The sequence below is a fragment of the Eriocheir sinensis genome, chromosome 14, assembly GCF_024679095.1.
Source record: "Eriocheir sinensis breed Jianghai 21 chromosome 14, ASM2467909v1, whole genome shotgun sequence".
NCBI classification, from domain to species: Eukaryota; Metazoa; Arthropoda; class Malacostraca; order Decapoda; family Varunidae; genus Eriocheir; species Eriocheir sinensis.
The window spans coordinates 14,267,909-14,412,087 of NC_066522.1; the positions used below are offsets into that span (position 1 = coordinate 14,267,909).

At 43.3% G+C, this 144,179-nt stretch overlaps 4 protein-coding genes and 2 long non-coding RNA genes across 16 annotated transcripts; 2 read left to right on the plus strand and 4 right to left on the minus strand.

Moving 5' to 3' along the window:
- Positions 1-6,692: 6,692 nt before the first annotated feature.
- Positions 6,693-10,319, minus strand: LOC126998687 (mucin-5AC-like). The gene is made up of 2 exons (XM_050860689.1): positions 9,918-10,319; positions 6,693-9,434 (listed from the first exon to the last, which is right to left on the minus strand). The coding sequence occupies exons 1-2, from the start codon at positions 10,317-10,319 to the stop codon at positions 6,693-6,695; spliced, it is 3,144 nt and encodes a 1,047-aa protein (XP_050716646.1).
- Positions 10,320-28,027: 17,708 nt separating this feature from the next.
- On the plus strand, positions 28,028-47,669 carry LOC126998527 (GDP-D-glucose phosphorylase 1-like). Of its 5 annotated transcripts, none has more exons than XM_050860282.1 (10): positions 28,028-28,125; positions 30,272-30,505; positions 30,652-30,798; positions 32,198-32,388; positions 38,568-38,670; positions 39,232-39,332; positions 41,317-41,468; positions 42,191-42,256; positions 42,411-42,541; positions 47,336-47,669. In XM_050860282.1, the coding sequence occupies exons 2-9, from the start codon at positions 30,275-30,277 to the stop codon at positions 42,533-42,535; spliced, it is 1,116 nt and encodes a 371-aa protein (XP_050716239.1). In that variant the 5' UTR covers positions 28,028-28,125; positions 30,272-30,274; the 3' UTR covers positions 42,536-42,541; positions 47,336-47,669. The 5 variants fall into 5 exon arrangements, with proteins under 5 accessions (XP_050716239.1, XP_050716238.1, XP_050716237.1 ...); XM_050860281.1 differs by having other exon boundaries at positions 28,034-28,239; XM_050860280.1 differs by having other exon boundaries at positions 28,034-28,211.
- Positions 42,993-70,343, minus strand: LOC126998526 (mucolipin-3-like). 6 transcript variants are annotated; one of them, XM_050860278.1, is made up of 15 exons: positions 69,836-70,343; positions 60,261-60,471; positions 59,849-59,948; positions 59,353-59,544; positions 58,944-59,097; positions 58,084-58,274; positions 57,615-57,731; positions 57,364-57,462; positions 56,944-57,093; positions 49,488-49,535; positions 48,476-48,589; positions 48,041-48,163; positions 47,320-47,526; positions 46,484-46,629; positions 42,993-45,657 (listed from the first exon to the last, which is right to left on the minus strand). In XM_050860278.1, exons 1-15 carry the CDS (start codon positions 69,882-69,884, stop codon positions 45,615-45,617), a joined length of 1,944 nt encoding a protein of 647 aa, XP_050716235.1. In that variant the 5' UTR covers positions 69,885-70,343; the 3' UTR covers positions 42,993-45,614. The 6 variants fall into 6 exon arrangements, with proteins under 6 accessions (XP_050716235.1, XP_050716230.1, XP_050716231.1 ...); XM_050860273.1 differs by lacking the exon at positions 69,836-70,343 and adding an exon at positions 64,875-65,293; XM_050860274.1 differs by lacking the exons at positions 49,488-49,535; positions 69,836-70,343 and adding exons at positions 53,726-53,746; positions 64,875-65,293.
- A 1,468-nt stretch (positions 70,344-71,811) lies between these two features.
- On the minus strand, positions 71,812-88,607 carry LOC126998528 (nucleolar protein 3-like). Of its 2 annotated transcripts, none has more exons than XM_050860287.1 (3): positions 88,308-88,607; positions 83,650-83,691; positions 71,812-73,949 (listed from the first exon to the last, which is right to left on the minus strand). In XM_050860287.1, exons 1-3 carry the CDS (start codon positions 88,570-88,572, stop codon positions 73,855-73,857), a joined length of 402 nt encoding a protein of 133 aa, XP_050716244.1. In that variant the 5' UTR covers positions 88,573-88,607; the 3' UTR covers positions 71,812-73,854. The 2 variants fall into 2 exon arrangements, with proteins under 2 accessions (XP_050716244.1, XP_050716242.1); XM_050860285.1 differs by lacking the exon at positions 83,650-83,691 and adding an exon at positions 87,084-87,245.
- Positions 73,956-77,756, plus strand: LOC126998529 (uncharacterized). Its single transcript, XR_007752915.1, has 2 exons — positions 73,956-76,111; positions 76,236-77,756. It is a non-coding gene; the product is annotated as an uncharacterized LOC126998529 (long non-coding RNA).
- A 44,541-nt stretch (positions 88,608-133,148) lies between the features above and the next one.
- On the minus strand, positions 133,149-135,026 carry LOC126998530 (uncharacterized). The gene is made up of 2 exons (XR_007752916.1): positions 133,455-135,026; positions 133,149-133,389 (listed from the first exon to the last, which is right to left on the minus strand). It is a non-coding gene; the product is annotated as an uncharacterized LOC126998530 (long non-coding RNA).
- Positions 135,027-144,179: the final 9,153 nt, after the last annotated feature.

Below are 144,179 nucleotides of genomic sequence, written 5' to 3' on the forward strand. Positions count from 1 at the left end.
CGCTCTCTCTCTCTCTCTGTCTCTCTCTCTCTCTCTCTCTCTCTCTCTCTCTCTCTCTCTCTCTCTCTCTCTCTCTCTCTCTCTCTCTCTCTCTCTCTCTCTCTCTCTCTCTCTCTCTCTCTCTCTCTCTCTCTCTCTCTCTCTCTCTCTCTCTTTATAATAGTAGCAATAACAGTTTCAGTCTCCAGTACAAAAGAGCAAAAAAGGGCGACAAGCTTCAGGATATTAGAGCAGCCGGGATTGTTTGGACATGTTTCAAGAGCAAAAAAAGTTGGCAGATTAGGTGTAGGATGAGAAAGGAAGACACTTGAATTTATTTATTGCATGAAGGAATATCTGAATTAAAAAAAAAATCCAACGTTCGATATAATATGGAGATGGCGGCAGATAATTAAGGGTGATGACGCTGCTTGATTGTAAAGATATCGGAATTAAAACGAATATTATCTCTAAATAGATATTGTCTGTTTATTTATCTATCTATCTATCTTTATCTATCTATCTATCTATCTATCTATCTATCTATCCCTATCTATCTATATATCTATCTATCTATCTCATATTGTGCAGCAGTAGCATAAGAAACATCACAAATAATATTTTACTACCTAACATTTCTCATTTTCACAAACACAACCAAATCGTTCACAAACCCGGTCAGTGCGTTCGCAAACTCTATTAATGCATTCAGAAATACGATCAGTACATTCACGAACTCGTCGATTTCTCATGAAGCTTTAACTTCCCTCTATTTAAACAGGTATCTTTTCCAACATCATTTCTTAGCCTGGGATTCTTGCACCTCCCATGGTCGCTGAAGCTGACTTTTATCGGTGCTGGGAATCAACGGGAGCCAAGCAGTGCAACTTGACGGGATAATTAGGGTCGTGTTACTAAACATTTCGTCGCCCAAGTTCACATATTTGACAAGGCTTTCGTAGGAGTTGTGGGCATTTCCAGGAGTAGTTTTATGACACTGATGGCAGTTTGACCCCTCCTCTGTACCGTGAACCTAAAGAAACACTCATTAGAACCCGACTGACCCCTCTTTGACCTTTTGAAATAGCTGATGTGAGAAGCCAAAGTGTCTCATAATACCGACCTTAAACTGCACGTCTTTCGCCATTTCAGGAAGAGAACTATTTATGTTACTGGTTTTCAACACTAATAACATTTTATTTCATATTTATTTTTAGGAATTAAGGAATATAAATTACCAAACGACGTTTTCTATTATTTTATGGTGCTGTTAAAAGCATAATCTTTGCAACTAATTTATAAGAGTTTCAGAGCAACCTAAGAACAGTTCAAAGGGCGCCGGGCTGCCTATTATTTAGTGCTGTAGAACTGAAATCAGAAAAGGCTAAGAAGCACTACTTTAAGCCTTATTTTGAACCGATATTTTTTTCTATATAAATGTAGTCTCCTTTTATAGAGTCGGAAGCCTTCTTTAGGGGTACTTTTTTTTCCAGGCCCATTTCAGTTCCTCGAGGCCCAGGGTCGGATAACCTCTCACGGCAGGCTGAGGCGGTTATTCACTGGCCGTATTGCAATTGATTTCGCTATTTTCAAGTTATACAATGGCTGCGAATATTTCCTAAAAGTTAATTCCTTGCAAAATACAAAAGTGAGTTATAGTATTTCAACCACAACAATAACAAATACTACTTCTACTACTATTACTTCTATATTTAATTCTCTCTCTCTCTCTCTCTCTCTCTCTCTCTCTCTCTCTCTCTCTCTCTCTCTCTCTCTCTCTCTCTCTCTCTCTCTCTCTCTCTCTCTCTCTCTCTCTCTCTCTCTCTCTCTCTCTCTCTCTCTCTCTTCTGAGCGGTCTGTGTTTTGACAAATTTATGTAATTCACTCACTAAATATTTTTTGGCAGTTGTTAGAGAAATATGGAAGGAAGAAAGTAAGGAAGAAAGGGAAGGGAAAGGAAGGAGGAAAGAAGTAAGGGATGAAGTAAGTAAGTAAGTAAGGAAGAAAGGAAGGAAAGGACGAAGGAAGGAAGAAAGAAAGGAAGGAAGGAAGAAAGAAAGGTAAGAAGGAAAGAAGGAAAGGACGAAGGAAAGGAGAACGAAAGGAGGGAAGGAAGGAAGGAAGGAAGAAAGGAAGGAAGGAAGGAAGGAAAGGACGAAGGAAGGAAGAAAGAAAGGAAAGAAGGAAGGAAGGAAAGGACGAAGGAAAGAAGAAAGAAAGGAGGGAAGGAAGGAAAGAAGGAAAAGACGAAGGAAAGAAGAAGGAAAGGAGGGAAGGAAGAAAGGAAGGAAGCAAGGAAAGGACGAAGGAAGGAAGAAAGAAAGAAAGGAAGGAAGGGAGGAAGGAAGGAAGGAAGGAAGGATGGAAGGAAGGAAGGAAGGATGGAGGCAAGGAAAAGGGGGAGAGAAGGGGTGAGGGAGGAAAGCTTTTGCTCTTTAAAAGTTTCCTCCCGTTCCCTCCCTCCTTTCCCTCCCTCCCTCTCTTCTTTCCTCCGATCTTTCCACCCTCTTGTCTGTTTAAGAGGAGGGCTGAACTAACCTTTTTTCCTCCTCCCCTCCAGACACGCCCCCTTCCCTCCCTCCTCCTTCTCTTCCTCCCTCTTCCCCTTCTTCCTCTCCATCGCTGGCTGTCATTATTACCAGACAGGAAAGGGAACAGTCAGTCTAGCGGAGAGAGAGAGAGAGAGAGAGATGAAGAGGGGAGAGATAGGTCTTATAAATATAGCCAGTTATGTATGTATGTATGTATGTATGTATGTATGTATGTATGTATGTACGAAGGTAGGTAGGTATGTAGAAGATAAGAGAGAAGAATGACAAGTATAAAGAGGTAGGTAAGTAGGTAAAGAGATACTAACAGATAGAGAAAAAAAAAATAGGAAATAAAAAGAAGGTACATATATTAGGAAGCAAGAGTGATATTTATACAGACGGACAAACTGAGACACGAACAGAAAAACAAACAAACAGAAAAACGAAAAGGAGAAAGAAAAACCCTGTCAAAACTAACAACACCTCCATCTTGTCTTGAGTAGGTGTGTGTGACGATGGGAAAGAGGGAGGGAGGGAGGGAGTGCGGTGAGGGTGAGGGGAGAGGGGGTGAGGGGTGGGGAGACACTAATTCAATTGTGGGAACTTCTCACCTGCCGCCCCTCCTCCACCTGTGCTGTGGGCGGGGCGTGGGTGGGCGGAGAGGGCGGGGGCGTGAAATTGAATCGCGAACAAGAAAAAGGGAGACAACAGGAAAGAATTTGTGTTGACTGAATTGTTTTGTGAATGTGTGTGTGTTTAGGGTGTGTGTGTGTGTGTGTGTGTGTGTGTGTGTGTGTGTGTGTGTGTGTGTTTAGGTGTGTGTGTGTGTGTGTGTGTGTGTGTATGTGTCAGAGAGGAGGGGGGGATAATATTTTCAATTTTCACTTTCATTTTAAATCCCTAGTTGATTTTTTTTTAATCAGCATAATGATATCGAAATTACGAAAAGAAAGAGAAAAATAATGGGAGGAGATTTTGGTTGTGCTGGTTGAAGGAATCAAGAAATGAAAGGAAAAGGATAAGGTGGTGACACTAGAAAATGGAAGGTATGACGGAAAGAAGTGGAGGAGGGAAGGAAGGAGGAGGCAAGTGTGCTCAGGTGTAACTTACCTGCAGCGGAGACAAAGAGGACGGAGGTAAACGTACTGGAGGAAGGCAGGGAAGGGGAGAAGGAGGAAAGGAATCATCACTCGACAAGTGCACACCCTCCTCTCCCTCCTCCTCCTCCTCCTCCTCCTCCTCCCTCAGCACGTGCGGCCCATATGGCTCACGTGGCCCTCGCCTCCGCGCGCCGCGTCGCCTCTGCTGCGGCAGGAAACTCCTTCACTTTTCGCCGCGTCCAGAACAATTACAGGTGCCGGCCGGAAGGTGAGCAGGCTGCGTGACGTCACACGTGCCGCGGGCCAATCACGTTCACCGGCGCCAAACAGTAAACCAATGGCGTGGAGGCGAAGTAGCTAGAGCCGGAAACAGCGCGTGGCGGCCATTACACGCCCGCATGTCACGCCACGCCGCGCAGCGCGGCGCCGCGGCACGCACATGACCCCACGTAGTCCATGACACACACGCCTCTGCTGCCGCCCTCACATGGCACTCAGCCTGCACACGACCCAGGGCCACACGAGGCATGCACACACGACACGTACACACAACACGTCGCGCCGCCACGCACACAACTTTGCGTGTTAATGACCCTCAGACGAGCAGCTCCTCATGTTGCTTCTGCTGCCTGCCACCCACACACGGCACTCACTCACTCACTCACACACGACACACGTGCACACTACACACCACAAACAAGCACACGCAAGCAAGACGCTGTGATTTATACTCGCTGATTTCCTTCGTCTTCGTTGTTTTGTTTCTTCTCCTTTTTCGTCTTCTTTCTTCTTTTACTGCCGCCTCTTAGTCTTTTTATTCTTCATTTTATTATTTTTTTCTTTTCTTCTTCTCCTGTTTCTTCTTCTTCTTTTTATTATTATATTATTATTATTATTATCATTATTATTATTATTATTATTATTATTATTATTATTATTATTATTATTATTATTATTATTATTATTATTATTACTATTATTATTATTATTATTATTATTATTATTATTATTATTATTATTATTATTATTATTATTATTATTATTATTATTATTATTATTATTATTATTATTATTATTACTATTACTATTACTATTATTATTATTATTATTATTATTATTATTATTATTATAATAATAACAATAATAATAATAATAATAATAATAATAATAATAATAATATAAAAAGAAGAAGAATAAACAGGAGAAGAAGAAAAAATAATAATAATAATAATCATCATCATCGTCATCATCATCATCATTATTATTATTGTTGTAATTTTTGCGTTCTTCATTTTCTTCTTTTTCGTCTTCTTTTTCTTTTCTTCCTCCTCGTACTCCTCCTCCTCCTACTCTTCTCCTCGCCTCCTTTTTTTTTCTCCGAAATGGCAGCAATCTCAGAACTAAGTCGTGTGTGTGTGTGTGTGTGTGTGTGTGTGTGTGTGTGTGTGTGTGTGTGTGTGTGTGTGTGTGTGTGTGTGTGTGTGTGTGTGTGTGTGTGTGTGTGTGTGTGTGTGTGTGTTGTGTGTGTGTGTGTGTGAATTATAATCATCTTCACAAGGAGTTTAGAAGAAAAATACCATAGTTATCAGCATTATCATCATCATCATCATCAGTAATTGAGTAGTAGTAGTAATAGTAGTAGTAGTAGTAATAGAAGTAGTAGTAGTTGTAATTCTAGTAGTAGTAGTAGTAGTAGCAATAGTAGACCCATCAAAGCCAACAACAAGAGTAACATCACCACCAACACCACCACTACCACCAACAACACCACCACCACCAACAACAACAACAACAACAGCAACAGCAACAACAACAACAACAACAACAACAACAATTTACGCGTTGGTGCTCGAGGCGGCAAAATTTTCACATAAAAAAGAAGGGGAAAAAGGGAGAAAGAGGAGAACAATTTCCTTCGTTATTTTCTTGGTGATTCTGAAGGTCTCGCTGCGGTCTGATGAGGGGGAAGAGGGGGAGGGGGTAGGCACACACACACACACACACACACACACACACACACACACACACACACGTCCACACATACACACACTCAGTATCCGGTGATCAACGCGTCTCTCTCTCTCTCTCTCTCTCTCTCTCTCTCTCTCTCTCTCTCTCTCTCTCTCTCTCTCTCTCTCTCTCTCTCTCTCTCTCTCTCTCTCTCTCTCTCTCTCTCTCTCTCTCTCTCTCTCTCTCTCTCTCTCTCTCTCTCTCTCTCTCTCTCTCTCTCTCTCTGATTATATAATTTTGTTAATGATTGTAGTTATGATAATAATAATAATGACAGGACTTGAAATTGATTAACACAAACATATAGACATATTTACATGCATACACACATACATACATACATACAGACAGACAGACTAACAAACAGACGGACATTAGCAGACTGACACACAAACTCAGAGAAAGAAAAAGGAAGACAGGCAGAAAGAGTGAGAGGCAGACAGACAGACAGACAGACACAGACAAACACAGACACTCAGGCAGGTATAGGCACAGACACACAGGCAATCACGGACCCAAACAGACAGGGGCGGGCCGGGGCGGGGCAGCAGGTGGGCAGACAAAAACAATCATTGAAACGTTGTATATTAGCTTTATTTTTTGTTCCTTGTCGCACAATCTTGGTTATCACAGTCCGTTTTGGGGGACAAGACAGGGAAAGAAGAAAACACACACACACACACACACACACACACACACACACACACACACACACACACACACACACGAAAGGTATACACAAGAAGTTGCTATTTATATATACTTTTGCTTCTTTTCTAATAAGTTTCGTTTGTCGTGTACAATTTTTTGATCGGATTATTGAGCACTGGGTAAACTTGAGTATTTTTCCTCCTCCTCCTCCTCCTCCTCCTCCTCCTTCTCCTCAAACATGGAAAAGCAGGTAACAGACTTTCTTTTGCTCTCTCTTCCATGTTCTCCTCCTCCTCCTCCTCCTCCTCCTCCTCCGTCTTCCTCTCTTCTTCTTCGTCCTCGTTTTCGTTGTCGTTGTCATTGTCGTCGTTCTCCTCCTCTCTCCTCCTCCTCCTCCTCCTCCTCCTCCTCCTCCTCCTCCTCACCAAGGCCTCCACGTTCTCCTTAAGGACAGGTCATAAGGCATGTCTTCCTCCATCTCTCCACCTACATCCACCTCCTCCTCCTCCTCCTCCTCCATTGCCTCATCCACCATCACTCCGCCCACACGTACCCTTTCACCTCTCTCCTCCACTTCCATGAACTTCCCTCCACCTCTCCCTCGCCTGTGAAAGAAGAACGAAGGATGTGGAGGAGGATGTGGAGGAGGGGAGAGGTAGATGGAAGGTGGAACAGGTGGAGTAGGAGGTGTAGGTGGCAAGGTATACATGTTAAGAGGTGTTTGGTGGTGGTGGTGATGGTGGTGGTGGGCGTGAGGTGTGTGGGCAGGTGTGGGCAAGCCTGATACACCTGGCCGAGGGAGGGAGGAGGGGGTGGAAGGGGTGTACAGGTGTGTGGTGGTGGTGGTGCTGCGGTGATGAATTGGTGATGGTGTGGTGGTGATATCTTGGTGCGGAGTGGTTGATCGGTGAGGGTGGGGGTAGAGTGGTGGTGACTGCGTGGTGGTGTGATGGTGTGGTGGTGGTGGTGGTGTGGGGGTAGGAGAGGGATAGTGGTGATGAGGGTGTGGGTGGTAAGGTGGTGGTGGTGGTGGTGGTGGTGGTGGTGACAGAAAAGCATGAGTGGTGGTGGTGTTGGTGGTGGTTGGGGTGATGTAGTATGGTGGTGGTGGTTGTGGTGGTGGTGGTGGTGACAGGAAGGCATTGGTGTTGGGGGTGGTGTTGGTGGAGGTGGCGGTGGTGATGTAGGGTGGGGGTGGGGGTTCCCTGGTGATGGGAGTGAGGGGTGGGGACAGCAGGACACCGTAGCTCCTCAATGTAGGATCACCGGGACGCGGGATGCCCACTCTCTTGGTTGGCGGGGCCTGGGGGGTCGTGGGCGGGGTATTGAAAATCGTGGGCGTGAGATTAAGGGTCGATGGAGTGACACTGACTGTCGTCTGCGAGGCCTGCGAGGTAGTGAGGGTCGTGGGCGGAGGGTGCGGGGTCGTGGTCGGGATTTGGAGAGTCATGGTTTGGGCATTTATGGCGGTGGGTGGGGCATTAATGGTCGTGGGCGGGGTGTGGGGACTCGTGTGTGTCGTGTGGGTGGTTGTGGGCGGGGTATGAATAATAGTGAGCGTGGGCGGGGTGTGAGACGTTGTGGGGGCGGTGGGCATGGTCACGGATAGCAAATGTGTGCTAGTGGGGGTGGAGGGGTGGGGCGTGGCGGGTCGTGACGGAGGGTCGTAGGGTTGTGGGCGCAGCACCGCGTAGGGCCTGGGTGGGGGCGGGGTCACCGGCACTGTTGTGCTGCCTGGAGGCACCGGGCTGGTGGCCACTGCGCTGCTGCCAGGCATTGTGGGGAAGGACGATAACGTAGGGGTCAAGATCACTGTTGTTGATGGAGGCACTGTGGTGGTGGGTAGGGGCACTGTGGTGGTGGTGGGGGTGAGGGTGGGCACGGTAACTGCACTAATGGCAGGTGTTGAGGGGAGAGACGACACTGGGGGAGTGAGAGCAACAGTTGTTAAGAGAGGCACTGTGGTGTTTGGTGGTACTGACACTGCGCTGGATGGAGCGAGCACTGTGGTGGAGGGTGGCAGCAGGGATGCGACAGGCGCCGCGGCGGCCGCCACCACCGTGGTAACCGAAGGCACTGAGACACAGGCAGATATTGTTGTACATGATGGCAGTGAAGGGGAGAATGTCGTGACGGGCACAGTGCTGGACGGAGGCGTTGCTTCAGGCACATACACGGATGCGGACGGAGTCATTGTGGCACTTGGCATGGTGGCGGACGGAGGCACAGACACTGTGGCACTAAAAGGCACAGGGGTTGTGGAGGGCAGTTTACCAAGGTGCGGCGACGTGGTGATGGTGGCAGGGGGTGGCTCCCCAGCCTCGCCCTGAGTGATGGCAGCAGCTGTGGCTGCGGGTGAGAGGAGGCCGGCGGCGGCGGGGGGCAGAGGCCCCTGCACCAGGAGGGCGAAACCGCCCCCCGGCAACCTGGTAGGCACCAGTGTGAGGCGCGGCGCTGGGATGTCGCCAGGCGTGGTGGGGTCTGGCGGCTCCGTCTTGGGGATAACAACCTGCTGCTGCTGCTGCTGCCGCTCATGAGGCGGGGTGTCAGACGTGCTGCCCTGCGTGCCGGCCAGGTATTCATGCAAGTGCTGCAGCAGCCGCTGTCGGAGGACGGTGTCGGGCACGCGGTCCAGCACTTTGTTAAGGGCACTAATGCACCGAAGGAATCCCTGCCGATAACTGTCGCCGCTGTCTGCTCCCTCTGCTGGGCCGGAGGACGCCTCTGCAGGGCTGGGGGCCGCGCAGGGCACCTCAGTTTCTGTCAGGATTTCGGTTGGTGACTCAGGCTGGCCCTTGTGAGACATGGAAGCAGCAGACTTAGTCTGCAGAACCTGTGCGTCCTGCGGGTTGCCCTGAGAGGTATCCTGCGAAGCAGCCGCCGCCCGTGGCTGCGTGGCACTGGTGCCGCTCGGCTCATCGACGGAGGTGCCGCTGGGAGCCGTACGGCGTCCCTTGAGGCGCAGGATGTGTTTGACGGTCAGTTCCAGAATGTCTGCCTTCTCCAGCTTGGCTGCGCGCCCTGCGCCACTACTGCTGCCGCCGCCAATCGCGGCGGCAGCCTCAGGCCGCACCATCTTTGCCTCCGTCAGCAGCGCTGCGAGGTCGTTGAGGCTCGTGTTGATCCTCTCGCGACGCTTCCGCTCCATCAGGGGCTTGCGGATCTGTGGAGGAAGGAGAATGACCTGTAGCGACGGTGTGTGTGTCGAGGGCGGTGGCGGGGCCACAGTGGTGACACGTACTATGGGGCGGGGCAGCCACGTGGGGCCCACCTGGCTGGACGTGAAGCACCTGTTGGGTAGAAAGATCTAGTCTGGCTGCCCCCGCAGAGAACGCGTGCCAGCCTGGTGGGGGTGAAGATACCCTGCTGGGTCCTGGTGTTCAGGTGTATTCCCGCCGTCACTTAGGTACCTGAGGTGGTGCCCAACTTGGCCCCCGCACACTAAATCTCCTACCCCACTGTGCCCCGCCAATAACAATATAAATAACAACTAATACAATTCTAATCATAGCAATAATGATAATAATAATAATAATAATAATAATAATAATAATAATAATAATAATAATAATAATAATAATAATAATAATAATAATAATAATAATAATAATAATACAAAACAAAAATAATAAAGTCTTGTACTCACCCTTCTTGTTTCACTGACAGGCCTCGTCATCTTGGGCTTGTTGGCGCCGCCGCCGCCGGCATCGCCACCACCTGTCTGCTGCTGCTGCTGCGCCATGACTGTCGCCGCCCCCTGAGGACACACGCTACGGCTGCGTGCCCCGCGGCTCCCCGGCCACGAATGAGAATGACGACCGTCGCCATCATGACCCGCACGGCCACGGGGAGTTGCCACGCGTCGGCCGCGTCCGCAACTGTTGAGTGCACTAACATTGATATTACAACTCCTATTGCTGCTACTACTACTACTACTACTGCTCCTGCTGCTCCTGCTACTGGAAAGGTGGTGTTTTGTGTTTTTTCGTGCGTTTCCGTTAAATGTTCCTCCAAACATGACTATTAAAAATGTTTGTATTACACTCATGGAGGAGAAGGTGATGGTGTGTGTATGTGTGTGTGTGTGTGTGTTGGTGTGCGTGTGTGTGTGGTGGTGTGTGTGTGTGTTGGTGAGGGGAGGAGGAGGAGGAAAAGAGAAGCAAAATTATATAAAGATACAAAATAGAAAGTACAACAAGACATCTGAGACGAAAACACATCGACATAGTAATAATAATAATAATAATAATAATAATAATAATAATAATAATAATAATAATAATAATAATAATAATAATAATAATAATAATAATAATAATAATAATAAAACTCCCCGCAATCTATATCTCTTCCTTGACAACAAAATGGAGGAAGAAACGGAGGGAGAGAGGGAGGGAGGAAGGAAGGAAAGGGTGGAGCAAGGAGGGAGGCCAGAAAGAGAGGAAGAGAGGGGTGAGGGTGGGGAGGGGTGGAGGGGGCCGAGGAGGGTGGATGGTCAGGCTGGGTGACTGGTTAATGGGTGAAGTGAGTGGATGGACGAAGGAGAGGAGAAAGGATGAATGGATGGGCTGATCAGTGAGAGAAGGCAGGAGGGAGGAAGGGAAGGGTGGAGAGAAAGGGAAGAACTGGCTAGCTGTGGGGGGTTGGGGTGAAGGAAGGAAGGAAGGAGAAAAGGTAAGGTTAAAGAAAGGTAGGAAGGAAGGAAGGAAAGATGGATGGAGGGAAGGAAGGAACGACGGAACAAAAACAGAGAAAGGAGGGAGAAAGTAAGGGCAAGTTAAAAGGAGTTATAGGAAAGAAGGAAAGGGAAGAAGGAGCAAGAAATAAAGGAAAAAGGAAGGAAGGAAGGAAGGAAAAAGAAGGAAGGAAGAAAAAAAGGAAGGAAGTAAGGAAGGGTAGAAGGAAGGAAGGAAGGATAGAAGGAAGGAAGGAAGGATAGAAGGAAGGAAGGAAGTAATGAAGAAGAAGAAAGGAAGATCAGAAGGAAGGAAGGAAAGCTAGAAGAAAGGAAGGAAGGAAAGAAGGAAGGAAGGAAGGATAGAAGGAAAGAAAAGAAAAGAGGAATAAATGAAGACAAGAAGAAAAAAAGATATATTGAAAGGAAAGACAGAAGAAAAAGAGAAAAAGAAGTCAAGGAAGGCTGAAGAAGAATTCAAAGAAGGAAGGAAGGAAGGAAAAAAGAATAAATCCCTGAAAATGTAGAGAGAAAGCAGAAAAAGGAAAAAGGAAAGCAAAGAAGGAAAAAAACAATAACCGCCTGGCTATTCATTCAGAAAACGAAGGAAGGAAGGATGAGAGAAGAAAAACAGAAAGAAAAATGATTACCTTGACATTCATGAAGAAAAAGAAATAAGGAATAAAGTAAAGAAGGAAAGAAAGGATAATGATTGCCCAACTATTAAGGAAGAAAGCGAGAGGAGGAAGGAGGGAATTAGGGACATAGGGAGAGAAGAAGGAAGGACAGATTGGCTGGTTGGGTTATTGGCTAATCCGGGACGTTTTTTAATCCCCGACGCATAACAAGACGGATTAGCAGGATTACCGCCCGGATCACACCCCTCTCAGCCCTCCCCTGCACCCTACCGCCGCCCCCTTCCCCCTTCCTCTCCCTCCATTTTGCCCCTCTCACCCCTCCCTCCTTCTCCCTTCTTCCTCCTCCTTTCCACCCTTATACCTCCATGTTTCCACCCCTCTCACCTCTTCCTCCCTTTCTCTCTTTTTTTTCCTCCTCGCTCCTGTAGTAAATGCAATCTACCTTTACGAGGACCTCAATCTTTCAACCCCTTTTTCAACCCACCTTGCTCTTCCTCCTCCTCCTCCTCCTCCACCTCCTGTCAATCACTCTCACTCACTCTTCCACTCATTTCACTCTCCCCCTCTTTCTTCTCTTTGTTTGTAGAGTCTCCATTCCTCCTTCCCTCCATTCCTTCCATCAATTCCCACTCTTCTATATCTCCCTAATCCACTCTTCTATTTCCTCCTCATCCATTTTTTCACCTTTCGTTCCTGCTTCTTTTTTTTTTTTCCTTGTTATTGTATCTTCCTCACCTCACTGCTCAAACTTGTGCTTGTGCTTCTAATGATGTTGTTGTTATTGTTAATTCTAATGATATTGTTGTTATTGTTAATTCTAATGATATTGTTGTTATTGTTAATTCTAATGATATTGTTGTTATTGTTAATTCTAATGATATTGTTGTTATTGTTAATTCTAATGATATTGTTGTTATTGTTAATTCTAATGATATTGTTGTTATTGTTAATTCTAATGATATTGTTGTTATTGTTAATTCTAATGATATTGTTGTTATTGTTAATTCTAATGATATTGTTGTTATTGTTAATTCTAATGATATTGTTGTTATTGTTAATTCTAATGATATTGTTGTCATTGTTAATTCTAATGATATTGTTGTTATTGTTAATTATAATGATATTGTTGTTATTGTTAATTCTAATGATGTTGTTGTTATTGTTAGTGATGTTATAGCGCTCCTCATCCTCCTGCGTCTGTTTGTTCTTCTTGTTCTTCTTGTTTATAATCTTGTTATTTTTCTTGTTCTTTTATCGCCTCCTCTTCTCCTCCTCCTCCAAACACACACACACACACACACACACACACACACACACACACACACACACACACACACACGGGATAAGAGCTCTCAAAAGGAGTCTCTTTTTTCCTCTCTCTATAAATCCATGTATGGAGAAGAGGATGAGAAATATCCCCACTCTCTCTCTCTCTCTCTCTCTCTCTCTCTCTCTCTCTCTCTCTCTCTCTCTCTCTCTCTCTCTCTCTCTCTCTCTCTCTCTCTCTTCCCAAAAATTCGCTATAAAAAAGAAAGAATGCAGGAAAGACGAAAAAGGAAGAGGATATAAAAAAAGAAATCTCTATACAGGTGAGTTAGCGGCCAAAAATCGTGTAATTAGTGACGCTTCTCAGCCAGGTAACCCCTCCTTCACCTGTTAAGAGGGGGGCGGGGGGATAAAGAGAGGGAGGAGGGGCGTGGGAGGTGGGAGGGAGGAAGAAGAGAATGGTTATATATCAACAAAGCCCGTGAGAGAGAGAGAGAGAGAGAGAGAGAGAGAGAGAGAGAGAGAGAGAGAGAGAGAGATTTAAATTAGTTATTATACTCTTACTTCGCTATTTGTGTCTCATCAGTTCATTATCAAATTATCATCATTCATCATCATTATTATCATCATCATTATCATTATTACGTTTTATTCTGTAATGTTACTATCACCAAGATGGGTTTTTTATACTTATTTTCTTTCCTTCACTTCTCCTTCACTTGCATTATTTGGCCCCGTTATAAAAATTGCTAACTCCCTTCAATTATTTTTTTCCTTTTATTTGAATTGTTTATTTTTTACTTTATTCTTTTGTTTCGTAGCTCAATCTTTTTGTTTTCTCTTTTTTTCTATTTCCACTTTTTTCTTGTATACCTCTATCAATCTGCGTCGATATATCTGCCTGTCTGTCTGTCTGCTTGCCTGTCTTCTTTGTCAGTGTTTTATCTGTCTGTCTTTATGATTGTCTTTGTTTTGTGGGTTTCTGTCTGTCTGTCTGTCTGTCTGTCGTTCTTTTCTCGCCCTTCGCTTCGCCCTCCCTTTCTTCATTCTTATCCTACCCTCCTTCTATCTTCATCCCTTCCTTTCTTCTTTATACCTTTCCTTCCTTCCTTCCTTCCTATCTTCCTCCAGTCCGTTCGCCGTTCAATCCATCTTTTTTTCCCTCATCTCTTCTTCATATTCTTCTCATGTTATAACCATTTTTTTCTCATCCTTCCTTCCCTCCTAGTTTTCTTCTCTCCTTGGGATCTCAGTTTTTCTCCTCTCCTACCCTGCCCCTCTCTCCTTCCATCCTTCCTTCTCTCCCTCCATCCTTCCTCCTCTCCCTCCTTCCTTTCCTCCTCTCCCTCCTTCTTTGTAGCCCTGAGCCGCCTTCCAACGGTCTGAAGTAACGAGAGAACTCACTAAACATCGGAGAGAAGGAGGAAGGGAGAGAAGGGAGGGAGGGAGAGAGAGGCTGTTTGGGCGGTGGTGTAAGGCAATGAATGAAATACTTGCCTCCCTCCCTTCCTTCTCTCCCTTCTCCCTCCCTCTCTCCCTCCCTTTCTCCTTCGTATACCTAACTCTCCTTTCCCTTCCCTCCCCTCCCTCCCTCCTACTTTCCCTCCTCTACCTGCTCTCCCTCCCTCCCTCCCCCCCTCCCTCCCTCCCTCCCTCTCCTTTTCTTCTGCCATCCACTTGTTCGGTTCGAGTTTTTAAATGATGTAATGATGCAAAGAAGAAGAAGAAGAAGAAGAAGAAGAAGAAGAAGAAGAAGAAGAAGAAGAAGAAGAAGAAAAAGAAGATAAAAAGACGATGAAGAAGAGGAAAAAGAAGAAAAAAAGAAAAAGAAGAGGAAGAAGAAGAACAAGAAGAAAGAGGAATATACGGAGAAAGAAATGAAGAAGAATAAAAAGATCGCTTGAACCTGTCTCTTTCTGTCTGTCTGTCTGTCTGTTCGTGGGTCCGTATATTTGTCTATGCCTGTGCTTCCTTGATTCTCAGTCTGTCCGTCGCCGTCCGTTGTGTGTGCCCATCTGTCTGTCCGTTAGCTCGACTGTCCATCTGTTTGTTCGTCTGTCCGGTTCAGTCACTTGTTTGTCATGCATTACCGTTCCTCAAACCTTCGTCTTTCCCATATATCACCGCCTGGACCACGCACCTGTCCGTCTACCTGCCCCGTTACGTATTGCATCGCTCACTCACACACTCACGTCCCCCATAATGCCTCATCCTTCTCTTGTTCCTTAAAAGCTGGCTCAGGATGTTCTTTTTACCTCTCGTTATTTTCTCTTGGGTCAGTATTCTCAGACGCTTCCGCTTCTCACATTAAAACTATTTCCAAAGGCCGAAGAAGAGATCGGTCGGGTTCTCACGAGTGTTTTTTTCCACGTTCATGGTATAGAAAACTTGTCGAGCTCCCACCAGGGTCACACGAAAGCCTTGTCGAATGTGTGTGTATACGTGTGTGCTTGGGCGCCGAAATGTTAGTTAGTGTCGGTGAAGAATGGGGATGGTATAGAAAATGATAGGTAAGTCAGTGAGGTAAATAAACTAATGATGTATAATTGTAAGCTTGTTCTTATTCCTCTTGTTCTTCTTCTTCCTCTTATTCTTGTTGTTCATGTTCTTGTTTTCTTGTTCTTGTTCTTGTTCTTCTCCTTCTTCTTCTTCTTCTTCTTCTTCATCTTTTTCTTTTTCTTTTTCTTTTCATTTTTCCTCTTTTTCCTCCTCCTCCTCCTCCTCCTCCTCCTCCTCCTCCTCCTCCTCCTCCTCTACACCGTACTTAACCACCTGTCCTCTATAAACACACACACACACACACACACACACACACACACATACACACACGTACCTCTCACCCCCCCCCCTCCCACACACACACACACAAACACTCAACACCCGCCACCACTAACACGCAACGTTAAAATGTCCATAGGCAAGCGTAGGCGAGAAGGGCATTGTTGTGTTACATATTTCGGGGGATTTAAATCGTAACGGCCTGGCCTCTGCTGGAGAACATGACTCGCTTTTCTCTCTCCATTCACTACACGAGACGCTCACAAACACTCCTGGTTATAGGCAGCGGTTGTAATGTTCTTAAGGGCCACTGGAGATGCTATACAGAGCAGGGTTACGAAGGCCATAGAACCGGAAAACCATTATACTGAAACACATCTGTAGGCGAACCTCCCAAAATATCAATCATTAGTGTTTTGTTTTATTTTAAGTAAGGAGAAGGGCGTGTAGTGTAGCTCGTCTTCTGTTTCTGCTTCTTTTGTTTCTGATTTTTAGTCTTTATTTTTTTTCTTTGCTTCTTCCTCTTCTTCTTTTACTTCGTGTTATTTTTTGGGGGGTCTGCTTCTTTTTCTTCTCCTTCTTATTTTCTTCTTCTTCTTCTTCTTCTTCTTCTTCTTCTTCTTCTTCTTCTTTTTCTTCTTCTTCTTCTTCTTCTTCTTCTTCTTCTTCTTCTTCTTCTTCTTCTTCTTCTTCTTCTTCTTCTTCTTCTCCTTCTCCTCCTCCTTCTTCTCCTTCTTTTTTTTCTTCTTCTTCTTCTGCTTATCTTCAACATGTTTTACGTACATATTTCCTTCTATACTACTACTACTACTACTACTACTACTACTACTACTACTACTACTGCTACTACTACTACTACTTTCACCGAGATCATTAGAGAGGTAATGGTAGTAGTGGTGATAACAGTAGTAGTAATAGCAGTGGTGGTAGTAATAGAAGTGGTGGCAGCGATACACTATAGTTGACATCCTAGTAGCTATAGAGGAAGGAAGGAAGGGTCGTTATAGAGATAGCCGTGGTAGTGGTGGTGGTGGTAGAGGTGGTGGTGGTGGTGGTCCGGTTTCCCCACGCTTGGCTTCACACCTGACGCGACGCCGAATCAACGTTTGTCCAAAGGAATCACCCCCCGCCCCCCCACCCCCCGCCCCTCAAGGTGTGTGTGTGTGTGTGTGTGTGTGTGTGTGTGTGTGTGTGTGTGTGTGTGTGTGTATGTATTAGGAGGAGGAGGAGAAGAACAGGTATAGGAGGACAGGTAAGAGGAGGAAGAGGAAGAGGAGGAGGAGGAAGAAGTCTAATAGAACGCAATATGGAAATGAAAGAAGGAGGAGGAGGAGGAGGAGGAGGAGGAGGAAGGTGTTTGTGATGCTATAGGACAGGTAGGGATAATGACAGAGAGAGAGAGAGAGAGAGAGAGAGAGAGAGAGAGAGAGAGAATCCTGCCGGATAATTTAAATGAACGAGAAAGAAAAAAAAAAGCAGCACGAAGTGGAAGAGGAGGAGAAGGAGATCGAAAAGGAGGAGGAGGAGGAGGAGGAGGAGGAAGAGGAGGAGGTAGGACATGCTGTAGATGGATAATAGATAAGTTTAAATGGAAAGCAACAGACGAGAGAGATTTACATAGATTTACATAGAAAATCAGACCACACAGACCCCATGGTCCAGACTTGGTGGTCTGTCCTTAAACCTAAGTGATTTTACATTAATCAGAAGACTCCAAAACGTTGCATTTCTACTCTAGTTGATATTAAGTTGAAGGAAGTGACGGTCGAGCTTATTTTTGAAGGAGTCAATCGTGTTACACTGGACCACTGATGATGGGAGCTTATTCCATTCTCGCACTACAACGTTGGTGAAGAAAAATTTGGTGCAGTCTGAATTTACTTGTCTACATCTGAGTTTTACGCCATTGTTCCTCGTGCGCAAAGTGTCATCGATCATAAACAATGTTGATCTGTCTACATTCGTGAAACCATTAAGTATTTTAAAACATTCGATCAGTTTTCCTCGGAGGCGACGTTTCTCAAGAGAACAAGTTAAGGGGAGAAAGCCTTTCTTCGTAGGATTTTTTTCGCAAGGAATGGATAATTTTTGTTGCCCGACGCTGAACACCTTCTAATTTAGCAATATCCTTTGCATGGTGGGGAGACCAAAACTGTACCGCATATTCCAAGTGGGGTCTGATTAAACTGTTGTAGAGCAGGAGTATTACATCTTTATTCTTATATAAAAAGTTTCTTTTAATGAAGCCCAACATTCTGTTCGCTTTATTTGCTGCATCGATGCATTGCTGTGAGAATTTGAGGTTTGACGCGATTTTGACCCCAAGTCCTTGACGCATTGAACGCTTTTGAGTTTAACGCCGCGCATTTCGTAATCGAACTTCTTATTCCTCGTTCCAACTTGAAGGACCTGGCACTTGTCTACGTTAAAGGGCATCTCCCATCTATCCGACCAAGCTGAAATTTTGTGCAAATCCTCTTGGAGGCTTTGCCTGTCTTCGTCAGTGAGAACCGAGTTACCAATCTTTGTGTCGTCTGCAAATTTACTAATGCGGTTATTGAGTCCAACATCCACGTCGTTGATGTAAATAATGAAGAGCACTGGGCCAAGAACCGAGCCCTGAGGGACGCCACTAGTGACAGGCGCCCACTCTGAGTTAAATCCGTCAATCACTACTCTTTGTTGTCTGTTGCTCAACCAATTCGCGATCCATTGGTTTACCTGACCGTCAATACCTATTTGTTTTAATTTGTAAAGTAATTTATGATGCGGGACTTTATCAAACGCTTTCTGGAAATCAAGATAGACTACGTCCAGTGATTTGGTTACGTCATAAACAGTGAAGAGGTCGTTATAAAGGTTAATAGATTTGATAGGCAGGATCTTTTATTTCGGAAGCCATGTTGTGAGTCCCCAATTAATGAGTGGCTTTCAAGGTAACTCACAATTTTGTCTCTAATTATGCCCTCAAGTAGCTTACCTACAACCGAAGTTAGACTAATGGGCCTGTAATTACCTGGTACTTTTTGTCTCCTTTCTTAAAATCGGTGTCACGTTAGCCTTTTTCCAATCTGAAGGGACAATGCCTTGTCGCAAGGACATATTGAATACGGTTGTGAGGGAGGAGAGTATTTCGCTCTTTGTTTCTTTCAGCAGAGTTGGATATACTTTATCAGGTCCAGGACTTTTATTTGTTTTAAGTGATTTGAGGGCTTTAAGGACTTCATCGGGTTTTATTTCAAAGTTAGACAATGCATGCTCAGGATTTACATTAGTACTGGTGTTGGTGGTGGTGGTGGGAGGACTGTTATTATTAAACACCGAGGAAAAGTAATTATTTAATAGGTTTGCAACGTGTTGGCTGTCAGTCACTAGTGCACCGTCGCTGTTTATTAAAGGTCCAATTCCACTTCTGATCGCCTTTCTGTTGTTTATGTAACTGAAGAAGGATTTCGGATTATTTTACAGTTGGCTGCAATATTTACTTCATATCTACGCTTTGCCTGATGCACTAATCTTTTACTCGTCGCCTTGCATCATTGTAAAGTCTAATGTTTTCGGGCGTGCTTTGGTCTTTCTTTAACCTGTAAGACAATTTTCTCTCCTTGACTGAGTGTTTAATTTCGCTATTAAACCAAGGTGGACTTTTATTAGTGTTAATTCGCTTCTCGCACAAGGGGACAAATGTGTCCTGCTGAGTGAGTAAGTGATTTTTAAAGTTTAGCCAGGCGTCCTCTGCATTGCCGTCATCTGATAGTTGCATATCTATTAGTTTTCGTCAGATTTCTACGAAGTTGGCTCTTTTGAAATTGGGCACCTTAACTTTATTTTCAGTCACCGATGTTTGAGCTCTAATGTCAACGCGCACTAGTTTATGATCGCAGGAACCGAGGTGTTCTCCTACCGTGACATTACTGACTAGGTTATCTTGGGTCGCTATAACAAGGTCAAGTATGTTATTTTGTCGAGTTGGTTCAGAAACCATTTGGCTTAGATAATTTTCCTCTAGAAATTCGATCATTCTATGGGACTCACCTTCTGTACCCGACAGTGTCGCCCAGTCGATATGGGGAGGTTAAAGTCTCCTAGTATCAGTGAGTCGCTGTTATTAAGTGACTGCCTTAAGACGCTGTACATTTCAAGATCGCCATCAAGTGATTGCCCCGGAGGCCTGTAAGTGACAGATATATTTAAATTGACTTTTGCAATGTTTACTCGCACGCACAAGTGTTCAACGTTACTGTTTCTTGGTGTTTTGTCAGTAGGTTGCAAGTAGCTTTTGACAAAAAGGGCGACACCACCCCCTCTACGGTTTACACGATCATTGTTGAAGAATCTGTAGCCATCTATGTTATATTCGGAACTTAAATCAATATTAGTGGTGTCGATAAATGTTTCGGTTATGGCAATTACGTCAAAGTTTTCTGTCAGAGCAAGACATCGCAGTTCATCAAATTTGTTTCTTAGGCTACGCGCATTGAAACTAAGGACTCTTAGGTTATCTTGAAGCTTGGTAATAGAGGTACTGGAGGGTTCAATGTTACGAGTCTGTTGCGGTGTGAGGTGTCTATTTACACGGGCGGGATGGAAGGACGTGGCTGAGAGTCGTTTTTTGTTGTTCGGGCGTTACGTACGGCGTTGTTGAGGAGCCTTCCAAATCTGGCTGCCCCGATGGGGACAGGTGTATGCCGTCCTTTGGAAAAGTCTACTCTGGCCGTAGAAATCGTTCCAGGCGTTAAAGAATTCGACGTCAAGCTCTCCGCAGAGAGTCTGCAGGCGGTTGTTGAGGCTGAAGGCCTTACTGTAGAAGTCGCCCTCATCCCATGTCCGTGGTAGAATTCCTGAAATCAAAATATTAGGATTTAGTCTTATACTGCTGGATGAGCCTACGGTACTTGTCCAGCAGTTCCTCAGACCGGGTCGTGGTGACGTCGTTTGTACCTGTGTGGAGAACAAAGAGTGAGTCATTAGAGGCCACAGCGGAGACCTCGTCCAGTGAGAGAGAGAGAGAGAGAGAGATAAACTGCTAGACGACGACGACGAAAGAAAAGGAACTCAAGGAGAAAGGACGAGAAAAGAACGAGACTTGGGGTGAGTAACAACGGACTCCTTCCCTTCTTCCCTCCCTTCCCCCCCTCTTCCCTCCTCCTCCTCCTCCTCCTCTCTGAGACCTACCTGTCGGTCTCTCTGGCCCATTGAGTTAATCCTTGGAGGAATGTTCTTACGTTATGCCGCGCAGGAAGTGGAGGGCGAGAGAGAGAGAGAGAGAGAGAGAGATGCTGTAGATTTGCTTGCGATTCATTAAATTGGTTGTTGCTTCCGGTTCTTCTTGTTCTAGTTCTTCTTGTTCTTGTTCTTGATCTTCGTCTTCTTCTTTTCCTTTTTCTTTTTTTCTTCTTTTTTCTTTTCTTTTTCTTCTTCTCATTATTTTTTTCATTTTTCGCCATTTTGTTATCTTCTTCTTTTTCTTTTTCTTTTTCTTCTTATTCTTATTCTTATTCTTATTCTTATTCTTATTCTTATTCTTATTATTTTTATTGTCATCATCATCATCATATATACGTATTTTTTCTTCAGTCTTTTCCCATTTTTCTCTCTCCTCTTCCCTTTCCATCCTTGTTTCCTCCACCTCCTCCTCCTCCTCTCACTTTTCTCTCCTCATTCCACATATCCACGTCCTTGGTTTCGATTTCCTTCCCTTCCCTTTCCTTTCCCTTCCCTTTCTTTCCTTTCCTTATTTCCCCTTACCTGCTTATCTCCTTTAGTTCTCCATATTTCATTATTTCCCTTCTTTTCGATTTATTTCTCCTTCATCTTCTATTCCATCTCCCTTGCTCTCTATATCTCACAATCTTTCATCATCTTTCTACATTTTCTTCATATTCATTTATTTCATCAGACTCCTCTCTCCGACCCTTTGCTATCCTTTCATCATACCCATTTTTATTTTGGTTTCCTCTTTCTCCATTCTTTCTTTTCTTTCTCTCTCTCTCTCTCCCTTTCAATCGTTCCCCTTCTTTATTCATCTGTATTTCCATCTACCTCATCTCTTTCTTACTCCCCCTCAGTTATCCTTTCGCCGTTTTCATTTTTATTCATTTGGTTTCCTCTCTCTCTCTCCATCTCCTCTTCTTTTTCCCCTTGATACAGGTTGTCTTTTTATCGCTTCATTTCCAGATTCCTCTTCCCGCCAAAATCTCCCCGCTTGCTCAGTTAACTCTACGGGAATAGTTTGCTAGCTTCCACTTATACGTTCATTGCTATTTATACTTACAATCAATTATTTTTCTTCCTTCTCCTTCAACCCCCATCCCTCCTTTTCTCTCTTCCTCTTTCTATTCATCTATCTATCTTTTTTCTATACATCTCTCTCAAATATTATTTTCACTGGAGACAGATAAGAAAAGAGAGAGAAAGGAAATAATGACAAACTTTTGCGAGAAGGGAGGAAGGATATTTTTTTTGCCGTCAGCATGAGATATGGAGGAAGAGGAGGAAAAGGAGGAGGAAGAGGAGGAGGAGGAGGAGGAGGAGGAGGAGGAGGAGGATAAGCGGGGAACTGCACCTGATTAGCTTGCTCTCTCCCAGAATGCCTCCAGCTTTCCTCCTTCCTTCCTCTCTCTCTCTCTCTCTCTCTCTCTCTCTCTCTCTCTCTCTCTCTCTCTCTCTCTCTCTCTCTCTCTCTCTCTCTCTCTCTCTCTCTCTCTCTCTCTCTCTCTCTCTCTCTCTCTCTCTCTCTCTCTCTCTCTCTCTCTCTCTCTCTCTCTCTCTCTCTCTCTCTCTCTCTCTCTCTCTCTCTCTCTCTCTCTCTCTCTCTCTCTCTCTCTCTCTCTCTCTCTCTCTCTCTCTCTCTCTCTCTCTCTCTCTCTCTCTCTCTCTCTCTCTCTCTCTCTCTCTCTCTCTCTCTCTCTCTCTCTCTCTCTCTCTCTCTCTCTCTCTCTCTCTCTCTCTCTCTCTCTCTCTCTCTCTCTCTCTCTCTCTCTCTCTCTCTCTCTCTCTCTCTCTCTCTCTCTCTCTCTCTCTCTCTCTCTCTCTCTCTCTCTCTCTCTCTCTCTCTCTCTCTCTCTCTCTCTCTCTCTCTCTCTCTCTCTCTCTCTCTCTCTCTCTCTCTCTCTCTCTCTCTCTCTCTCTCTCTCTCTCTCTCTCTCTCTCTCTCTCTCTCTCTCTCTCTCTCTCTCTCTCTCTCTCTCTCTCTCTCTCTCTCTCTCTCTCTCTCTCTCTCTCTCTCTCTCTCTCTCTCTCTCTCTCTCTCTCTCTCTCTCTCTCTCTCTCTCTCTCTCTCTCTCTCTCTCTCTCTCTCTCTCTCTCTCTCTCTCTCTCTCTCTCTCTCTCTCTCTCTCTCTCTCTCTCTCTCTCTCTCTCTCTCTCTCTCTCTCTCTCTCTCTCTCTCTCTCTCTCTCTCTCTCTCTCTCTCTCTCTCTCTCTCTCTCTCTCTCTCTCTCTCTCTCTCTCTCTCTCTCTCTCTCTCTCTCTCTCTCTCTCTCTCTCTCTCTCTCTCTCTCTCTCTCTCTCTCTCTCTCTCTCTCTCTCTCTCTCTCTCTCTCTCTCTCTCTCTCTCTCTCTCTCTCTCTCTCTCTCTCTCTCTCTCTCTCTCTCTCTCTCTCTCTCTCTCTCTCTCTCTCTCTCTCTCTCTCTCTCTCTCTCTCTCTCTCTCTCTCTCTCTCTCTCTCTCTCTCTCTCTCTCTCTCTCTCTCTCTCTCTCTCTCTCTCTCTCTCTCTCTCTCTCTCTCTCTCTCTCTCTCTCTCTCTCTCTCTCTCTCTCTCTCTCTCTCTCTCTCTCTCTCTCTCTCTCTCTCTCTCTCTCTCTCTCTCTCTCTCTCTCTCTCTCTCTCTCTCTCTCTCTCTCTCTCTCTCTCTCTCTCTCTCTCTCTCTCTCTCTCTCTCTCTCTCTCTCTCTCTCTCTCTCTCTCTCTCTCTCTCTCTCTCTCTCTCTCTCTCTCTCTCTCTCTGGAGGTAAATGGATGCGGCAGGGCCAAGAATGTAAAGATAAGTATGGCAAACCAGTGGGTAGGCCGTTTAGGGAGTGCAGCGAGGATGAGAGCGAGCAAGTATGATGTCATCCGTGAGGTTTGGAAGAGTGTGGCTGTCCCGAGCATTATGTATGGAATGGATGTGATGACATGGAATGACAGTGAGATAGAAAAATTGGAAGTGGGGCAGAATAGGGTAGCAAGAATGGCACTGAATGCACCAAGGTTTGCAGCAGTAGAGGCTCTTAGGGGGGACATGGGATGGAGCACGTTTAGGGAAAGACTAGTAAAGGCAACCTTGAGATATAAAGTGAGACTGGAACAAATGGAGGATGCAAGATTAGCAAGGAAAGTATACTTGTGGAGTATTAGAGATGGCAAATGGGCGAATAAATGTGGGCGAATGATAGACAGGAATGTTATGCTAAGTAGGTGGGTGTACCGACCCTTTGAAGATAGACAGAATGTGTTTGAATGGAGAATAACAAACAGAAATGGAGAGGGGTTTGAGTGGGATGTAAGAAAGTGGAAGAATGTGATAGATATGGCAGTTAAAGATGAGGGATTGAGCAAGTGGAAGAATGAGATGGACAGAAGGAAACTCTCGACTGGTATAGGGAGAAAGAGGCCCCAAAGTGTGAGGTGTGGTATGAGGGAAGCCTGGGAGGTGATCTTCTTTTCCGTGCTAGAGCGCAGTGTCTGGATGTGAATGCAAGGAACTATAGATGGTCTGAGTCCCGCAGCAAAGTATGCCAGATGTGTGACAGGGGTGTGGACGAGACTGTGCAGCATGTAGTGCTGGAATGCAAGAAGTATGACAGGGAGAGAACGAAGATGATGCATGTGTTTTTGAGCGAGATGGGACGTGATGTAAACGGGAGGACTGGAAGGGAGTGGATGGTGCTGCTGCTGGGGCTCAGTGGAGAGACGAGTGGACGAGTGATTGAGGCAGTGAAAGAGTTCTTGGAGGGCATGTGGCGTGAAAGATGTAGGGAATGATATCTTGCCCCGAGAACATTGACTTCCCGCATGTTTTGTTTTCTTTTCACAGGAGCTGCCGATATAAAGGCCTGGCTGGGGAGAAATCCCGAGCCACCTGTGACATCAAGATCAAGATCAATATCTCTCTCTCTCTCTCTCTCTCTCTCTCTCTCTCTCTCTCTCTCTCTCTCTCTCTCTCTCTCTCTCTCTCTCTCTCTCTCTCTCTCTCTCTCTCTCTCTCTCTCTCTCTCTCTCTCTCTCTCTCTCTCTCTCTCTCTCTCTCTCTCTCTCTCTCTCTCTGCAGCCTTAAGCAATATACTTTCTTCATGATTACCTCGCTGTGCACCTGTCCGGAGAGAGAGTTCCTCCCTCTAGGCAGTCAGCCTGAAGGTGTCCTGTTGCTTCCCTTCCCTCCCCTCTCCTCCTTTCCTCCATCCTTCCTTCTTCCTCCTTCTTTCCCTCTCTTTCTACTTCCTCCTTCCTTTCCCTCATCTTTCGCTCCCTCCACCATTGTTTCCTCCTTCCTTATCTCCTTGCTTTCTTATCTCCCGAACTCCATCCTCCCTTTACCCCCCTCATCTTTTTTTTTCCTTATTATCTCCTTCTTTCCCTCCTTTCCTCCCTACTCTATATTTCCCTCCATCTTTCTACGCTCCCCCCCCCCTCTTCTCTCTCTCTCGATCTCTCTCTATCTCTCTCTCTCTCTCTCTCTCTCTCTCTCTCTCTCTCTCTCTCTCTCTCTCTCTCTCTCTCTCTCTCTCTCTCTCTCTCTCTCTCTCTCGCTCTCTCTCTCTCTCTCTCTCTCTCTCTCTCTCTCTCTCTCTCTCTCTCTCTCTCTCTCTCTCTCTCTCTCTCTCTCTCTCTCTCTCTCTCTCTCTCTCTCTCTCTCTCTCTCTCTCTCTCTCTCTCTCTCTCTCTCTCTCTCTCTCTCTCTCTCTCTCTCTCTCTCTCTCTCCTCCTCCTTTCATTTCCTCCATTTCCTCCTCGTGTTCTTCATTCCTGTTTCCTCCTCCTCCTCCTCCTCCTCCCTCCTCCTCCTCCTCCTCCACATTAAATATATCCTCCAGCACGTGTCTTCCTCCCATCCCTTTTCTCTCCCCCGTTTTGCTCCCTCACTTCCTGCTGGCCCCTCCGTCCACCCCCATAATTTATCTCCCCGCCCCCCTCCTTCATTCTGCACATCGCAAGAGGAGGAGGAGGAGGAGGAAAGGTGTAACACCAGCATAGTTTCTCACAATTTCAGTCCTTTTGTTCGTGTTACCTGTCTCGTGTGTGTGTGTGTGTGTGTGTGTGTGTGTGTGTGTGTGTGTGTGTGTGTGTGTGTGTGTGTGTGTGTGTGTGTGTGTGTGTGTGTGTGTGTGTATTTACCTAGTTTACCTAGATGTAATTTTACAGGGCCTGAGCTACACTCGTGTGGTCCTGTCTCCATATCTGGACTTGTACACTCCCCCGAGACTACATACTCACTTAGTCTGTTAAAACCCTCTGTTTCTTTGCGGGAAGCTAAAATTCTATATATATATATATATATATATATATATATATATATATATATATATATATATATATATACATATATACAATTATATATATATATATATATATATATATATATATATATATATATATATATATATATATATATATATATTTTTTTTTTTTTTTTTTTTTATATGTCTCTCAAGCATCTTCCTTTTCTCATTTTTTTTTTTTTTACTGCGTCCTCGTGTGTTACTGGTTTTTCTTACTTATCTTGGTAGCAACTCCTCGTTATCTAATTCTTCCATTTTATTCCACAATTTGTAAATTTGTTTAGTTAGGTCTCCCCTTTCTCTTCTTTGTTACAATGCTGGCAGGTCCATTTCCTTTAACCTTTCTTCATATGACAATCCCTCCAGTTCTGGAACCATTTTCGTTGGCATTCCTTGTATTCTTTCTAGTTTTTTTTTCACGTATTTCTTCTTATGGGGAGACAGTGTTTCCATATATTCCATCTTTGGTCTAATCATAGTGGTAATCATCTTTTTCATCATATCTTTATCCATGTAGTGGAATGCTATTCCTATATTTCTTACCATTCTTTACGTATCTCCGAAAATCCTGTTTACATGACTCTCTGACTGTTGTATATGTGTGTGTGTGTGTGTGTGTGTGTGTGTGTGTGTGTGTGTGTGTGTGTGTGTGTGTGTGTGTGAATGCTTCTACCTATTTATCGCTCAGTTCCTTGCTTGTGTTCAATTTTTAGACTTTCTTTCAGTCCCAGTAAATTGAAATGAAAATTCAAGTGGGTGTTTTACTCAGGGGTCGAGGGATTGGCTGGGTGGGTGGTGTGCCAAGTTGAAATTAAGTCAGCCCCGGGTGGCAAATCCCCGGGCTACACCGCTGTATCTCTGTATCTATGTGTGTGTCATTCATCATGGTCTGATCACGTGCTGGACCCACGATCGACATACGGTACTCCCTGCCGTACCCATTCATTGCTGGGTGGCCTGGGCAGAGCCAAGTAAAGAAATCCATAGTCCGAGCCGTTGACGGGGAGTCGTTCCTTCCCAACAAGTTTCCGTCCCCCAGACCAGGACCAGCGGCCCCGCCCCGCCCCGCCAAATATAATAAACATCACAAAGACAGACATAAAAAAGTTGCAGAGGATAGAGAATGGGGTGTACAGGAAGATTTTGAGGGCACCAATGTATGCACAGGAAGCAGCACTCAGGGGGGAGATAGGAAGCTCCAGTGTTAAAAACAGGATAAGGGAGGGACAGTGGAAGTACTTAAGGTATGTTCTTGTGGAAGGAAACGATTTGGTGAGAAGGGTGGGAGAGGAGATGATAGAGAAGAGACAAAGTAGGTGGGTGAAAGATTTGTTGAATGAACTGAGAGCAACAGAGGGACTGAGTGTGAGTGTGAGGAATGAGACAAAGGAGAGTATAAAGCAGAGAATGAGAGAGGTGGATACAAGAGAGTGGAAGAGGCAAATGAATGAGAAAGCAAGCCTTAAGATATATAGAAAATGGAGACAGGAGTTGGGAGGACAAGAGGAGGTATACAACAACAACCAAGCCTCAGAAGTGTTATTCAGATGTAGGACAAACAACATGCAACTAAAAGACAGAAACAGACACCGGCAAGAGGAAACCAAGTGTGACATGTGCGAAGCTGAAAACGAAGACCTGCGACACTTCCTGCTCTGGTGCCCGGCCTATGCAGAGGAAAGAATAAAGTGCGTGAGGCTGCAACAGCCTTACGAGGAAGAAGAGGACGACACCATTGGAAAATTTTTATTTGAAAATGAACGCACCGAACAAACGAAAACAACAGTACACAAGTTTTGGACAATAAGAGAAAAAAGAATGAAAGAAAAAGGAAAATAATAGACCCAGACAGTAGACACATCAGGGAGTGCCGTTACAAAGGCAAAACTCCCGACCGACTACTACTACTACTACTACCCCGCGCCTGTCACTGTCAGCTGTTCCCCGCCACGCCGCGCCGGGGTTGAATTGCAGTTGTGTGCGTGGCAGCGGCACCGGCGGGCGGCAACAATAGGTGTGCTGGCAGGGCGTGCTCCTCAGGTCACACGGCTCACCACAACTCTCACATCATTCAGCCGAGGCTGGCTGTTGAGGCGACGGGTAACAAACACGAAGAGTTGATATTTTGGTAAATATGGAGATTCACTACGCGCCTCCAATATTGCCCCCACGAGAATAATAACCGGTATTATTCATGTGTTTGCCCATACTCACCCCTCGCAACCAAAATTGGCTAGGGGGGCGAAGCCTCCCCCCCCCCCCCCCCCCGTTAGAGTTTAGGCCATGACGGTAAAGTTCGGTTGGAGTAGTTTAAATATGCTCCCCCACCCCAAAAACCCGATTTCACACGCCTCACCAAGGTTATTAGGGGAAGGGGATTAGGCCTTCATATTATGGTTGAGGGACACATATTTCGTCCCTTAACTATAACATGGAGATTTAATATCGTAATTTGGAGGCACGGAGTCAATCTCCACAATTACCATAATTTTGTGAAATTTTGTCCTTTGTGAGCAGAGTCGAGGCCAACTAAAGGGGGCCGTAGGCCTCGGCAGAGTCCCGTGCCCTGCACTGGCCAGGCCACCCCACCCCTGGTCCTGTATGACTCACTGGTGGGATTATTTGAGGGAAATCTCTCGTTCAGCTCCGTCACCCCCAAATAGCATATGTGCGTTCATATTACAGTTAAAGGGTGAAATACATGCCCTTCAACCCTGATATGAAGACACACAAAATTAGAAGCTAACCTAACCTGAGCAAACCCAACATGACCACACCAGTGTCGCCAGTGCATAGGAGACTGTGAAGACTTGTCCCATATCTCTGTTGGCAGGCTAGATAACAGTTCATCAGGACTATAATACTGCCCTCTGTAGTTTTGATTTCTCACTATAAATTTTAATGGGTAAATTTCAAATAAACAGTACCGTACCCCTGCTGACCACTGAATGCCAGTGACAACGAGCAGTGGCACAACACAAAGCTCATCACACATTTATTGTGAACAATTAAATCTATCAAGCTAAATCTAAGTGCCTCCAGGATGCAGTGGTTAGCGTGTTAGCTACAAATCCACAGGCCTGGGTACAAATTCTAGCCTAGCCAGACATCATGCAGCCCACCCAGCTGTCCATCCTCCCTTTCAGGCTGGTTGATAAATGGGTACCTGGAGAAACCTGGTGGAGCCTACACTGGCCCTGTGTCTCAGGGTAATAGATTCTTTCCATCAAAGACTCAAGGGCCAATGCGATGGAGATGAGCGCTGAGGCCATGCACAACTATAGCATATGCCCCCAGCTTTACCTTTAAACTAAATTTAACCTAACTTGATAACCTAAATCTACCCTAACTTAACTTTTGCCCCGCTACTAAGATGTGCTAAATGGAAATAAAGCCCTCAAAGTATCCCCTCAGAAAATAATTTAAGAATTTGTATCTTACAAATGAGTGATTCACAACAACAAAGCAATATGCCAGTATATTATGTTTACGAAGTACTTCATATAACATGAAGGTGTCCATCTCCAGGAGATAAGCGCACTCTAGAATAATACTAAATAAACATGGCAAATGTTTCTCGTATTCTAAGCATAGATTTCTTGCATAGATTTTAATGTTGTTTTTAATAAAGTTTTCTAACTCTAGCTCTAACTAACTAACCGTGACTGCCAAGTGTAACCAAAGGGATATTAATCCAGCATCCTTACCATGTTAGTAACCTAGCTCGAATAAACTGGTGACCCAAACCCTCAAAATTAGCAACCTAGCCCTAAATATTTATTAATTCAGTCACACTTGTTGACATGGTTTGGCTCCATTTGGTTCTGCCCCCATGAAGGCGGTGGACCTAAATATGGCAGCTACGGGCAGGTATTTTAGACAGGCCATTAGTCTCGGTAGTTTATACAGAGAGGAGCCAGAGTTCAGGTTTGAGTCTTATGTATATGCTACTGGAAGATAATGTAGTTAAACAACCAGGAAATGGCTTTTAATTTTTAGATAGAGTGATCATGGTGGCCTGATACAGTGCTTGAAATTAGTGTGAATATTTTAAATTAAAGTGAAAGACAAATGTATGAATGTATTTTTGAAATTACCATACCCTATTACTTTTATAAAGATTGAGGTATTAGAAAAGCCTATTATGTAATTTTCAACAGACAATGGAGAATGACAATGTCAAGAAGGAAGAGGAGACAGAAACTCGCTTAACATATACTACGAAGGACTTTTTCCTCTCAACCACAAGCATGCATGGTGAAGACCTCACATCTCAGTTAGATATTCTGTTGCCAAGGAAGTGGATGGCTGCAAAAGTGGCTGGTGCATTCATTTATTCTGTTGATAATGTTGAGACAAAAATTCTTCCCGGCAAATATGGCATTGTTTCGCAGGTACGTCTCAGAGATTTATAGTGAGGTACTTGACTCTTCACATGACCTACAAGTCAGTTTGAATTGCTCATCAGTTTATGTACACACATTAAACTAGAATAATAAATTATATATGCTTGAAATAAGATGATATTTATCTCTTTCAGATTAATGTAAATAGGAAACTAATGAGGAGAAAACCAGAAAATGTAGTTGACATACAGCAGCCTTTCAACCCTGACAAGTTTAATTTTACAAAGATTCAAAATAAGGAAATTTTAATGAACCTCCAGTTCTTATCAGAAGAGCCCAAGGTAAGCTGAATTATTAAATCATACAACCCCTAGTCACCTGTATACTGTGCCTACAAATATAAAGAAGTGAAGTATAGAAATTCATCACATTGCTCTAAAATATACAAAAGTTTATAAACACAAATGTAATTTTTGCTCACTTGTACCATAATTTGTTTAATCAAGTATTAGTTCATCCTATACTGTTCCTCCCTACCAATACACTAAGAGGACACTTTTAATGAATCTTTGTCGAGCTATTTACCCTTGCTGTTTTCAGCTTATGTTTTTTTCTCTGTTCTCTGTTGCATGGAATGAATTGCTTTCTATTATAAAATGTGAGTCTTTGTTCATGGCTCATCTCTTTCATATTGTAATTGCATCCTGAGAGCATCCTTTTGAGGGTGGTGCAGTGGATCTTTGCCATTTTTTACAACTATGTTCCCCAGAACCTTGTCAACTGAAAAAAAGTGTAGATGATACGATTGATACCTCTTGATACATAGTACACAATGATACATGCAGTGGAGATGAGCCATGTATGAGGAGTGTATGTGGCTTGTTAAGGGGCACATCCACCATATGTTAAATTATAAACGTATGATCCTGATTATATTTACGTGAAATGCATACTTATGGGGAAGTAATATACGCTTACTTTCAGATCTATAAGTCGATACATAATAGCAGGAAAAAATAAAATGTACATTTTTTATAAACCAACTCAAAATTCCTCTCTCATCTACTGACCTATGCTGCTGAAGCCATAACTCTGTTATTTTTGCTTATTTCTTCATAATATTTTGTCACAAGCTAACTGAGGCGTGTACAAAGACGTGTGAAAAATTTCAATTTCTCAGATTTTTGGGGGACGCTCTCCTTAAGATGGGATAGAGAAAGTAGTGAGGATGTGCATGAGAATTTTGATCTGGGCACAACAGCAAGGGTAGTGGATTGTGGAGGAGGTGATTGGGTGAAGTATGGTTCTTTGGGAGGATTTTGACCCATGATAAGAATTAATGAGCACGAGTTTAAGAGAGCATCTTAGAGCAGGAATGAAGGTAATGGCATCATGGGGAGAGACCATCAATTGAATGGGTTAACAGAGTGGATGAGTATTGTAGTGAGAGAGTTGGAATGCCAGGAATTGTATGTGGAAAAAAAGAATCCCAGAACAGAGAAAATTGGAGACTTCTGAAGTGGCCACTCCCTTGGGAAAGGTTCTGTGAGGAAGTAGGGTATCAGAAATTTTGATAAATGAATAATATCTCATAATTATTAATAATACACTCATCAAAAGACAGGATAATTGTTGGGTTTTATCATTACTTTTGCACTGAATAGTTGTCACACAGTGTAACTGAAATTAAATAAAACTTAGTCTTAAATACTTTTGTAAAAGACTGGTGGTTCCTTTCAGGAGGATAGTGTCCTAAAGAGAAATGTTAAGGAGGCCAGGGTGATCTTGGAAGCAACTCTGATTATTAATAATGCACCCATCTGCCACACCCACTCCCTTCTGGTGCCTTTCCTGGAGAAGTGCCAGCCCCAGGTGTTGAACCACGAGGGCCTCACCACAGCTATCCATACTGTTCTTTTAAGCAAGTCTACGTAAGTTGGAGGGAAGTGTATTTGACAATGCTTCTTTTAAGTTGGGAGTTTTGTATCATCTCCAGTTCTTTTCCCTCTCCCAGTTGCTAGCTGTATAGAAGGGTCATGTCTGCCCCTGTATGGAGTAGACGTCTCATTCTGGGGATGGTTCCACTCGCACAGTTCTTTTGCATATAGTGGAGTCAAAGGCCTTCTGTCTCATCAGTTTTGCTCCTCCTGCAGATATTCTTGTACCCCTAAAATGCTGCTTCAATGTCACTTTGCTTTCTATCTTCAATTGATATTCATGCTAATTGCTCTTCTGAACTTGCCTACAGCATAGCTCCATCCTTCCCATAGCTTTGGTGCACCAGACTTTGCAATGTTTCTCATCCCTTTCATTGGTAAACTCTGTAACCGACAATGCTTTTACTTTACATATTTATTAGAGCAATAATGATGGATGCTGTTCTTTTAAATCACTATCAGTATGTATGTAGACTTGTCCCCCCGTATTCATGGGGTCACTACTTGCGAATTTGCACATTCACAGATTTTCCCCCTCTTGCACAAAGGCAGTTGCAAAGGAATTTTTGCATCGCCACTCCAAACATTCAGAGTTTCTTTACAGTTATCACCTGAACAGCCACTTGTAGTCATGGTCCAGTATTTATTACCCATTTCATATTTTTATTAACTGATTTTTATTGAAAGAAGCTTTCGTTAGTAAATAATTTGCATGGTATAATATGCTTAAGCACCTGAAGTTGCAAAAGTAAATGGGAGAGACTTAGCAGTGAGTACCCAACAATGATGTGAGATTTTAGTGACTATGTACAGTAAACCCTCGATATAACGGACTAATCGGGGCAAACTTAGTCTGTTAATGCCGAAAGTACGATATAAGCAGCGAAGATTAAAAAAACTTAAAATAATAAAACGACGAACCTAGTAAACGTAGCAGTGCTGGATTAACATAGTAGCAGATGTAGCAGCTGCTACGGGCCCCGCGCTTCACAAGGGCCCCGCGCTTGGTTGAGCAAAAAAAAAAAAAAAAATAAATAAATAAATAAATAAATAAATAAATAAATAAATTGTAACAATTGGGGACTTGTTATGTGGAAGAAAATATTTCTTTGTGTGTGTGCTGTCGCGGGCTGTCGTGAGGCCCGTGAGGGGGACTAGGGACCCCGGTCCTTCATCCCTTCGCACCCTTCATGTATGTATTGTAGGTTGTTTACGGGAGTTGAATAGTGGTGGGGATTGTGTGTAGTTGATGATGAGAGAGTGGGTGATGAGGAGGGTGTGTTTGTTGAGTAGCTAGTGAGGTGAGTCCTTATGACGAAGTTGTAAAGGCGACAGCGTTGGAGGAGGATAGGGAGTGTAAGTGGGATGCTGCGTATGATAATTTGTGAACTGTTTAGTGGCTGTGTAGTGTTGTTGGGGGATTTGAAGTGCGTGTAAGAGTGTTGAGGGTTGTGTAGAAGTGTTTGGCTGTGTGTGATGATAGAACCTAATTAGTAGCGAGTGTATTGAGAGAGCAAGAAGGAAAGTGAAGTAATGTCACGATGTGGCTACCCGCGAGGGAGCAGCGAGCTAGGCAGAGGCCTGGCAGGCAGAGACGCGCTTACCACCACTCTAGATAGACGTGTATGGCTTGTGCTCTGCTTTACTGTTGTGGGGAATCTTAACGTAAATGTTGTGGGCTTTCTTTTGTGTGCTTTTCCCCTCAGTAAACAGTGACACAAGCTGGCTGAGGCCTCATACTCAGTAGTATTTTGGGGAGTTTTTGCCCTTGTTGATGGTGTTTTATCTAATCCCCTGTGTTGATGGGAGTATAAGTCAACCGTGGGTGGCGGTTAATAGTTTGGAGTGAGAGCTGCTAAGGGCGTGTTGACGCCAGCAGTTGCCCTTAGGGGTACTGGGAGTGATAGAGAGATCCTCCCTTATTTGAGTGCTTGTTGTTTGCACTGTATAGGCTTTTTGTGAGGCCTTAAGGGGGGCTGCTTGACCTCCCTTTGTTCTTGGGCACCGCGAGGGTGCTGACTGTCTGTCTGTCTGTGTGTGAGTGAGATTGGTGTGTTTTATTTTTATTTTGAGAGGGCCTGTAGTGGCTGAGTCTTGCCCTACACCAGTTAAAGCCCGTGTTTATTTTCTTTTGTGTGTGTACATAGTCTGTGAGGAGTGTTTGGAGTCCGAGGGAGGAGTAGAAGGAGGAGTGTGTTGCTGTTATTTTCTCTCCTGATGGTCCTGTGTTTTTTTTTTGGTGTTGGTGGAGTGGACCTGGGGGTATGACCTGTGGGTGTTGAGAGAGTGTCCCGCCGTTGTTTTCCTTGAAGGAGCAAGACAGGCCCTGGGGACTACTCTGTTTATTTTTTGGTGGTGTTTTGAGCTGTGTGAAGCTCTGTGGGGGTGACCAGTGTGTCCTCCCCTTTTTGTGCTTGTTTAAGCACTGTTTAGGACTGACTTCACAATGACTTCACGAGCCAGAGATATGGGAAGGAAATATCTTTCCGGAGCAGAGAAAGCCAGAAGAAAGAGAGAGGCATCAGAAGAGCAACAGAAATTACTGCAAAAAATGCCTAAACTCACAACGTTTTTTTCTACTACGTCACCATCTGCTGTTGGTTCAACTACTTATGATGATGATACTATGCTGGAACTTCAGCAGCCTTGCTCAAGCTCAAGTACTACAGAGCAAGAACAACAGGAACCAACCAAGGCAATAGAAACTCAACAGCCTTGCTACTCACCAACACCTATCATTCCAGATCTGGCAGCTCAATCCAATGATTTGGGGGAGTGGCCTTTAATTCTTACATATGAACAAAAAAGGAAATGGGCAGCAAGAGGCAGCTCAGAATGTCAACACATGAACAGTGACTTTACCAAATCAAAGAGATTCTATGGGGCTGAAGGTTGCAATAGATATTGTAAAAAGCAATATTTTACTCATGTACATAAAACCACAAATGAAAAGCGGCTTAGGGAGTGGTTATGCTACAGCGAGACCAAAGGCAATTTGTACTGTTTTATCTGCAAACTAGAAGCCTCATCAAACACTGAATTGCACGTATTTTGTGAAGGTTTCAATGACTGGAAAAATGCACAGTTGCTCATTGAGAGACACGAGTTAAGTTCGAGGCACAAAGCTGCGGTCCTGTACCTGATCAATCTCCGAAAAGATGGAGAAAAAATTGATGCTGCCCTGACGAAACAACTTGAGGACGAGAAGAAATACTGGGGTTCCCTACTGGAGAGGATCATAAATGTCATAAAGTTCTTGTGTGAAAGAGGGTTGGCCTTCAGAGGAACAGATGAAACAGTAGGGTCTCCTAGCAACGGAAACTATTTGGGACTGTTGGAGCTTCTTGCAACTGTAGATCCATTCTTGTGCCAACACATCAAGATGCATGCGAACCGTGGAAAAGGGCACACTTCCTACTTATCAAAGACCATTTGCGAAGAGGTAGTCGAGATATTGGGAAAAGCAGCTGAAGATACAATCGTCAGTGAACTGAAAGAAGCTAAATACTTTTCCATATCACTAGATTCAACCCCGGACATTACTCACACGGACCAGCTTTGTTTCACAGTAAGATATGTCAAGCCAACAGGGCCTGTGGAAAGGTTTCTGGCATTTCTGCCAATGGAAGGCCATACTGCTCAGCAGATTTTCGACAGCCTCGTACAGTACACCAGTGAGAAGGGTATCAATCTTGCCGATTGCCGTGGACAGAGTTACGACAACGCGTCCAACATGAGCGGGAAATATAATGGAGTACAGGCACTTGTCAAAGAAAAATTTGGTGCTGCTGCAGAATATGTTCCATGCTATGCTCATTCGTTGAATTTAGTTGGTGTATGCGCTGCACAAGCGTGTCCAGAAGTAGTTCAGTTCTTTGACTTTGTTGAAAATATCTATGTATTCTTTGTTGCTTCAACACACCGGTGGTCCATTCTGGAGCGTGCAGGTGGTGGAGTGCTAAAGAGGCTCTCTGCAACACGGTGGTCCGCAAGAGCTGATGCCATTAAGGTTATTAAAGAGTGTTTTCCTTTATAAAGGAGGCACTGGAGAAACTTGCGAATGACCAAGAGCAAAAGGCAGAATGTCGACAGCAGGCAAATGGACTCTCGAGACAATGGAGTTGTTGGAAACTGGAATCTTAGTGGTTGTTTGGAATAGCTTACTGGAGCGCTTCCAGGCAACTCAAGCCTCTCTTCAAGCAAAGCAGCAAGATCTCAACATTGCTTCAGCATTGTGTGCCTCTTTGGCAGGATCTCTACAGAATTTCAGAGAACAATTCGATACGTTTGAGTCAGAGGCGCAGAACCTGACTCAAGTGCAGGATTACCGACCAACAAGAACAAGAAGAATTGCTCGAAATCGAAGGCGCGATGAGGATGTAGGCAGTGGCCGTTCAGTTCCAGATGCAATAGATAATCAATCACCTAAAGACCGATTCCGGTGGAAGTTTTTCTTGCAGTAATGGACAGCCTACTATCTGCGCTGGAGCAACGTCGCAAGGCATACACTCAATTGAACACACGGTTTAGTTTTTTGCGAAATCTGCATGACCTAACACCTGCGCAGATCCAAGAAAGTGCTGACAGACTTTTAGAAGCATATCCACTTGATTTGGAAGACGGATTGAAAGATGAACTACCTCAGTTTTCAGAATTTGTAAAGCACATTGGTGTTGATTGCTCCTCTCCAGAACTCAACTATTTCACTTTGATTAAAGAAAACAATATTGATACCACGTTTCCTAACATTGACAATTTGTTACGCATTTATCTATGTATGATGGTAACTAATTGTACTGGAGAGAGATCATTTTCAAAAATGAAGTTGATTAAAAACTACCTACGAAACACGATGGGGCAAGAGCGGCTACACTATTTAACTCTTCTGAATGTTGAAAATGACGTTCTGAAGTCACTGAACTCCTCTGAAATAATTGCCAAATTTGCAGAGATCAAAATGCGTCGAAAAGACCTTTGAATGTCATTGTTTGAAGTTTTTATTTTATATTTCTCCTTGCAAATAAAACATTACATTAGACTTTTGTTGTTTTTGTTTTTGTTGTTGTAGAATGTAGATCAAATCTATAAAATATTCAATTACTTCCCGGTCATTATCTGTACATCAAATCAATCTGCTACAGGCCCCGCACTTGGTAAATCCGGCACTGAAACGTAGGTATATATTTTTTTATTTTGTATGTTGTGTGCACGTTTGTATAGCCGCATAGCACACTTGGCGACACACTTCGAGGCACTGAGGTTGCCAGGTTGGCAGTAGGGCCCTGCAGGGGGGCCATATTGTTATGGGTATGGGTAAAATTTTACAAGTGAGCCAATGTCGCACTGTCAGACGAAACTTTTTTTGGGGGGGGATAGTTTTTGAAATATTATGAAATAATCTGATAACTGTTTCTGTCACGTCCTGGATTGATACATAAGACTTTCTTGTGGTATAAATACGTTCTTCATTTGAATGGAAACCACGAGGAGGAAAATATTTCATCAGGTGGGCTGAAAAAGTCTACGGTAACCGAAGCATGGGGCAGCAGATAAAGGGAGGAGGGCGAAGTGGCTAGCTTACGCTATTGTAGTTACCGGAAACAGCTGGTTCAAAAACTATTCTCGGTCGGTACCCGTGGATTTCTGACCGTCTGGCTTTGTCTACTATATCCGAAATCCATTATAAGGGGGTCCGTAATATCGAGGGTTTACTGTATTTGTAAGAAGTTTGCATAAATTACAGCACAGTTTATTGTATGTATAGCTGATGAATGATGCTGTTTATGATGTTTTATGCTTCTTTAATATAATGGAAATGCTTTATTAGGTACAGTGTGTAAAATTGCTCAGTGTTTTTATGTGGGTCTGGATACTTTTTTTGGGGTGCTCCAAACATTCACGGAAATTCTTTGTTCGTAGGAGTCTGTGTCCCCTAACCCCCATGAATATAGGAAACAGGTGTATGACTTCTAGATCAGTAATTACAACAAATTCAATTTTTGTCTTTCACTATGCTCTGGAATGATTTCAATTATTTCATGAAATGCAGTCACCAGAAAGCTGATTGTTAATGCAAACATTTTTCTGAAATTCAATAGTAATGACAGTCTTTACCTGTTGCCAGATACACATCTGTAGGTACTTGGGAAATTATGATGACCTTCTGCTTTCAGGGACTTGAGGATTGCCTTCAATTCCTTAGGAGGGTTTGCATCAGTCAACCACCTCCACTTCCACCTGTACTACTTTCCATACACCCTCTATACGGAAACAGCTGTAAGTCTAACACGGCAACCTTATGATTGATGAAGGCAATTTTCCATGAGGCATGCCCACCATTCTTTACCTCTGATGTTTTCTTCACAGGAAATCAGACCATTTTGGGTTCTATAGTAAGGTAAGGTAAAGTTGGGAGCATACATGAAGTCAGTGCTCATCTTCATGGCACTTAGCCCTTGAGCCTGGGAGACAGGGCCAGTTGTGACAGTGGGATTACCACAGTTTACCTTCCCCAGGTTTCCTCAGATACCTTCCCATTTATCAACCAACCCGAAAGGGAGGATGAACAGCTGCATGAGCTGCAAACCCACTGTCCAGGCTGGGATTCAAACCCTGGTCCATGGATTCATAGCTAGAGAGCCTAATCTTCATTCTGCAAATACCATAACTATTCAAGCTTTCACATATAAAGGCTTAACTGCATACTAGTCAGTTACTGCTTATTTGAATTATTATAATTTGAAAAATATTGGAAAATGATATATACATAATAGTAATCATTTTATACGTTATGCATGTAACCCCAAAGTGGTTTAAATTATGATATAAACTTTGCAGGAGTGTGAGAGACTTGCAGGTCCTTGTTACATATTCAAGGACCACTTTGCCCCGGGCTTTGTGTTTCAGCTGGAGAATGGAGACGTTGATCAGCTTGCCAGGTAACCATCTCTTTTTTGGTGTTTACTTTATCATAATCTTCTGCCATATCTAAGACTGTACCATACGAGTTCCAACCTATCTAAAGATACAGTAATACATCGGTTTACGAGTGTTTTGATATATGAACACAATATTCACCAGGTATGCCTTGGTGACTTAGTGTACGAGAATGGGTTCCCTTTGTTCGCCACAAGACGAGAGCGTTCAGAGCAGAAAGCAATGGGAATGGGGTCTCAGTTTGAGTTGTACACTCCCAGAGGTAGCACCTGTGTGCTCATATCCACTTACATTCGTGCTCTAGTTTGCAATCTTTGTGTTTTAAGTACTAGTGTGTGTTTGTTTTGGTTTACGAGTTTTTTGCTTTGCAAGCTAAATTCCAGAACGAATTAAGCTTGTAAACCAAGGTATGACTGTATTTCTCTACTGTCATTTTAATGGTAAAAATCTGATCATTTCATTTTTTTCCAAACCCTCCGTTTTCTTCACTCTTCTTCCCTGAAGTTGTATCATATTTAGGGTTGCACCGATAAGCAGTTGGGCCGATTACCGATTACCGATTAATCGGTTGCCAATAATCGGCCGATACCGATTAATCGGCCGATTACTTTGAAATTGTAAATGAGATTAATATTAATATTATTACTGGAGTGGATACTGATATCACAAAGTTAGAGACATACCTCTACTCTCATGTTTACAACTTTGTTTACTGGGCAGCTGTCATCTTTTGTATGGAGAGCAAATACTTCTTGTAATTTGTTACTTATGATTTGGCAACATCCTGATTTTAATGTTAAAATTTGTCAGTTTTCTCGTTCTTGTGGTGATCGTACGTATATACAGATGCTACTAGAAATGGTAGTGTACAGAGAGTTTATCAATCTCTCACGTCTTGTTCTGATTTACTGTGTTTTACACTGTGTTAGCTTAATTCTAATCTAAAAACACGCTTGTTCTAATTTTTCTATTAGTATACTATAAAATATGCAGAATGATTACGTATATATTAATTTGATTAAATAATAGCTTTGTGTAGCTACAATGATGAAAAAGTTACATAAATATTGTCCATCAATTAGGTAAAACTGAAAATGGTATGAGGGTATCATACGAACTCTGTAACAGAACGTGTCCAGTACCAGTACGGTGAACATCAATGACCACCGGGTGGCACCGTCTGCCTGTGCACTGTGCAGTCAGTGTGTCTTAGTATGTTGCCTTTGATACGTAAGCTGGTGATGTTCCACTTATTTTTTTCTAAACTGTCTGACTATAAACGTTCAGAAAAGTTTTGTGGGGACGATCGAATGAGTAGTGACAACAATGCGATTCAGACGTAACACTTGCATGTTGACTCATTGATGAGTAAACTGAAAAAAAATCTGTTTGTAATAAATGCTGTGGAAAGGTGTGTCAAGAGTTTTGGTAACATCACCATCCTTATATCAATATTAATGATATTGTGTTATGTACATTACACCATAAAAGAGAGAAAAAAATTTTGATAATTGGCCCGATTAATCGGCCAAAAGGCCGATTACCGATTAATCGGCAAAATGGCCGATAAGGCCGATTACCGATTACCTGCCGATTAATCGGTGCAACCCTAATCATATTCATATCATCATGGCACAATGCTTGGCCATTTTATGTTGCAACAAATTAATGTGGGAAACAGGGTGATCTATTTAGGTAAATGGTCTGAAATGGAGGGTTTTGGTCCTAGTTATGTTCCTCATTGGGTTTATTATCTCAAGTTTACAAATAGAGGTAATTAATCACATTTACTTGGATGCTCTCTGTATTATATCTGATTTTACTTTTTGCTAGGATTACATATGTCCTTCCCTGGATCCTATATCTTTCTAAAGCAAAGAGGTATCTAGAAAGATGGTTCATGATTTAAGAAAAGATATAAGCTGCATCCTTATTGATCACGATATCTGCCTGCTATAGAACATTTTGTTTGTTTTCTCACATCAGTTCTGTGATGGCAGTAGTGAATGTTTTTCTAAAGGAGAAGGTAGCCCACAATCTCTTTATCACTCGAGGCACTCCCCTTGAAACAATCCACACCAAGGGAGGCATGTACAGCACAGTGAGGGTGGTTCTCTGGGCACGGGATTTTGCATATGGTGAGTAACTCTAGCTTTTAACCATTTATGGCTTTATGTTATAAGACCTCTTGAATCTTGCCATGTTGTATGATGTGCTTGTATTCAAAATAAGCAGCATAGGAATCCCTGTTTTCTGTTTTATTGTTAAAGTACAATTTTTTTAAATCTTTTAACAAGGTCATTGTATTTAAATCATTGATTTCATTTAAGATTTTTCAAAGCATTGATTTTAATTACAATTCCTTTTTACATATACTCAAATGTAAAAAGAAAAGAAAATTGCCATATCTTGAAGGTAATTTGTTCAACCAAGTTTATTTAGTTGTTGTCAGTAACACCTTTACTATTGTACTGTTTAGCAAGCTTCTAAGCTTTGACTAAGACTTTGACAACACTGTAAGCAAGCAGGCAGAGATGAGGCATCACAGGGGTCAGAAGTCCTGACGGAGTGCAAATGAATGGTGTTGGCAGGAGTTGCCAAGGTAGAAACTTTACCATTTCACCAAGTGCAGTCACTTGTCTTTGCATATTGTAGGCCAATAGTATTCTAACCTTGCCTGGTAAAATACCTGCCGACCCTACGTATGTGCAGGGGCTAATTGCCAAGCATAAAGAATAAAGAAAAAAAGACAGCAGTGTTAGGGGCAGACCACCTCATCACAGCTAAAAAGAGGATTTATGGTATGTGAATGTGTGCATGCATGAGAGCATGTGCATAGTAAAATATTGTATCTTTGCAGGTGCAAAGGATGTGAGCTTGTTTGCTACTGCTGTATGTGAGCTGGCTGGACATGTCCCTATTTACTGTGAGTAACATAATAAAAAACAGGAAGCATAAGGCAGTGTCATTTCAAGGTAGGGAGGATGTAGTAGTTTAATATTTTCATGCAACACATATTTCCATGGTGAATCAGGAGATTGGCTTTAACACCTCACTAATATACCATATGTTGATTTCAGCACTGGACCAATGGGACACATTATCAGAAAATGACTTGCTACCTCTCATCACATCAGTGTGCAGGGATGACTATGAAGCCATACTGCCAAAAGTCACTGATGTCTTCCAACCTAATGGCATCTGATGAAAGGTGACGTTTTTCATTTTTAAAGTACATACCTGATGAAAATTAAATAGTTGCTTTCATCAAGGCACTGCAGGGGCTGGGTGCACCGCAGGGAATATTCCTGATATAATTACCCCCAAAAGTAGGTTTTTTACTGGTTTGCAAAGAAAAAACTATCTCCTCAAAAAAGTAGTCCTATTTTGCCCATGAACACATTATCTGTCTTTTGAAAATAATATGCCTTCTTCAGCTGCATATTTACCCAACATTTTTTGGACAAGTATTAATTTATTTTTATTTATTTTTTTTTTTTTTTTATTTCACAGACGTTGACAGTGCTCAAACTGGCAATCGCTAATATTCAGTACCTGCCCTGGAGTTTTACCACACTTTGTCCAGTACATTTAAGAAATGCTGGTATGGACATGAGTCCACTGTACAAAAGGGGTTAAAATAAATAAACCTCACTATAATCATAGGTACATAGACTTTATTCTTTGTACATCACAATTTATTATCAAACAAGACAGTTTACAATAGTTTTCAGCATGCCTCGACCAAATCCAAAATTATTATTCTTAAAACTGCAAAATAGCTTCACAGAAGCTGCACCATATCACATATTGCCTTTGGGAATGTAAGGTACAATCCGTTATGCAGGCTGCATTCTTCTTCTCTTTGGAAAGAGTGGAGGGAGGGCTGCCCCCAAAGGTGTTTAAACTGGACTGATTCTCACTGTTTCACCACACCATACATAAATGCTAATTTATCCAGATCTAGGTGGTAGCTATTGTAGTAGATTCATGTAAGATTCACATTAGCTACATCCCAAGAATGATGCTATCCCTAGCCTGCTTCATCAGGGCACTCCTATTTGGCTGTTACTTTTGAGGAGGAAGGCAAATATGGTGTCTCCCCTATCCACTATCTTTTCAGGTTCAGATTGTATTCATATTTACTCAGCTCACCTGTTACACAAGGTAGGGAAATTTTGTTTACATCATTGGATTCAGCTATGATTGTTTCATTATATAAAGTGAGTTTTAATACTTATGAGAACAGTGTGTATAGGTTAATCTCACAGATTAACACTTAATATTTTACATCACTTTTTACGAATAATTCTTCTCTTCCTACTTATATCACTCTTTGTGGTATAAAATATTAGATGTTAGTCTGTAATAAACCATAATTCTTTATAGTTTTTAAAATACTGTTAGTTGCACAATCATTGCTCAGTCCAGTGATGTAAACAAAATTAGCCCTTTCTTATGTAGCAGGTGAACAAAGGAAAGAAATCTTGATGGTTTCTCAGCCTGAGCAAAGGTGGCAGATGAGACAAAACTTCACATAACTTCCCTTCAAAAGCAACAGCCAACAGCAGTGTCTTTACCAACCTGAATAGGAATTGTGCCACTCTTGAGGACCAAGCTGAAGTAAATCCATTATGGTAGAACATTTTCTAAGTGGGGTCTATTACTTCTTGGATTCACTTTTCAGTTCCCAACTTTACACGTTTTTGTTATTCTAGTGAGTAGAGTTCATAATCACCTGAAGAGTAAAAAAGGAATACCTTGACAGTTATATTTAACAGCACACATAAGTAAAATAAAATGTTCTTTATAAAAGTCACAATGTCTAATTGTCAAAGTCTGTGCATTTCTTTCAGCAAGTAGGTAACTGATATAAGACAATGCTAAAGACATTAAAAAAAACTCATACATTCTATTTACATTTTTTTCTAAACAAATACATGTAACAAGTATTATCTGTCAGGTGATAAATAATACATACAGGATAGGCAGCCACTGGAGAAAAACTCCTGCGAGTGACTGTATGCATATCCTATGTATATATTTTATCAAGACATAAAACTTGTTACATGTAATTATGTTTAGAAAAAATATAAATACAATGTATTCTGTTGTCTTTAGCATTGCTGTACATCAGTTACCTACTTACTGAAAGGACTACATGGATTGCAACAAGTTTGGAGGGGTGGCCGATCACCAATTTCTTTTCTGAGATGGAACAGACTATGTGCCTTAGCACAAGCAACCATCCCTTAGGGGTGCGCCAAAGGCTATCCATGACCTGTGCTTTGTAAGCACAAGGGGATTTGGTGAAAAAAAAAATCTTATAATGCAAACACTGCAGTACACTGGACAAAAAAAAATCAGTATATCACCTTCCCAATCTATACCTGAACAGAGAAAGCTGCTGATAAAACAGCATACTGGTGAGCTGTCATGAGGGTAAAAGACATGCAAGCATATGTGAAACTTTTCAAAACTAGTGTTGTATTCTCTTGAAACTGCTTCATAAGAAATACAAAATGGAAGAATTATCATGAAAATCCTAACCAGGGCAACATAATATGAAAATACTGCTTTATTTGTTTATTATATAAAATAATTTACTTTATATCTCACTTCATGGGGCTTGTGTTATCTGACTCAAGCCATCACAGGACCAGTGCATAACACTAAGGAAATTGGCATCTGAGTCCAGACAAACTGCCCCACCAATTTCCTGAGTTTCAGTAAAGCATCTGAAGTGCATTTTTAATTTAATAAATTAATAACTTCACTTAAAAATTACTTTTATAAATCTTTACTTTTATTATACTACTGAAGTAGCAATCAGAAATATTCTTAGGTATTTGGTGTTCATATAGCAACAAAAACAATTAAGTAGTAACTATTTCAGTTGCCACCACAACAAGTTTGTTAAGCAAACTGTCCCCAGTATTAGGCAGCTAGCCAACAAACTCATTCAAAGTGTTAGATTCTGCTCATCTTGTTGCCAGATAGATTAGCAAACAAAGAACCTAACAACCTGATGGTAAAGGTTGCTGATTTCAAAATAAGAAAGATTGAAATCATTCTGCTTCTCTTTACACCATCTGGAAACAACCAGAAAATGCACAACACTATTTCCTTTCTCTGTCTGCTGCATGCAAACAGAAAACCCAATGAGTGCAAAGAAGCTGTCTACCAGCAACACTTGATAATGTTACTTAAAATCCAAGTAGATGCAGGCCTGACTATATACCATACAAGGAACCTTTTCCCAAGTAAATCCAGTCAGCAATGCACTAGGTGAGAAAAGATTCATACTCTGTGGTCGGCTGATTCGATCTGTGAAGGGAAAGCGTGTAAATTTTTTAAATAAGTAATGACCTTAATTTATGAAAGAAAAAAGTGTAAAGGGTTAAAGCAGTTAAAATGAACATTTGTGGGGTTGTGACACTGACAGAGATGAGGTGGTGTGGGGGTGAATTTGAATAATGCCATGTGGTTAGCAAAGTGGAGTGTGTAAAGGAGGTATTCTTGTATTGAAAGGATGAAAGGGACAAAGAAAGCTACATGGCTAGAGGATGACTCGTATTAGAGGAAAGACTGTCCATGAAAGTCATCCACAAATCAGTTACCCATCACGTGTCAAAACCCATTGGTCTCCATTTCATACACAACCAAGATGATGGAGGAAGGGGAGGAGGATAACACCATTATTCTTGACTTGCTATTTTCTACATTTGCAGTTGGGAAGGTCCAGCATCAAGAAGCAGAGAAACACGTAGTTCGAAACACGTGTTTGTATGTTTCTTGATGCTTGACCTTCCCACCAACAAATGCAGAAAATAAGGTGCTGAATGAAGATGGTGCCTTCCTGCCCCTTTGCACATCAGCCAAATGCAGTCCAATGAATCTAACTAAACAAGTGGAAATAGGCACAGTCTTTTCTCTAACAAATTATCTACGATATTCTACCTCACAACTTTTGAGAGAAGCAAAGGAGACGTATACTACCTTTTTGTTTACTTCAGACATGGGAACAAGTACATACAGTGTTGCCCTCTCTCTAAATTCAGTTTTAAGAGTGGGTCATTGTGATATTCACCCTAGTTTGGCATTATGTAAAAATTATACACAAGTAACAGCTACAACAAACCATAATACTCACTCATAGCCACAGCAACAGATGGAGTTTATAACATCATGGATAGTATGTTCACCCTCATCCTGGAAAACTCCACTTGAAGGTTCTTCAGTGCACTCTTGGACAAATTTCATCAGGTCATTGAGTGGAAAACCCACATCATAGTAGTGCTGAAGAAGAAGGAAGAGTATTACTAAAACCATCTAAAGCAGAGGTTGTGTTGAAAACACTACCAATCATAATCAGTTTATTTACTGATAATACAAATATCATGAGACAAATTATAAGCAATAATTGTTGTAAAGAATTACAAAGCAATCTGGATGGAGTTTGCTTTGGAAAGTTACACTTAATAGGCGCACCTAACGTCACCAAATGTGGGGTACAAACTTGGCGGAGTGACATTCACTTTCAACTTTCTCCTCATACACACCCTGCCATTCATGCATAATAATCCTCAGTAGCATCTCATTTCCTGCCAACAAAACTGTATCATCTGCAAAAAGGCCTCCCACAAAAAATTGCTTCATACTCCTCTATTTCAGCCTTGAACCTATTTCCCCTACTCTGGCTTTCATTTCATTCATACAATCATCCTTATAAATATTAAACAACCAGGGTTCACACACACACACACATAAGTACTTGTATCCTTATAAAATTACCTAACAGAGAACACCCTTTTTTTTTTTTTTTTTTTTTCAGAAGTACTTGTCACTTATCAATTACCCAATAGAACCTTTTTGCCTAATTGCTTAAACCCCATGTAACACTGTATACCACATGAGTGTCTATGCACACACTGTTTACCCCTCCATCACCACCCTCCTCAAAATCGACATATAATGCTACTCACTAACCTTGATCGTCTCATAGGCATCCATGATGATGGCGATGAAGAGGCTCAGTATCACATAAATGAAGAGGGAGATAAAGGAGTAGAGGTAGACACGGGAGAACCACCACACCACAGGATCCTTGCCCGAGGTGGAAGAGAAGGTGGCAAACATGTCGTCTCCGTTGATGAGGGAGTACAGGCACTCCATTGTGGATGAAAAGGAGCGGAACTGTGGTGCAAACATTGTTAGTTTTAGCACTGACGGGTAATCTTGTAAAAATGATTATATAAGTGCATCTTGATGTAATTTTTGTAACAACAAACATCAATGCTTGTAAATTTTTTAAATAAAAATATGTGGACATCTGGAAATAGCATTATTTATATGAACAAAGAATGTCAGTGTTTATAAGTCATACCAGTTTTAAAAAGAAAAGTTCATTAAATTGCAAACTGCTGGAGTACATCTTGATATTATTTTTGTAACAACAAACATCAAAGCTCGTAAATTTTTAAAATAAAATTAATGTGGACATCTAGAAAAAGCATCATTTAAACTAACAAAGAATGTCAGTGCTTATATGTGACACTAATTTTAAAAAGAAAAGTTCATTAAACTGTTTAATTATGTTCTATCTCGTTTCATTATATTATGCAGCAGTAGCTTTTTATATGCTTTAGGATGAGAGAAAAGGCAATTAACAGCCATCACAGTGTGTGTCTATAGAGGGAAGATAAATTACCTTTAAGTGGTATGGCCCTAGAACCAGCCAGCCACAGAGGCAGTATCCGGCAAACACCATCATGAGACAAATTGAGAAGCGCAGTACATTTGGGATACATTTCTTCATGGTTAGAATTAACACCTGAAACAAACCAAAATTTTACATTCCTGAATGTTAATGTTGCCTCTTTCACAGGCTTACCTTTATTTCTCTCAGTAACTTTATATTTCTCAGACCTTAAACTCCCAACACAGCTTAGAAGGAGAACAAAGTTCTAATAATGATAATAACATGGTGGAGTAATGGAAAGTAATAAAACAAAGAAGTTGACGTTAGTTGAAATTATCGTCATAAACCAACCAAGACCAAACTTTTAAAGACATTGAAATTACTGATATTAATACTGATACTAAATACTGATGAAGTGATAAGAAGCAACTGATGAACACTTGCATTGTATGTGGTGAAGAAACCAAGGTACCGCAAACACCCAAACCACACCAGCAAGTTGCCCAACCCCAAGAAGAGCGAGCAAACATTCCAGGTGTCGAGGTAGCCTTCATAGCTCTGCAAGGAAAGAAAACAGTTGATAGGCAGGTACGTGGTGCTCAGATACTTCACTCCCTGCTTGGCAAAAACTTCCAATCTCTTGTACAATAACTTATATACTAGTGCTAATTTATTTTACAGTACTTCTGCATGCATAAGAAGAAAATTTTGTTACTTTCAATGACATCCGGATAGTTGTGGCATGATTTATCTTGAACGCGACATAACCCCCCCCCAAAAAAAAAATCTGGATCCATACAAACTTGGTCACATTGAGGGAATCTTGACAATAAAACATCAAAAATATCATTTGTGCTACAACCTGACATTACAGCATAAAATAAATAATTTGGAACTTTAGATACCTTCTTTAACAAGCCATCTTCCATTTTGCAATGTAACATGTTCTCCACTAAATATGCCTTCAATATTTCTTTTGTAACATCCAAAGTAACATAGTTGCACCCCAGAAACTGTAGAAGTCAGGGCAACCCTCCCTCACTCAACCAATCAACTCTTCATTCCCATCCCCTCTATTGATCCATCACTGGTGGTCTCCCTGTGACACCCTCTCCCTCAACCCTGTACTCTCTTCAAACAGATAACATCCTTACAAACTTAACAAAATCATTGTACTTATTTACATGATTGTACATACTATTAATTTTCCACAATTTTAAACAATGTGAACATGCAAAGACAACCACACTGTACGTACAGTCGGAAAATCTTCACATGACATTCTTCCCACACAAATATTTTCAGGTTCCCAACTTGAGTACACTGCATTTAATAAAAAAAAAAAGTGAGAAAGTCCTTCATGAAGACCTTACCCAAGTCCAGCAAACATGCACAAGACACCAGGTGATTCGGGACATACACACCCACAGTAGGCTGAACAAACTTCATCACTTACCACCAGCCGACTGCCTTTCACAAACTCAAATCGGTGTAAGCGCAAGGTCTACATCCATCCATGTAAAAGCAAAAAAAAATATTAACCACATCTCTAGGACTCTGTATTCTGAAGTCCTAACACCACGAAAGTGCTGTTGAAGAGGAAAAGGTGTACAATGAAAGTCTTGCAAGTGCACAATAACAAATAGCTCACATCTCACCAAGCAACACCAACAATTTTTTTTCTTTCTTTCTTTTTATGTATACCATGTGTACTGTGGTTATTATTTAAATTATCTGCACAAAATAAATTATCCTTGTAACATACTTTCAAGATGGAATTATTGCCCCAACTATATATTCACAAATATTTCCATGAAATTAAAACATTACAGTTATTGCACCCATTGACATATGGCAGACCAAATATTAGTCATCATGAATTACCTTTTCTTGTAAGTAGGATTGGGTGTCAGAATGGACCATTAATCAAATGCTTATGCAGGGAAGTATCTGTACCAAACAGTCTCTAACATCATCCCACACATTGAAAGTCCATGATGTATGTTAATTATATCAAATAAAAAACTTGAATATTTATGTTCACATTCAGTATTTTAAAACTATCTGATCCAAAAGAAGAAACAAAACTTCTATGTATCATTTCATATTTTTCTCTAAGACTAACCCACCACACATCCCTCTTTCAACACTCCCTTGATCGCCAACTACCATTTAATTTCCTCTATCCACCCTCTCTTCAAACTTTGCTAAATGACCGGTGTTTTACATTCTTATAGTGCTTTCCTTACCTTATTCTTCGCATATATTAAGCTTTTCCATGCAGTAGATGACAACTTTAAATTCTTATTTTCCCCACTTTAGCCTGCTCTAACATTCAAATAAAGTGCTGGTATATGATGATGGTGACAAGCTGACAACTCTCTGAAACTTTCAGAAACAATATTTTTTTCACTAATGATATCATGGGTACTTCAATGTACGTATATATTAGTTCCCACTATCATATAATAGCGCCTACATAGTGTAATGGTTACCAGTCCTAGCTATGAATCTGCAGACCCAGGTTCAATCCCAGTCTGGATAATCAGCACACAACCTAACCTACTGTGATTACCCCTTTCAGGTAAAGATAAAGTTAGGCACATATGTTATAACTGAGCATGGCCGTGGTGCTCATTTCCATACCACTAGCTCTTGAGCCTGTGATGAGTGAGAACCCATTAACCCGGGAGACAGGGCCAGTGCAATATCCAGGTTACCACAGTTTACCATCCCCAGGATTCCCCAGGTACCCATTGATTGACCATTCCAATAGGAAGGATCAACAGCTTGGTGGGCTGTGCACTGACTGCCCAGGCCAAGATTCGAATCCAGGCCTGCAGATTCATAGTTAGGCATGATAACCAACTAACCAGCCTTTTTTTCAGGATGGATAATAAATGGGTATCTTGGGAAACCTGGCGAAGGTAAATTGTATAACCCTGGTTGTCACAATTGCCCTGTGTCCCGAGGTAAAGGATTCTTCCCCACCACAGGCTCAAGGACTGCAGTAACAGAAATGAATGCAGAGACACCGTGCAGCAAAGCATGTGCCCCAAACTTTACCTTTACAATCATATATGTATCGTAAAATGTAATAAATATATGCCACTTTAACATGAAACTACCATGGAATAGAAGATACAGAAGAATATAAGAGCTGATGCATAAAACTTGACCTGTGCATCTGGCAAGTTACTTGAGAGAATGTAGAGTAATAATATGGGACAGTGTGAGTAATGAAGAGGTAAACAGATGTGGTACAGATGTGTGTAAATGGTGGAGAGTGCTGTGTTGGAATGGGCAAAGCATATTTCACTGGGTGATTTGAGCATGTTATGTGAATGGACTTTACAGGCAAGGACTGGAGGCAGTTATAACAGCCTTGCTGTTTTTATGCCAAATTTAGCTACATTTCGCTAATTTTTGTATTTCACTTATTGGAAACTCTGCCCGAGATTTAGTTTGGCTACTCTGTCAGTCTCTGCTCTGCTCTTATCACGGCAGAACGCAGTGACACTGATTCTGATGTGTCTGATTTCCTGCCCGCACCCTTCTGCCCTCGGACCTGAATGCCACGCGTATTACCCTCCCGCTAACCACACACAAAAGGGGCTTTATTGCGTGGAGGGAGCTTACATTATAGACTAGCTTGCGTAAATATAATTTAATAGTGAGTACAAAGTTTGTTTCATTTGCTCGTCCATTGTAGGTTAAGAGTAAGGAGTGTGTGAATACAGGCTATTTTTGGTGTCTAGCGCTGGAGGGCCGGTCCTGGCAGCCCCAAGATTACCACCGCTGCCGGTCCCGGAGGGGTTAAGGGAGTGAAACAGTCAATGAGGAGGGCAGAGGGTGGCAGGATAAGGTACAGTGGATTGAAAAATCTGAGGAATACATGAAGGAGAGCCATGGGAGGAAAGGTTGTGGATGCTGCAAAAAGGGAGTGAATCAACAGGGAGAACTAGACTTCTAATGTGGCAACCCCTTAGAGGGCAGTCCCTGGAGAGAACAGGCAATCACAACTACAAATATAGATAGAACAGACAAAGCCAAGCAAGATTTAGCCATGCCATTAAACAAATCTAGGTTTCTAAATGAGTCATAAGCCAAGGCCACACTAGTCAACTTTTGCTATCATGCCTGTCTGTACTTAATCAACTTCCTTAACTGCAACTTGTTTCCCTCCTTCACCCATTTCCCAAACTCTCCCAATACAGAATTCTCAAGTCATATACCTTACCAAGATGCCCAAACTTCTTACTACTGTTGCACATACTATTTTGTTTCCCTCTACAGCTTTTTTCATTTAAACCAGTCATTATTTCTGTATGATTGAAATGAATTTGTATTTCATAAGATTCATGCAGCAGGGACCATGTTGGATTAGGTCTGACCAAAGCTAATCAAGTGTACGGAGCTAACAATGTTTTTATACATACAGTGCATTCTCAATATAATCTAGATAAATATTTTTTAGTCTCACTCTACCGATATATACTAAGTCTAAGTGAGGGTAAGTAACTTTACAAAACTGTCATTACTGCCCTCTTCATTATTAGTTGTGATAAATATGTTAAATGGATATACACTACAACAGTGAAAACCAGCAAAACAAAACAGAAAGATTAATAACTACATAAATTCATGAAAAATTGATAGAAATGTTACATTTAGTGGCATATAAGATGCTATTTTCAAAATTAACCTTAAAATCACTCTACGTTTTACATAGCCAGCAAAATATTTGTTTAAAATGATGAAGCACTGGTTACTTGTAGTATTGTGTGTTTTGGCATTGTGGTCATGATAGAGGGGAACAGCGCTCATCCAGCCTAGATCAGCTCATACTATTTACCTCAGAAATCAGAGAGGGTACGCAAAAACTAAAAACAAAACAAAAACTCTGAATTACAAGAAAAGTAAAGTGCATAAAAGCAGTTCTGTAAAATCAAAGAAAAATTCAGGAAAAGATTCAGAAAACACTTGAATGACTTAACACTGATTATAGGCAGTTTTCTGTGTTTTAAATAAATCTGATCTTTGGTAATTATTAGTTCTGAGTTTTTGTGTGTGTTTATGTCAATCAGAAAAGACTTGAATGACTTATCACTGATTTTAGGCAGTTTTCTGGGTTTTAAATAAATCTGATCTTTGGTAATTATTCTTTTTTTTTTTTTTTTTTTTTTTAAATCAATCAACCCCACCCAAAAAATGCAGCTTAAAACTAAATAATAACCTAGCCCCACCAAATTAGTAACCTGGCCCCACCTACCAAGTCCCACTGAATTAGTAACAAGCTCCACTAAATCAGTAGCTTCGCAGCTCAGTTTGCAGGACCAGCACCTCGGCTCATGGGAAATGAAATTATTAAGCTTAGTGAGTAAGGGGTGTAGGTGGGTGGTAGCTCCAACTGCAGGCTTTAGAAAATTTACCTCGTTTTTGCTTTCCCAAAATATTTCAACCTAAATTTAGGGTACATCCTGTGCCTTCTTGTTTTACCAACATGTGGTTCATAGCATCAGTAGACTTTCTTGGACGGGGCCAGGTGGTCAACTCCAGCCCATTAGTGGCGGACAAGTATTTTTATTAATGGCGCATCTCATATGCCAAAAAATTCAGTATATATTAAATGAGTGAACAAATACACACATATGCAGAAAATTAATAGTGATGCCTAAAAACATGCATACCTACCACATCCTCATGATGTAACAGCTGAAAAAAATAGAAAACCTTAATAGATAATAAAGTCATCAATCAATATGTTTGAGGGTTGATTCTGTATCATAAGAAAACCCATCCTTCACTTATACTTTCATTCTTGTATGGTCTTCCTCCATCAACTGAGCAATACACTTAGCAAATACACACAATTTATATTAAGCAACAGCTAGTGGAACCAATTTGGGGATGCTGTTATCAGTGCCCCACTGAAACAGTCCAAGTGAAACACTCGTGTAGTACCATCAAAATAGGTCGTGTAGTACTATCAAAATAGGTCAAAGAAAAATAAGAAAATTAAACATGCTAAGAAATACTTATTAAGTATAGGGATGTACCGATGGATCGGTATCGGTGGTATCGGCACATTTTAAGAGTATCGGTATCGGCTGATTTTCTGCCGATACTACCGATACCTGAAGGAGTTTTGTATGTTGCATGTCACTCGTTGCAAATAATTTTGTTCAACAGAAATTGGATTTTCTAATTTGTTGAAAAAATATTAGAAAAGTGTAATTATCCAGTATCATGATACTACAGTCATCCCCCGCCGTTCGCGGGTATTTCGTTCCCGGACTTCGGCGCGATGCGCGAAACCGCGAACGGCGGGACTATAACCCTATGGGAAAATATGCATTTGGGGAAGTCACCTCTGACACGTCATATAAAACATGTTTTTTTCGTTCCCAAAAGTAGCCCAATTTGCGATAAGTAGCCCAATCTGGCAACACTGCAGTGTGGCGGCGCGTGAATTTTTTTTTTTAGGATAATGTTGCTATGAGAAAATCTCGACCAATAGCAGTCGTCCCTGAGTGAGCTGCTGGCCAATAGGAAAGCATGACGTCACAGTCTAACCGTGACGTCACTCAGGAGCAACCTAAAGGCGGTGTCACACTAGCACTTTTTCCGTCAACTTTTTCCGTCGTTTTTCTGAAAATCGTGGATATCTTGGCTGCGGCCTGTCACACACGAGCTAAACAAGCCAAAAAGCGTGCATGGATGCGCTCATGGTTGGCTCGTCGGGAAAGAGAAAGTGTGTACCACAGGCTGTTAAAAGAGCTGAGTTTAGAGGATCATGAGACTCTGAAGAATTGGATCAGGTTGGACAAGAGCCAGTACCACAGACTTCTGGAGTTAGTGACACCTCTTATTGCCAGAAGTGACACCAGGATGAGGAAGGCTGTCACTGCAGGAGAGCGTTTGAGACAGGTTGAAGCCACGTGGAAAGTCTCGGTCTTGGTCTTGGAAATGTAAACAAAGGCGGAAATTTGCAGGCGGAAACGATCCTGATCGTCTGACAAATTCATGCGATAAGTTCATGCGGAACGATGAAAAATCGACGGAAATGGCATTAATCGACGGAAAAAGTGCTAGTGTGACACCGCCTTAACGTCCATTGCCCCGCCTCCCTCCTCTCTCCCTTCCCCCCTCCTCTCTGCCTCCCTCCCTCCTCTCTGCCTTCCTCCCTCCTCTCTCCCTTCCCCCCTCCTCTCTGCCTCCCTCCCTCCTCTCTGCCTTCCTATTTAGCGTCAATGCATCCGCGTATCTGAAACTGGGGCCGTATAGCGGGGTCACAATTAGTTGACCGCGAATACGCGAAACCGCGATGGGTGAGACCGCGAACGGCGGGGGGTGACTGTACGTAGTTTGGAATTTCCCGTGAATTAATTTTCATCACTTTAAACGATAAGATTCATATTACTTTGAATACAAGTACATAATACTTGGTATACAGTATAGCATTTGGTACTGCGGACGCATACAATACAGGTTTAGTAGCTTCGGTGCAGGATTGGCGGAACCCCTTCACTCGCCTCATTTGCCTGCCTCAGTCAGTCAGACAGTCGCCTCGCAACAGGGCACGCTGCCAGGGCTGCCTAAATGTAGGGCAATTAAGGTAAAGCTAACCTTGCTGAGTCAACTAGACCTCACGAGGCGCCTCCTCCCTCACCCCTTGTCGAAACTCATGGGGGTGGGTGTTAACACTTGGGTTAACCATGCACTGCTGCCTCGCCGCGCCATATAAGGTTAATATGCGCTTCCGTGGTGCAGTGATCAGCACATCTGGCTACGGATCTATAGACACCTTTTTTCAGGCCACCACTGGTTACTTTTTTTTTCTTCCCTTCAATGGTGGAAAAGCAAGTAGTGTTTTTTTTTCTTAACATTTGATATTGCCTTTTAGCTGCTAGAATTGTTGTATAAAAAAAAAATGCACTGGTATCGGTCAAATATTGGTGTATTGGTATCGGTATCGGTCAAAATTTTGGTATCGGCATATCCCTAATTAAGTATAAGGAATAAGGTGGGTAGGGAAGGACAGGAGCTAGTACTGAGAACAACTAGTGAACTTTGTTGCTAATATATAAAATATCAAATAGAACCATAGCCCTTACCTTAAAATTCAACATTGTTAACCAATGTTCTACAATGATTCAATAACTTATAGTACTTTAAGGTTTGTGACAAAGAAGAAATTAAGAGAAAAATGCAGAGTATAAAACTGAAAAACAGGAATAAATTAGGAAGAGGCACGAGCAGGTTATATCATGCATGGAAGTGATAGAAATAGACAACCAAAGTAACAAGGTGGCAACCCAGGATCTGTAGGTGGAGAGATTAAAATAGAGCATTTGCCAGAGCAAGATGGAGTACACTAACATCAGACTGAGAGAGGTGGAGAACACTAGGCATGGCCATGTCCTGCAGTGGACTAGTAATGGCTGAAGATGGTGATGAGATGCAACCAACCCATCCTTCTCCCTCCTCCACAATATTAACAGCCTCGTACAAATCCTCGGTAAGTTTAATACACAATGATATCTCTGTGAATATAAACTGTCATTATGATATCATAAAATTTTCTTCCAGACCAAAACCCATCTATTCTTTAAAATCATTTCACATAGCTTACATATTATGCTTGTTTGTGATACCAACCTGTACTTGAGTGGATATTTTTTATTACTTTTTTTCTGCCGTGTGTGCATGGGTGTGTACATGTGTGTAGCTTCAGTTCTTAGTATTTTCCTTTAATTTGGATTAATTATTCCATTAACTTTTAAATAAGACAAGAACTTTTAGCTATCAGATATTTACAAGAGGGATGATGAGTGCCAACAAACCATGTGCTTTGTCATGGCTAGTCACATTTTTCATGTAAGCAAAGAAATTGGGTGAAGATGACTCACCTTACTCTCCAGGCCAATTTTGAGGAAGGAGCCCAAGATTATGAGGATGTCGTTGATGCATATGAGCAAATACCACAAGTTGACAAATTCCATGCGTTCTTCAAAGCTCAATTCCTTCCCAAAGTGTCGGCTGAAGAACGTCTCTGTTGTCTGGAGGAAGAAAACATTTGTTGACAGGAAAATCTCTGCAGAAATCTCATATCTGACTTTATTTTTGGTCTGTTACATTTCCTTTAATACATTACAATAAAGACTTTAATTTTTCTTACTAATCAAATGTATATCTATCTATCCTGCAATTCTAAACAGAAAGCATTAAACAATAACAATACATTACATCTATTAATGACACCCCTTTATCTGTCATGTGTCTTGAGACTTTATAAACAAACCACTACTGTCCCCCGAGACCTGACCCACCTTCCTGAGCAGCTGTGCGCGGTACATGGCACGCACACACATGATGAGGGAAATGATGCAGATGATGATGCTTGTAATGTTGATGACCATCCGCCACACCTGAAAATGAATATCCCAGTCATATCATTACTGCAGAGCTGTTATCCTGCATTTCTTAAGTTACAGTAAGGCATAAAAGTAAAACATATGAATGCAAGCTCTGTTACTGTATACAAAAGCAATATTAACACACAGGCATGAAGCTTTACTACCTTGAGTGTGTGTGCCTCAGAGACCAGCATAACTGAGCCATGACACTCCAGCACCTGTGCCCCCAAGTCCAGGTCCACAACCATTTGCCCGTCATGATCATGGTTGTTGAACACTATCTGCAACAGTGATAAAATTAGGTGGCAGGCATACAAAACTTCAATTATGAGTGAAGACAACACTGGGATTCATCTATTTGTATGAGGTATTTGCAGGCCAAAAGGTTAAGATTGGATTTAAAGCCATGTGATGAGTAGACATGTGGCAGAAATAAAACAGACAGGTATAGTACAGGTAGAGATGGTAACTGGTGGCAAAATTAATAAAAAGAGAAAAAATAGGGATAGCAGAATGGATGAAAAGTTTGGGAGAAGCAAGCATGACATTTCCTGTGGACTCTCAACCATGACAGCCCTAAATGATGTCATACTGTTAATGTGATTCCTTTGTGTCCAACTCTGCCTAACTCACCTTCCCTGTGAGACCATAGCATTCTGGGGTGTCAAACGGCAGGTTGACTCTCAGCTTTATGGTGCGAAGGTGGAAGGTGAACTCAGTGTTGAGGAGCAGGTCAAAGTTTATGGTGAAGTTGTTCTGTTCCAAGTAGGTTTCAATGGACCAGTCTGTTGCATTGACCTCCTCCACAGGGATATTTATGCAAGCTGCAGTGGGGAGAAAAATGTGAAACTATGAATCTAGCATATTAAAGTTGTTAGTATACAAAATGTATAAAAAGTGATAAAAGAGCAGGTTTAGTACAACAAGCACTAAACTATGAAGTAAATGTGTTTGTGCCTACCTCTTTTTAGCTTCAGTTTAACCCATAAGGGACGCAAAAAATCTAAGAGGTGACTCCGGAGAATGCAAAAAATGGCCGTTTTTCAAGTACATTTTTCATATAAGCTCATATGATATTTATAATACAACAAATAAAAATCAAGGTGAAATAGCTAATAGTAACAATCAGAAATATACAAATAAGGTCTATGTGTGCACATGAGGTAAAAGACTTGGCTTTATGTGCAAATTTCCTTGTGTGCCAAAGCCAAAAATAGGAAAAAAAACTTTATCCATCACAACTAGCCGTGAGACTGCGCCTCCAGCCCAACGTATGCATGTATTTAGACCTAAGGTTGTCCATTAGTGCATTTCAGATGTAGAACAGTAGCGAAGGTCGAGGAAACAAGGGAAACATGAGGAAACGGAGGCGTCCCCAGGCAGGACACTCGTCCTTTAGGTGTTTATGTACTATTAAGTTTTCTCTTACAATATCTGCAGCCTTTCCCACATTCTGTAATGCAAAAAGATGGAAGTCATAAAACTTTACTTACATGTGGTGATGTTGTCACTGAGAATATATGTATTATTGTTGAGGAAGACATGACCGCCAGCATAGTGGGAATTACACAGGGTTGGCAACACTAGTTCCCCATCTTTGTACTTGTAGGAATACGTTCCAATGGCCTTGTCGTTGATGTTGGCATACTGAAAACAGCGATACAGATAAGTGACTGTGGCCATTGATGTGCCTTGAGAAAGCCTGATTATTTCAATGAAATTACTATATTGGCCACCCCTCGTACACAGAGACAGAAGCAATTCTTAAATTTTTTTGCTGTTGGGCAAGGCATGTAGAAATATAATTGTTCAATATAAAGCTACCATTCAATTATGATCGTGACACCACTGAAGTTATGACACAGGTATAAAACACAAAGAAAGCATCCCAAATAAACTTACTGTTATGATGGCATAATCTAAATACGCATAAAACTCTTGCTTTTCGTAAACAGCTAGAGGACCTGTCCCTGGAGGGTACACTTGTATCTCTCTGGTGCTCTCCCAGCCCTTGATGAACAGGTGAGAAAACGAGACCTTGGTGTCCCATAGATAGTCTACATGACTGTACCGCTGCTGAGCGAAGAGGCATAACTGTGGATCAAAGCAAAGATGTTAAGAAAACATACATGTACACCTGCCTTACTATAGATCACGAATGTAATTAGATTTCTCAAAGAACAATTTTATGATTCACATAATTCGGTACACCTGACCACCATAGCAAGACCTTTCATTACACCGAGAATAAAAAAGCTGTGCCAAAGACAGGACAATAATTTAGTGATAGACCCTTTTATGTGGATTGTTAACAAGTGTACACAACTTAGTACTTTTCCTAAGGCTTTTTTTTGCTTGCACAAACCACTTCCTTCAAACATTTTTAAATGGAACTGACCTGTGCTGTCACAACAACTATCTTAAACACTTGAAGAAGCAGTTTCCAGGGAAAGCGTCTTCTAGCATGCCACTTCTCAACAGGATTCATGAAGAAGAACCTGCAAGATAGAGTTGAGCTTAGTGTGCAAATAAAATAAAGAAATCAATCTATAAAATGTCTATGGCAAATTAGCACTAATTGCCATAGTATGTACTCACAATAAAACAAAATATGAAAAAATCATGACTAAAAATGACATTGTACTACTGAACATACTCAGAAAGTCATTTAAAGACCTTATTCAGCAAATGAGTTTGGTGTATTTATGACTTAATGGTTATGAGTTAATGGTGGATGGTTAGTTGTTGAACTTTAAGGCCTCAGTTATTCAGAGTAATAAAATTTGGGAAGCATGCATGCACACACTTACTTGAGCCGACGCCTCATCCTGTTGGGTGTCACATTGGGATGGAGCAGGGCAGTTGTGTTGGTGGTTGTGGAGTCATCCATGGGTCCACCTTCACTGGTGAGGCCAGATGACACAGACCCATAGTGAGATTCTCGGCAGATTCCCTCGGGACCCACCACCTTCACCTCAGGCACTGACTGGCTTTGGAGGACTTGAGCCATGCCCTCCAGCTCTGCCCACAAACCAAACATACAGCCATTAATTTTTCAGTTTCCATGGTCTATAATTTGAAGATGTAGTGTGAGTTGTTCAATAGCCTAGAAACATGTACCAGAGTAGTGATGGTCTTCATGGTCTTTTGCATGCTGCCCTTAATTAGAACGCTGATGTTTAAGCCTTGTGTGGATACCATTACAGCAATCATTGTTTCATACATCATGTTGCAGGCTTCCCTGGCTTGTATTCATTTCTGTAGATTACTCCCAAATATGGTGTAAAAGGGGAATTCAACCCAAAGATCATAGAGCCCACTGACCAAAAAGCTATAAATCTTATCTCTTTACTTTGAGATGCAATTTGTTCAAAATGGGAAATGAGCCACATGTCCATATAGTCAGGGTTGTCATTCACAGACTAAGCTGGTAACAGGTCTCAATTCAGTTACATGAAGTAATTGCTGGTTCAGTATGAAGTCATTCCAGTGATACCCCCATGATCCTGCAAAGGCACTTGGTACCAAAGGCATCGACACGCTTCTCCTAGTCACTATTCAATGTCCATGTCTCACAGCCATATAGCAAGACAGGGAGCACAAGCGTCTGAACCCAGTAGCAGTGACGGGCCAAATTTGTGGCTTTACCGTGTACCAGTGACAGCCCAAATTTTTGCCATGATATAAACTCCCAAAAATAGATGATGTATAAACTGATCACAAATGCGTTGATATATATTATGAAATGGTTTGCGTGAGTGATGATTTTTTTCTCATTTTCTCGCTTAGAGGGGCCTTTAAGAAATATGATCCCTGCAGCTACCGGGTTAAGGAATTGAATCTTTGTCTGCCTGATTAGATAACAACAATGCCATAGTATACTTGTGTTGAGCGAGGCAACATATCCCCCTGGCATATGCTCCCATTCACTGATTTCTTATTTGATTGGCTCATGCTGTCCCCCGTGCTTAACCTTTCAGTGGTCATAATCAACATCAGGGTTGATGTCTAGTAGGTATGTATCTTCAGCCACCTGACAAGGTGAAAAATGGTCCGCCATTCAATAATGTGGTTCAAATGAGACCTCATGTCCACCACTTTGTGTGCCATTCTTTGAGTCACAGACTACCCCTTGATGTCATCGATATAAAACACGTGATTACTAAGGAAAAACGATGAATTTCCATTCTTAATTTTAAAAGGTCCACCCATTAGTAACAGACACCATCAGCAGTAGCCTGTTGAGACACCATACTGCACCTAAATATTTAGCAAAAAAAGATACTGCAGCCTTCATGAGCACACCCAAGAGGCATGGCAGTGAGCATGGCTTGAAAATGTGCAGATCTGGGGCTGTACCATGCACACATGAACGCCTTGAAATAGTAACAAATACTAAGCGTGTGCATAGTGAGGAACTGATGTGAATTACAAATATACGTAGGCTCATCATGCTGTCAAAAGAAGCAATTTAGACACATTTATGTTGTGCACACTGATATTAATTTGTCATGACCCATAACCTCACCTTCACTGACAACAGTGACTGAAGTAAAAAAGCTGGCTTATAGAAATTAAATGTATGGAACGTATAAAAATGTATGTAATACAGGGCAAGCCTTGGTTTCAAAGAACATCCAGGAGGCTTACAAAACAAAGGTCCCTTTTTAATTCACAGCTACAGTGGAAAACATCACCACACACCACTCCACATCTCAATAAATCTTGCATAACTGATATTTCACTGAAAGTTTTTTTCTTTATGCGTACTATCAAATTTCTTCAAGAAAGCTGCAGTCAGACAGGACAAACTGCACAGAAATACTCAGGTTCCACCAAGCTTACTAAATGAATTAAACTGAATAGCCCCCATCCCCCTCCAAAAAAAAAAAAAAAAAAAAAAAAAAACTAGTATACCAAGTACAGTCCATTGATAGTTTGCGCTGTTAAGCAGTTGCTTTAGTCACAAGGGGAGTTTCATATTATCAGCATTATCATAGTGATATCTGCTGATGGTAGACATGACAAGGCACTGAAAGTTATTGGAAAAGTAATATAATTAAAACAGCGACATGTTTTTACATACAGTATATTAAACCACCGAGTATTATTCCGTTATGGACTTTACTTTTTATCACGTATTACTTTATCTATTATGAAGTACTATGTATATGTAAACTAAATAAAAGATTATGCAAATGCTGAATAAGTAAATAAGGACTGTATAGATTTTTTCCAAGATAGCCTATAATATAAAGCTGCATCTCATATGTACACTAAAAAGTACAGAACAACATTACAGCACAAACAAACTAGGTATAGGCTTGAATACATCTAAGAGCAAAAAAATAATACAAATAAATTATATAGTGTTACACAGGCAGACATGAAGGAGGGAAATGTCATGGAGGAGGAAGGAAGAAAGGAAGGTGAAAGTTTTGTGTATTTGAAAGTAGCTAAAATGTACCATAGTATAAATGTAGCTAGGCTCCTTACTATCTACATTATCTGGCTGGGGATCTTTAAAATACAGCAACATTCAACCCTTTACCCCAAACTGGGACTGTCTCCTAAATAAAAATCAAATAATTGTGATTCTGAGAATGTTTTGTAGAAAAATATATAATTAGCCTCATTGAAATAATTAGAATAGTGACTGTTTACGCTAAAACTAAAAGTGACCATTTCTTACAAGATCACATACTATATACTGATACTAAGGAGTTCATTCACATTTTTTACTGATTACGGCATTTCAAATTGATCTCAATATTCCTCATTGTTCAGTTGCAGTAGTTGGTTATGTTGGATTAATGTTGCCAGTGGGGCGGGGTCATTCAAATGATGCATAACACTGAGGGGGAAGGGATTGCTAGCCTTGGTGATAGTGTGCGCTACATAGGTTGAGGTAGGTAGGGGATGTAGACTGCAGTCCATTGACTCTAACTCGAGCTCTGTGGCTTGGCCCGGGAAAACCCTCATTGTTTACATATCTAGTAATGACCTGTGCATGGTGATCTGTCTCACTGTTAGTCTGTATGTTATCTATTTATGTAATAAGTATATATATATATATATATATATATATATATATATATATATATATATATATATATATATATATATATATATATATATATATATATTCATAATACGACTGCATGGTGTTATGAATGGCTTGGGATTAGAGGGAAAGGCGACTCAGTAAACCTTCCACATCAATTGGCAACGTGGCTCATGTGACGTTGCCGCCTGTTGGACCTTGGCAACAAGCGCCAGGCCGCACCATTCAGCGTTCCAACATAATGGACAACTCAAGTGGATCTCACTCTCGCACCATGCACAGCCATGCAAAAGAGAAAAGGAGAGAGGTAGCGACCCTCTCTGAGGAGAGTAATGGAGTGATGTGGCACCAGCGCAGTCTTGTGGGGAGTCCCTGAGTCGTGTCCAAGGGCTCAAGTTAAAATCGACAGACTATAGTGCTACATAACTTGTCACAAATGTAACAGAACAGAATGGTGGGAAAATTCCAAGATGAATCAAAATTGACAAAATAAGATGAATGAAAGTTGCTTAAGATTGGCTTAACTAACATGTCTTTTTACCACAGTGAGCGGGAGGTGTCTTGTTACCATAATGAATCCCAGTGAACATGAAAATTGGCTAAAACTCCACTTTTCACCAACTTCATCCGAGATGCCAGTTCTCACCAGTCACCATCTCAGCACGCCCCCTACACACCACCACTAACCATGACAAAATGAGTAACAATTAAGTATCAATATAAATCAAATCAAACAAACAGAATCAAAACTAACTCCTAATGAGGGGGAGGGGTTGCTTTCCCACCCCTCAATGCCTCACCACCTCCTATAAGGGGATTTGTCCAGTGACCACTCCAACATTTTTGTGAATTAAAAAAATATTATTGCAGAAACGAGTAATTTGCGACAGACAATACTAAGGAATTTTGAGCATATTGAGATTATCAGAAAAAATAGTGTTGACCACCTGAGTGAAAATTGGTAAAAGACTCGAGTAATGCAAAAATATTTGGTCTGAATGATCTCTCAGTGCAAATCATATCCCATTGATTATTGGGTTAAAAAGTTGCCTTTTCCTCCAATCTTAATTGGGGTATAAATTAATTATGTGCACACTGGGGTAAAAAGACATGCTCATGGGGTGCTGGTGCTACATAATACTTTACAGGGTGGTTGAAGCAATGTTACAGAGCACTGCAGAGGGGTGGGGCAGTAAGCTTGGGTGGTTAAAGTATTACATAATACTTGAAGAGCCTCAAGGTGAGATGGTGTTATCTGGGAAGCCATGAAGTCACTAGCTACTGGCTGCAGGCCAAAAACATCCATCAAGCTACAGGGCGCGGCGGCCAGCGCGTGCACACAAAGGGATGACCCACACACCGTCCTCGCTCTCCGTGACCCCAGACCACGACCCGGAGCGGAACCGCGGCGTGTGGCGCGCCGCCCGCTGCCCAGCCACGACCCTGCGCATGGCGGGGGAGCCAGGGGCGTGCGCCTCCTCGGCCAACAGGGGCGTGTCCTCACCCTGGCATGGCAGCTCCCTGCCCAGCGCTGCCTCGTGGCCCACACCTGGCTGCTCGCCCGCCGCCTCCCCCTTCAGGTGGTCGGGCCGCTCGTCGCGCGAACTGCGGCGTCTGTGACACTGTCCATGGTTGGCCGCGTTCATGGCCTGCACGCCTCCTGCACCGCACCGCACCGCTCAGCACGACCACAAGTCCTCAGCACGACAGGGAGGGAGTGTACGCAACCTTTCCTTTGTGGCCGCCGCCGTAGCACTGTTGTTGTTGTTGTGTGTTGACTCAGCTGACTGGTGACGTCACGCCCCCGCCACTCCTCCCCTGCCCAGCCCGCCACCTTCAAAAGAATGATCCATGTCCGTTTCCTCCCTGCACGAGTGTCGTCCTTATACAATGGCTCGCAGTGCAACAAAGACTTGTTGAACAATACTGCATCGATATTCAGGGTTTTGTAATAGTAATAAGTATGTGATTGTGTGTGTGTGTGTGTGTGTGTGTGTGTGTGTGTGTGTGTGTGCCATATGGGTACAGATACACGTGGACATTGAATGAAGAAAGATACCTATATTCAGTTCAAATTTTTATGGTCTAGATTTAAATATCTTCAGAGTACAACTTTTAGATTTCTATGCGGTAAAGAAATCAAAAAAACTGGCCAGCATATTAATAAGGTCAGTAAATACAAAAGTGGTAGTGAGGGAAAAGTTATCAAGAGAACTAAAAACCACACTAATAATTATACGTTTCGAAGCATAGGTCAAGTTAGATTAGGTCATATCTTGCTCTCTCCCCCTCGCGCTCCCTCACTCTCGCTCTCCCCCTCCCTCTTCCTCACCCTCCCATGGAAGTCAGGTGCCAAGTGACTCATCGCAACAAGACTACTTAATAGGATCTTGTGTATCAGCCTTATCAGTCACACCTGGGTGCTAATGTTTGGCCCGGCGTTGCTAATGAACTTCTAACTATCATTTTATCATCCACGAGAACCTCATGATAGATAACGCACCGGACACCGCCTCGGGTAAGGTTTCCTCGTGTTAGGCTAAACGCATGTAGGGGAGACAAAGCAAACTTCCCAGCCTCAAAGATCTTCCCCTCTGAGATAGTACCCTTGATAGTAGGTTCCTGATAAGGGCCAGTAACACCTGCAGCAAGAAGAAGGAACAAGAAGAGGAGCACTACAAATGATGTGATGGCTAGTTTCCGAGTCACGAGTCTGGAAAAACCGGAAGGACAAGACGAGGGGATTTCCTGGTACACTGGGAAACAATGTGTGTGTGTGTGTGTGTGTGTGTGTGTGTTATAATACACTGAATTCGTAATATATTAATTGATAAAGATATGTTCAGCTTCTTAAAACAAACAAACAAAAAAACATGACGCCTTGCTGCCTAGATGCAGTAGTAAGATAAACAAGGACATAAGCCGGCAAGTGGTGCCAAGCGGTCTATAGCTACACATGACAACAGCGGAGAGCCAATTATTCACAGGCTGTCTTGCCAGTCTGTAATTCTATCTAATCTCCATTCAAAAATTTAGATAAAATTTGAATTAACTACATGACTGTCCAATCTTCCATTCATCAACTACATAGTTTTTAAACTAATTGTTACCAATCTATAACCTAAATTAACTTGTTCCCCTCGCTGGGTACTCCTTCAGGCGAGTGTTGTTGAAGGTGACATGCCAGTATGGTTTAGGCGCTGTCAGCCGCAGTCCAAGACTGGCAGTGTGACGTAATTGTTGGGAAAAAAATTCATACATTTCATTCAACACGGTGATCGAGAATGTAACTGTTGATAGCCAATTTCCGTTAAGTGCTGCCGGTAATTACTGACAAATTATTGTACGTGACCGTGAAACGTTCTTAAATCCATTAAGAAACTTGTTAATAACAGGTACAATACATAATTATAAAATGGGAGTTCTGAGCCCATCCCCCTCCACTGTTCCCCTGCCGAAGCCACCTCTATGTATACCTCACGCGTGGGCGCATGCAGGGCCCCTTACCGGACAAATTCAGTTTCAGGTTCGTCTCTACGGACTCATTGAGTGTGCTGTGTCGCACCCTGTCGCGATGAATTTTGTTCATGGCGTGTACCCTCCTCGCCGAAGTGTGCATCTTTCATCCAATGGCAATCTCTAGAACACCCGTGGACTTCTTCAGCCGCAAAGGGACCAAGGTGACTAAACTTGGCTGGCGGCTCCAAGCTAACCGCTCGCCTGGCGTTGTGTGGCGAAACGTGAAACTGAAACAGCGAGGCTTCAAAGACGTAACGCCTCCAGCCCATGAGACTTTCGTCCTCCGTCTCCCAAGCGAACGTCGCAAATAATTATTTCAATATATTACCTCAATAGCTCAAATGATTAAATGACACAATATATATATATATATATATATATATATATATATATATATATATATATATATATATATATATATATATATATATCCCTCAGATACTCAGATACGGCCGTGCACATTCACAGGTGCGAACATTTCCGAGTCATGAAACGTTTTTTCCGCAGCAATCCTTCCCCCCTCTCTCTCTCTCTCCCTCTCTTCACACACACACACACACACACACACACACACACACACACAGCTGTCTGATGTGTCAAACCCTCACTTATAAAACCACCCACCCGCCGCCCGGTGAGTCCCGGGGTCGGGACAGCAGCGTGTCCCCTGTGCTGCCCCGAGGACGCGGCGCCCCGCAATAAGCGTGTTATTTGGTGCACGACCAGCAGGTGTTTATTACCTGCCAACGAGATACTTCCGGCACCGACGTAATGAGGAAAACGGGCGGGCGGTGTCTCTCTCTCTCTCTCTCTCTCTCTCTCTCTCTCTCTCTCTCTCAAACTGTCTGTCTGTCCATCTATCTGTCCGTTTACCTTATCCTTGTTACGTGTTGCCTACATCCTTGCCTTATATTATTTGGTCAGACAATTTCGTCTCAAAATTGCATACAAGGTTATGACAATGAAAGGCTATATATATATATATATTTTTTTTTTTACGCTTGCCATATCTAATCTTTATATTCCCTGAGCGTGAATAGACAGATGCCCATGAAAGATTAAAAAAGAACAAAGAAAAAAAAACGTAAGAATGACAAACAACAAAACAGTCTCTTCACCTTTACAGAATTCGGTGAAACAAAATAAAGAACAGTCCTGCAACGCTCAGCTGCCTCTCTTTGACCTTTGAGCTTGTATGTGATCTACGTCAACCCTTTCTTTAGACTGATTGGGACACCCGGCTCGCCACAACGTAGTACCATCCGCGGGGCTTTCCCAGAGTATTGCTTGTCATGTACCGAAGCAACAAGAAGGAAAGACAAACGCTTCCGTGGGAGGGTGCGGGGGCTTGTCTGAGTAAATACGACACCGCTACACGAAGAGGCAAGGGTAATGTGTTGCTTATAAGGTATGTGCTCCTGTTTCGTGAGCACTTTATTGAATTTAATGTGATTTTTCCCAAAGTTGACATTTACAGAATTTATAAAGAAGAGTCATGCAACGTTGTGAAAAGAATCAGTCATTATATTATTATTATTATTATTATTATCGACTCATTCTTTTTCTTCTTGTTTTTGTTCTTCTTCTTCTTCTTCTTCTTCTTCTTCTTCTTCTTCTTATTATTATTATTATTATTATTATTATTATTATTATTTTCATCATTATTGGCATTTTCTTCTATTTTTTTTATAACTATAACATTTTCCTCTTCCTGGGATAATCCATCTGCTTACCTTTTTTTTCTTCGCGGTTCCAGTCTTGTGTCTTGAAGAATTGTGTTTTATTATTCAAGCTCGATTTCGAAGTACGTGGAAGCGAGCGACAAGGAATGCATCGCTTGAAATAAAAATACTCCGGTTGATTTTTAGTCGCTTTCCCCCCGCCACATATTACGCATTCATCACATTTCCCAGACACGTGCACTGAAACCACAGTGATAAAGCGCAAACACACACACACACACACACATACTTGTATATATCCTGCACTTATGATGTGTCAAAGTCTAAGGTCGGCATTATAAGACACTTTCACTTCTCACATCCGCTATTTCTAAAGGTCAAAGAGGGGGTCAGTCGGGTTCTAATGAGTGTTTCTTCAGGTTCATGGTACAGAAGAAGGGGTCAAAATACCACCAGGATCATAAAACTACCCCTGGAATTGCTCACAACTCCTATCAAAGCCTTGTCAAATATGTGTTATTGGGCGGCGAAATGTCTTATAATACTTATAATACGACCTTTAGTCTTGTCTTGTCTTATCTTGTCTCGTGATCCACTTTTCGAGAGCACAAATCAGCGCGATGGGCTCACAGCGAAGCCTTCCATTATCATATTTTTCTTCGGTTATGAAACGAATTCACTTGGTTTTATTTCGAAAAATGTATGAAATATTTTGTTTACTTTTCCCATTAACATTTATAGCATTAAAGCAACTCTATAGAAATTACCTATATACCGTGAGCTTGTGAAATAATAACAACAATCAAACATGTTCTGTCCTGCCTATAAATAGCACCTACGTATACACCTCAGTTGCTGACCTGCACGAAGATTCTTTTTTGCGTGCACACCCGCTGCTGAACACCCGCTAAGAGAAGCTATATAAGTTGCCCTATCAACCAGAAACTATAGTAATGATAATAATAATAATGATAATAATAATAATAATAATAATAATAATAATAATAATAATAATGTGAATAAAAACACCATTACCTCATCGTCCACCTGCTTTAACCCATTTTCTCTGCTTCCCTCTTATCAGCCACTGGTAGCGATAAAGAGAAGGAATTCCACTTACTTGCAATCTCCTCGGCCAAATCCCTCAGTTGTCTGGTGGTGTCCTTCATGATGCCGAGGTTTACTCAGTCTTCAACGGGAGAAAAATATACTAAACTCCTCTTTAAAAACAACCTCCTTTACCCACCACACGCGACAGTCAACGCAAACACTCCTTCCACCCACTGACACACAAAATACAGTGCTGGGTTGCCACAAGAAAGGCGTGGACGAGCTGCATGCACACTGGCTTCGGTGGACACGTGCCGCCTCTTGCCGTCTCACCCTCTGTAACAGTTATTAGGCTGAACTCTTCCGTTACTATTTTAAGCATCACTTGAGGAGAGGACGTCTGCACGCAAGCCTTGGGAATGGCACACTGACTGAGAACAGCAGCGATGACACCCTAGTACAGTTTCCGCACTATCTCTCAATTGTCATCAGATCAGATATAGATACGAGTGGTCAGTGGCTCCCCTATAGACAATGAGATCGGTGGTCCTTCAGTCACACAAATGCCATGCGCTGCTCACGATGGAGTACGCATGATTTGTATTGCGTGACAACAATAAACTTATCAATCCATCAATCAATGTTTACGAGCATGTTAAGGAGGTTTGCATTGACAATGGTAATACTTTTTCTGAGTTTGAATATATTCCTATGTAGCATTTCTTACTTGAAAGGAACAACCACATCTATATACTCGTAGAAGTCGAATTAGTTTTTAGCGATATCTTTAAGAGCATGTTCTGAGGCTTCACACTGACATTGGTAATACTTTTCTCATAGCTTAAAATTAATATATTCCACAATAGCATTTCTTATTTAAAAGGAACAGCAATTTTTATACACTCGTATAAGTCGAGGTATTTTGAACGATTTCTTATGAAGGTCGAGTTTAGGAGATCCACTTTGTCACGTAGCCTACTACTTTTCTCGGAGCTTATACATATTTTTCAATCGTACTTTTACACGAGATTAACTTTATCCACGAGTCTATGGGGATAATGATCGGTTTTCTAGAGTTGGCGGACACTAGTAACGGCGAGACGAACACTGACAGGCTGACACAAATCCCCTCGTCACGTCTTGATGCCTTTCACGTCTCGCAGTATAGAGGTTTCGTTTCCCCTCTGCGTGGATGAGGCGAGTGGCGGGACTGGTGGGACGAGCCATCGACAGTGAACAACCAGTAAAGGCCAGTTATCTCGAGGGTACATGACCGCTCTCTCTCTCTCTCTCTCTCTCTCTCTCTGACACACACATACGTTTATCATATCATATTACTTGTTTATATTTCGATCTTAAATTCATGATACGTCATCACCTAACACACACACACACACACACACACACACACACAAAGCACCAAAAGGAGGGGTTACCATCTTAAATTTTGATCTGAAGGAAACAAAACGCGAATTTTAGCGTGCAATAAAGTGGTATACCCCTTCAAACATCTAGCCATAAATAGGACAAAGAAAAAACACTGACATCTTCCAAATCATAGTTAACGTAAATAGCACACACACACATATATACACACAAAAAAAAAGAAATACTGTCAGTCGTGAAACCATCAATTACATTTCACTTTCAGCTCGACACAAGTTCAGAGTAACGACTTCGATGTAGCAGAGAATGACAGGATGATGTACAGTAGACATAAGGTGTTGAGGGTACGCAGTGGTCGTGAGGGGGAGTGCACAGTTGCAAGATGATCAGTATTAATTAATGTTAAGCTTCCCCTGAAAATAAAATGCAGATACTCGTTGCAGCGCTTAGTGGTTTTTTTTTTCTTCCGTGTCGCTGAGCTGTAAAAAAAATATTAAGACAAAAAAATAAGGAAACAGCATATACGAGGTCATTTAGCTTACACATGGTCGTTCCTAAGAACCCCATCCATTAATATATTTAACATTTAATTGAACCTCAGTGGCATTTCTATTAAGTAAACATACACATAAACAGGGCGACATGCAGCAAAAATTGTGGTGATGGTTAATGATGTTTATTTCAGAATAGTACATGAAGGAAAAGGGGGGTGACACTACAACAGGCTTTCGGGTTTTACATCTCACAGAAAAGTGGAAAAATATACAAATACTGGGCAGGGAATGTCGGCCAGTATGGACAGACCAGCTCGGAGTAACTAGAACATCGATATTGTTATTATACTATTATTATTATGAACGTGTTCGCTACCTCAGACGGCCGAAAGGGAGAGCTGAGAAACGTAAGAAACGGATCTCGGTGGATATGTAGTGACAGGCAGATACTCCAGACACAGTTCAATATCTGTCGTGTTTTCCTCTTATGCAGTTTTTAGGTAAGAAAAAAATCCATGGAAATCAGAACACTTAGTTGACTTTATTCTATTTACCTTTATGGTAGTTTTTAGGAAGAATAAAAATCTGATACATGTGAGAATTAAAGGTTAGTGAAGCTGAACAAGTTTTCTCTTTTCTTATGGAAGAATTGAGGCAGGAGAAAAATTCATCAAGAGAAGAGAATAGGGTTTAAATTTGTTTTCCAGTTATGTAGTCTTTAGGGAGGAGGGAAATCTGACAATAGAAGAGAATAAAGGTTCATTTTGTCTTACGTTTTTGTAGTCTTTAGGCAGGTAAGAAGGCTGGTGTAAGGATAGTGAAGGTCCATATTGTTTTCCTCTTATGCCGGAGAGAAGGCTGGTGTAGGAATAGTAAAGGTTCATATTGTTTTCCTCTTATGCCGGAGAGAAGGCTGGTGTAGGAATAGTGAAGGTTCATATTGTTTTCCTCTTATGCCGGAGAGAAGGCTGGTGTAAGGATAGTGAAGGTTCATATTGTTTTCCTCTTATGCCGGAGAGAAGGCTGGTGTAGGAATAGTGAAGGTTCGTGGCGGCGTGTACCGAGTCGTAGCGAACACTGGACATTATATAAAAGTACAAACAAGGAGCCCTGCGGAGGAAGGTTCCCGCTCCTGAGCCTCCGGTGGGACACTCGAAGTCAGGCGTGGACGGACCCCAAGCCTCCCGTCACTCCCTGCGTGCGAATACTTGACCTTTTTTTGTGGGTTTTGTTTTTTATTAAGTACCAATGAAAGCTGGATTCAGTTTGAGTCACCGCCAGGGGAGAGCAGTGGCACCTATAGTTAATGATATAATAAATAATTAATTACCACAGACAGCTTCATGGCGTGCTACTGACGGAGGCGACAGGTTGGCAGCGTATTATAGTTTTACAGTTAACATGGACATCTTACAGTTTACCCAGAAAGCGTTGTGCATATTCGGATTATTAATATTTGACCCAGACAACCAACCGATAGATAGATACAGTGTGCTTTATATTATATCACGAAACGTATGATTATAGAACAGATCACAAAGAAAAGACGCCCATATGAGGCACTACTGGAATGGTGACAATGGCCCACTGATACAACGAAACAAAACCAAGCTGATCTGTGAGTTGTGTTGACCACTCACAACACAAACACACACACCCGGACACACACACACACACACACACACACACACACACACACACACAGAGCTCACACGCACACACTGACACACAGATATACACAGCGAGAAACACTCATCCACACGCAAGGGAAGAAATATATGATGAACAAGCTGGATTGAAATTTTGTAAAGTTGAGAAAAGGAACAGCTCTTTTTCTTTGCATTAATCCGAGAAGCCTCTCTGCGTTACAAAGTGTGCGCAGGTTTGTTCCAACGTCCATATAACAACAAGTCGGGACACCAGGTGACGAGAAGGCGTGTCCCGACCTGCTGTTATGTGGACTTTGGCTTGTTCTTCTGTTTACAAACCGAGCCCCCGGAGGACAGCGGGGCAGGGGAACAGGGAGATCACATGCGGCCACGTCACTCTTGTTCTCTTCGTCGAGACTCAACACTCACTCACTCTCTCTCTTGCTCTCGCTCTCTCTGCTACTTTGTGCTACCAGATGTCACGCGGGGTCGCCTGGCACCTGATGTAATAAGGCCTTTTGATGATATTGAGGAGGGAGTGGTGGATGGCAGGTGTTCGTTCAGTGGGCGAACACCTTGGCGAGCACGGCGGCCAGCACCAATGAGGGAAGAGACACGCTCACGAGGGCAGCTCCGTTCTCGCTGCTTGAGGCCTCTGCAACGGTAAGGAGAAGGTTAGTCCCATCATGTAGTCAGCCGGCACTTCCTAGCTCCTCCTCCTCCTCCTTCTAGTCCTCCATGTTACCTCAAGTGACACCCAGACATAATAAAGTGAGTTCTCGTGTACTCTTATAACCTCTACTTAATTTTGGGCGAGTTACACATGACTCAAACCTTCGACACCTACCTATTTGCGAGTATTCTTCAATGTCAAAAACCCCAGACACTCTAACTGAGGAATGTACAGTAAAAAAACACACACACAAAAAAAAAATCCGATCCTCACGTCTCCATATAGTCTCTACTCTTGCCTCAGGTCAGTTACACCTTTAATCATGTACCTGTTTTAAGCATTCTCCAAGGTCAGATGGTATACTGGGTAGTTCACCCTCGATGATGAATGCACCGCCGGACAGGACACACCCGACCCCCGTGTATCCACATGACAGCTACGCTTGTTCTCGGGTCTGTTACACACCCTCTAATCACCTCTTATCTGCGAGCACTCTCCAAGGACATAAACTCCGCACAGTCAGATCAATGGCCTAAATCCCTCACCTAAATTGATATCAGAACAGCCAAACCGGTCAACTCGTCCTCATGTACTCGTATCACCTATTTTCATGCCCTCAGGTCGCGGACACAGCTGAAAATCATCGACCTATTTGTGAACACCTTCCAAGGCCAGACGCTCCAATTAGTTTTATCACGCCAGGATTTTCACAACACGTTATTGAGTGTTTGATTGATTACGGACCACGAGTCAGGCGAACGGGCAGACAACTTTTATCCGTGCGCCATTTTTTAGCACTCTTCCAAGGTCAAACTTCAGTCAGTTCAATAACATTAAAGACTCCACAACACGCCGCCATTGATTGCTTGATTACCCGGGGAACATAACTCAGGAGGCGAGTCAATAAATGCCAACACACATATCATCATCATCATCATCATTCCTCTCACATAAGTGTTACAACATCGACAAGCAGAAAATCAATTGGCTTGGATAATAATAATAATAACCCGTGATGACTTTTATGCACCACAACACAATGACTAATACGTCTGAAAGATGACATTGCAAACATATTACCTTAAAATATCTTTAAAGTGGTTCAGTTAATCGAAGTCAAGTCAACATTTGTGTCATGCCAATGCAAATTTTGAGAGGGGAAAAAAGGGGGGGGCGGGGGGTCAAGCTACTTATGTTCTGGAGACAAAACTATTACGTCATTCCAAAGGGAGGGAGGGAGGGAGGGAGTCTGCGGAAGGCAACGTTATCAGATTATAGTATGCACAACATTGTATTTTCCGGTTTCTGGCCCATAAATATTGCAAAAAAGAGCATCAATAATTACCGATTTAACAGTAATTATAAATGCATATCGTTATCTTTGTGGGTGCGATAGTTTTTGGTCAGAAATCGGCAAAAACATTACGCCAAGTACGACAATCTGGTAATGTTGGCGGAAGGAGGTCAGGGGATACTCAAATGTCAGTCAGGCGCATACACTACTGCCATAAGGGGAAAAAGAGAAGGCCGTTAGATGCATCATTCACGAGGGGATAATAAATACATAAGGAAATAAAAAAAAACATGCAGCAAACACGTGTCTGTCTCCCTCTCTCTCTCTCTCTCTCTCTCACACACACACACACACACACACACACCTTTAAACTCTCCTCATCATCATAACCATAAAAAAAATCGCATCGCCCGACACGCCACGCACATCACTTCTTCGTAAATCAACAACACGTGCTGAATAATAAACGGAGCGAACGCAAATTGCCTGAAATGGTAAACCCAACATTATCTTTCTCTTTTCAACCCATCACACAAAACGAAAATAAATCACTGAGGAATAAGATAACGGCAATAGAGAGGTATACATAAATCGTCTCATCTCAAATGTATGCATATAGCGGGGTTTTTTTCCTTCTTTTTTTTACGCCCTTGCACTGTCGCCTCTGCTGAAAAAAAAAAAAAAAAAAAAAAAAAAACTGACAGGCTATACGCAAAGCCAAACCCGTCGCTGTAGTTAGACGCTTCCATCCCTCACATCAACTATTTCCAAAGGCCAAAAAAGAGATCAGTCGGGTCCTCATGAGCGTTCTTTTAGGCTCATGGTACAGAAGGGTCAAATTACCACCAAGGTCATAAAACTACACCCCCCAACTACGAAAGCCTAGTCGAATATGTGTGCTTGGGAAGTTGGGAGCGGGATCTCATGAGTGTTCTTTTAGGCTCATGGTACAGAAGGATCAAATTACCACCAAGGTCATAAAACTACCCCCAGAAATGCCCCACAACTACAAAAGCCAAGTCGAATATTTGTGCTTGGGAGGCGAAATGTGTAAGGATATGGCTCTTAGTACGGTGGTAAGAAACAAAAAAAGAATGAATATAACGTTTATGAGTCTATGGCAGGCTGTCTCTACACATAAAAGGTGCTATGGTAATAAAACATCGCTATTGACTGGATCCTGCATCATCCCTTACTATGAAAAAAATACACCTTTCACAGCTCACGTATTCTCAATCTATCATCACCACATTTTCTCCTCTCTTCTTTTCCTCCTCAGAGTAACTGGTTGCCTCCTTCTTCTTTTCCTCCTCCCTCCACACCCTCTCCTCCTCCCTCCACACCCTCTCCACCTCCTTCCACACCCTCTCCTCCTCCCTCCACACCCTCTCCTCCGACTTAACTCCGACACCCTAACTGAGGATTGTACAGTCAAAAAAGGAAAACTCAGATCCTCAAGTCTTCATACTGTCTCTGCTCTTGTGAATCTTGATAATATATAGCAAGATAAGGTAAGTTGGGGGGCATACGCTATGGGTGCGCGTGGCCTCAGTGCTCATCATACATACATGGATACAAATATACTCGTACACACACATACGCGCGAACACACTCCCTCGGTCTTTCCTTCTCCTCTTCCACCCCCACCACTGTCCTCTCCACCACCACCACAGTTCTCAAACTCTACCACCACTGTCCTCAACCACCACCACCACTGACCTCCTTCACCTCCACCACTGTCCTCAACCCCCACCTACACCACCACCACTACCACTGTCCTCCACCACTACCACCACATCTTCCACCCTCACCACCATCACCAGTCTCCTTCACCATCACCACCACCTCGAGGCAACACCCAAAACCCATCACCACCCGGAGGTCCTATAGAATGCAGACAATAAACACCTCAGTTAATCAATCACTTCCCCCCCTCCCCCTCCCCCTCCACCCCCCCCTTCGTGACCTTGCTTGGAAGACGAGTGGGCGTTCGGGTGCGAGGGAAGGAGGGAGGGAGGAGGGGGGGGGTTGAAAGTCTCAGAAAAAGGAATATTGGTTTTCTATCTCTTTTTTTCTCTTTTTCTACGTCTTTTCTATGATTTCCTCTTATTGGCTTCGTTTCCTCTTTCTTTCTCTCTCTCTCTTTCTTTTCTTATCTTCTTTCCTCTCTATCCCTCTTTTTTCCCCTCTTCTCAGCTTCGTTTTCTTTCTTTCTCCTTATCTCCCTTCCTCTCTATTCTCTTTTTCTCCCTCTTCTCGCCTTCGTTTTCTCTTTTTTCTTCTTTTCCTTCCTCTCTATCCCTTTTCCTCCTCTTAGCCTCGTTTTCTTTTCCGTTTCATGTTCCTTCTTTGTCCCTTTTCTTTTCCTGTTTTCATCTCCGTATTCTCTTTTCTTATCTTTCTTCTTTGTCCTTTATCATTTCCTCTCTCTCTCTCTCTCTCTCTCTCTCTCTCTCTCTCTCTCTCTCTCTCTCTCTCTCTCTCTCTCTCTCTCTCTCTCTCAATCTTTTCCTACTTTCAGACTTGTTTTTTCTCTTTCTTAATTTAGTTTCTCTCCATCTTTTCCTCCTTCTGCCATCGTTACCAGTCCCACCATACTGTCTTTATCTCTTATTTATTATGTCCTCGCAATCTTTTCCTTCTCCTCTGTCATTGCCTTCTCTCATCGTTTCCATATTTTCCTCCTTCTACGTCCGCTACCAGACCCACCACCATCTTGTGTTCTCTCTTCTATGTTCTCTTTCGTCTCTATCTATCTCTTCTTTCAGACTAGTTATTTTCCCCCTCTTTCGTCTTCCCTCTTCATAGTCTCATTCTCTCGTTTTTTTTTTTTTAATTTCTCTTCTCTTCCTTCCATTATCTTCAACCCTGTCTGCCTCTGTTCCTTCATTCTGGTTATTCTATGTCTTATTTTCCTTCTCTTTCACCTTTCCTTCTTCATACCGCCTTGTTTTCTCTTTCTTTTATTTTTTCTCTACTCTTCAATCCATCATCTTCAAGTTCCACCACCGTCTTATCTCTCATCTTCCCTTTTCCTCCTAAGACTACGTGACTATTTCCTCTTTCTCTTCTTTTCCTCCTTCCTCCACTCCCTTTCCTCCTACATACTCCGAATCTTAATAAAAACATGGCTGGGTACGAGGAGACATGATTCACTTATCTCTCCTCTTTCCTTTTCCTCCTAAGACTGCGTGACTATTTCCTCTCACTCTTCATTTCCTCCTTCCTCCACTCCCTTTCCTCCTACATACTCCGAATCTTAATAAAAACATGGCTGGCTACGAGGAAATATGATTCACGTGCTGTTCGTCTCCTCTGTGGGTCGGAGGGAGGGACTGTCTGGAGCCTTGGTGAGGTTTACAACACCCAGTCAATCGGGACTTAATAACACCATCACCACCACCACCACCATCACCACCACCAAGGAAGGAGCTGCTTGATTGATTGCCGGCAGCAGCACCACTCACCCAAGTGTACTGGATGTGTCATAGTGTACGGACATATAGTGTAATTTAATGTAAGGTAAGGTTAAGACACAATACAGCAGGGTTGGGGTGAAGTCAACAAAGGTACCTTCATCCTTTTGAGGCTATATATGTATACTGTTATATGTATGTGTATATCTCAATAAATGTATCAAATCAAATCAAATCCCCCCTCCCCTCCTCCCAATGGCCCCTCTCCCCCCTTTAGCCTCAGTCCCTGGTGTCCGCCGAGGGTACAGACAACACAGTCGATAATGAGGATGACGATGACGAAAACAAAGCGAGTCAGTGCGATGTAATGATTCCCGCACGGCCATCTTCTTCACCCCTTACTCCAAGAAGTGATTCACCCCTATTCACTCATCTACTCACCCCCACGCACACTCACCGCCATCTCTCTCTCTCTCTCTCTCTCTCCCTCTCTCTCTCTCTCTCTCTCCCCCCCCCCCCCGCCACATACACGCAATCAAGAGGTGGTTGGTGTATCAAACGAGGCCTTCCTAGAATCTGAGGAGCGCCTAATTACAAAAATACAAAAAAACAACAACAAAACAAAAAAATGAGTGAAGTGCCTCAATTCTATATGCAATTGTGGATTTTTTTTTATTGTTATTATCATTATCATTTTTTGGTTATTACTGTTATCATCCGTGTACTTGTTTTTTACTTATTTTTATTCACTTTTTTTTCTGCCCGATGCTTTTTTTTTTTACTTCCGTCCTCGAGTTGTTATATAAATTGGGGCAAATAGTTAACGTCCTTCTCTCTCTCTCTCTCTCTCTCTCTCTCTCTCTCTCTCTCTCTCTCTCTCTCTCTCTCTCTCTCTCTCTCTCTCTCTCTCTCATCATGGATATTGACGTCTGCGCTACGCAAAAAAATGTTATGTAAAAATTTCTATAATAATTACACCCCACCTTCTTCCCTTCGTGTGTGTGTGTGTGTGTGTGTGTGTGTGTGTGTGTGTGTGTGTGTGTGTGTGTGTGTTCTGATGTAGCTACTGGGAAAAATTCACTTGCCAGTCATTGATTTATTATATATATCTGCTAAGGGAGAACCTCAAGCGTGTGCGTGTGTGTGTGTGTGTGTGTGTGTGTGTGTAAGGAGTTATGTACAAGCGACGGGGGAGGGGTGTGGTGGCGGCGAAGAATGATTTATATATTTCCGAAGTTCCGAGTACGAGAGAACTTTGATATCGGAGGCACGCGAGAGAGAGAGAGAGAGAGAGAGAGAGAGAGAGAGAGAGAGAGAGAGAGAGAGAGAGAGAGAGAGAGAGAGAGAGAGAGAGAGAGAGAGAGAGAGAGAGAGAGAGAGAGAGAGAGAGAGAGAGAGAGAGAGCATAAGGATTAGCTATATATATGATGCACTCAGTCTGCATTGTCGAAATTAGATAGCGTGGTCTTCCAGGAACCAAATGACCTAACACTGTCGACCTTAATTTTCAGAACTTGCCTTCCCATCATCACCAGTTTCAAGTATCGTCATTCATCGCAGTGTCTGGCTGGCGTGGTGAAGAGACAAAGGTCCATCTTATTAAACGTATCGGGCTCCCTTCGCGACCATTTCCAAGGCCACAGAGAAGATTAACTGGATTTTCATGAGTGATTTTCTCGTTCAAGGTGCAGGAGTCGTGTAAAATTATCAGTAAAATCACAAAACAGTCCATGAAAATCCCACCACCTTCTATGATAAGCTTTTAAAAAGTAATATCAGGAGGGTATAAGGACACCTCTCCTCCCGAAATTGACCCCTCTGTCGGCCACCTCTTTGGATTCTTTTTAGGAGCAGCGAGTAGCGGACTTTTTTTTTATTATTGTTTCATTTTTTGTGTGCCCTTGAGCTATCGCCTTTGTTGTAAAAATAATAAAAATAAAGGGCCGATACGTTTAAGAAGACTACGGACCAGACAGCATCGCGTGAAATCGTACATCCATTATGAATTCCGAATGAAATATGACGGTGCGGCGCAGGATAGCAACAACAACAACAAGAAAAAGTAGTTACAATCGAGGTCATGTGATAGAAAGTTAAATCATGTGTGCCCGAGACAGATATCTTACTGGCTTTGCGCGTTATCGCGTTGCATTACCGGGAAAATGTCAAGGCTCTCGTGACGGCCAGACCTGCTGATAGATGGCGCCGGGCACGCTGCGCTTGTTTCGCTCCAGACTTGTGGCTTGCGATTCCTGCTTGTGGGGTTCAGTAGTATCTTTCCCCTTGCTCAGTTTCACTTCAGAGGTGGTTTACGATTCTTGCTTGTAGGGTTCAATATTATCTATCCCCTTGCTTAGTTTCACTTCAGAGCGGTGGATTACGATTCGTGCTTGTAGAGGTCAGTAAATACCTTCTTTCCCCTTGCTCAGTTTCGCTCCAGAATTGTAGCTTGTGATTTCTGCTTGTAGGGTTCAGTATCATCTTACCCCTTGCTCAGTTTCGCTCCAGACTTGTGGCTCATGATTTCTGCTTGTAGGGTCCAGTATTTTCTTTCCTCTTACTCTTACTTACTATATCCGACTACTTGATATTTATCGTTATTATTATTCTTTTATTTATCGACCTCCATTTCGTGAATTTCAATATCGCTGATCTCTATTTATTCAGAGTTTAGTGTTGGTCTTAATCGGCAATAAACTTGGCGATATTATTCCTATCTGACAACGCTATTTATCGTTCCAATATCCGACCACTGTAATATATCTGAACCTTTTCCACTTATTTTCACTGTTTATTAACGGCCTGGATAAACTTAAATTTGGTGATTGTTACTCAGATTCACAATTTGGATCTCAAAAATTATTATACATTGTCATCGATATCATTGAAAAAAAAAAAAAAAAAAAAAAGGAAACTCAATTGTGCCACCAAACGAGTACATACTCTTCTCCCAAACCCACACAAGGTAATCACTGTGTACCTGTAGATGTATACACCTGTTCACCCAGACGCTGATAAAAGGTGTGAAAGTATAACATGCGTTTAGAACGACTGACAAAAAAAGTGCAAAAATGGAACATCAAACAACGAAAAACGTTGCTAAAAAATCGTTGATGAATCAGAAAAAAAAAAACATTTAAAACATCAGTGGATAAGATGAAATAAAACGAGTGCTATACAGGTGTACTTAGACGTATGTTTAAACAGATATTTAGATAGATAGACAGATAGATAGATGTTTAGGTATGTGGAGAGAGAGAGAGAGAGAGAGAGAGAGAGAGAGAGAGAGAGAGAGAGAGAGAGAGAGAGAGAGAGAGAGAGAGAGAGAGAGAGAGTACTACACTGACAGACAGACAGACAGACGGGTGGTGCAGCACGTGGAGTGAGTGTGAAGGTGCAGGACATAATAATAATAATAATCAGTGCGCCATATATGAAGGTCGGCCGAAGCACACTTTGGGAGCGGGGAATCACCAAGTCCTTCGTTTTTTAAGTCAATGAATCGAGCAAGTCTATTTATACCCGTACGGCCTCTCTTTGAAGCATACGGGTGACGCACGAATGAACAGTTAATGAGGGACTTTCTGACTACTTTTTTTTAGTAATTATCTTAAGTTAGTTATTAGATTTCAGAAAGTTTATATAAATGTCAGTGAATCAAGAAAGTCTACTTGAATCCGTACAGCCTCTCTCTGAAGTACACGGGTGACGCACCAATGAACAGATAATGAGGGACTTTCTGACTATATTATTATCTTTAGTAGTTTTTAGATTTCAGAAAGTTTTTATAAATGTCAGTGAATCAAGGAAGGACTATTTGAATCCGTAGGGCCTCTCTCTGAAGCATACAGGTGACGCACGAATGAACAGATAATGAGGGACTTTCTGACTACATTATTATTTTTAGTAGTTATTAGATTTCAGAAAGTTTATATAAATGTCAGTGAATCAAGAAAGTCCACTTGAATCCGTACAGCCTCTCTCTGAAGTACACGGGTGACGCGGGAATATAAAGAGAGATAACGAGGGATTTTTTTTGGCTAGTTTCTTGTCATGTAATACAGTAGATTTCAGGAAATTTATATAAACGTCAGTGAATCGAGGAAGTGTTTTTTTTTTTTTTTTTTTATTCGTACAGCCTCTCCCTGAAGCATACTCGCGATTAGGGAATTAAGAAAGATTACGAGGGACTTTTTGACTAGTCCCTTGTTATTTGATTTAGAAGATTTCAGGAAATTTATATAAAGGTCAACGAATCCAGTAACTCTATTCGCAACGCGTCTCTCTCAATCATACTCGTGATTAGGGAATTAAGAAAGATTACGAGGGACTTTCTAACTGGTTTCTCGTTATCAGATAATTTATATATACGAAAAATACGAATCTAAATCATCATACGAACGCTGGTTTAAGATATCGGAAGGAGTTTTAAGTCGCGGATAAAAATGATCGAACACTTTCTTCAGGGCATTATAATAAGCAGTTTTAATGAGCCCCGACCTTTGACCAAAACAAAAGTCGTTAGGAAAAACTTGACAATTATGAAGTTTTTTTTCCTCGTGACATTTGAATTTCACATAATTGCCAATAAAATCGTACATCTACATATATATTTACTCTTTGTCCCTCAGTTCGACGTTAAAAGAGCGTAAATAATGCATAGGTCAAGGTTTACTTAGAATTTAGATCTTGGCACGGGTGAAAGATAAATGACCTGTGACGCAAGCAAGATTTCACGTTCTCGCTTTCTCTATCGATTTTTGTATTATTCTCCCTCTATATTGGTGTCCCAGGGCGTTAAAGATCCATACGTAGAAGAGAAAGGTTCTATAACGTTAGCAAGAGTTTACGTCCTCTATTTAATGATTTACGTAGTTTTATTTAAGGTTCTTTTCTTATTTTCTCCCCAGAGTGTCACAATTGTGTGCTGCGGCCGAGTACGAGGAACATCCACCGAGCCACCAAGCCTTACCGGAGCCTTTAGAGTTGGCTGATCCTTTCTTGTTTGAGGTGCCTGTGAAATGGAAACACGACTTATATAAATAGAAAAGGTTAAGATGCCACGACATTCATGAGGAAACTGGTGAGTGAGTCCTGCCCCTGCTCGTTCTGGCGCCCTCCGACCATGCCCACGCCCTCAGATAGATATAGATGGATAAATAGATAGATAGATAGAGACATAGTTATTGCAGGTCGTGTCACTGTGAGCTTTGAATACACAATACCCAAACATCGACAAACGCTCTGCCGTGTAAATTGGAAAGAGGACAAAGGCGAATCGTATGCATGAGCACGATCGTATATTAGAGCAGAGTGGCAGCGGAGAGAGGAGTGCTGTACCGTAGGAATCGGGTTCAAGGAGAGTGGAAAGTAGTCCTGAAGAGTAGGCCTATGCTGTATGCCTCACACCATCTACTCTCCCTATCAATATTCTATTTTCTAAGCTTTTCGTGAGTTTGTCTATCGTACTGGCATTCACTACATGACTGACACACCAAATATACGTATTCATCCATCACTCTGCCTTTAATACGTCGAAATTTATCTAACTTACTTTAAACCCATTGATACGATACCTAACCTTGCTCTTTCACCACATCAACTTCATCAACATCCCTCTTGCTAAATCCTTTCATCCATTTATAAACTCCATCAGGTTGCCACTCACTATTCGCCTCACCAGAAACTATAAAAGGAAAGAGAGTAAAGTTTGCCTCACCAGGGATAAAGGGAACCGAGGAAGTCATATTTCTAGCCTCCAAACCGCGCACCGCAAATGACCCTGTAATGGTGAGTCAATGGCCAGGCAGGAGAGTTCAATGTCCAGGGAAATTCTAAAACAGTTACCTCTACCTGCTGAGTAATGCTGTCCTAAACCACACCAATGTAGGCCCGCCCGCGCCCCCTACCACTCCGCCCTTTCCTCTCAAACACAGTAACTTCCCCCTCCTATAACCTCCCCTCTCCCCTCCCTTCCTCCATCGATGTTCAATATGGGAGAGAAGGGGGCGCGGGTGATGGCCGAAAACAGGGAGAATAAAAGAGAAAAAAGAGTAAAAATAAAAATTGATCGGGATATAGTTCCATTTTCCCATATTGAAGACATACACGGGAGGGAACGGTGATCATGAAACACACACACACACACACACACACACACGCACACACACACACACACACACACACACACACACACAGGGTTCGAGGGAGGGGGAAAGAGATCCTGTGTGTATACTTGGCTATTGACGAAGGGAGGGAGGGAGAGAGAGCCGAGGGAGGAAGGGAGTTGGAGGGATTCAAACTCAGCGGAGGAGGGAAGGAAAAAGGGATGAAGGAAAGGGGAAAAAGTGAGTGAAGAATGAAGGGGAGGGAGGGAGGTAAGAGTAATGAAGGCAGGGCAGGTTGAAAGGATGAAAGGAAGGAAAAACGGGAAGGAAGAAATTAAATGAAGGAAGGAAGGAAGGCAGGAAGGGAGCAAATGTAAAAGAGAATAAAGAAATGAAGGTAAATAAGACGAATGAAAGAAGGCAGGGAGAAAGGAGGGAAAGAAGATAAAAAAGAAGGAAGAAAAGCAGTGAGGAAAGAATGCATGAAGAAAAGAATGATAAAAGGAAGACAGGGACGAATTTAGGTTAAAGGGAAAAAAAAAGTAAATTGTAAAGGCGAAAGAGAGAGAAGAAAAACAAGAATAATGAACGGCAGACAGGAGAAAGGAGGAAGGAGGGTGGGTATGAGAAAAGAGGAGGAGGAGGAGGAGGAGGAAGAAGACCAGGATATTCGATGGAGGATGGGTGGGAGGGAAGGCTGGCGGCATCAACAACGACGGACAAGGAAGGGGAGAGGAAGGGAGGAAGGGTAGAAGGGAAGGAGGGTCAGAAGAGGAGTGGTGTGGGCTGAAAAAAGAAAAAGCTTACTACATCACAGACAGAGGGAGGGCGGAGGAGCAGGAGAAGGGGGCGAGGGAGGGACTCAAGCCACAGTGTAAACATTAACAGCATTCCTGGTTCGCCTCTACTGCACTGCAAACCGCCACACAACAGGGGGAGACTTCTGTATACTTGGTAGCAGCAATAGCCACTGATGTATGGATGTATATACTAAGACGTGGTGTGGCCTGCATAGACTAGGAAGCGCGTATACCAATAGGGGTTAATGGTATTCCAAGGCTAGAAAGTAATGCAGAATATAATCTAGTAAGTTAAGTCATACAACATCGCCAAGTCTACTCTTCGTTAAGGTTATAAACACAACAGCAAAAAATAATCTACTGTAGTATTGTAAGTTACGATTCAAGAGGGAGGGGAGGGAAAGAAATGGGAGGGGAACGGTGATGGGAGGCGAGGGAAAATTAAGGAGGGAGGGGGAAGGAGAGGGAGATGAAAAAAAGGGACCGGGAAAAAGGTGAAGGGATGATAGGGGATGAAGGGGGGAAGGAGGCAAGGAAAACTGGGGAATAAGGAGAAAAAAAGGGATTGAGCAAGAATGAAAATGAGAGAGAGAGAGAGAGAGAGAGAGAGAGAGAGAGTAGTAATCAACCAACACGCGCACACACACACTACAGGGATTCACAAGCCTCAATCAGGTTAATGCCGCGTCACTGCCGGGCGAGACACTCCGGAGGCGCCGCGCCCTACGCAACAAGGGCGGCGTGGCGTGAACTGCTGACACAATGATGCACGGCGCTGCTCCCTAAGCCGTGAACACAGGAAAGCAGGAATTAGGTCTAATCTCAAGAGTGCACTGAATTTAATTGTTTTCTCTTTCCGCTAAAACGCCTCGCGAAATGAAAATATAAATACAAAAAGGTACGATTAAAAAAGATTAAACCAAGAAACAAAAATCTTACCGAATATCAGGTATATATTGTGAAGCTTAATTTTGGTATTGAAAAAAGAATACATTAACAGATACATTGTGAGAATTAGCATTTTCCTATTGTACTTATTATTTTACTTGACTGTGTTCACTTTATCAAACCTAAATACTGGCCAGGTCGTGTAGTCTATCTGTAAGTTACTTTTTTCTTCTTTGCAGCAAAACAGAAAGCTATCCTCTTTTGTTCCAAGGGTCGCTGAGAGCCATCCAAACAACCCTGCTTTAAATCACCGTAACGAGCGTCAAGAGGTCACAGCTGACAAGACATTAAAGAAAACGGGGTGCCACATGCCTCAGAGTTTCGTTTCCTTTTCAAAATGTTACTGTAAACGTGGCTGAACTGAACTGAAACCAAAACTAAACTAAACTGAACGGGAAGTAAAAGTAATGATAACAGAAGCGTAGGAGCGCGGCCCTCCGGAGTAGTCTCGCCCAAGAATATAATAAATGGGTAGTCTGCTGCGTGCGGGGCGGCGCGTCAATCCACATCAGCCAGAGTCCAGCCATGCACAGAGACTCCAGACCACTCACCAGCGTCAGCCACCTCCTCATTCTCCACATAATCCTCCTCCTCCTCCTCATCCTCATCCTCCTCATCATCATTCCCCTCCTCCTCATCATTCATCACCTTCCCCTCCATCTCGGCCTCATCCGCATCATCATCATCATCCTCGTCATCGTCAATAGGGGCAGCTGAAAAGACTCCTAAGGTTGGTGCATTATGGAAGGACGGAAGAGGGGAGTGAGGTGAGGTGTCCTGGGGTCGGTCATAATATTCCCCTCTGGACATTTTCCCCAAGACAGATTCCCCTTTGGACGTGTTTCCCCCGGGGTATTATATTAACATTAGGTTACGATAAACAGTAACTTTTTCATGAATTTAGTAAGGTTATGTTGCTAATTTAGTGGGGCTAGGGTGGGTGTTAATTTTGAGGGCTAGTGTGTCAATTAGGGGGGCTAGGTTGCCAATTTTGGGGGGCTAGGTTGCTAATTTAGTGGTGATCGGTTGCTAAGTTGATGGGGCTAGGTTGCTAATTTAGTGGTGATCGGTTGCTAATTTAATGGGGCTAGGTTGCTAATTTAATGACGCTAGGTTAGAATTTCCTTTGTTACATCATTTGGTCGGGAGTGGTTAGTTTGAAAATTGGTGATGAATATCTAAGGAGGGGGATATGTTTGCGATAGGGAGGATGTGCAGTAGGGGTTGATGTCCAGGGCGGAGGGGGGGGGGGGGATAAGTCAGGCGGGAAAATGTCCTACACGCGAGGCTTCTTTGCGCATCGTTGCGCCCTTCTGCAGACCTCCAGACAGGCAGCAGAAGCGCAAATGGTGATGAAAAATGAGCACCTTCACCTAGAGGGGATGATGGCTCTTCACTTCCAACACATTATGGTGGGAAGCATACACTCGTTGAGCAAGACGAATGATGGTGAGTTTGTTCTTGAGGTGGTAATGATGAGTTAAGGAAAAGTAGTAGTAGTAGTAGTAGTAGTAGTAGTAGTAGTAGATGCAGTAGTGATTTGCCATTGTAATAATAATAATCGTAATAATAATAATAATAATAATAATAATAATAATAATAATAATAATAATAATAATAATAATATAGTAATAAATGTAAGAGAGAGAGAGAGAGAGAGAGAGAGAGAGAAAAGTAAAGAAACAGACTGAAGCAACACTAGAGAAACTGAGAGACAGACAAACAATAAAAAAATAAAGAAATAGACAGAAGAAACACTACACCAGCAGCATTACCTGACTTGGCCTTCGTTTCGTCACTTTCGGGTTCGGGTTCACTCTCGGGTTCGGCCTCGGGCTCTGCCTCGGCTTTGGGATCGGTATCAGAGGAGGGTTCGGGGGAAGGTTCCGCGGTGGTGGAGGCGTCGGGCTTCTTGGGGGTGGCGGGGGTAACGGGGCCCGTGGGGGCAGCGCTTGCACCCGCGCCCTGTTCCTGCCCAGCCACGAAGCCGCACAGGAGAGCCACGCCGAGCAGGGCCAACACGCAGGGACGAGTCATCATCTGCAGAGAGGGAGAGAGAAGAGGGTGTTAGTTAAGCTGATGGGGTTTAAAGTGCTTGAGTTGTGCTGTGTTCCGTTTTGTGGTGTGGTGTTGTGTTCGGTGTGTGTGTGTGTGTGTGTGTGTGCTGTTCCACGAAAGGTTTTATTTATGTGTTTGTTTGTTTGTCTGGGTGGGTGTCCTGCATACTATATACTAATACATTTTTAGCTTCAATTGTTTATTTTATTTTAAAGATGATGTTGAGATGATTGCAGGTGATGAATGTAATGAATGTGGTGGAGGAATGCCTTAGAGTTGAAAATGAGAATGGATAACTCGATGACACACTTCCACCACCACCATCACCATCACCACCAACAACAGCAATAACAACATCAAAGGAACAACAAAACACATCATAAAAGCAGGACAATCTAATTATGAACAACTTTTAACTTGTCATTTTCTTTGTATCCAAATTCATAAGAGTAGCACCATGAGAGAGAGAATGAGAGAGAGGGGGTGGAGGGCAGACAAGCAGGCCAGGCGTGAGGCAGCCACCACTCACTAACTGGTAATTACTCGAGAAATTGCCTTGACTCACCACCTGACACCCAAACACCCACCCAGACACCCACACCCGCGGAGAGACGACCCCCTACACCCCCCCTAGCCTGGACACCCCACCCCCCATGAAAACACCCACCTGAATGCCCTACTACTTGCTCAGCTCCCCCTCTCATAGATTCTAGTTCACTTTCGATGCTCCGGTGCAAGTCGTCGCGTGGGTGTTTTAATGTGACCTCCGTACGCCAGGGCAGCAGATTTAGGGGTCAATTGGTGTCAGACCCCTCATTATAGTACCGATGACGGGGTAACATCCTCACCGCCACGGCCATAACAAGACCGCTATTTCTAACGCTTCTACTACTTCCATTGTGGTTAGTGTATTTTCATTGTCGCTGTACTTGTCTCCCTGTGACTTGTGCTTCTTCAATGTTTGTCTCTGTTGATACTCGTTTATCTTCCACTGTCTGTCCTCGTCCTTCTATTGTTAAATTATACATATTGTTCCGCACACACACCAACACCATCACCTCCACCACCCGTTACTCCTATTACTACTGCTATAGATGTCATAACCTTTGCCATTATCAACAACATGACCATAAGACCATTACTCCCAACACAACTACTACTTCCATCACCTTAACCCACTACCTCATTTACTATTACTACTACTACTACGACTATTACAACTACTACTAAAACTATCACCTCTACTATCATCTCTATCACTCCATCCTCACCAACAGTACCATAAGACCATCATTCCCAACACCACCACCACTACCATCACTCCCTCTACCTACCACCTCTATTATTACTACTACCAATACCGTTACCTCAGTCATTACCACCATTCCCACTACTACCAAACCACTATTCTCATCACCTCACCTCTACTACTACTCTTACTACCAACACCATCACCTCCACCCCTACTACTACTACTACTACTACTACCAACACCACCACCTCTACTACTGTCATCACCCACTATCCCATAACCCCCTTTCCGCTCCTCACCACCACCACCATTTCCCCTACCACTAACCCCTCCACCACCACCATCACCATCACCACCACCATCATCACGTTCATCTTTACGACCTCTCACCCCTCTTGTTATTGTTGACTTGTTTCGCTTTTTTTTATGTTTAAGTTTCCGTTTCAGTTGTTTATTCGTCTTGTTCTGAGATCGCTATGTCTGTGAAGGGCAAGACCGAAGACTGGACGGACATGTTGGGGAACGAATTTTGGGGCACCAGACGACGAAGATGGATTGAATAATAATAAAAAAAATAAAACGGAGGTGATTAATTATACACTTCGCCCATCTTAAACAGACACAAAAAAAAAGGATGGGAAAAATATGATGACAGCAGATGAATATGATGAAACACGGCATTAATCATCACAAGGAGGAGGAGGAGGAGGTAGAGGAGGAGGCCATGACATCACCCTAACCTGACCTGACCTTAACGGAATTTGCCAACTCGTACTACACACAGTTTCCTCTTGTTTCTTCCCCTCCTTCCTCCCTTTCTCCCCTTTCACGACCTGCATCACGGCACTTCCCTCCCTCCCTCCACCTCCTCCTGCTCCATACCATCCCCTACCACGGCCGCCATATACCCCAGGGCCCCTAAACCCCTATAGATCCATGTTCGTTTCCGCCCAGAGGATTGAACACCATATACAACGGGATCGAGCCCGGGCTAACCGACATATAAGGAATTGGAGCGTGCACGATGAAGGATAGATGGCGTGTACGGATAGGAGAGAGAGAGAGAGAGAGAGAGAGAGAGAGAGAGAGAGAGAGAGAGAGAGAGAGAGAGAGAGCACTTAGTAATGTTTGGTCAAGACTAACCTGCTCGCTGTCTCAAACACCCTCATCTGATCTTTGACCTCTCACCTCTGACCCCTGCCCAAGGACGACGGAGCAGACGGGCGAGACAGGAGGGAGGGAGGGAGGTAGAGAGGAAGAGACAAAGGGTAATAGAAAAAAGGTAAAAACAGAGGTAGTAGTAGTAGTAGTAGTAGTAGTAGAAGTAGTAGTAGAAGATAGAGATAGTGATTATAATGACGAGAAGAGAAAGGAAGGCAGGGAAAGAAAGAAGGGTGAAGGATAAAAGAGCAAGGAAGTGGCATAACAAGGAGGAATTGAGAGAGGAAGGAAGAGGAGGAAGAAAGACAAGATGAAAAGGGAGGCAAGAATGGAAGGAAGGACGAAGGATAACAGGGAAAAAAAAAAGACGGCTGAGACAAAGTAACAGTATAAGAAAAAGGAGGAGGAGGAGGAGGAGGAAAAGGAGGAGGAGAACTTAAGAGAAAGAGGATGAAGAGAAGATAAGAAGCAGAAAGGAAGCAAGGTAGGAGGAAGCAGCAAAGATGAATAATAACAGATAAAATAAAAGATGTTGGAAATGAGAGAAAAAAAGGAGGAAAAATTGATGGAAGGAAGTAGGAAAGAAAAATGATAATGAGGAGGAGGAGGACGACAACGAGGAGGAGGAGGGGTGGCAAGGGAGGAAGAAAGGAGGATAAAGATAGTTGGAGAAGCGGAAGTAGTAGGAAAAATATGAAGGAAGGAAGGAGGAGGAGGATGGAGGAAGAGAGGAAGAGGGATGAAAGAGGCCATCACTTTATCATTGACTAACAACACACCTTCTTTACCTTACCTCCTCCTCCCTCCCCCCCTCTTCTTTCTATTGTCACTGCCCCCCTCCCCCCTCCTCCCTCCCCTCCCTCCGTACCGTCTCTCTCTTCCTCCCTCCACATTCTATATAACCTCTTCCTGCTTCCGTCTTCCATATCTTTTTATCAGCCTTTCTTTCTTTCCACTCCTTCCGTTCTGCTGTTCCACCTCCTCCTTTTGATTCTCCATTTCTATCTTCCTTTTATTAAGCTGCTCTTTCTCATCCTATTCGTTTTCATATTTTTCATTATCAGTCTTTTGTTCCACTTCTTTCGTTCTGCTATTCCTCCTCCTTCTTTCGATTCTTCATTTTCTCCTTCCTTTTCATATTCTCCTCATTCTCCTTTCTCTTCCTTCTTCTATTTCGTATTTTTTTTCAGTCTTTTTTTCCACTCCTTTCGTTCTGCTATTCCTCCTCCTCCTCTTCCTTCTTTCGATTCTTCATTTTCTCCTTCCTTTTCATATTCAACTCATTATCCTCTCTCTACCTAATTCTATTTCATATTTTTTTCAGGCTTTTTCCCTCCTTCGTTCTCCTCCTCCTCCTCCTCCTCCTCCTTTCTATTTTACATTTTCCCATTTTCTTTTCACCATCTCTTCCTCCTTCTACTGTTCGATCCCGTTCTACTCCTCCTCCTCCTGCTCCTGGTCCTCCTCCTCCTCCTGCTATACACCGCCGTCCTCCTTCCATACTGTTATCTCCACAAGAAACCTAACAGGATCACCTCCCTCCCTCATGCACCTCCCTTTCCTCCGCCTCCGCCCCCTTCACCTCTCCCGCCCCCCCCTCCGTCCCTCCTTCCCTTCGCACTACTTGAACCACCACCACCACCACTAGCCCCAGTGTTTGAATAGCCACCATCACCACCACCACCACCACTACCACGAACACCAATATCACCACCACCACCACCACCTCAGTCCCCAAATCCATCTCAGCTCTGTACAGATATTCCTGGTGACCTGCTTACGCTACACCACGTAATCCTCCAGTCTATAAAGCCATCTATTACACCTGCACATGACCTCGTTTCCACACACACACACACACACACACACGTTTCTGGGATATGACTGCGTGTGGTTATGCAATCTTATTCCTAGGCAATTCTTACACATGTATAAAGTTGTTTCTTGTGTTTTCCATAAAACGAAAAAAATACGAATGCAAATAAATCCTGAAATAAGTCTTTATATAATAGAAAAAAAATATATCTATAAAAAAAGATGTAATCAAGCCGAAATGAAGTACTTCCCCGTAGATTCCATACACATAAAGAACCTTGGGGTGATTTATAAGAACCTCCGTAAGCCAAATGGTCGTTGCTTTACGGGCGTGTTATTCCGACATGCATACAAGCAACATTTTAGCGAAGTCCGCCATCCAGTCCCGCCGATTTACGCAACTCAAAAGGACACAAAATCATATGGTCAGAAGGACTTAAAATCACACGTCGAATATCACGAGGAATCCTTTTGAACACAGAGCCACGAAAGTACTGTCTCACCCAAGAACGTTAAGTAATGTAAAACGGTAAACACGTACGTCCTTTACAGTTACTATTAAGTTTTCAGTCGTTTTTCGTAATTTAATGTTCATAACTTCACAAGATGGCTGACTGCGACTACGAACAGAGGAAACGGCGAGAGAGAGAGAGAGAGAGAGAGAGAGAGAGAAGAAACAATACAAAATAACAACTGCCTCCTTTTCCATCACAGACAGACAGACGCACGGGATCATTTCCTTCCTCTTCCTTGCGGTTGGTCACTGGTGGATGGAGGGGAAGCAATGTCATACGATCCGGAGAAAACGATCGGTGTGTTTCATAGAATCATCGGTGTTGCCCTTCTTCCCATCCATCAAACATAACTGACTGACCTATCACTGCGAGAAATCTTCACACACACACACACACACACACAATTCTTTCCTGACTGGTGCTCGTTTTCCTATTGGACGAGAGGCTTGAGAGCTCTAACTTGTTGGCTCTCTGACTTGGGCTTCGTTGTTGTTGTTGTGGTGGTGGTGGTGAAACAGGAAAACAATGAAAGAAAAAGGAGAACGAGGAGGAAGAATAACAAAAGGCTATAAAAGGTGGTAGTGGTGGTTGATGGTTGTGGTGGTATTGTGGTGATGGAACATGAGGAAGAGTAAGAGGAGGAGGAGGAGGAGGTGGAGAATATAATACGAAGAGAAAGAAAAATAAGAATTGAAGAAGAAAGAGAAGACGGTGATGGTGGTGGTGGTGGAACTAATAGAACAAAGGAGAGGGAAAATATGAGAGGAGGAGGAAGCGAAAAATATAGATGACGAAGAGGAGGAAAAGTAAAATGAGAGTTGAAGAAGAAAAAAGAGAAAACGGTGATGGTGGAAGCTGTGAAATTAATAGCACAAAGGAGAAGGAAACGAAGAAGAAAGAGGAGGAGGAAGAGAAAAATAGAGAAGACGAAGAGGAAGAAAAGTCAGACGAGAATTGAAGAAGAGAGAGAGGTGGTAGCTGTGGAAGTAATAGAATAAAACGAGAAAGAGAAGAAAGAGGAGGAGGAAGAGGAGGAGAAGCAAGAGGACGAAGAGGAAGAAAAGAAAGAGAGAATTGAAGAAGAAAAAGAAGACGGTGATAGTGGTTGTAGTGGAAGTACCAGAACACAAAAAAAAGGAAAAGAAGAAAAAAGAGAAGGAGGAGAAAGAGGAGGACAAGGAGGAGGAAAAGAAGAAAGAGCAGGAGGAAGAAGAGGAAGGGTGGAGGAGGAGGAGGAAATTGACCAGGGTAATTACAAGCCGTGGTGATTAGTCGACCCTTATGATTAGGTTCAGAGACGCGTAAATTGAATTGATACCGACGCGGATGCTTCACAAATTGGCCGTTCTCGTTATCAGTGATGTCTTTAGCTCACGCCCAAACTCTTAGGCGATGGGGAACTCTGATAGATAATTCCTCCACCCCCCCTCTCTCTCTCTCTCTCTCTCTCTCTCTCTCTCTCTCTCTCTCTCTCTCTCTCTCTCTCTCTCTCTCTCTCTCTCTCTCTCTCTCTCTCTCTCTCTCTCTCTCTCGCCTATTATCATCATCCGAATTTTAGGATATGATTGGTCTAATTTTTTTGGTGGTTTCAGTTGAGAGAGATAATTTGCCGTGTGTGTGTGTGTGTGTGTGTGTGTGTGTGTGTGTGTGTGTGTTGTAACGTACTGCAGATCTTTCCGTTCTCTCTCTCTCTCTCTCTCTCTCTCTCTCTCTCTCTCTCTCTCTCTCTCTCTCTCTCTCGCTTCATCTGCATTTCCCTCTGTGTGCGCGCTTTCTGCCTGCGCGAACTCGTGGTATGTGCGAGGGGTGGCCGCGCGCCGCTCAGGAAGTGTTTGGGGTCCACCAGAGCTCGGGCCAGCCAGCCAGCCAGCTCTTCTTCCCCGCGGCGAGGGATGGACCTAATACCTATGGATGGACCGACTCAGCCAGCCAGCCTGGGGCATTCAGGGTTCAGGGACCAGCAGTGAACGTCAACGTCACTTTGGGTTAAGAGGACTCCCCCCCAAGACGACTTTCAATAGCGGTGCACAGACGAACTTATTTCTTAAACTTGTACTTATTTCTTAATCTTATCTTCTATTATTTTTTTTCTTGAATTTGGCTTATTTTCTTCGATGTGTAAGTTTACTCTAATTATATATTTTTATCTTTAATTCTTGTTCTTACTTTTTCGCCGATTCATTTATTTTTTCTTCCCTATATCTAACCTTTCTGTGCCTTACCAAAGAGGAAAAAGGCGGAATATGTAAAAAATGGCTGCCAGCACGGTGTAACACGATCCTTTATTTAATCGTTCAACTGAATCTTCTCAGAATACAAATTTGTTTACCTGTGCTGTATCTTTCTCTCCTTCATCCTCCTTAGCTAACTCGGCAACACACAGGGACGGTAGCCGACGAGCGCCGCGAGAGTCTTCAGCCTAACCCCAACCCACCAGCCAAGAACGGTCGGTATGTCTGACGCAACACGTAAAGATTTCCTTCCCCGCCGCCGGCCAACCACCTGTGGCGCGGCAGTTTTTCCGTGGGCAGGGCCGTGGGTGGCCTGGCAAAAGCCGCACCTTGTAGCGCCTCGCCTCGCCCCACGTGGAGGAGGGAGCCTGTCTTCGACCCACAAGGCGCGAGGTGTGCAAGGGACGCCGCTACTGCCTCGCCCAACAGCCTTAGAACACGAGGCTACACTGAAGACTAAAGCGAGTCTGTCCGCCTTTCTCTTTTCTTTCATTAGTTTCATTGTGCCTAGGAACGTTATCTCCTCTCTCTCTCTCTCTCTCTCTCTCTCTCTCTCTCTCTCTCTCTCTCTCTCTCTCTCTCGCTGCAGGGGTGTGGTCGAATGTTAAAGAGGATGCGACGCTCCATTAGCACCACATCTCGGCAAGGTGTGGTGGCGGAGGTCTGCCCTGCTGCTAAGCTTACCCCAAGGACAAAATTACCCCGTGGACATTACCCCTACACGACCGAAGTGAAGGGTATTTTCCCCTTGGATCTTTCTTTCCCCCCTCCTCCTGGGCATTTCCCCGGACTGATTTCCCCTAATTAGACATTTTCTTCCCCTCGAAATTTCCCCCTTTAAGTTATAAAATCCCATACCCTCTCATAATTCATCTATCAACATTTTTTCTTATCGAAGTAACCCACACCAGCCAAATAAGGGTAACCTGAACTTTACAAACAACAGCCACGGCCCTCTAGTTGAATTCATAAGGGATAATAAGCAGAGGGAAATATGAGCGACCCACGGAAAAATCTCCATGAACATAATCCCTACAGACAAAAGCCGAAGAACATAATGCCCCAGAAACGATACTCCATTGTATACATTACCCCAAAAGGACGAAACCCTCATGAATATAATCCTAAATGACATGAAAAGAAAAAACAACAACTTTGACACAACCCCCCACAGACAAATACAAAACCTCGGAAACATTAATATCCATGGTTAAAAAAATGACAAAACCTCCAATGAAATAAAACCCCTTGAAGGAACAAAAAAGATAACTTCGCCATGGACAAAAAACCTCGATTAACACCCATCATAAAGCCATTAGAGGAAAACAGAGAAGAAAAAAAACATGGGCAAAACCGTATGGAAAGTGCAAAGATGGACGAAACGACGCTAAAGGTTCGACATCAGAGAGAGAGAGAGAGAGAGAGAGAGTCGTGACAGCTGGTAACGGTGACTCATTTCAGTTACTGTTCTGCAAACGTTGTCGGCGAGCGCGTCAAACTGTAATTTTTAATGGACGCAACTTCGAGCGTCGGTTTACATTGCCTCTCTCCTTTACCCCTCACCCCCCTCCCTTCCTCAAACACACACACACACACACACACACACACACACACACACACACACAATGGGCCCGTCCCGTTCATCTGTACACACTACTGATGTCACGAACGCAATGAAAAGAAAAATAGAGAAAGAAAAAACAAATCTAACTGTAAATGTTTGATGTGTCCAGAAACTCTAGCCGACATCGAGAGCAAGAATTCTGATGTCATATTCAGTGTTGGCAAACCTGGGAACATGTGTGTGTGTGTGTGTGTGTGTGTGTGTGTGTGTCCCCCAGTAGTGTCCCCGGAGGTACCCGCGCCGAAGAAAAAGAGGACCAGGGACCAGACACTCGAGACGGTGGACGCGCCGGCGACTGCAGTGGAGCCAGCACCCCGCGAGGCCCAAGGCAGCTGCCAGGCGACCCAGACCCCACGGACCTACACTTTCAGTGAGGGCGAGCTGGTGGATCTCCTGATCCGCTACGAGCACCTCACTGAACAAGAGGAGGAGGCCAGGTTCGAGAGGATCCCGCACGAGACAGCCCTCCCCTTAGTGAGGAGGACACTCCGTGACGGGAAGCCGCTCCCAGCCTCCATCCGCACGGCCCGCCCACTGGGTAACCCCCCACGCCACTTCGACCATAAGCAGGAGGTTGAGTGGGCGACATATGAGGAAGAAGACGTCTCAGAGGACGAGGTCGACGTCGGAGGCGTGGACGAAGACCTCTTCCTGAATGCAGACAGGGACCTCACCGACGAGGAGCTCGCAAGCTACTACGCCGGTGACCTGTGAATAACATGACATTTTCCCATGTGTATTTTTGAACATTTGTATCCTCTGTAACCTATGTATTGTACATCGGGCAGGCTGCTTATTTAGAGCTTGCTTTGATAACCGATTATTTTTGTAATTTTCATATTTATTTTTATTTTTGTGTAAAAGTTATCAATAAACTATTAAAGCAAAGTGTGTGTGTGTCAGCCATGAGGACCAAGAAGTAAGCTCTGAATGGCATATAATTGGCAATACAGACTGTGAGGAGAGACAGGACGGGGATGCGGAAACGGTAAGGGCGGTGGCGGTGATGGTGGTCGTAGTGGTAGCGGTGATGGTGGTGGTGAAGGGGAAATTTAATCACTGGTGGCGGTGGAAACTGGGCGTGGACCCTCCAAAGAGAACAGTTAGAGGCGGGGACGGAGTGGAGGATTAGTGGGAGATACGGGAAGGAGGAGGAGGAGGAGGAGAAAGAGAGGGACGAAGGAGGAGGAGGAGGCGGAGGAGAGGGACGAGAGGAAGAGTAAGATTAGGAAGAGGAGGAGGAGGAGGCAGTGGCTAAGATGAGGGCACGACATCACGCACACAGGCTCGCGTTCAGACAAGGCGTTAACCAGTCTCCTTATCTCGTGTGGGGGAGCGCGCGCTGAAGGAGGCAAGGCGCATTAAGCCAAGAGCCTCGAGGTGTCATGGGCGGCGATCACGCTAGGCTGCAGGGGCGGGAGAGGGCACGAGGGCTTGATACGAGGGCCGTGAGCGTTCCGGAGAGGTCACGGAGGTTATGGAAGGTCTAATTATGGGGGGTAATGAGACGCCGCCGAAGACTACTGGTTCTCACGGGGCAGGGGAATGACCGGGAGGGAGGAGGGAGGGAGGAGGGGGAGGAGGAAGGCGAAGGGGGTACATCAAGGACAGCAGAGGAAGGTCAAAGGGTCACGATATCCAAGGAGGTCATGCTTGTAAATATCAATGAGAGAGAGAGAGATTATGGACATACCTCTAGTGTTAATAATAGTTATATGCTAAACAACAGTTTGTGGTGTGGTATCCGTTCACCCCCTCCCCACACCTCCCTTTCCTCCTCCTGTTCCCTCTGTCCAACATGATGACTCCTCTCCTCCTCTCCTTCCTCTTCTCTCTTCTCGCCAACTTCCTCTCTCCGCGGCCCCACCTACCTCTCTCCCCCCGTCCATCTCTCTGTCTCTCCCCTAACCAGTAATTTTATCATTTTATTAATATCCTGTTTTGTATCTCAACTTCTATTTTTTTACCGTTACCTTTACCTTTCATGTAGACGTTAAGTAAATATAAAGTAAATTCAATAACTTATTCATTTATCAAGGAAAAAAGTGAATGAATGAATGAAAAGTATAAACGAGAAAAGTGGGACAGCTTTTTTTCCAGCAAACCAGATCAATTATTTTTATTTCGATATTCAGATTAAAAACTAGACGAGAGCGAAATCCAGCTTAGAGACAATTAGTAAAGTGGAGTCGTGTGTGTGCTGTCCATGCCCGTTAAGCCCCCTCCCTCACGCCCCACACACACTGCCACCTCCCCTCATGCCCCTACACACCATGCCCCTTCCCCAACACACAAGTCAGGCCGGTACGGTACGAGATCATGACGGACTCACGCCCTCAATCCTCGCTGCCTGGCGCACTGAATCACACCCTTCTTTCCTCTCCTGCTCTCCCTGATCTTCTGACCTCGCGAGACACTCCTCACAACCCAAAACAATGGCAGGGTATGACGTCTTGGCAGGGGTGAGATCGTGGTCTGCTGGTGGTGGACGCAAGCCAGTGGTGCAGCGATTTCGTTTGTGTGTCCGTCTTTTGTTATCATCCTTGTGTCCATTATGTGAGGTTTTGACGGCTACCTTCTACCCCGTGTGAGCATCTGGGGTAAGAGACGGGTGGGCAAGGGGCAAGGGAAGGAGGGAACGGCTGGGCAAGGGGCTAGGGAGGGAGGGAACGGCTGGGCAAAGGCAAGGGGAACAGAAGGAGGAACAGCTGGGAAGGAGAGAGAGATTAAGTAAGATGGGTAGTGAAGAACGGACGGAAGAGAAAGCAGCCGACGAAGTACAGAAAAGGAAAATAGGGACTGGGGACCGTAATGATTAAAGAAAAATGGAACGATGAAAAGGCAGACGACTATAAAAAAGGAAGGTGAGAAACGAGAAAAATAAGGACTGAATAACGAAGAGATTACAAAAGAAGGCAGGGGAGAGAAGGCATACTACTGGAGAATGAAAGAAATTAGAAAAATAAGGATTTGTGAACGAAAGAAGAGAAGGCAGACGACTGGGAGGGTGAGAAATGGGGCAATAGTGGATAGCGGCAAGGAGAGGCATGAGGAAGATGGCTGGGAAGGAGATGAGAAAGCAGACTGGAGGGAGGGGAACGGAACGGACTGGTACGGAGAGGGAGGATGAGGACAGAAAGAGGATAACAGAAGAATGGAGAAGGATTGAAGGAGGCGAGATATATATAGAGGACTGGGGGAGGACAAGAGAAAAGATTGTAGGACGAAACGGAGAGGAACGAAGGGAAGGGAAGAATGGAACAGAAGGTTTGAAGGGGGCAAGATACAGAGGAAAGACTGGGAGGAGGACGGAACAGAAACGAAAGAGGAAAAATGAGGACTGTGGGACGAAAGGGGGAGGAAGGAAGGGAAGAATGGAACAGAAGGTTTGAAGGGGGCAAGATACAGAGGAAAGACTGGAGGAGGACGGAACAGAAACGAAAGAGGAAAAATGAGGACTAGGACGAAAGGGGGAGGAACGAAGAAGGGAAGGCAAGGGAAGGGGGAGAGATACCAGTCATACCACACCGTCCAACTGGTCCACCAACTCCCACCCTTGGCAACGCAGCGGTCTGTTTTCCCCACTAACTGATGCCTCGCTCCTCGCCGTTTCCCCAACACCTGATCCTTCCTGGCAACACGTGGGAAGTTAGGCCTCACACTACACGACGACAACAGCATACGAGACCTTCAAAGCGCCAGAGAATACAGGGGGACGCAGAGGGAGTGAGGAGGAGGAGGTGGGTTGAGTGTGGGAGACGTAAGTGTCCCTCTCGTCCCCGTCTCTCCTCGTCCTTCAAGCCTGCGTTTATCATTCCAGTTGTGTCTGCGTGGCCTGAGCTCGAGTCGTGTGCTCAGATACGTAAACATCTAAAGCTCGGGGAAGACTGACAACACGCCCGTCTTTCCTTCCTCCTCCTTCTCTCCTTCTTATGTATGGCTCCTCATCCTCCTCCTCCTTTTGTGGCCCCTTCCTCCTCCATGCCCTCCCGCCTTTTCCTCCTTCTTCTGTAATCCTGTCCTACTTTCCTTCTTTTAACATGTTCTTACTTCATTTTTTCCTTCAATATGTCTCCTCCTTCTCTCTCTCTCTCTCTCTCTCTCTCTCTCTCTCTCTCTCTCTCTCTCTCTCTCTCTCTCTCTCTCTCTCTCTCTCTCTCTCTCTCTCTCTCTCTCTCTCTCTCCTACATGCCCCCCCCCCCCTTTCCTCCCTCCCCTGAAAGATGCCTCCACTTCTCCCCAACCTTCTGCATTCCTCCTCAAACCCCTTCTTCCACATACCTCCACCTTCCCCCCTCCCCACGTGTCGAAAGGGTGACTCAACAACGGAAATTCCTAATGGCTAAAACGAATGGAAGGATACATTTTTTCGTCTTTTTTTGAGCCGAATAAAACCAACCCATGTGGACCCATGCAGGGCTGCCACAGAGAGAGATTCATCTAAAACCTTCACCTTCACTTCACCTAATAATTTCTTCTCCCTGAAGACTTTGTAACTCAACATTCAAGAGAGCCCGGACCCGACCACTGACTTTAGCTCCTGCTGGTGACGAAACGCCTAACAATCAACTATTACAAGCAGTGTTTACAAGTTTTTCCGCCCGCCCCGCACTGGCTTAAAATAATGATTTCGCAAACAAAAGGTCTGGTGGAGAGGCTGTGACGAAGCAAGGTGAGTGAGTGAGGGAATGAGGTGAGTGAAGAAGTGAGGGAGAGGGAAGTGTGTGGTGAGGCGAGTGAGTGAGGGAGGGATGAGAGTGCGTGATGAAGATAGTGAGTGAGGAATGAGGGAAGGATGGGGACGCGTGGTGAAGGGAGTCAGTGAGGGATGGGGATGCAAGGTGAAAGGAGTGAGTGGGGAAGTGCGTGAGGTGCGTGTTGAGTGAGTGTGGCGGTGGTGGCCTCGCTCCGGGGTAGGCTCGCGGGGTTACTAAAGTTGCAATAACACTGGAATACCTGTTCTTATCTTGCCAGTGTTCGTCTTACACGCGTGATGGGGATGGATCTTGTGGTCTCCTGCTGGTGCGCCTTGGTGTTCATTCGTGCTCAGATTACTAAAGCTACATAAGGCATTAATAGTTTATGGTCCATGGTGCAATGTTAAGGCCTTGCCCCAGGGTACAGCCATCAGGGGGTTACTTGTGAAAACTGCGATACTCTTTTGTTCTCACAGTTTTGTCCATATATCATGAAAAATAGTTTCTTTTTAATAGAACAAAGCACTAGATCAAGACATTATTTATGGTAGTATGTTCATCCTCCCTCTTGGATTGGCTGATAAATGGGCACCTGGGGATATCTGGGAGAGGTAATCTGTGGTAACCCGGATGGCCTTGTGTCCCGGGATAATGGGATCTTACCCACCACAGACTCAAGGGCCAATGCGACGGAGATAAGGACCGAGGCCATGCGCAGCTAAAGCGTATGCCCCAAACTTTACTTCAGAGTTGCCAGTACAGTCTTTAAGATACTATTAAAACGAGGAGGGTATCAGGACACTTCTCCTCCCGAAAATGACCTATCTTTCGGCCACGCCTCTTGACTCTTTGTAGGAGCAGCGAGTAGCGGGCTTTTTTTTATCATTGTTTTCTTTTTCTTTTTTGCTCTTGAACTGCTTCCTCTACTGTAAAAAAAAAAAAAATGTTTCATGTAGTTTTCTTGATCAAATTACCACTGCTACAAAGACAATGATAGTACTGTGCAACAACGGCAATACTAGTTTTTAATCCTGGCCATTTTGAGCTTGCATTTGTGTGTGTTTTTATGTTCGTATCTTGTAGTCTTCTTGTGTCCTTGGGTATCTTGAGCAAAATACTACTGCTAGTTACATACATTAGCAGTTCATGAAGGCGTATAATATTTTCTTTTCTACCCAGCCTATGTTTTGCGGGTCCCCGATGGCCACACAATTTCCTGATGGCAATTATATTTCCCTTAACATAAATAAGCATTTGGCAAGAAAACGAGGGCGTGGCTGTGCGGTGAGGGGGAAAAATGGGCACCCCAGTTAGTGCTACATGCTGCCCGGGCCTGAGGGATGGGTGGTGACCTTCAGCGGCCCCGCGCTTACCCCCCGACCACAATCATGCGCGTCTGTCCCCCTCCTCCCTCCCCCAACCACAATCATGTACCTCTGCTCCCCCTTCCCCCTGTTTCCTTCCCCCCATACACTATCTCGCGCGTCTGTCCCCCTCCCTCTCTCCTCACTCCCCTCCCCCATGCACCATCACGTCCTTTTTTCTCCCCTCCCCCCCTCCCCCCACACCATTATGCACTTCTGCCCCCCCCACCTCCTCCCCCCACCTAGGTCACCTTGCTGACACGTCGATTTCTGGACGTAACCAGTTAAGTTTTTAAACAATTCAATGCAGGAACCTTTTTTTTCTTCTTGTTATTCCTTTTAAAATGCCCATTAACGTTTTTCTTCCATTAAAAAAGATGAGATAATATTATTTTCGTGTGTGTAAACTTCGAACCAATTCAGTCAATCGATGCTTCCAGTCTATCAAAATATGCATGTAAAAAAGTGACGAACATGTTTTTGTCACCTTACCTCACAACCCATCAAGTAATCAGTCCAATCGATACTTCCACAGCAAACTCACACTTCATACTTTATACAGTGCAGACTGATAAGAATGTGCGTGCCTGCAAACATTTGACATAACTGCAATAATAAAATGCAAAAGATGATCACTGAAGCCAAAAACCTGTATGAAGAATGTCTGGCCCTTCGTCACAACTACAAGAACACACACACACACACACACACACACACACACAAACACACACACAAAAGGATGGTCTATAGAAGCCTAACAACAACATCGCGATCAGGTCAATTCCGGCGCGAACCGGCCCATTGAGTTACGACATATCTTTCCCTCCCTCCTCGTCCCGCCCCTTCCAGCACCTCAAGGTCGGGTTACATTGATTCACCTCATGATTTGCAGTCCTCGAGGCGCCTTGTGAGGGGTTACCTGGCTTGCAACACCTTTACTATCCCTCAACCCCATCGAACAGGTAAGAGCGTAACATCCCATCCAGAAAACATCTTTACACTACTTGGTTATACGACATCCAGGTAACCCACTGTAACACCCCAAGCAGGTAACAAATTGCACCACCCTTGCCTCCCTCCCCCCATTTCGAACCCCTGTCCAGGTAACATTGTAACACCCCACTCAGGTAACGAATTATCTGTAACACCCAGGCCTCCAATTCCCATAACCCCCCTCCAGGCATTGTAACGCCCTTAACTCTCAACCCTTCCCCAGGTGTGATTCTAACCCTAACTTTCAACTCTCACTCCGTCCTAGTAACAGATTTTAGCTTTTCTCTTTCATCCCATTTTGTTTTGCTTTCAACCGTTCGACTCTTCAGTTTCATCATTAGAATATCCATTTCCGCTTTCCTCTCAGTATCTCGTCTCCCCCAACTTCTCCCTGCAAATATCAGCACCCTTCCTCCGGTCTAGATAACAAATTGTAACCGTTAATATTGAAAGCACTTTCCCGCAATAACCGCGAGGTGTGGAGTGACTCATCAAAGTTTCACCTCATGACTAACGCAGAATACAAACGAATCAAAGAGTGAAAGCCAGACGACGGGGCACAGGAGGAGGGAGGAAGAAAGAGAAAGAGAGAGTAGGTGGCTTTGCGTGGGTAGGAGGGAAGGGAAGGGTGGAGAGAGGGAAGTGAATGCGACATAAAGGGAGCGAGGATGCAAATGAGTGAGTGAGTGAGAAAGTGACGGTGATGGCAGATGAGGACAGGAAGGAGTGAGTGAATGGTGGACACATGGGAGAAAGGTGCAAGGGAGAGAGGGAGTGAGGGAGGAGCAGGGAATGTGGAGCGACGGTAAGAATTAAAATATAAATAGGAAAAATTAACAAGGGAGGAGATAAGGAAGGAGGAAAGTTAAGCGATGATGCAGAAAAAAATGGACAGGAGAAATAAATTAATGAGAGGAGCGCTTGAGAGAGAGAGAGAGAGAGATCAGAGCACGTAGTATTTGTATGACGAAAGAGAGAGAATATCAGAGCTTTTGGGATATGAAGGAGGAAAAGGAGAGAAAGGAATCGGATATTTTTCTATGTGTAAGAGGAAAAGAAAGAAAAAAGAAATCAGGGCGTGTGGGATATGTGTATTTATGAATGAATGAATGAATGGATGAATGAATGAATGAATGAAATTGATGCTCCAAAACCATTCGAGAGAAGTGCGACTGAAGAGGAGCGCATAGAGAAATGCGAGGTGTTGGTAAGACTGAACATACATGGAGACAGGAAGAAGTGGAGTGTGTAGATAAGGGGATGGACAGACAAGCATTGAAGTGGGTGGGAGAGAAGAATGAGAGGTATTGATAGAAGTGGAATTGGAGACAGGAAAGAGTGGAATCAGAGTATGTGTGGACGGGTGGATAGACAGAGGGAGAGGAGGAGTGTGAGAGACGTTGAAGAGAGTGGAAGTGCAGGCAGGAAGGAGTGGAATCAGAGTGTGTGTGGAAGGGTGGATGGACAGCTTCGGGTATTCAGGGGAAGTGTCGCAGCCCTGTCAGGACATGTGCAAGGAATGGGAACGACACACACTTTCTATTCGTAGACGCGCACACCACCCACCACCACCCACCCACCCACCACACACACACACTTTCTATACATATTCGAGAGATAATTTTGCCTACATTGAATGCTATCTTTATAAAAAAGAAATAAAAACTCTCTCTCTCACACACACACACACACACACACACACACACACACACACACACACACTTACATTACATATTTAAGTGATAATTTTGCCTACCTTGAATGCTAACTGTATATAAAAAAAAACTCTCACACATACACACACACACACACACACACACACACACACACACACACAATTGCACAAATTCTTACTTGGCGTGAATGACAAAACTGACAGATATTAATGCTGAAGCGAATTTATGGCCAGCAAGTGAGTGCAACTATGACAAAAAATAAAGGAAGAATACTCAGACATGCATACAAACCCCCACCCCACCACCCCACACACACCAAAGGAGCGCAGACATGACGTAATGGAGTGGCAGGGTTAGGGGATGATTAGAAGCAGAAAGTATGACGAATCAGAGTGGAAAATACTGGGGAAAAATATGCGATAAAGGATTACAGACATACATCCTTTGAGCACCAACACATCACACGCTAAGAAAAAAAATAATAATAACAAAATCCCGTGACTGATGATGATGATGTTGATGATGGTGGTGATTAAGAAGAAATATGAACAGATGAAGAAGAGAAGATGAAAACGAAAAAAATAATAAGAATAAGAGAAGAAAACGTAAAACAAATATGCATTACAGATTTAAGCAACACGCACTAACGATAAAACTAGGAAAAAAAAAAAACTTATAGACTTGCATAACTATGACACACACACACACACACACACACACACCATTACTAGGACAAGTAAGGCGATGACGTGTCCCTTCTCCTGGCGGACTCTGGCAACGGTCGAGGCTCCGCAGGTGTGTTTGTAATAAGTGTGTGAAAGCACCTGGGCCGGAATACTAACATCTCGTCCTTTCCCCGGGTGTCGCCATAGAACAGGATACACTAGTCAGGCGCGGAGAAGGAAAAGTGTGACGGCCCAGACAACACAACACTAAACAGGATATATACGTGCATTGTTTTTGTCCCCCCACACACTCCCACTCCCACCCCCCTTGTTTTCATTCTCCTATTTTACTGTCCCTGTGTTCATATCCATTTCTGATGTTAGGATATGATGAGTTAGAATGTAAGTGTTTCTCTCTCTCTCTCTCTCTCTCTCTCTCTCTCTCTCTCTCTCTCTCTCTCTCTCTCTCTCTCTCTCTCTCTCTCTCTCTCTCTCTCTCTCTCTCTCACTAGGGTATACTCACTTAATCCTATACTATATTCTAACACTTGCAGTCTAACTCGTCATATCCTAACACTGCTCATCTATAGGAAACCCTGTATCTATCTATTTATCTATCTGTCTGTCTATTTGTATATATCGAATTTTCTTTTTTCTTTTCTTTTCGTGATCAAAGAGAATGTTCAAAGGAATGTAATAATGGAAGTAAGGAAGGTGTAATGTTTTTGATTTTATAGTCTATTGAAGATTGAGGCGGTTTATGGGTATGGATAACAACAACGACGTCTACCCAACTACCTACCTACATACTTAGCCTAATACCTCTACTTCACCTACCTACATACTCAGCCTAATACCTCTACTTCACCTACCTACATACTCAACCTACTAGTTCTACCGTCACCTATTCTATTTATATCTTCCTTTACCTTCGTCCACTCATTTCCTACCTTCCTTTCCACCTACCTCCACCTTCACCTAATTCTACTTTCATATATTTTTATCATCCTTTTACCTCCACCCAATCTTTTCCTACCTACCCACCTACCTCATCCGTCACCTCATCTACCTGTAGGCTACCTTTAACTAATTCTTACCTACCTCCATATACACCTATTTTTAACTTCCTTTACCTTCACCCATTCTTTTCCTACCTACCCACCTGCCCCCACCTTCACATACTCGTCTACGCGTGCCTTCAGCCACTTTCTACCTTCACTCTCATCCACCTCTCAATCCACCTTCCACCTTTACACGCGCACAACACCAGGAAGAAAACAACAATACCCAGACAGAGCGATAAACAAAGACAGCCCAATTGTCGACTAGAGAGACAGACAGAGATAGAGAGGGAGAGAGGCAGACAGAGAGAAAGTCAGGTCAAGGTAGTTGATAATGCAGGGGGCGTTGAGATACTTGGAATGATTTATGCATTAGTAGTAATAGTCGTAGTTATTGTTGTTGTAGTAGTTAGAGTAGGAGTGGTGGTGGTGGTGGTGGGATGCTAGATTGGAATAAAACATGCATGAAAGACGTCATTATGCAGATGGCTCCTAAATGAACAGGCATTGAACGGTCTACCTGACATGATTCGCTTCGTGCACCACCACCACCACCATGACCAACACTACTACTACCACCATCTCCACCACCACCACCACCACCACCATGACCAACACTACTACTACCACCATCTCCACCACCACCACCACCATGACCATCACTACTAATACCACCATCTCCACCACCATCACCACATCGTACTTCCCCTCCTCCACGTCATCACCACCACTCACCACACCCTCACCACCACCATCCCCCTTTCTCTTCCCTCTCACCACCACCACCACCACCTCGTCCTTCCCCTCCTCCACGTCACCACCACCACATCCTCATTGCTTCCCCCTTCCCCTCCTTCTAATCATCTCCCCCCCCCCCCTTCCCTTCCCTCTAATCATACCCCCCCCCCTCTACCCCTATCCACACGTCACTTAATACGACATAAAAACAATGTACTGCCACACTTTAACTTCTCATACTCTCATACAATAGCTTTTAAGCATTGCCCTCACGACATCCATTAGCAATTAGCCCTCTTAATGGTATATTAGGAGAGAGCGATATGCCACTCGTCTTCTGGTATTTACTTAACGATTTTTTGTGACGACGTAGTGACCCAAATAGTAGGCTAGTGTGACCCAAGAAGAAGACGAAGAACCTTGAAGATCACACCAGTACTAGAACCACCGTCACCACAACCTAATCTATAGCCTAACGTAGCCAAACTTAGCCTAATATAACCTAGCCAAGCCCTGTCAAGCCCAGCCTAACCTATCCTAGTTAAGCTTACTCCTAACCTAACCAAGCCTAGTCCGATCTAACCTAGCTAAACTTGACGTAACCTAGTCTAACGTAACACAATCTTCCTACATACTATTTCTTCACAGACACGTACAAACATACATACGTTATACCTCGTCACCACACCACCACTATTAACATACCAACACAGCCTACGCCACAACCAACGTAATTTCCCTCAGCCTACACACACACACACACACACACACACACACCACCTCCACTTAGTAAACGTCAGCCTTGGTGCCGCCTAAACCCAGCGCCGCAAGTGGACAGCAGCTCCACTTTCTCCGTCAGCGCGCGAGGCCACACGTCCCACACGCCGCGACGGATACGCAAGACATGTCCACCTACACCTCCGTCTCTTTAATCAACACGGGAAGACGGTGGCCTGACTAACAAGTGTACAGCAGGCGTTAGGACAGGTGATAGAAAGTCTGTGGTATTATTTCTTTTGTCTGGAGTGAATAGTTTAAGTCCATCTCCACTTCCTCCCTTGCAAAATAGTGTCTCGTTAGCAGAACACGTAGATGGCTTGACGAGCGACTGTATGTTAAAAGTCTGTAATATGGTTCTGTCTGGCCTATAAGTACCTTCCTACCTTCCTTGGCCTGTAAGTACCTTCCTACCTCCCTTCCACCTCTGAAACGTTTGTAATATGCTTGTGTCTGACCTCTAGGTACCTTCTATTACATTTCTAATTTCTGAAACGTCTGTAATATGCTTCTTTCTGGCTTCAAGGTACTTCCATCCCTCTCATCCTCCTCTAAAACGTCTGTAATATGCTTGTCTCTAGTCTTTAGGGAACTTCAATCCTCAGTTCCATCGCTACAACGTCTGTACTATGCTTCTGTCTGGCGTCTAGGTACTTCCATCCCTCTCATCCTCCTCTAAAACGTCTGTAATATTCTTATCTCTATTCCTTAGGCAACTTCAATCCTCCGTTCCATCTCTACAACGTCTGTAATATGCTTCTTTCTGCTGCCTAGGTACCTCACTTTGTCCCTCTCTTCCATCTCTATACCCAATGAGCGTACGGTAACAGAGGGGGCGTCTGTAATAGTAAGTATGTATGTACCCTTTGCCCCCCTCAAGCTAGCTCCTCCCTCCCACGGGCCTCCACCAAGGGCCAGACCTGCGGGTGGGGTTTGAGGTATTACGGAGCTGACGATACACAGAAAGCCACTCGCCGCTCTTAAAGGTTAATTGGCTTTCATGAAAATTGTGTTGACGACAGCTTGAGATAAACAGCTGAGGGATAGTTCTAGTGGAGAGGTGGAAGTGAATGGAGGGTGGTTCTCATGGTCTTTTTTTTTTGTTTAAAGGGAATAGTAGTAGTAGTAGTAGTAGTAGTAGTAGTAGTAGTAGTAGTAGTAGAAGTGAGATAGTTATAAATAGGAAATATTGTACAACTACCAAACAAAAACAAACAAAAAAGAATACTGATGAAGGACAAGTTTCCAATCAAGGTGTGTGTGTGTGTGTGTGTGTGTGTGTGTGTGTGTGTGTGTGTGTGTGTGTGTGTGTTTGTTCAAGGTAGCTGCACACCCGAAAAAAAAAAAACACCTCCCACATCACCTGTTTGAACCACCACCACCACCACCACCATCACTCAAAGCCATAACCATTAAAAGCAACATTAACATTATTTTCTACCCATTAAGGACTATTTAAAACACTAATTATTTTTAGAAGTACCAAAATCCACCCCCTCTACTCCCCTTCCCTTCCCCTCCTCCCCTTCCCCCCTTCCGCTAAATGGCCACGCCCACACCTATCTCTCAGGGTTGATAAATGGATACTTTCAATTAATCTCTCTTTTCTCTTTTTTTTCCTTCTTTCCTTCACTTTCTCGCTCAAAGAAGGAAAGTGAGCGAAAAATTTATGGACAGGTTAAATGATTCTTCTTTTGTTCGGCTTCAGTCACGAATCAGTATGCACAAACGCACACACACACACACACACACACACACACACACACACACACACACACACACACACACCGCTGACTCTTAACAACAAACGGAACCGAATTAAAAAAAAAATGGTCCACCGCTTTCTTTTTTTTATTATTTTCTTTTCCTCCTTCGTTTTCTTCTTCCACTTCCCTTTTCCTCTTCTTCCGTTTTTCCTTTCCTTTCTTTCTCTCCTCTTCTTCATCTCTTTTTTTTTCTCTCCTTCTGTTGCTTCTTCTATTTTTCTTCTCTTCTTCCTTCTCCCCTTTTTCATTTCCTCTTAGTTTTCCGTCTTCTGTTCTCATTATTCTCTTTTCTTCTGTCTCATTTTCTGTCTCCTCTATCTCTTGTCTTCATTAGTTTCTTTCCAGTTTCATCTTCATTCACCTTCTGTTTTTCTCTCTTTCCCAATACTTTTCTTCCTCTCTCATGCTGTTTCCCTTTTATTCCCTTCTCCATCACCTCCTCCTCCTCCTCCTCCTCCTCTCCCCATTCCCCCCTCCACTGATATTACTGAGAGCGAAAGTGCGGGTGGGTGTCTGGGTGGAGGGTGCGCCGGGTGGACTAAATGGGTGTGGTAGGGTCAGGTGACATTTTCCAAACTGATATCACTCTTGCCCTTCTTCCCCTCCCCTCTCCTCCTCCTCCGCCTCCCTTCCACCCGCCGCTCTACTTGCTGGCTAATTACCCTTCTCTCATTCATCTATCTCTTCTTCGACCAGCTCATTACATTGTCACATAATCATCAGTTTAAATCCCTTCTGTTACTTCTTTTTTTCCTACTTCTGTCCCTTCTCCTTCTCCTGTTCCCTTTTCGTTGTTTTCCTCCTATTTTTTCCTCCTTCTTTTGTTATTTCATCATACTTTCCTTCCTCCCTTCCTCTTCCTTATATTCTTCTTCTTCTTCACCCTCCTCCTCCTCCTCCTCCTCCTCTACTTATTCCTCCTCCTTTCCTTTCTCCTGCTTCTCTACTTTTTATCTCCTCCTTCTCCTACACCATTTCCTCCTACTCTTTTTAACCCTTCTCCTCCTCCTCCATCACCTCCTTCATCACCTCGTCCTCCTCCTCCGCCACGCCCTCCTCCTCCTCCTCCTTCCCACCACACGGCAACATTAATGATAATAATTCGTTGGGAAATATTTACGGTCTGATCCAATTATGTGTTCGCCACCGTGTAATAAAAATGATTAAACTCCACTCCTCGTTTTTTTTTTTTTTTTTTTTTTTTCCCTGATCCAATTTTGTATTTTGAATGAAAGAAGCGGCAGAAAGAGGAAAAGGAGAGAACAGGCGGGAACGAAATGAAGAAGAGGAGAAAGTTAAGGAAGAGAGAGAGAGAGAGAGAGAGAGAGAGAGAGAGAGAGAGAGAGAGAGAGAGAGAGAGAGAGAGAGAGAGAGAGAGAGAGAGAGAGAAGGAAATAAAGGAGGAAAAGGAAATAAACTAAATGTACAGGAAACGGAGAGAAAGAGATAAAAAGGGAAATGGAGGAGAAGGAAATAAAGGAGGAAAAGTAAATAAAGTAAATAAAGAGAGAGAGAGAGAGAGAGAGAGAGAGAGAGAGAGAGAGAGAGAGAGAGAGAGAGAGAGAGAGAGAGGAAATAAAGGAGGAAAAGGAAATAAAGTCAACGTAGATGAAACGAAGAGAGACAGGAACAGGGAAATGGAAAGAGGAAATGAAGGAGGAAAAAAATAGCACAAAAAATGATTAATAAATTCCACTCTTGTATTTTTTCCTCTTCCTTTTCAATTCTCACTTCATATAATTTTTTCCTCGGCACAAAAAAAAAAAAAAAAAAACTGACTCACGAATCCCACGCGAAAGTTAACTGACGTCATCCTGTTTTTTTTTTTCTTTCTTTCTTTCTATTTACTTCTTATTCTTTGCTTTTTTTGTTTTGTTTTCTCTCTTTTTAGGTTCAAGTGTTCGTGCGAGAGAAGTTTTATTACACTTCTTTTTTTTCCCCTTTTTTATTACATTTTTTTCCTTCGCTATCTCTTCAACGATTTCTCTTTTTTTATCTTTTATGTTTAACTTTTACTTTATTATTTATTTTTGTGTCATCTGAGTTTCAAGAGAAGTCAGGTTTTTTTTTTTTTTTACTTTTATGGGGGAGTATTTTGAAACTGATCCACGTAATTAAGTTAGAGAGAGAGAGAGCAAAAATTTCCTAAAAAAAATAATAGACAAAAAGAGAAAAAGCGAACTAGTATAATAACGAGAAAGAGAAAGAGAGAAAAAGAGAGGCAGAAACAGACAAACGCAGACAGAAAGAGAGAGACAGGCATATACAGAGAGAGAGAGAGAGACGAACAGGCGAAGTGAGGGACAGAGACAGACAGAAACACAGAGACAGAGAGGGAGAGCGAGAGAGGGAGGGGCCTTGAGTGATCGATTTGGTAAGTCTGGGGAATTAATTAATGGCGCTCGTTTCCCTGCCAGGCAGAGACTCAGCACTCGGGTCACGCGGCCCTGGCATTATACCCACCCCGGGGACGCCAGCCCACCGTGACTGATGCGGGGCCCTGACGACGACGCTGAAGGAGGAGGATTGAAAGAGGAGGATTGGAGGAGGATCAGAGGAGGAGAAAGTAGGAATACGAAGAAAAATATGGAGTGCAAAAACTATGAAGAAGAAAAAGAAGAAGAAAAAGAAGATAAAAATACGAAGAAAAATATGAAGTGCGAAAACTCATATCAAGAAGAGGTAGAAGAAAAGAAAAAGAAAATAATAATACGAAGAAAAATATGAAGTTCGAAAACTCATATCAAGAAGAGAAAGAAGAAAAAAAAGAAGATAAGAATACGAAGAAAAATATGAAGTGCGAAAACTCATATCAAGAAGAGGAAGAAGAAGAAAAAGAAAATAATAATACGAAGAAAAATATGAAGTTCGAAAACTCATATCAAGAAGAGGAAGAAGAAGAAAAAGAAGAAGAAAAAAAGAAGAAATGGTGATAATGATAGTGAAAAGAGTACGAAGAAGAACATAAAGAATACAAAACGATAAAAACGACGACCAAGAACAATAAGAAGAGGAAAAAAAGATGATGATGACGATGATGATGATAATTAAGAAGACAGATAAGAGAGACTTTCACAAACTCAGCATAGGTCACCAAGAGAGAGAAAAAGACCACATTGGCAGGTAAAGGTCCAGAGATTAGCAAGAAAGGTTAATTAAGAGAACACGAATCAACACTCAAAGACCTTACAAGTGTGCAATGCGAAAGTTTAGAAAGTGAGACAGTTGGGGAGAAGAAAAAAAAAAAAGACACATTAACAACAGAATAGAACAAGAAGACTCATGCGTGAGGAGACATAAGAAGCCATGGGACTGATGAAGCCTTGGATCATGACGAAGCCGTAGGTCACACGAGACACGCGCTGGTGAAATCCGTAGAGGCAATCAGGTGCAGAATCGGGTCACGGGGAGCAGGTGTCGGGCAGAGGCAGAGAGCGCGGGGATGTGAGGCGAGTGATCGATAGGTGAGGGTTGAGAGGACAGCAGAAGTCACGAATACGGGTGCTGAAGGTATATATGTTAACCAAAGGGAAGAGGGGAGAATTAGGTCATAAGGATAGGGAGGTATATGGTGGGAAAGTGAGGATGTTGATCAGTAATGGAAATAAGGGAAGAAAAATAGAAAGAAAAGGTCGAAGATGCTGTGTAGTTCAAAGATAGAGAAAAATAGACGAATGAAATCACAAGGATACGATAATGTCAAAAGGATAGGGAGGTATATGGTGGGAAAGTGAATATGTTGAACAGTAATGGAAATAAGGGAAGAAAAATGGGGAAAAAAAGGTCGAAGATCCTGTACAGTTCATAAAGAGAATAATAGACGAATGAAATCACAGGTATACGATGGAAAGGTGAAGATGTTGATTGATAATGGAAATGTGGCAAGAAAAGGTGAAAGTTTAAATGCCACAAAAATGGGTGTATAAATCCATTGTAACTGAATAGGATAGAAAGAAAAGAAAACAATTAGATAAGAGTGACAAGCGAATGTAAGGTAGAAAGTTGAGGGAATGAAAAAGTAATATATATGTAACAAATATAGAGACGTCTAGATGCTGTATAGTTTAACAAGAGAGAAAAGATAAAGAAAAAAAATCGAGTATATGGACATGGAATTGTACTGTGGAAAAGTGAGGAAAAGACGCAAGAAAAGAAAAAAAAAAAGGAGTCTAGACTGTCACAAATATGAGTGTTTAAATGCAGCGTAGTTATATAAGAGAAAAGAAAACGAAATAGATCATACAGATATGCAATTAACTAAGCGGTGTTTGTGTGTGTGTAGGTGTGTGTAAGTGTGGGTGTGGGTGTGTGTGTGTGTGGGGGGGGAGAGAGAAGAGGATGCTTACCAATATGAGATGAAGAAAAATAAAAGAAGAGCAACAAGGCGAGGATGGGATTTGGAGAGGCAGAAGAAGAGGATGCTGATCAAAATGGGATGAAGATAAAAAAAAAGAAAGAGGAAAAACAAGAAAAATAAAAGAAGAGCAACAAGGCGAGGATGGGATTTGGAGAGGCAGAAGAGGATGCTGATCAAAATGGGATGAAGATAAAAAAAGAAACCAACAACACGAGGGAAAGGAAGCGTCACGAATCAAGGAAAAAGGAGACGCTGCCGCAGGTTAATTAATTAGCTTGATGCAGGAACACAATCAAGAAAAAAAAGACTATCGATGAACCCTTCTCAGAACCACACTACACATTTTTTTCCCTTTGATCAGCTGCTTACTTATGGCTACAGGGTGTATAAAAAGCCTGTTCATAATACCCGGCTGACTGATAAAAGCCCGCCTCCAGCCCATCCACTCAGTCAGGGCTTCCACTCTCTCTCTTTTAATGCACCTCGCCGGCTAATTACATGATGGATTCACTGACATCCTCTCACCCTCCACCCGCTTCCCTTCTCTCTCATCCATCACTTTCCACTCTCCACTTCATTTATCTCAATCCACACTCTCATTTCCTCTTCCCTCCACTTCTCTTTTTCCTCACTATTTCTATTTCATCTCCCCACCACTTTTCTCTCTATCCACACTCCTTTTTTTTCCTCTTCTCACCACTTCCACTTCTTTCTTTACCCTCACTCTTATTTCCTCTTCCCTCCACTTCTCCCTCTCCCCTCCACTTCTTCCCCTCTTTCCACAGACTCCATTGCACTCCCCTCCACTACCTCAACCTCTACCTCTCCATCGCACTCCATCACTCCCTCTTCTCTTGCCACCATCTCTATCTTCCCTCTTATCTACTTCTTTCACCTCTCACTTCTCCCTCTTCCTCTGCTCTCTACCACCTCTCCCTTTGCTCCCTCTATATCTCTCATTCATCCCCACCGTCACTCCCTCTGCTCTTTCACTTCTCTCTCTCCTCTCTAACTTGCCTCTCCTCCCCTCTCTCTAGCACTCTCACTAACAACACCTCTCCCCTGCTCTCCCGTCGCTAGTGATCAGTGTCTGTTCGGGGAAGAGTGAGTGTGATGAGTTGCGTGTGGGAGGAGGACGAGGAGGAGGAGGGAGGGGGAGGAGGTAGAAAAGGTGGGCGGAGCTTGAACGCCAAATTAGCCTGAATTGAATGTAAGTAGAGCAGTTTACGTTCTGTCCCCCTGTGTTGTTCATTCACCGTAGTTGCTTTGCTTGTCCTTCATTCATTTATTATTGAGGAGTTCCTGTATTTCCTTCCCTCATGCATGTTTGATTTGTGCCGTGATGTCAGTAAGGCTAAACTACCTCCCAAGTTCTTTCCTTTTTTTTTCCTTTTTTTTTATTTCAACCTTTCCTTTCATCAAAACTTTACTTTTTTATCATTTTTTTCATTCTTTCCTTCCTTACTTTTCTTTTTTTTTTTTAATTCCTCCCATTCCATCCGTCCTTATTTTACTTCTTTATTTTTTCAGTTCCTCCCTTCACTTCTTTCAATCCTTTCCCTTTCTTTCCATTCTTGCTTTACGTCTTTTTTTTTTAATCTTTCCTTTCCTTACCTCCCTACTTTACTTTTTTTTTATCTTAACTCCTCCCTTTGCTTCTTTCAGTTCCTCCTATATTCCTTCTCTTTTACTTCCTTTAACTTCTTTCAATTTTCTCCCTTCCTTCTCTTCCGTTGTAAGCCCTTAAAACATATTTGTTGGGCGTAATGTACTGTTATCAATACTTCCTGCTCGCATATATTACCGCATCCTGCCCCCTTTTAATACGCCTTAGACACACACACACACACACACACACACACACACACACACACACACACACACACACACACACACACACACACACACACACACACACGTTACCTAACAACCCTTTGACTCCACGCCTCGCTTCTCCTATTCAATCACCGCGAAATAACAGCCATAAACACACACACACACACACACACACACACACACACACACACGACGGACTAACCAATGGAAGACTCGCATTATATTTTCCAGAACGCCACACCGCAATCTGCCTCCCCGTCTTCAATATCAATCCCCGTTCTGTTAACTTCTCATTCCCATTCCTTAATTAACCTGGCTGTGAAATATCGTGTTGACGTCCTGCCCTCCTTCCTGTACAACACGTTCCGCCTGAGCTCGTCCTCATCTCGTCTCGTTCTCGTTCTAGTCGTAAGGTGGTTTCAGGAATTTCATTAGAGAGGCAGGTGAAGGAGCCAGCCGTGTTGAGTATCGAGGAGCAAGAGGAGGAGGAAGTGGAGAAAGAGGAGGAGGAGGAAGAGATGGAGAAGGAAGAGGTGGTAGAAGTGGTGTTGACAGAGGGCGATGATACATATAAGTGAACTGATAAGGCTTTGACTGCAGTAGAAAAAATAAAGAGAGAGAGAGAGAGAGAGAGAGAGAGAGAGAGAGAGAGAGAGAGAGAGAGAGAGAAGGCTGTGATGGCCAAAAGGTGTGCAGTTGGCTGGTCAAGTGGTCAAATGTACACACAGATGATGATGATTCACCTTAATGACTGGCCTGACGCACACACACACACACACACACACACCTGCACCCCCACATGTATCAGGAAGTGGCATCTCGCTCTGCCGAAGACAGGAAGTGACCTGTTGAGAGAGAGAGAGAGAGAGAGAGAGAGACAAACATGCCCATTTCTCTTTCGCTACCTCCTCCTCTTCTTCCTCCTCTATCATCTCCTCTTCTTCCTCCTCCTCCTCCTCTTCCTCTTCTTCCTGATGGTGTTGCAGGAAGCGTGTCATTGGTCCTCAAAGATGGCACTCATGACACCTGCATAGCGCTCTCTCTCTCTCTCTTCGCGCGCGTGTGTGTGTGTGTGTGTGTGTGTGTGTGTGTGTGTGTGTGTGTGTGTGTGTGTGTCTTATCTCTTGGCGCTCCTGTTTGCATGATTTCTATCGCACGCTTATCCAAAGCTCACATCAACAAAACAAACAAAAATAATAACAATCACTATCAATCACTAATCAACACACACACACACACACACACACACACACACACACACACACACACACACACACACTTTTCCCCCTTCACTCCCCCTCCATTACACCACCATAATACAGACACCTCAACACCCAAGGCCAACTGATCACCACAAACCCGCTCTGCATGCTTAATAACGATGTAATGTAATAGGAAAAAAAGGAGGAGGAGGAGGAGGAGGAGGAGGCGGAGAAACCATGGAAACACGATGATCAAGCAATATCAAACCCGTGTGATTGTTATGAAAATCTGTCTGTTCTGATGATTTTATTCTCTTTGTCGGGTACTTTTGCCAACAGAACATATTAGAACACTTCTTTTTCGTAACTCTGCTCCACTCTTTTCACAACGAAGGACCGAGTATTGTATTTTTTGAAAGGGATTACAGTTTAGTTCTTCTGCAGGATGTTTGTTGCAATGACGGATGAGGAGCAAGAGGAGGACGAGGAGGAGGAGGAGGAATACATAGGAATACATAGGAAGAACAGACACCAGAAGACCTATCGGGCTATGGCGAGGGTGTCTGTTTACTATCGCTACTACTAGTAATCTACGTGTGGTAGAACAGGACAGAAAAGATGAAGGCTCCTCCCCAGCCACCTCTCCCTCCGGCAACGTGCCGGCAGGAAATAGTTAGAAGAGAACACCATGTACCTTTAAGGAAGAAATGGACATGGAAATTTTACAGTAAAGAGAGAAATAAGAGGAAATCACTGCCCTTAACTTACACTATTGGTAACCTAAGCTGTGGGGAAAAATGACTTCATTACATAAGAACACAGAAACACAAGGAGACTGGAAGAGGACGAGTGGCCTACACAGGGCAGCCTCAGGGTTCCCCCTAATACTCACAATGGGTGAGGTGTAGTTTCAGGGGCACAGGTGGAGGCTTGATCTTCGTTTTACCGGCGGTACTAGGCACGCACCAGTAACCTGTCACCTTACTGCACCCACACCTCACTCCACCTGTCATGCGGACATTAACTGTTGCTTTACTCTATTGTTAACTTACGCTACTTGCAATCTAGGTTGTGGGGGAGAATAATATGGATTTAGGTTGACGTCTTGCTGCAATCTGTCTGAAAACATGCGAAGAAGGGTCAGTATAATTTTATATCCCTGAAGTACTTATCCAATGAAGACTTGAAGCTATTGATACTCTGTGCGCTAACTACTGACGGTGGAAGTCTATTCCAGTGATCGACGACTCTATTATTGAAAAAAAAAAAATGCGCACCAATGTGTTACATCGGTTTCCCTTTAACTTCATACTGTTGCTGCGTGTTATTGTGTTGGTGTCTCTCTGAAATAGGCTAACTGGTTTAATGTTGTCGAATCCAATAAGGATTTTGAACACTTCAATTAAGACCCCTCTTATCCTTCGCTTTTTTAGGGAAAACATATCTAAACGCTTTAAACGCTCGTCATATGGCAAGTTTCGGAGCGCTGGAATTTGTTTGGTTGCTCGTCGCTGTATCCTTTCTAGCAAAACTTGATCTTTGATATAGTTCAGTGACCAGAACTGAACGGCGTATTCTAGGTGTGGTCTTACAAATGCTAAATATAATCTCTTCATAAGTTCGGGTGATTTATAATCAAAGTTTCTTGATATTAATCCTAACTTCATATTGGCTTTTTTACTCGCTGCAGAACATTGATCACTTATTTTAAGTGTTACTGATAATGAGGAGGAGGAGAAAGAAGAGGAGGAGAAAGAGGAGGAGGAGGAGGAGGAGGAGGAGGAGGGGGAGGAGGAAGAGGCAGAGGAACAATGACTACTAACCTAGGACAATGGGTACACAATCTGGGCACACACGCACCCTCGCCACGCAGGTGTGCCTCCACGTGCGTCCCTAATTACCGCGACACAATGAGACTGACCACCTGAGCCGAGAGCACAGCAGGTGACGACAATACGCTTACCCATCAATAAACCTACGCGGGACAAACATACTCGCCTTGTTAGCACCTCATTAGGGTTAAGGTAATAAGCTTCTGTTGATATTAATTACCTGACATATTCTTCGGTGGTTGTTGTTTGTTCTATACCATCCATCTTTTTTGTTGTTGTTGCTGTTGTTGTTGGGTACTTTCTAGTCTATCAATATTTTTTTTCTTTCTATATATTCCTTCAGTACTTTCTTTCTATACAGTCTATCAACATTTTTCTCTCTCTTAATATTATTTCTACACTTTATCTATACTATCAACATTTTTTTTCTTCCCATATATTCTTTTTATACTTTCTTTTTATACTGTCTATCAATATTTTTTTTAATCATGTAAATTACCCGAATCCTTAAAGCTTCCCCTCATTATTTTCCGGCTTAGGATTACTCTCATAGTGACGGGGTTTTAATAATTAGATTGTACTAGTAATGTTAATAAAATGTTATCATGTCACGATTAGATTAAGGTTTACATAACGCATTGATCTGTGGTTCTCCGCATTGCTATTTTTAAGTGAACAGATAGTAAAACTTCTACCTGGATCCTAACTTTCAATACATATCCTTAGCTACTATACGGGTTCTCGGCCTCACTACTCCCTGCATGGCCAATGATTTTACTCCAATAGAAAGCGAAAGAAAGTGTGCTCTGAGTCCCAAACAGTCATCTAATCAAAGACTCGATAACACTTGCACTTACATTGATTATTGACATTGACGTTTTCACTGTTATTATTCTTGTTCGGTTAGCGAGCGAAAGTTATGCTAAATTCAAACCTGCACTGTTCACTTGTACCCAAAATTTATCGCCCACTTTATGAACGACGGAAGAGAAACTGAACGAAAACCAAGAGAAATGAACGCTGCTTACTCTTACATGTTATATATTTTAGTTTCTTTCCATATTGATTTGTGTTCTGGAGTGGTGGCGTTAATTTTCTTGTAATCTCAGCAAAGAAAACAATAGTACTTTAAATATTTGAAAAGCTATAACTTAAAATGGACAAATAATTCATGCAACTCGCTTAATCAAAAAGTATGTGGTACTGTCAACTGGTTTATGTATACGGTAGCCATATATCTTGTACTATAATGTGGCTACGCACCCTCTGTTGACCCATTCATAAATAGCAGTTACTCAGGAAGACAGTTAGCTCAATCATGCTGGCCACTTATTAAATATATCAGACGCACGAGCGAGGCTATTTTATTTTTCATTCAGTCATTATTAATTTATCTTATACACTAATTTATCCATCAGTTTATATGTACATTTGCTGTTTTATTTATTTGCTTGTTTATTTCGTATTTATGTATTCATTTATAAATATATTTTAGTCATTCATTATTTATTTATGAATTTATTAGTTATTGATCAGTTTAAATATGTACTTATATTTGTAACTTTATTTATTTACTTATTTAATTCCGTGTTTATGCCTTCATTTATCTTTCTAATATATTCCTCTATGTACCTTTTGCTGAGGTACTACAATACAAGCATATCAACAAACCTCTGTTCATTCCGTCTGGCTTCTTGCAAACCTCTTTTATGATCGCATGTTTTAACAATCTGCCTACACACACACACACACACACACACACACACACACACACACACACACACACACACACACTCTTTGCTCCCTCACCTCACGCAAAAATGTCCAAATCACTCTGTTCGACATATCCAAATTTATTCTTCTTTCGACGTGCGCGGGAATACATTGAAGCGATTATTCAGATTCGTGCAACATAAAATAGATTAGCATTGTCCTTGTAACTACATCACAGGAGACTGAATACTGTATGAGGAGTGTAAGTGGATATTGTTCTATGCATCACCCTCCCCACAGCGGCTGCAACTGAATATGCTTTCCCGGTATTTAATAGATAACATTTCATAATCGGATTAAATAAGTACAATATATTCTATCTATACATTTTCAATACTACGTGAATGTTACACACTATGAATTCAAGCGGTGCGATGAACGTTTGAGTAGCCTCTGAACACGCGTGAACAGGAGAAAAAAAAAAAAAAAAAAAAAAAAAGGGGGAAGCGGACGAATGGGAAAGGAAAGGAAAGATAATAGAAGGGAAAGGAATAGAAAGAGTAAGATAAAAAGGAAAAAAATCAAGAGGAAAAGTAGGAGGAGGAGGATAATGAGAGCGAAAAGTGCAAAGAGGAGGTGGAGTTGGAGGAGAAGGAAGAGGAGGAGGAGGAGGAGGAGGACGAATGGGAAAGGAAAGGAAAGATAATAGAAGGGAAAGGAATAAAAAGAGTAAGATAAAATGGAAAAAAAAAGTAGGAGGAGGAGGATAATGAGAAGGAAAACTGCAAAAAGGAGGTGGAGTTGGAGGAGGAGGAGAAGGAGGAGAGGGGAGTAGGGAAATCCTGTGATACGCTTTCCCGCCCCTTTCTCGAACTCCCTCCCCCCCTTTACGCATCAACGCCCCCCCCCCCCCCTCCGCCGCCCCCCCACACCCACAACCCTACTACCGCTCCCATATTATCGTACTCAGCACATTGTATTTTCCGGCGTCTGACCCATAACTATTGAACAAAAAAACACTCAATAATTAACCGTTTGAGTAATGACTTTGATAGAATCTCGTTATTTGTGTGGGTACGACAATTTTGGGTGTGAAACCGATAAATGCAATGCTCTGAGTACGATGATCTGGTAACGTTGCCTCTCTCTCTCTCTCTCTCTCTCTCTCTCTCTCTCTCTCTCTCTCTCTCTCTCTCTCTTCCCCCCGTCCCTTTGTTGCCCGTACGTGACTCTCCGCCCCTCAAGCCCCCCGACGCAGCCCTTGTATGCCGCTGCGAACTCCCCGGCATGCCTGTCCCACGTACTAAGGACAAGGGAACTGGTCTCCACCGCCGTCTTCTGAATGGCTGGAGATCGATGTGCTGTTCCGATCCCTCCCTTGGAAGTTTGTGTTAATACTTTTTTATTGAGTTTCGCCTCCTGTTCATGTTTACAGAGGATCTTCTTGGTTGGAATCTATAAACAGCTGCAGTATCATGTAAGAACGAAGTGTGTTTCCCATTCTAAAAGATGAGACCACAAATAGCCAGCCAGCATCTCCTATTCAAGAGCAGCAGCAGCAAACACTTACAGGACAAAAGCTATAAAAACGCGGGTTACAGGAAAGCATGAAGACGGAAAATAGAATGATAACGAGATGAACACCAGCAACGCATATAAACACAGAGCCAACCAACACTTACAGATCAAAAAGGAAAAAACTTATGATGCTAAACCAAAATACACGCAGGTTTCATGAATTTCCCGACGACGGAAGAACTGGAAAGGACTGGGAAGGACTGGAAAGAATAGGAACACCACCAACACGTACAAATATAAAGCCATCAAACATTTTCAAATCTAGAGGCAACTGAAAGACGATTCCAAACCCTATACACGCAGGTTTCATATGTTCGCTGACAACATATGAACCCGGAAGGACTGGGAACGACTGAAAAGGACTGAGAGCGAGGCGTGGATGGTCATGCCTTAAGAAGTTCGACCACGTACGCCCTTGTTGACATTGCCTTCCTCCTCTGGCGCTCCTACTACTGCCGCTGCTGCCCCTTGCCGCCACAGCCACTACGCCTCACCCGACCTCGTCCACCTACAAAATCACGCGTGGAAGACAGATGGACGGCCAGACAGGGATGATAAAGGAAATGGATTGGATGGCAGGAGAGGGAGGGACAGGGGAAGGGTAGGTAGACAGGGATAAAAATAAAGAGGGATAGGACATAGACAGAGGAAGGCAAGGTATGGGAAAAGGGAAACGGGATATCAGGCCTTATATAACCACACCAGCTTGGGATTGGAGAAATTGAGGCTGACAGAAGAGGAATGAGATGGACACTGGCGGAGGGAGGCGCGGAAAGCAAGGATAGGATTAAGGGGAAAGGGGAGAGCAGGCATAGGAGAGGAGGGATAGGGGCATGGCAGGATAGAAAAACATAGAAGCAGAGGGGTAAACACAAGCAAAGGGAGGCAGGGTAACGATAATATAAGGGGAAAGGGGGAGAAAAATCCTTAAAATATATACCCCAAACACAAGCTTGGTGGAGGAGGAGGGACAGTCACAGGGGTATGGCAGGATAAAAAAACATAAAGACAGAGGGGTAAACAAAAGCAAAGGGAGGCAGGGTAACGATAATATAAGGGGAAAGAGGGAGAAAAAGCCTTAAAATATATACCCCAAACACAAGCTTGGTAGAGGAAGAGGGAAAGGGCCAGGGGAGGTAAAGGATAAATACGGAGAAAGGGAAAAAACAAACCTTAAAACATATTCCCCCACAAACCAGATTCGGAGAGGAGGGGGGACAGGGGAGATACAGGTAAAGGCAGAAGGATGGGACGGCTCTACATGGGAGGGGGGTGAGGGAAGGGTGGAAGAGGGAGATACAGGTAAAGGCAGAAGGATGGGACGGCACTACATGGGAGGGGGTGAGGGAAGGGTGGAAGAGGGGACGGAGGGAAAGACTGACCAGAAGACGCGCCTAATCCGGTACGGCACCGGGATAATGTTGCCAGCCCGCCCGGGGAAAACAAACCGCGGGCGCGGGGGTTATCAGAGGGATGGGCGCCCTTGTCTCGTGGCTTGATGGGGGGGGAGAGAGAGAGAGAGAGAGAGAGAGAGAGAGAGAGAGAGACCACCACCACCACCAGATAACGCAAAACGCAAATCACCAACCAACAAACAGGCTAACAGACAGACATGCAGACAGACAAACAGGCGTAAGCTTTAAACTGGATAAACCATAAATATTTGCCGCGTAATTAAGTCATTAACCTCTCGCCCTCATCATCGACTAGCCATTAGCGGTGACCTTGACCCTCGACCTCTAACCTTCCCTCCGCGACCCTTCCCTCGATCCGTCACCTCGCGAGTGTGCAACATTAAAGGCACCGACCGACCACGTGACTACACACACACACACACACACACATTGAATCTACCTGGCTCTTTTTTTTTCGGGGTAAGGAACGTGGGAATTAATTAGTTTTATAGTTTTGAAAGGTAGTATGTGAAAGGTCTCTCTCTCTCTCTCTCTCTCTACGTGCGTGCCTGGCAGTGTGTAGTTGCGATAACCCTCGACTTGCTTCTCTTTGAACTAAATAAAATAAGAAGAAAAACGACGCGTGGATACATGTAACATTATTTTTCAAAGGTCAGGAATGCATACACAAAAATATATATAGTATAGTTCACCCTGCGTGCGTGTCAGAAAATTGTAACCATAGCAGTTCATATTAAGAGGATTGGAGGGATAAGACGCACTACCCCGCACCGACACACACACACACACACACACACTCAGAGGGATGGACAATGACTCAAAGGGCTCACGTCACGAAGGTCCGATGGGGGAAGGAGGGAACGGCTGAAGTAATGTCATCAATGCAGGTCCTGAATGTAATGAGGAGGGCGTGGGAAGAGGGAACCGAGGACCAAGGGCAGCGAAGTGAGCCAACCAACCAACGCACTTCGCTGAATCCTCTCCGATCACGCACAGCTGTACCTACGATGTTCTTTTTTTTTTGTCCCTTCTCTTTTGTTGTCTGTGTTATTGTTCCTTACTCGTTGCTATCAAAGGTACACTCGCACATAAGGTATACGTCTCTACTATTATCTTATATTTGGTTCTCTCAGTTCCCTTCCATGACTGCGTTTTTCACAGTTGGCAGAGGTAATTTATTAGGGGCGGACATAAGCCTCATCACTTTATATTTTCTCTCTTTCTGTTGCTTTTATTTTAGGATTACGTTTTTTTTTATTCCACTGTCGATGTTTTGTTTTTGTTTTTTACAGCAAAGGAGACAGCTCAAGGGCACAAAAAAAGGAAACAATAATAAAATAAAAAAGCCCGCTACTCGCTGCTCCTAAAAAGAATCCAAGGAGGTGGCCGAAAGAGGGGTTACTGTATATTACTAAGCCTTCTTTTTGTAGAGTCTATCACTGGGTATCTCTGAAATATACACGCACATAAACTTGAACACATACACACAATCACAAACCCCGCTAGCAATCAGTGTGTATTTCCACCTCACGTTGCTTCATACAATACCGAGAAAGAGAGAAAACAGTATATACAGAGAGGTGATATTCTCGAGGGTCGCATCAGGGGAATCGTGCGTTATAAGGAAGAAAATGAGGTAAGGTAGGCGAAGTTAGCGGAAGAAGCCTTGAAAAAGAAAAGTAAATGTAAAGTGAAGTTATTTACCTTCACCACAGGGACGCTTGGTTCGCTTGCACTTACTTTGGGATCTGAAATAAGAAAAAAAAAGACATTGTAGTTTTATTTTATCTTATTATTCATGTATTTGTTGTGTAAATGTGTGTTAATGTGTGTGAAAGTGAAGGTGTGTGTGTGTGTGTGTGTGTGTGTGTGTGTGTGTGTGTGTGTGTGTGTGTGTGTCTGGTCCACCACAAGCTGTGTCCTCGCCAGAACTTCATTAAAGGAAAGAACTTCGAAAATAACTCCCAAGAAAACGTCAAACATTAACTACAACGAACGTGCAGAAGTTTAAGCGGGGGGAAACGAGGCTACTCCTGTGTGGGGGATTCTAGCCGCCAAAACACCTTAAAATTAGTGGAAAAATACACAAGGAGATTACTTGAAAGATAACTCAAAATTACTATAAAAATGTTAAATCTGCTGGAAACACTTTCAAATAATTGGAAAAACACTTCAAATTACTGGCAAAACAACTAACAATTAATAGAAAAAGGACTTTGAATCTAGCCTACTGGAAATACGTGAAAAAAGTGGAAAAACTTAAAAATTAGTGAAGAAAAATGACGGCTATTGCATAAACATTTCTTAATTACAGTAAAACATTGAAAACTACTGGACAGACTAAAACTTATTGCAAAAACACTTCATCACAACTTTAGCAGGAAAAAATAAACACTTCTAAATTACGGAAAATTCCCCAACGCAATACAGGAGGAAGAAACACTTTAAAAACACCCTGAAAAAACATCAATATAACCAAAAAAAAAAAAAAAATAGACCTTTAAAGAGAGGGCATGAAAGGGACCGCAGGATACATTATTTAAGCCAGACCGTATCGTTCAAGGAGCCTCCCAGACACTCTCATTGCGCATCGATTTCACATAATTGCTCTCCAGAAATATACTTCCAGCGGCCACCTGCATGACCTTCCCACCCGCCGACCACTGCAGGAACGATATTAACATAGAACTATTTCCGTGTAAAAAGAGAAACGAAATTGACTCGCATTATTAAGCAGATAAAGTATGAGCGAAGAATTTTACATGATAATAATAATGATAGTGGTGGTAGAGGTGGTAGTGGTGGTAGTAGTAGTAACAGAAGTATTTAGTTGTAATAGTAGTTGTGTTTATTGTTATTGTAGTGGTGGTGGTGGTAGTGGTAGTATCGACAGTGACAAACAGTTATAGTAGTAGTAGTAGTAGTAGTAGTAGTAGTAGTAGTAGTAGTAGTAGTAGTAGTAGTAGTGGTAGTAGCAGCAGTAGTAGTAGTAAAAGTAAGTCGTTATAAAGAATATAATAATGATGGTTAACTAAAAAAAAAAAAAAAACTATCAAATTCACAACCAATTTTCCATCCCTCCTTTCCTCCTCCTTTTCCTTCCCTTTCCTCTCTCTCTCTTTCCCTTTCCCTCCCTTCCCTCCATCTCTCGCCTACAACACCCTATGATTTACGAACGCAATACAGAGGTACAAAAAATATATATAAAAAACAACATAAACATAAACACTGCGCTCTGAAAAGTCTGAATATATTACGTGATAACACCGAGCGCGCCGCAACACACACACACACACACACACACACACACACACACACATGCCAACGCTCTGGGGTACAGCGTTTAATTTAGCCCGATATGTATACAGAAAAAAAAATTGCGTATACATATTTACGAAGAGTGAGGCAGTACGTAGTGTTGCTGGGGGGGGGGGGGAGATTGGGAACAGGAGGGGGGGGAGGGGGGAGACTCGAATAGGCGCAGGAGGAGGAGGGGAGGAGGACTGAGGGTTTGGGGGTAGGTAGGGGGGGTGGAAAGGAGTGGGTGGGGGGCTGGGGGAGGCTGGAGTATGAAGGGATGATGATTGCATAGGAGGGGTAGAGGGTAAGGAAGGCAGGAGGAGGAGGAGGAGGAGGGGGAGAAAAGAGGGAAAGGAGTGTGTGTGGGTGTGGTGGAAAAGCTATGCAGAGAACCAAAAGAGGGAGGTGGGAAAATAAAAAAAAGTGGGAAGTAAAAGCCAGGAAAGAGAAAGAAAGAATGAGAAAAAATGTGGAGGATCGGAGGAGGCGTGTGCGATGGTGAAGAGGATGGTGGAATTAGATAAAAGCATAAAAGAGGGAAAAGAAGGGAGGGGGAAGTGGAGGAAAGACAAGAAAAGCATAGAAGGAAGAAAAGAAGGTGGGGAAAGTGGAAGAAAGACAAGAAAAGCATAGAAGGAAGAAAAGAAGGTGGGGGAACTGGAGGAAACACAAGAAAAGGATAAAAGGAAGAAAAGAAGGTGGGGGAAGTGGAGGAAAGACAAGATGCTTTTAGAAACAAATGGGAAGAGGAAGGGGAAGGAATGGAGGAGAGAGAGGAGAGTGAAAGAACGAGAGAGGAGGAGACAGGAGAAGAAAAAGGAAGACCTACTCCATACAACTGTACACTCCTGTCTTTCCTTCTCTCCTGTACCTTCCTTTACCTGTACCTGTACCTTCGCCACTAACCCACTTCCTCTTCTTACTATACCCTTGATTAAAAAAAACAAAAAACAAAAACAGAGTGGGTTAAGAATGAAGGACACACGAGGATATAAGGATACTACAAAAAACACAGACTGGTTACACATGGGAGCTCCTGAGAGTGTGGGTTATATTCACTAAATCTCCCCCCCCCCTCCTCCCCCCATCATCCATAAACATATCTAACCTACCTTTAAAACTCTCAATCGTGTTTACATCATCTCCATAATGTCTGCTCGGTTCGTTCCACTCCTCCACCGCCCTATTCGTGAACCGGTTCTTGCCTATTTCCTTCCTGGACCCGAATCTGTCCCATTTGTACCCATGGCTGCGTGTTCTTATATCTGATTTTAATATAACTACTTCATCTAAATCGCCCTTGTTAACCCCCTAAAAGAAAACTGATGAGAAAATTACATGATAGAATAGGTAAGTAAGAGAGGTAAGAGAATAGGTACAGAGTGAATAGGAGGAAGAGAAAGGAGAAATGCAGGATGGAGGAATGGACGAAGGTAAAATGGAGAGAGAGGGAAGAAAGGGAGAAGAAAATACAGATGACAGAGGAAGTAAGAGAGGGGAGAAGAATGGGTGCAGAATCGTGGAGAAAGAAGGAATGCTGGATGGAAGAAAAGGAGAGGGAGAGGGAGAGAAGATAAGGAGAAGGGAGAACAGGGAGGATGTGTGTCGGGTCGAAGGAAAGGAGGGGGGGGAGAGAGAGAGAGAGAGAGAGAGAGAGAGAGAGAGAGAGAGAGAGAGAGAGAGAGAGAGAGAGAGAGAGAGAGAGAGAGAGAGAGAAAGAAAGAGGAGGGGGGAGAGAGAGAGAGAGAGAGAGACCAGAGAGAGAGAGAGAGAGAGAGAGAGAGAGAGAGAGAGAGAGAGAGAGAGAGAGAGAGAGAGAGAGAGAGAGAGAGAGAGAGAGAGAGAGAGAGAGAGAGAGAGAGAGAGAGAGAGAGAGAGAGAGAGAGAGAGAGAGAGAGAGAGAGAGAGAGAGAGAGGAGGAGGAGGAGGAGGAAGAGGAGGAGGTGGAGGAGAAGGAGGAAGAGGGGAAATGGAGGTGAGAGGTGACACCACTCCCAGGAGGCCTCACCAACTTCACAAATTACCTCCAACTGCCTTCCTCTCTCCCTTCTCTCTGGTTCCTCCTCCCTTCCTCCTCCCTCCTTCCTCCCTCCCTCCCTTCCTTCCAGGCTCCTCCTTTTCCTCACTCCATTACAACATCTTCATGACCTTACATACCTCTTTTTTTTTTTTTACTCAGATTCCTCCTCTCCTTCCTCTACTACCAAGAATAAGATTAAGTATGATACGAAGACCAAGAACAAGAAGAATAAAAAGGATGGAAAGGAAAATCAGAAAAAAAGAAGAATCGGAAGAAGAAGAAAAAGAAGAAAAAGAAGAGGGAAAAGAAGAAAAGAGGAAGAAGACGAAGAAAATGAAGAAGATAAAAGATGATGATGAAGATGAAGAAGAAGCGGAAGAAGAAGAAAAAGAAAAGGAAGAAGACGAAGAAGAAGAAATATGAAACGAAGAATCCACGCAGAAATATTACGTAAAAAATAACCACGAAGGAGAAACGTTCCAAAAAGACTGCCTATATCGAAAGATTTCTGTGGTTTTGACTTTACATAACCCCCTCCCTTTCCCCATCTCTCTCTCTCTCTCTCTCTCTCTCTCTCTCTCTCTCTCTCTCTCTCTCTCTCTCTCTCTCTCTCTCTCTCTCTCTCTCTCTCTTTAACCCCCCATCAAATTAACATAACATTTATTACAGGATGTCTCTCCCTCCCTTTCCCTCCCCCCCTCTTCAGTTAGCGTTCCCTCAAGGTCTGGGAGGGAGGGAGGGAAGGGAGGAAGGAGGGAAGGGAGGAAGGAGGGAAGGGAGGAAGGAGGGAGGGAGAGAGAATGAAACACAGGTGACGAGGCGGCTGGCAGGATGGACGTGCATTAGGGCAAAGAGAACACCTGTGGAGGCCGGAGGGAGGTGGACAGGTGGAGGTGGCAGGTGGAGGCCGGCAGGTGGATATGAGTCACTCTGGGCTGGGGTGGAAGGAAGTGGAGGGGAGGGGGTGAGAGGGGGAGAGTGGAGGGGAGGGTGGAAGACAGAATGAGGGTAGGAGGTGTGGATGGAGGAGTGGAAAGAGGGAATAAGAGGAAGAAGAGAGAAGTGGAAGAAGGGAAGAGGGAGGGAGGGAGGGAGAGGGGAATAAAGGTCAGAGGTGGGGAATAGTGGAGGGAGGAAGGAAAAGAGAGAAAGGAAGAAAAGAAGAACGAAGCAGAGGTACAGAAAAAAGATGGGATAACGGTCAGAGGTGATGGTGGAGTGGAAGAAGAGGGAAAGAAAAGAAAGGATGGAAATAGCAAGGAAGGAAGGAAGGAAAGAAAAGCGAAGCAGAGGGAGAGAAAAAAGATGAGCTAATGGTCAGAGGTGATGGGAGAGTGGAAGAAGAGGGAAGGAAAAGAAAGGATGGAAATAGCAAGGAAGGAAGGAAGGAAAGAAGAGCGAAGCAGAGGGAGAGAAAAAAGATGAGCTAATGGTCAGAGGTGATGGGAGAGTGGAAGAAGGAAAAGCAAGGAAGGCAATAGCAACGAAGGAAGGAAGGAAGAGCGAAGCAGGAGGGGCCAAAAAGAGTATATTCGAGGAAAGCTGTGAAGGTGGCGGCGCGATAATAGAGAACATTATCCCTCCCTCTCTTACCAGGTCTTCAACGACACACCGGCGCCGCGTAATACCCTCCCATGACTCACTTCCAAACCCACGCCCCCCTCGCCTGGAGATGGGAAGGGGGTGGAGAAGAAGACGGTGGAGGAAGGGAGGAGGAGTTTGGACACAGAGACAGGGCGTGGTGTGGCATGACGGGGTTGCGTGGGGCAGGGCGTGGTACAGCAGGAAGGGAGGGAGGGTGAAGAAGGAACTGAGACATGCACGGTAGCGGGGTGTGGGTGTGGCGTGGGATGGTGTGGCTGGATCGGAGGTGGTGAGGCTTGCTAGTTGGGTGTGATGTTGCTTGGAACAGTGTGACTGGCTTGGATACGAAATGGCAGGCTAGTATAGGGGGGATGTGGCGTGGGGTGGTGTGGCTGCCTTGGGGGTGAAATGGCCGGGTATTTTGGGTGGAATGTGGCGTGGGATGACGTGGAAACTTTGGGCGTGATGCAACGTTGAGATTTAGGGCGTAGTGAGGCGTGGCAAGACAAGGAAGACTAGACTAAACGGTGTTATGCATGGCGTGGTGGAAGTTTCGTTAGGCGAGACGAGACGGGCGTGGTGTGGCGTGGCGTGGCAGGGCGTGGTGGAAAGGCAAAGAAGACGGGTGGGGCGAGGCGGTGAGGCGGTGCATGGCGTGGGTAAGGCGGGTGGCGCGGTGGAAAGAGAGGGATGGATGGTGAGGCGGCGTCGGGCGATCGGGGCGGGGCGGGGCTGGCGTCGGGTGGGGTGGTGGGTCGTTGCGGGGGCGCGTCGAACCTGGCGGCCTCGTGGGGGGCTCCGGTGCCTTCCCTGGCGGCCTGAGCGACTCTCCGGTGACGCTCCTCGAGGCCGCCCTCTCCTTGCTCCTCCCTAACACCTGACGCAGTGATAGCCGGAAGGTGTGCTTGCCAGTTCGTACGCACCGTTCCTATTTGTACGCACGCATATCAGGAGAATAATAGTCTGAAGATGTACTCGCCAGTTTGTACGCGCCGTTTCAGTTAGTACGAACGCATATCAAGAGAGGAAAGTACAATGTGAAGGTGTGCTCGCCAGTTCGTACGCACCGTTCCTATTTGTACGCACGCATATCAGGAGAATAGTAGTCTGAAGATGTACTCGCCAGTTTGTACGCGCCGTTCCTAATAGTACGAACAAATATCAGGAGGGGAAAGTACAATGTGAAGGTGTGCTCGCCAGTTCGTACGCACCGTTCCTATTTGTACGCACGCATAGCAGGAGGGAAAAATACTGTCCAGAAAAGTAACCTGAGAACCTTGAGGTATAAAAATTGAACTGTTGTCAAAGGAAAGATCATTTACAGGTTCTTTATTATATAGTTTTCATACTTCATTCAATTTCCCGGAAGTATATATATATTTTTTCAGGCAGTTTGTTATTGGTTTTTTTCCTCATTCAAGTGGTGTGTGCGAAATGAAGGACACACAAATTGCCCTGCTGTTAAAAGAAAGAATATCTATCAGGTCTTTATTTATTTTTCATGGTTCATTCGATTTTTCAGAGCAGTTTCTGGCCATTTTTTCCCCTGATTTTTTTACATACTTCGTTTATTGTTACAGAGCAGTTTCTTATTATTTTTTCCTGATTTTTTGTCATAAATTCGTACCTCATTAAATTTTCCAGAGCAGTTTCTTAATATTTTTTCCTGATTTTTTTGTCATAAATTCGTACCTCATTAAATTTTCCAGAGCAGTTTCTTAATATTTTTTCCTGATTTTTTGTCATAAATTCGTACCTCATTAAATTTTCCAGAGCAGTTTCTTAATATTTTTTCCTGATTTTTTGTCATAAATTCGTACCTCATTAAATTTTCCAGAGCAGTTTCTTAATATTTTTCCCGATTTCTTTCATAGCACATAAATTTTTCCAGAGCAATTTCTTAATATTTTTTCCTGATTTTTTGTCATAAATTCATAGCTCATTAAATTTTCCAGAGCAGTTTCTTAATATTTTTCCCGATTTCTTTCATAGCACATTAATTTTTCCAAAGCAATTTCTTATTATTTTTTCCCTTACTTTTTTCACAGCTCATTAAATCTAACAGAGCAGTTCCTTATCATTTTTTTCCCCTGAATCAAGTGGCGTGTGCGAAGTGGAGGACACACACCACCGCCTACCTCTCTACCTTATGCGGCCGTGACTCACGCTCCACCGGCGGGCGCAATGGTGTGTGTTTTGAGGTGACAGTCATCCCGTTACACCTCGCCCCGTCACACGCTTGCCACTTCCTCATGTCCCTGGCGCGTGGGTTCCCGAGGCGACACAAGCTTGCCAAGGTTGTGTTTATCTCAAGCTATTGCTAAGCCGCTATTTGTTATGGTCAGGGCGTTCACTATGAAGGAATTAGTCCCGTTTAGTAGATATAAGTTGTGGGAGTTTTGTCGTGCCTTCCGTGTCAGAGATAATAGGATTTAGTGTTATAAATGGACTCTGCTTTCAGTTTAGTGCCTTGTCCTGTTTCCTTCGTCCTTGTGGTACATCTTAGAATCTTTTTCTTATTACTTATCTGCAAATCACGGGTGCCGATAATCTTTTTCATGGTCACTGCGATGATTTCCGAACTAAATCTTAAGCAGTGTATGTCAGCTTCTTCCTCTTTTTCCCCTCTTTTTATTTTTATAGAGTCGCGTGTCGGGGGCATTATCTTGAGTGTTGTTTTGCCCTTGAAATGTCTCCTGTACCGTAAAAGAGAAAGAAAAAAATCGTGCTCCACCTCTGCCTTCTATAAGCCTCCTCCTCCTCCTAACACGTCATAACTGCCACATTGCTGTCACGAGTCGCCAGGCCATCAACAGCCCTGCTTTATTTCACTCGCGTACTGTCAGCGGCCTCTGTGCAGTGTCAAGCAGGACTCATTTTTCTTCCCTTGCTTTTTTTTCTTACAATTGTTTTGCCTTGTTTGCTCCGCGTGACAGCGAATATTTTAGCTGGACATAATCCGTGTGTGTGTGTGTGTGTGTGTGTGTGTGTGTGTGTGTGTGTGTGTGTGTGTGTGTGTGTGTGTGTGTAATTTAGGACTGTTTGTGGATACGTTATATATGTGGGTGTGTATGTCCGTGTGTGTGTGTGTGTGTGTGTGTGTGTGTGTGTGTGTGTGTGTGTGTGTGTGTGTGTGTGTGTGTGTGTGTGTGTGTGTGTGTGTGTGTGTGTGTGTGTGTGTGTGTGTGTGTGTGTGTGTGTTTGGCTCCGTGCATATACATCCGGTTGCCTTCACCACATGTTTACCTATCCTGGCCTGTCTGGTTGTCTCGCCCAGGTAATTACTCCCCGTGACCCACCTAGGTACAAAGATAATCATGCAGGTGGGGCGGCCCGAAAGTCATCCGCCGCCGTTTAAGCAATCACGCCTCCGGTCACCTTCACCTTGCCCACTGAGGGTGGCGACTGTCATTTGTATTGGTCAGTTTGTGTATTCTTGCGTACTTTTCACCTGTTTTTTTTTTTATTCTCTCTCTCTCTCTCTCTCTCTCTCTCTCTCTCTCTCTCTCTCTCTCTCCTTACTTTCCACCTTTCCCGCTCCTCTCTACTTCATATGTTAATTTTTAAAAGAGCATGAGCGTCACTCTTCACCTCGATTTTAAATTGTGAGCGTCCCGAGCATCCACTGGCTTATATAAATTCATCGGTCCTTACCATCCATATTACTTTCCACTTTTCTTTCTGTCACTGAGCCTCAAATGTATATGAAAAGTAGTTGAGACCCTCCTTTCATTTTCTCTCAACTTTAAGTATTCCAAAGGCAATGGTTTATATACATTCTTCGACCCACTCAATTTCTATACTTTTTAGTCCACCTTCTCATTCCTGTGCTTTAAATACCCATACCAAAAAGAGGATAGGTAATGACGTTATCTCCTTCCTGTGGTTCAAATACCCATATCAAGGGGACGATGACGTTCTCTCATGCTTGTGCTTCAAATACCCGTGTCAAAAAGAGGACAATGGCACTCTCTCCTTCCTGTGCTTCAAATATCCATATCCATGAGAGGACGACGACCTTTCACCTTCCCTTCACCTTGAGAGGCCAACACCTTCGTGGATGTTGTTTTCCAATCAATCAGCGGGAAGTAGAGGCTGCTGTGGTGTTATTTTTGGTGGTCACCCAACGCCTGCCCGCCGCCGGCACGCCCTCGAGGTAAACAAATTATATCATGCCGGCGACGGCTGGCCTCGCGCGGCGCCACGGTGAATTCCTCGCCAAATTAAGATTCCGAAAATATAAATGTTTTACTCCGAGGATTAGAATTTAGGCTAAGCGGGGGTCCAGGAGCTTGTATTCAACAGGTGTAATTGTCGACACTTTCACCTGGAGAAGCAACTCAAAATGTTCCGTGTTCAAATTAAGGGTCTGCGTGAGGGTTAGTTTTTTATTGCTTTTTGCTCCGAGGGTACCCAAGAGCGTGTATCCAACAGGCGTAATAAAAACCCAGCGACTGAACTAGCAACTAAAAGACTTCTTCACTCTGGTTATTCTGACATCCTCCTGCAACAAGCCGCATCATTCTTCTTTTTTTCTTACGGTGTAGCAGACAGACTAAACGCTACAAAACAAAGAAGAGAGGAATGCTCGCTACATCCTGCTCCTATAAAGAAAATAAGACACCGGAACAGGGACATCAAATTTTATGTCCAAATGTGTCTTTATAAAACCTGTTCCAATGACGATAATATTAGAGAAGAGGAATATATGAATGAGGAAGAATAACAACTGCAACATAGACGGGAAACTCAAATCAACTCAAAACAAAAATAGCAAATCTAAATCCTGAGGTGTCTTGATAAAACCTGTTCAAACGACGAGCATAACAAAGAATAACAGTGTAGACAAAAGAGAAAGAATAGGAAATGTAATACAGACGGGAAAATTATATCAAACATACTGAATACTCCTAGGGTCGTATTCTCAAGCATTTCATCGCCCGAGTTCACATATTTGACAAGGCTTTCGTATGAGTTGAGGGCATTTTCAGGAGTAGTTTTATGACCCCGGTGGTAGTCTGACCCTTCCACAATAGCAGGAGCCTAAAGAAACACCCATTAGAACCCGACTGACTCCTTCTTTGACCTTTATAGAGTTGATGTGAGAAGCGAAACTGTCTTATAGCACCGCCCCTAATGTTATCTACGGCGAGCATAACAATAACAATGGACAAAAGAGCAAGAAAAACAAATGTAACACAAACGGGAAAATTCTATCAACACCGTTTCTGAATGCTCCTCCTCCTCCTCACGCCATCTCCACCATTTCCTTGTATCCATAACGAGATAGCGAGGAGGCACGGGCAAGTACTGCTTGTGTGAGAAGAGGACGTAAACGAAGACAGCTAAATTGTGTCAAACGACGAAAGACCCCGCCCGCACGAAACGTTTTTGGTTAAAACACGGAACAGCGCTGGGGGTGGGGGGGCTGGGGCTGGGGGGGGTGGGTGGGCGGGAGATTTATGGGGGACTGGAAAGGGGGAAGGTCAACACAATATACACGGTGTTTGGGGGGAGGGGCGGCTGGGGGAGGTCAGGGGATGGGGGGGTAAGGTCAACACTATATACACGGCGTTACGGAGGGGAGGAGCGCCGGGGGGTAAGGGTTAAGGTCAACCCTATATACGGGGGCGGGAGGAAAGGGGGGGGGGGGGATCAACACCAAACTATGCCAAAGCTTGACTATGCACCTCCCTTCAGAATACGGCGCTTGGAGGGGAGGCGGGGCGGTGCAGGAGGGGGGCGGTCGGGAGGTCACGTCAACTCTCACTATACACTACATTTTTTGGGGGGAGAGGGGGAAGGTAAGGGGGGTCAACACCATGCACCTCCGCTTTGGTCACGCATATGGAGGGTCGTGAAGGGTGGGTGAGCATGATGTGTCAGAGCTGTCTTCATATTCTGCACTCAAGTTCCGACTCCCACCCGGACACTTATATATCTTATCTCTCCGATTTGCTGATAAGACCGGTAGTTAAGGCGGAATTGAGACCAAGGGGTGAGAAGGAGGCGCAGGAACATGACCTACTAATACCTCGATATCCCGCACCTTTTCTCGCTCCATCTGCCGCCAGGACACATTTTATATTTCATCTCTCCAATTTGCTGATAAGACCGGTAGTTAAGGCGGAATTGAGACCAGGTAGTGAAAAGGAACAGGAACACGAGTCCATACTTCGATATTCCGCACCTTCTCTCGCTCCCTCTGCCGCCCGGTCACTCTAGTACAGTATCCCATTAATAAGGACGACCCACTGTGAACGAGACCGGCGTTTAAGGCAGAAGAGAATGAGAGAGAGAGCAAGAAACACCGTTGCCAGATTATCGTGCTCAGAGCATAGTATTTACCGGTTTCTGACGCCTAACTATTGCCAAAAAACATGACTCTAACTCTTTTAACGATAACTATAAATGAGTTTCGTTATTGGAGCCCAGAAGACAGTTTTGGGGTAGGAAGTCGGGAAATATAAGCGGCTGAGTACGACAATCTGGCAACGTTGGCCAAAAAAGATTAATTAAAGATACTGAACACGATGGCACACTTAGATGAGATAGATAGTGAAGCAACGGAAGAAGCAGTCGGACCATAACTAGCCAGAAAGAATATAAAAAAAAGTAATGGAGAAAAAAATAAAGAAAATTAGAGAAAAGAAACACTATGCCACGAAGATTAATAAAAGGCACTGAACACGATAGCACACTTAGATGATGGAGATAGAGAGTGAAGCAACGGGAGGAGAAGTTGTGAGATTACTAGTCGGAAAGAATAAAAACTAATGGAAAAAAATATAGAAAAGTAGAAAAGAGAAACTAGGTCACGCTCAGATGCTATAGTAATAAGTATAGTAGTAGTAGCAGTAGTAGTAGTAGTAGTAGTAGTAGTAGTAGTAGTAGTAGTAGTAGTAGTAGTAGTAGTAGTAGTAGTAGTAGTAGTAGTAGTAGTAGTAGTAGTAGTAGTAGTAGTAGTAGTAGTAGTAGTAGTAGTAGTAGTAGTAGTTTATTTTCGCCCTGAGCTATATGAAAAGTGGCAAAGAGAAAATATAGAGAAACAGAGGAAGTGATGATGACGGAGAGAAATACAGAACAGCCCCACGACATCATCACAGTACGTTTATGGTCTGAAATCACGCGGTTACGTCACGTCCTTGCCCCTGGGTGTAGTGAGGAACCTGCATGACCAAAGTAAGTGAAATGAACAATCTGAATCAAACAATGGCTCAGGAAGAACGTAATTTCACGCCATTAATGAAGTGTGTGTGTGTGTGTGTGTGTGTGTGTGTGTGTGTGATGGTGGTCAGCTATGAAGCCATGTGTATCACTATTGTTGGAATGGAAGCAACGCCCCCCCCCCCCCCAACCCTTCCCATCCACCTCCACCACCCCCATCATTTGCTTCCCTCTCCATTAAATTAAAGGATGACCTCTGGCAACGATCTTCTCATATTGATCTAATGAAAAAAGTTACGAGTTGGAATAAAACAAGAAAACACGAATGGGAAAAACAAAATAATCACCACCAACAGAAGAAAAACAGTACAGGGGAAAAAATAATCTCAGAAGTAAACAAAACAAAAATGTAAATCAACAAATACGTAAAATATAACCTTATCAGGCCAATATTCTCTGATTATTATATATGTAAAAACAAATATTCGTGAGATAAGAATATAAAACACTACGGGTACCGACACACACACACACACACACACACACACACACACACAGAGAGAGAGAGAGAGAGAGAGAGAGAGAGAGAGAGAGAGAGAGAGAGAGAGAGAGAGAGGCAGACAGACATAGAGAGTGTGTGACTGCATGATTGGCGTGTCCGTACAGGCGGCCACTCTCGCGCCCTCCGCCTCGTCCGTCAGGCTTCTGGAGTTGGCACGCGGCCATGGCGAGGCGGGCGTAATGCAGGACCTTCGCGCCTCCTTCCTCCGTTAGCCCAGACGTCCCCCCCTTCCTTCCCTTGCCCCACCATTTGTCTGATACCTTCGTTAACAAATAATCAGTAAGGACTTTCCCATTTAAAGAAAATTCACTGATACAAGTCGTACGAACCATCCTAATTAGTAGTCATATTAAAAAACTATAGAAAAGGCTGTCTATTTATTATACTATACTTCTTATACCTTGGCCTAGTTTTCATATTTTTAGCCCCGATGATACGAGTGCGTACTATCCCATTTCGTACCAAAAAGGAAAGGTATGAAAAAACTATATGTACATTTTGACAATACCTCTTCTACTCAGCCCAGTTTTCCAGAGTACTTATTCCCCCTTCCCCCCCTTGTTGAGAACGTTAGGAATGGCGCGTAGTAATATAGCGAATCCACTATACGTACTTTTAAATGGCGGGTGATTATGTAAAAAAATATAATTGCCTATACTTCTTTTACCTCAACCTAATTTTTCAGAGTAATATCGACCCCCTCCCCTCTGATACGAGTGTTAGGAGTGGAACGGACGAATTATACGAATACACAGCAATTAATAGCGAATGGGGGAAAACACAGCAATTAATGGCCGGTGTTAAATGTAGGTGCTTACTCCTCCCCCTCCCTCCCCACCCCCCCACCCCACCCGCTCGTCCTGGTGAATGAGTCAGCAAGTCCGGCCAGCCAGCCAGAGCGGGATCGTGTTCAAGTGACCCAAATAATTATTTCAAAACGAGGGCATGTGTGACGGCGCCAAAACTGTCAGTGAGGAGAGAGTCGGTCCAGTGAAATTACGACGAAACTCTAGAAAAACCACCTAAAACAAACACCATTCGCAGTTTCCGTAGTCTCTAATGTTACGCTCAGGTCTCATTTTCTTATTATATCGTTCATAGGAAGGTCGGTAATTTCGGGAGCAACTTATCGTCGGTCATTATTAGTCGTCTCTATAAAAAAAAATAAAAAAAAATAAAAAAAAAATGCCTTTCTCAATATTTGTATGTTCTAAATCTGATGATAAGTGTGCTCCATCCTGCTCCGGTAAAGGTTCAAATTTCAAAACTTCACCTGGATCTCTCTCTCTCTCTGCCCAGACTTTTACAATTTTTAGGTGGGTTAAGATTATGTGCATGGACATTCACAAAGCTGCAAATTATTCCAGGTACGATAAACCTTAAAATCTACCTAAACGCTCACCCACACTTTGTCCAAGTTCTTAATGCAAGAGTTCACCCGTATTTTCATGCTTTCATCCCTTTCACTCTTAAAATCTGGAGCAGTTTTCCTTCGTCTGTAAATCAAGTAAGAAGTATCAAACACCTTTCCAACCGAATCTGACTCTCCTGTGTTGGTAAATCATCCTGTCCTCTGTTAGTGAGTAATGTTATAGCTATTTTTGTTTCTTTGTTTATTACTGTTTCGCCCTTGCGTTGCCCTTGTAGCTGTAACAAAGGTCGTAGCGTGCGTTAAAAAACAATACCCGAAGTCTGGTCGTGACGATAACAAAGTGAGTCAACTTAAGACGCTGAGGATAAAGAATAATTAGTTGTATTTTTCCTCACAGATTATATTCATGAAAGAGATTCGGGTATTAGAGCCAGAAAGCTTGAATTATTACTTTATTGTTATTATCATTATTATCAGTAGTAGTCGTAGTTGTAGTGGTAGTAATAGTTATTGTTTTTACTCCACTAATGTTCCTTTACTACCACTACCACTACTACTACTACTACTACTACTACTACTACTACTACTACTACTACTATTACTACTACAAAAAAACACCTTTTCCTATTTGAACGACGCCCCCATTTGCCAAAGAACAATATGCAAGATCAAGGAGAACCACTAACTCTTCTTTCTCCCACAACCTTGAGACCAGCCCGGCGTTGAAGCTCCCACCAGTGCCACCTCCACCACCATCACCACCACCACCATCCCCGAAGCACCGTTCCAACAATTTACTTTCCCTCGACAAATCGTCCTTGACAGCCTCCACCACCATCACCACCACCACCACACGACCAGTCCTTACCCCGAGGCACGTACACAGGCGGTGGTCATGCTACTTTCCCTCCGGGTTGCGACGATGGCACAATCATAAAGAGGAAATTACCAGCGGATTCGTGGACATGACAACGGCCACACCGACATTCACTGACCACTGGCTCGCTATCAACGCAGTGAGTGAAAGGACGGTGCTTTACTTCTACGTGAAGGGCAATTTCATCCATGGTTTTGTAAGGTCTGACTTTTCACGTGTGCTGAGACTATGGCCACGGTTAAGACATTCACTACCATTCCTTGACCACGGGCTCTCTTAACGCAATGAGTGAAAGGACGGTGGTGGTTTATTTCTCCGTGAACGGCATTTTCATCTATGGTTCTGAAAGTTCGGACTTTCCACGTGTGCTGAGACTATGGCCAGGGTTAAGACATTCACTACCATTTCTAGACCATGGGCTCTCTTAACGCAATGAGTGAAAGGACGGTGGTGGTTTATTTCTCCGTGAACGGCATTTTCGTCCATGGTTTTGTAAGTTCGGACTCCTTTTCACGTGTGCTGAGACTATGGCCACGGTTAATAGGCACTCACTACCATTCACTGACCACTGGCTTACTATCAACGCAGTGAGTGAAGGGACTGTGGTTTATTTCAACGTGAAGGGCATTTTCATCCATGGTTTTGTAAGGTCGGACTTTTCACGTGTGCTGAGACTATGGCCAGGGTTAAGACATTCACTACCATTCCTTGAACATGGGCTCTCTTAACGCAATGAGTGAAAGGACGGTGGTTTATTTCTACGTGAAGGGCATTTTCATCCATGGTTTTGTAAGGTCGGACTCCTTTTCACGTGTGCTGAGCCCATGGCCAGATTTGATAAGATCACACTAACATTCATAGATAATTTTGCTTGGGCCGTGTACCGCTTTGATCAGGTCTAATCAAACACCGAGGTAATCACTGACCTCTAGCTTGTTACCTCTCAATGCAACAAAAAGGACGGGCTTAGTGAGTGACGGGCATTTGTAAAAATTCCAACATTCCATACGTGTTTGGGCCGTGTACAGCGCTGATCAGGTCTAGTAAAACTCCCAGTGGAATTTACTGACCCCCAACTAGCTAACTTTCGATCAACAGTGAGGAGAACGGGGTATTTTTAGGTGAAGGCATTTATAGCAACTCTAACCATTCATACGTTTGCTTAGGTCGTTTATCTCGATGATCAAGTCTAATAAGGTCTGGTTAGGCTCAGCAGGATCCACTGACCACCTGCTGGCTACCTCTCTATCAACAGCGAGAAGAATGGGGTATTTCTAGGTGAAGGGCATTTATAGCAACTCTAACCATTCATACGTTTGTTTAGGCTGTTTATCTCGATGATCAAATTTAATAAGGTCTGGTTAGGCTCCCAGTAGGATCCACTGACCACCTGCTGGCTACCTCTCTATCAACAGTGAGAAGAATGGGGTATTTCTAGGTGAAGGGCACTCCTAATGATGTACACGTTTTCTCGAGGCTGCGGGCTCTTCACCAATGCCGAGCCGTGTAGCACCTTGACCAGGGCTAACAAAGGGCACTTCCATATGGCTACCTTAGGGGCTCCTCTTCCTGCCCCTTCCCCTCCTTGCCCTGCCCACCGCCGGCCCTTGATGACACCGTACGAAACAATTAAGATGTAAATAAAGGTATACCCCTAATTCAGGCTAATTAATTCATAAAACGCAGGGATGGTGGACATTATACCCGAGTTATGTATTCTCTCTCTCTCTCTCTCTCTCTCTCTCTCTCTCTCTCTCTCTCTCTCTCTCTCTCTCTCTCTCTCTGTGGTAAGGTTAGGTATCATACTTGTGGTTAGCATGACTGACAGGCAGAGAGAGAGAGAGAGAGAGAGAGAGAGAGAGAGAGAGAGAGAGAGAGAGAGAGAGAGAGAGAGAGAGAGAGAGAGAGAGAGAGAGAGAGAGAGAGAGAGAGAGAGAGAGAGAGTGTGTGTGTGCTCTGCAACCTCCACTACTCTTCACTGCTCCCTCTACCAATACCCCCTCCCAAAGCACCCCCCACCTCCAGCCCCCCCTGCCTGCCCCACTTCTCCCTCCCCCCAAAACCACAGCCGCTCACCACAGCAACATCCAACCGTCGATCCAGGTACGACCTGACTTGCATGTTAATACTTACAAAGAAAAAAAAAAAAAATGTGTGTCCGCTGGCGACCACTGCGAGGAAGCTGAGCAACGTAAACATGCAAACGCTGCGCAAATCCTCTTACCGATTGGTGTTTTATTGCTTGAGACTGGATATAGTGGTGTCCTTGGTGACGTGTTTTTTTGTGTGTGTTTTTTTTGCTAGTTTGATGTGGAGGGATGAGGAACTAGCAACATAAAACGATATATCAAAACGCAAATCCTCTTACCGATTGGTGTTTTATTGCTTGAGACTGGATATAGTGGTGTCCTTGGTGACGTGTTTTTTTGTGTGTTTTTT

Coding starts and splice junctions, on each gene's coding strand:
- LOC126998687 (XM_050860689.1), bottom strand. CDS start 10,319: ATGAGTGTAATACAAACATTTTTAATAGTCATGTTTGGAGGAACATTT. Junction 9,435..9,917: donor CTGTCAGTGAAACAAGAAGG/GTGAGTACAAGA, acceptor CTTCCTCCACAG/ATCCGCAAGCCCCTGATGGA.
- LOC126998527 (XM_050860282.1), top strand. CDS start 30,275: ATGGAGAATGACAATGTCAAGAAGGAAGAGGAGACAGAAACTCGCTTA. Junction 41,469..42,190: donor GGCACGGGATTTTGCATATG/GTGAGTAACTCT, acceptor GTATCTTTGCAG/GTGCAAAGGATGTGAGCTTG. Junction 42,257..42,410: donor TGGACATGTCCCTATTTACT/GTGAGTAACATA, acceptor TGTTGATTTCAG/CACTGGACCAATGGGACACA.
- LOC126998526 (XM_050860273.1), bottom strand. CDS start 65,160: ATGAACGCGGCCAACCATGGACAGTGTCACAGACGCCGCAGTTCGCGC. Junction 59,098..59,352: donor TAGATTATGCCATCATAACA/GTAAGTTTATTT, acceptor CGCTGTTTTCAG/TATGCCAACATCAACGACAA. Junction 48,590..49,487: donor TGAAAGGCAGTCGGCTGGTG/GTAAGTGATGAA, acceptor CTTTCCTTGCAG/AGCTATGAAGGCTACCTCGA.
- LOC126998528 (XM_050860285.1), bottom strand. CDS start 88,572: ATGATGACTCGTCCCTGCGTGTTGGCCCTGCTCGGCGTGGCTCTCCTG. Junction 87,246..88,307: donor CGAAACGAAGGCCAAGTCAG/GTAATGCTGCTG, acceptor GAGTCTTTTCAG/CTGCCCCTATTGACGATGAC. Junction 73,950..87,083: donor TGAGGAGGTGGCTGACGCTG/GTGAGTGGTCTG, acceptor TTACCGTTGCAG/AGGCCTCAAGCAGCGAGAAC.